General features: G+C 41.8%; 12 protein-coding genes and 1 long non-coding RNA gene across 17 annotated transcripts; 8 read left to right on the forward strand and 5 right to left on the reverse strand.

Annotated features, from left to right (window-relative positions):
• Positions 1–3,245: 3,245 nt before the first annotated feature.
• On the reverse strand, positions 3,246–5,581 carry LOC103714078 (RING-H2 finger protein ATL43). The gene has a single exon (XM_008801211.4). The coding sequence runs from the start codon at positions 5,280–5,282 to the stop codon at positions 4,023–4,025; it is 1,260 nt and encodes a 419-aa protein (XP_008799433.2). The 5' UTR covers positions 5,283–5,581; the 3' UTR covers positions 3,246–4,022.
• A 12,256-nt stretch (positions 5,582–17,837) lies between these two features.
• LOC103714079 lies at positions 17,838–35,404 on the forward strand. Of its 2 annotated transcripts, none has more exons than XM_039127804.1 (13): positions 17,838–18,094; positions 18,174–18,266; positions 18,420–18,508; positions 19,102–19,168; positions 20,401–20,443; positions 21,433–21,604; positions 21,780–21,878; positions 27,802–27,861; positions 29,423–29,561; positions 32,455–32,653; positions 32,828–32,967; positions 33,058–33,097; positions 34,915–35,404. In XM_039127804.1, exons 3-13 carry the CDS (start codon positions 18,441–18,443, stop codon positions 35,091–35,093), a joined length of 1,206 nt encoding a protein of 401 aa, XP_038983732.1. In that variant the 5' UTR covers positions 17,838–18,094; positions 18,174–18,266; positions 18,420–18,440; the 3' UTR covers positions 35,094–35,404. The 2 variants fall into 2 exon arrangements, with proteins under 2 accessions (XP_038983732.1, XP_038983733.1); XM_039127805.1 differs by having other exon boundaries at positions 18,423–18,508.
• Positions 35,405–36,881: 1,477 nt separating this feature from the next.
• Positions 36,882–41,347, forward strand: LOC103714080 (ribosomal RNA processing protein 1 homolog B-like). Its single transcript, XM_008801214.3, has 2 exons — positions 36,882–38,687; positions 40,297–41,347. The coding sequence occupies exon 1, from the start codon at positions 37,005–37,007 to the stop codon at positions 38,673–38,675; it is 1,671 nt and encodes a 556-aa protein (XP_008799436.1). The 5' UTR covers positions 36,882–37,004; the 3' UTR covers positions 38,676–38,687; positions 40,297–41,347.
• A 1,800-nt stretch (positions 41,348–43,147) lies between these two features.
• Positions 43,148–44,437, forward strand: LOC103714121 (xyloglucan endotransglucosylase/hydrolase protein 22-like). Its single transcript, XM_017844500.2, has 3 exons — positions 43,148–43,499; positions 43,596–43,789; positions 43,911–44,437. Exons 1-3 carry the CDS (start codon positions 43,212–43,214, stop codon positions 44,314–44,316), a joined length of 888 nt encoding a protein of 295 aa, XP_017699989.2. The 5' UTR covers positions 43,148–43,211; the 3' UTR covers positions 44,317–44,437.
• Positions 44,438–46,729: 2,292 nt separating this feature from the next.
• LOC108511548 (xyloglucan endotransglucosylase/hydrolase 2-like) lies at positions 46,730–47,956 on the forward strand. Of its 2 annotated transcripts, XM_026807288.2 has the most exons (4): positions 46,766–47,017; positions 47,132–47,325; positions 47,426–47,625; positions 47,695–47,956. In XM_026807288.2, the coding sequence occupies exons 1-4, from the start codon at positions 46,766–46,768 to the stop codon at positions 47,826–47,828; spliced, it is 780 nt and encodes a 259-aa protein (XP_026663089.2). In that variant the 3' UTR covers positions 47,829–47,956. The 2 variants fall into 2 exon arrangements, with proteins under 2 accessions (XP_017699983.2, XP_026663089.2); XM_017844494.3 differs by having other exon boundaries at positions 46,730–47,017; positions 47,426–47,956.
• Positions 47,957–54,618: 6,662 nt separating this feature from the next.
• LOC103714083 (probable xyloglucan endotransglucosylase/hydrolase protein 23) lies at positions 54,619–55,954 on the forward strand. The gene is made up of 3 exons (XM_008801218.4): positions 54,619–54,966; positions 55,056–55,249; positions 55,357–55,954. The coding sequence occupies exons 1-3, from the start codon at positions 54,670–54,672 to the stop codon at positions 55,763–55,765; spliced, it is 900 nt and encodes a 299-aa protein (XP_008799440.2). The 5' UTR covers positions 54,619–54,669; the 3' UTR covers positions 55,766–55,954.
• A 1,877-nt stretch (positions 55,955–57,831) lies between these two features.
• LOC103714082 (xyloglucan endotransglucosylase/hydrolase 2-like) lies at positions 57,832–59,112 on the forward strand. The gene is made up of 3 exons (XM_008801217.3): positions 57,832–58,213; positions 58,296–58,489; positions 58,589–59,112. The coding sequence occupies exons 1-3, from the start codon at positions 57,887–57,889 to the stop codon at positions 58,968–58,970; spliced, it is 903 nt and encodes a 300-aa protein (XP_008799439.3). The 5' UTR covers positions 57,832–57,886; the 3' UTR covers positions 58,971–59,112.
• Positions 59,113–65,323: 6,211 nt separating this feature from the next.
• LOC103714122 (probable xyloglucan endotransglucosylase/hydrolase protein 23) lies at positions 65,324–66,696 on the reverse strand. Its single transcript, XM_008801274.4, has 3 exons — positions 66,306–66,696; positions 66,008–66,201; positions 65,324–65,887 (listed from the first exon to the last, which is right to left on the reverse strand). Exons 1-3 carry the CDS (start codon positions 66,558–66,560, stop codon positions 65,485–65,487), a joined length of 852 nt encoding a protein of 283 aa, XP_008799496.2. The 5' UTR covers positions 66,561–66,696; the 3' UTR covers positions 65,324–65,484.
• A 162-nt stretch (positions 66,697–66,858) lies between these two features.
• On the forward strand, positions 66,859–67,475 carry LOC120111271. The gene is made up of 2 exons (XR_005512335.1): positions 66,859–66,948; positions 67,066–67,475. It is a non-coding gene; the product is annotated as an uncharacterized LOC120111271 (long non-coding RNA).
• Positions 67,476–69,104: 1,629 nt separating this feature from the next.
• On the reverse strand, positions 69,105–71,082 carry LOC103714081 (probable xyloglucan endotransglucosylase/hydrolase protein 23). Its single transcript, XM_008801216.4, has 3 exons — positions 70,120–71,082; positions 69,822–70,015; positions 69,105–69,710 (listed from the first exon to the last, which is right to left on the reverse strand). The coding sequence occupies exons 1-3, from the start codon at positions 70,375–70,377 to the stop codon at positions 69,320–69,322; spliced, it is 843 nt and encodes a 280-aa protein (XP_008799438.2). The 5' UTR covers positions 70,378–71,082; the 3' UTR covers positions 69,105–69,319.
• Positions 71,083–86,647: 15,565 nt separating this feature from the next.
• LOC103714084 (AAA-ATPase At3g50940-like) lies at positions 86,648–88,678 on the forward strand. Its single transcript, XM_008801219.4, has one exon. It carries the CDS (start codon positions 86,920–86,922, stop codon positions 88,411–88,413), a length of 1,494 nt encoding a protein of 497 aa, XP_008799441.1. The 5' UTR covers positions 86,648–86,919; the 3' UTR covers positions 88,414–88,678.
• Positions 88,679–89,137: 459 nt separating this feature from the next.
• On the reverse strand, positions 89,138–94,184 carry LOC103714124 (probable LRR receptor-like serine/threonine-protein kinase At1g56140). The gene is made up of 7 exons (XM_039127806.1): positions 93,839–94,184; positions 92,256–92,417; positions 92,051–92,181; positions 91,756–91,969; positions 91,193–91,424; positions 90,652–90,802; positions 89,138–90,558 (listed from the first exon to the last, which is right to left on the reverse strand). The coding sequence occupies exons 1-7, from the start codon at positions 93,858–93,860 to the stop codon at positions 90,202–90,204; spliced, it is 1,269 nt and encodes a 422-aa protein (XP_038983734.1). The 5' UTR covers positions 93,861–94,184; the 3' UTR covers positions 89,138–90,201.
• A 7,247-nt stretch (positions 94,185–101,431) lies between these two features.
• Positions 101,432–110,572, reverse strand: LOC103714085 (probable protein phosphatase 2C 59). Of its 3 annotated transcripts, none has more exons than XM_039127807.1 (9): positions 110,223–110,572; positions 109,341–109,409; positions 108,345–108,472; positions 108,018–108,116; positions 107,773–107,931; positions 102,468–102,554; positions 102,292–102,383; positions 102,019–102,093; positions 101,432–101,925 (listed from the first exon to the last, which is right to left on the reverse strand). In XM_039127807.1, exons 1-9 carry the CDS (start codon positions 110,555–110,557, stop codon positions 101,767–101,769), a joined length of 1,203 nt encoding a protein of 400 aa, XP_038983735.1. In that variant the 5' UTR covers positions 110,558–110,572; the 3' UTR covers positions 101,432–101,766. The 3 variants fall into 3 exon arrangements, with proteins under 3 accessions (XP_038983735.1, XP_038983736.1, XP_038983737.1); XM_039127808.1 differs by lacking the exon at positions 110,223–110,572 and adding an exon at positions 109,749–109,895 and having other exon boundaries at positions 109,341–109,603; XM_039127809.1 differs by lacking the exon at positions 110,223–110,572 and adding an exon at positions 109,749–109,877.
• Between the last annotated feature and the right edge of the window lie 14,017 nt (positions 110,573–124,589).

A 124,589-nucleotide genomic window follows, 5' to 3' on the forward strand; every position in this document is an offset into this window, starting at 1 on the left:
ACCCCATTTTTTGGTAGGCATGGTAGTACAAAATGTTGGCTGAGCTTCCATTGTCAACTAGGACACGCTTTACATCAAACCTATTTACAATCATTGAGATGACCACAGCGTCATCGTGAGGGGTCTCGACCCCTTCTAAGTCCTCGTCCGAGAACGAGATGACTTCATCAGTGCGTGGGCGCTTCGGGGGTGCTCCCTGGGCGGCTGTTCCTGCCGAGGTCCGCCCAATCATGTTGATGGTGCCGGCGATAGGCCTGTTGCCGCCAGGATTTTCGGTTGGTGCGACATTCTCCGCCGGCCTCCTTTCCTCATGTCGGTTCCTCACGAACCGGTTCAGTACTCCCCGTCTGATGAGCGCTTCTATCTCGTCCCGGAGTTGGAAGCAGTCCTCCGTGTCGTGCCCGCGATCTCGGTGGAAGCGGCAGTACTTCCTGGAATTTCGGGGAAATCCCGTGTCTCGCATAGGAGGCGGGGGTCGGAAGAAGTCCCGACCCTCAATTTCCATCAGGATCTCGGCCCGAGGAGCATTGACGGGTGTATAGTTCTCGTACCTCGCCTGGTACGTCCGGGGCCGTGGTGGAGACCTCGGACGAGGAGGTGTCCTCTGCTGAGGTCGCCCCTGCTGACGGGGCGGGCTCCTCAGTCTGGGGAGATTCTTCTCTCGGCGGGGAGACTGGCTCCTTTGTCGACCGCGCTCCTCGCGGCGCTTCTTCCGCTTCTTCGAGGTGGGCTCGATTGCCCCCCGCCTGGAGGCGACTGCCTCCTCGGCCTTGGCGTACTTCCGGGCTCGGGCCAGCATTTCGGTGAAGTCGGCCGGGAAGCTCTTCTCGATGGAGAAGAGGAATCGGTAGGAGCGGACCCCAGTCTTCAGAGCCGACATGGCTATCGACTGGTCTAGCTCGCGAACCTCCCATGTGGCGGCGGTAAAGCGGTCCAGGTACTCTTTGAGGGACTCCCCCTCCTTCTGCTTGATGTCCAGGAGGGAGTCTGATGTCCGTCGCTGGCGCCGGCTGGCAGCAAAGTTGGTGGCGAACTGCCTGCCGAGCTGCTCAAAAGAGGACACCGTGTTCGGCTTCGGACCAGAGAACCAAAGCCGAGCGGTCCCTCGGAGGGTTGCTGGGAAGGCCTTGCAGAGTATGGCCTCCGAGGACCCTTGTAGGGCCATGAGGGCCCGATAACTCTCCAAGTGGTCAAGGGGGTCGGTGATTCCGCTGTAGGGCTCCACCTGGGGCATTTTGAACCTCGCGGGAACTGGCTCGTCCTCGATCTGGCGGGAGAAGGGGGACTTGGTAGTGAACTCAAAGTCCCCTTCCTGTCTTGCCTTCTTGCTGTGGAGTGCCGCAATCTGGCGCTCCAGATGCTCGACTTTTCGGTCGAGCTCCCCCACCCGTAGGATTGTCGCTGTGGTATGCGCCAGCTCACGGTGATCCGGGGCTGACTCCGCCTCAGAAAGTTGGGGTCTCCGGTCGAAACCTTCACCCGGTAACTCTCTCCTGGGAGAAGCTCGTTCTCCATTGTTGGCTCTGGAGGAGCCATGCAAATTTTGGCTGGAGAGAACCGGGCCGTTTGGGAGACACTCCGGCGGGGCCTGGGCCTGCGAGGGAAGTGCCGGTAAAGCCTCCACGCGCCGCAGGCCCTGAACGGCGGCGGCCAGGGCCTGGACTTGCTGTGCCAGGGCATTGAACTGTTCCGGCTGGACCTGAGGAGCTGGGTCAGCCGGAGTTGGAGAATTCTGGACGGAGTGTCCAGGACTTTGCGGGGGACGCCAGGAGACGTTAGAGGCTCCCTTACTTCTCAACTTCATGACTGCTACTCGGGCCCTTCCTCTAGCGCCAACTGTTGCTGGAAATTGGACCCGGGGGCAATCTTCGGTCGAGGAGAGGGAGCGACTGTTAGTCTTCACGGCGGGGCGGCGGTCTGTCGGCGGGCGGCGTCCTCCGTCCGGGGCGGTCGGAGAGAAGGAACAGCAGGTCCTCGCAGCGGGGCGGCGATCCGTTGGCTGGCGGCGTCCTCCGTCCGGGTGCCTGCACACGAACCGGTGGCCGGGTTCTCCGGCGCCGGCCCTCCGACGCTCAATTCAGGGAGGGGGCAAATAGTGGGGAGAAGGAGATAAACAGTGATTTTTGGGTGTATGAATGTTCCAATCCCCTCTTGAGAGGCCAAGGCTCCCTTTTATATGCGGGGGTCGGTTTACCTGTGATGTAACAGGGCGAGGCCGTAGTACGGCTTGGCATGTTGTTCAGGTCGGCGCTCGGTCAGGCGAATCATTGCGCTGATGTCGGCGGTATGGCCGAGATCAGAGACTTATCATAGTCGACTAGACCCTGCTGGGTCGATTTGCCGTGGAGAGCTGGGGATCCGTAGATGTCAGGAGCCATGCGCATTTATTGTGGAGTAAGTCGGAGATCCGCATTTATTATGGAGTAAGCCGGAGATCCGCATTTATTGTTGAGTGTGCCGGAAGATTACAGCGGCCATACGCAATAAATGCCGGAGGGGTGTTAGAGTACGGTCCTCGGACATCGGGGTTTCTCTTAGGTCGGAGGTTTCGGGGTCGGTCGTCTTGTGGCCGAGCGTTCTGAGGTCGGACGCTGACTTCGGCTGTCCGGGGTCGGAGGTTGTACGGCTTCTTAGGGGCATTTATGTCATTTGGGGGGAAACTTTATTCCCCCCAACAATTATGAAAAATTTATGGGCTCTCATCACAATTTTAGTTCTTCTATGTGCAGCTGAACATGTGCTGGCCCAACCAGCAATATATTCTACTGAATGGACTCTTTAGGCTATCTAGGCTCTAACGAGAAAAGGACTTTCGACTATCTAGACTCTAGCATAGGCTCAACTTAAAAAAAAAAAAAAGTGGGTGGGGGGGGAAGAACTTGATACGACTTTGTGGCAAAAAGATAGAAACAGCTTTTAGAATCGCATTAAATAAACCGCTACCATCCTACGTTGGTATGAGATCTCTAACAAATGCCACGTAAATGTCCCGTTTGCGAACCGGACTCGGCTTTCATCGATCAAGTTGCCTGCCGTTCAGATTCCTGCCTTGGTACGAGATCAAGTTTCTTGACCCATCGAGGCCCTATCAATTTCTAGCAAGCACTAGTGATCAACTCAAAACATCCAGGATGAATGACTCCATTGCGATATCTTAATATCAGCCACCAAAATGTTACTCCAAGCACATCACCCTGAAACACGTCCATTGGAGTTTTCCCCTCCTCTTTTCTAGAAAACTGGGAGATAGAATCATGGTACTAATATATTTGCCACGACTTGATGAGAAAGATGTGATGTTAGCAGATTGACATTTACATAAACTTGCATGCAAATATGCAATCAACGGTTCAATCCAAAATTTTGAAGTCAAAAGTACAAATATTTCACATCTTAGCTACCAGCAAACAGCATGCGTGCTGCCTCCCGAGATCCATTCACAAAGTTGGCAGTAAATGCAAGTAACCTCTGCTTCCTGCACCAAACGCAAAGAAATGCAACTTGTATCTACGTCAATGATTCCATTCAATGCTCTCCATCAATTGTCCACATCAAAAGTTCCAGGGCTACCGTTTCCCACTGTTGCTCTATGGACCCCACCTCGAAATTGAAATGGACGGCTCGGATTCTCCACCCGCCCGGCTCACCTTTCCTCACCACCCGACAAAAAGCGCCATCCCGCAGAAGCCGCCGCGTCACCTCCCGTTTCTCAGCCGTTGGATCTCGTTCGGTGACCACCGTCTCCCGACTTCACAACCGCCCACGCGGACGAGAGAGCTCGAAACTCTCCCCTCCTCGCTAGCCTCCATGCCCTCGTGCCAGGGTCCCCGCGAGTCCCCAGACCGGCGGTAATGCGAGAAGGTCCATCACGTGACACTACTCAAGAATCCCGTGGTACTTGCCCACTCCCACGTACCGCTGGAATCTTTCAAAAAGATCCACCCGCCTCCCTCCGTGGCATCCTCTCGGAAAATAATGATCGTATCCGTGGGCATTTCCGTCACAAGAAATATCTTCAGAAGCTAGGTGTTGGGCCCGTGGTCGCTCTCTCGGCTCCCGAGCCACCGCGCCGTGCGCTTCGCCGCGAATGCCAACCACCTCCTCATCGTCCGCTCCTCCTCCTCCACCCGCCGTGCGCAGCCGCCGCTGCGAGCTCGGGTCGAGAGACGGGTAATCCCCGTGATCTCGGATGCGCATCGCGGGCTAATTACGTCCCTGCCCCTGCCCGAGGAGGAGCCCGAGACCCGGCCCGCCCGGGACGCTGAGAACCTTCCACTGTCGGTAATGATCATCTCCGACCGCAAAAACAGCAGATCCGACGGTCGAAGATCGCTCCATCTCTCCTGCATCACGTCGCCGCACGAGACGACGATTCGGTGACTGCACCGCCGCTCGAACTCCTCCCTCTCCGCCGGCAAGAGAAGCCCGTCCTTCCGGACCTTTCCCCTGGCTGCTTCGAAGCCGCCCGCGGCGGCGCCGCGGCGCGCGGATGCGGAGTCCGCCGACCTTCGATCGGCGGGGTCGGCCCGCTGGACGATGATCTGTATGGAGTTGCTGCACCTCTCCCCGGCGGAGGAGTGCCGGCCGGAGATCCGCCGGCCGAAGGGGTTCGGGATCGCGGCCGCCGCTTCGCCGGCGGCCTTGCTGTCTCGCGGCGACTTCTCTCCGCCTGCTGCGGAGGGATGGTCGGGATCCGGCAGGGGGCGGGGTTCGGGGACGAGGAGTACGTCCTCTGGGTCGACGCGGACGCGGCAGAGTGGGCAGGTGGAGTGGGCGTCGAGCCAGGTGTCGACGCACTCGACGTGGAAGGCGTGGCGGCACTTCGGAAGGAGCCGGAGCACCTCCGCCGGCTCGAACCGGTTCAAGCACACCGCGCACTCCAGCCCCTCTTTCTGGCCCCGGAGCGAGCCGAACCGGAATACCGGCAGCGACTCCACCACCGCCCGCTCTACCCCTGAGTTCCGCCTCTCAGCGGCGGCCGAAAATCCCGACGCACCACCACCGCCATAACCGGCGGAGGTCCGCTTGCAGTGCCTAGCGTAAAGGAGGAGGAGGAAAGTGAGGGAGAACATTGCGGTAAGGACGCCGACGATGACGGCGATGCTGGGCCGGAAGGGGGCGACGGAGGACGATCTGGCCGACGGCGGAGAAATGAAGGGGGAGGGGCTGGTGGTGGCGATGGAATCCGCCGAAACGGCGGCGGCAGGAGAGGTGGCGTCCTCCGCTAGGAGAAGACGCGGCAGGTGGAAGAAGCAGAGCCCCAGGTTCCAGTAGACCCCCATATCCCCTGCTTCTCTCTCACAAAAGCGGAATGGAGGTTGACACAAGGTTTTATAGAGGGCGGGGTCTGGATCCGGCGATGAGGTCCAGAGGACAAAAGCTTGGCGCTCGTAACCCAACGGTGGTGCGGTTTTCTGCCTCCTTTTCTTTATTATATTTCTTTTCGCGGTGAGGATAGAAGAACGGTGCGTCGCGGCCTGTAACAGTTTATGGGCAGGAGAGGGGAGGAACGGGAGGAGGTCCCTGGGAATCCGGTGACCGCCACCTCCGATGTCGCAGCACCGCCACCTGATAGGAAGCAGGCGTCTGGAGGACACAACCCCGGTTTCGAGCATTTAACGGCATTTAAGAATGAGGCCAGCATGAATGTCATCTTTTGGTGCCGGATTTCTAGGAAATTACTGACCCGCCCGGGGTTGAATGGCTGGGATGGCGATGGTTAGGAAGGGTAGATTGGGAATGGAAATTGGGCGAATGGGGTTTCGAGGAGGAACGAATTGCTCGCTGGGCTATTAAATGATGCCTTAATATTGGAACAGGTTTAAAAACAAACAGAGCACGTGAACTTCTCCATTATGACGTGGAGTTATAGCGCTTACCTGGCTGCCATCTCGTTGATTTCAAGGCGACTCCGGCTAAGACTTGCCAGCTAAGTCTGAACTCTGAAGGTGGAGGCTAAATGGCTTACTGCCAAGGTGGATTGGTTCACATGAAACTGAACGGATTGAACATTAATGGAATCACCTACAAATGATGAGTAGTCCTTCTCACTTGCGCCCTTTAATCTTGGGAGCAATATTCCACATGGTCATGGCATTTAATGTAACTTATACCTAATGGGAAAAGGTAGGCATCTCAGCCTCGGATTAGACCCCACGGATTATACCGATTTTCTCAAACAAAACCCAAAAAAATTATTATCCGCATGTAAATAAAAACTAATAATTTTAGTAGTACTGTAGTTAATAATTTTAGCCGCTCACACAAAACGGCTTCTATATTGCAAACGCGCAATTGATTATTACTTTACAATTAAAGTACATTGCATCAAATTGGATAACGATTCCGTACACTATCTTGTATAAATGGATGGCCCAAAAGTCCTAAAAGAAGCTCATTCAGAGATTTTACTCTACAAATTTTTTTTCTTTCCATACTGTTGCCTTATTATTCTGACTTAAATATCGGCGGATCTTCCGTCAAAAACTTTCTAGCAAGTAAATTTTTGTAGGTCATTTTCGAAGGCGATCAGTTCTTCTTTACCTCGGTCACCTTATCAGTTCGACTCCCATCGACCTTAGAGCAAGTTTAGCAGCGCTCCGACCTCTGCTCAAGATTTAGTGGCAACAATACCAACCAATGCATTTTTGGCGTATGATGTAACCACATGTGCATCAAGTGCTATGGCTTCAATAAGCCATCTCAGATGCTTTCAAAACAAACAAAAAAAAAAAAAAGAGAGAGGTAATTGATCTTGAGCTAGGAAATTTTCTGTAGCTATTCTCTCATGACTGTGGTCCACCCATTGCATCTGCAGTAATTCTGTCTCCGTTCAACTTTAGTTACTAGGCCCCTGCTGTCTTTTAGCGGCCAGATATGCCCTAAACGAGAGTAATGTAAACTTTTCCAAAGGGGTATAGATGCTTCACTAAACAAAAAAAATGATGCAGTAAGATTCATCTCACAATAACTTACGCAAGAGGCTGCACTGTGTCATGAAAATGTTACTTGATGCATAAAAGAGTAAGGTAACGTAGCAAACTGCCATAGTCCATGTATATTTTTTCTTGATATCGTGGTTCTCTTTTAGACTTTGAGCGCAAGTAATGATTCAAATCCAACGGGCGAGTGAGGTAAAAAAGCTGAAAGGATGAGTCCTGCAAACAAACATACTGCTCTATCATCCAAAGAAAATCCACAGACCAGGAAAATATGGCAGAAGAGAAAGTGAGAGAGCTACATTCGGAGCCGGGGAAGAAAGAAAGAGGGGCCCTGCTCTAAATTCCATATGAAAGAGTAGCCTTCAAATTTCATTGCTAAGAAAGTTATATGTACTTTTATGGACCATGCATGGAAGCCTAAGAAAGTTACATGTACTTTATATTGTTTTGATAGTGCTTGAGAGAGATTATATAACAACCAATAATCTCACCCAAAAAAGCTACTAAGAAGATCTTATTTAGATTTTTTTTGTCCTATATAAGTATCGAAAATCTACCCAGTGCATAACTGATGTGCGACTAAACATACGCCCGCACGGCTCCTTACATACTCATTTTATTTAAGCCTCGGTACTCTCGCCAAACTAAGGATCCAAAACTATTTAAAACCAATCGTAAGTATCGTAAATCAAATCATGAATACCACGATCAATTCGTGGTCAGCCCCTCTAAGCTCATGATATAGTGTCTCTAGTCTATATAGACTATGGACTGGGTCTGTTCTAATACCATTTATAACAACCTAGAGCCTTATCCAAAAAGACTAGCCTAAGGTGTTATTTAGATTCTTTGATCTTGTATAAATACCTAAGATCTATCCAATATATAGTTAATATGAGACTAAACACACGATCGCATGCATGGGTCCTCATAAATTAGCAAAAAAACAATGCTACATGCCACTAGCTCTATGTAACTTAGTGGCCCACTACCGGCAAAACCTAGATTTGATTTAAAATTATGAGATAGCCGTTATAAGATGATACGATCATTATCTTCGTAACCACAAAACAAGTATTTACATCTAAAAATAATTAATCACTGATCGACTACAATTAAATAATTAATAGCAATATATCAACCAATATTTAATTAATTAATTATAACTAAATACCTGAAGGGAATATAACTGACCACTAGTCACTCAAATAAAAGACTATATGCAAATAGTTTCTTGTTGAAATTAACCATTTGATGATTATTTAGACATGATTAAGTTATCAATACAATAACTCGGCAACCATCTAGAGGAAGTTACGAAGACAAGAAATCATCTGAAAAGATAGATATTGTTGGAAATATCTACCATTGTATAAGAGAAGGTGGCTTTATTTGCTATCTTTTGTACTCTAAATATATGGATATATGACTATCTAAACATAGACAAGATTTCTATGCCTCTACTTTATACCCTGATGAGCGTCGAGAGGATCCTACATCCCTAATCATAGTCTAAAGTTCTCCAATATGAAGTCTCATTCCGTCTTTCAGAACATCAACTAAGTGTCAAGGGGATTTTGCATTCTTAACCCTTATTGGCTTATCCAAGTCCTTGGCATAAAGACCATTCCACCTCGGAGAATGCTCATCGTAAACTATATTTCTTTCGTGTAATTGATCTATTATTGGTTGGCGTTCTACCTGTGAGTTACTATTCCCTTAGTTGCTTCATTATCCTGCAATATTCTCGTTCTATATATTAGAACTTTGAAGCCTTCGTACTAATGCGAAACTGAACCTTGTCTCAATCTAATTCTATTGATTGACTAAATTGATCTGGCATTATAAATTTGACAATGAATATCTTTTTGTCTTTCTTTTTTGGTAGGACTTGCCCAGCTAGGAAATAGCATTTTGGTTGAGACAGGATGTTAGATTGTAAGTTGTCTTGTTCACATTGAACAAGCAATGCATTTCATTTTCCTCTATATCTTTCTTTTTTTATTTTTCATACTAACTCAGCAAATTAAATCCTTGATCTAGAGACAAGATAAAGAACATGGATCCACTTCCATTGGCCATGTCTGTAATCACGTTGAGGTTGACGGAAGGTTTAAATTGTTGACAAACAACAAGCCATCAAAAATTTGTGTTTCTCTGTCCTTGCATTTAGGCTATCATTGCATTGCCAATCTATTTTTGCACCAGGAACTCCGCAATCAAGCTCGACTGGATAAGGCTAGAGGATTGGACCCAAAATTCTTTTATTCTTCGAATCATTTAAATTTTAATTTAGAGTTAAACTAAAATTTATTCAAAATTTAAAATCAAGAATCAAGCTTCTATTTAAGCTTGAGCTAAGCTTAGTTTAATTTCATATTGGTTTTAACTTAATCTAAAATTATCAAGCTGATCAAATAGACTTTTGTTCAGTATGATGCGGAATTAAGTTTGAATTTAACTCGAGTTAATCATAAATAAATCAAGTTGATCTTGAAATTTAAGCTCGGCATTAGTTTCAGACCATGCTTGAACAGACCTAGGCTAGATTAAGCTCGGGCTTATTACACCTAATTGTCGCCAAAATTTGACCTAACGAAGTTGGATGAGCTAGCAAACGACGAGCAGTCAATTTCTGCTTGGACCGGTCAACTTGGAGGTGGAAGTCCGACCTGCAAGGAAGAGAATAAGCATCGAATGTTGCCAAATTTGGTTCGGCGGGGGATCCTCTGATGTCTAAGTCGGACCGAAATTTAGGGAATAGTGAAGATTTGAGAGAGTTATATAGAATAGTGTAAGAGAGAAAAATGCATACATTGAGGTCTTTCAGATCATGTATATATAGGAGAAGCAAGCAGGCCATAAACATCCAACATGTAATATATATCCAAATTTGCCATAACTGCTTAACATGGAGTAAGTGCTCAATATGCAGGACAAGTTGTAACTATTCTCGATGTGCATCGTGAATATGTGGAGCTGTAAGTGCTCATCTTAATAGATTTTAATCATTTTTAATGCGTTTTGAATCAGATACAAATGTTTCATTGTTGCTGGTTGGCGGGCATGGTTATCATTATCGACCAACCAATTTCGTTGGCTGGTTGGTTACAAGCTGACAAATATCGTCTATATTCATCCCTAAAAGAAACCAAAGAAAAGCCTATCCGCAATGCGTCCACCTTTGACCCCTGATACGGAACAGCATTCTACGTCAAATTGCTGCCCGGCACGCTACCGCTTCCATTGGCTTGTGCGCGTCGTCCGATCACCGTCTCCTTTTGGATAATGTGAGCCACGTAGATTCTTTTCTCCCCTCCCTACTCCATGTTATTTACTGATACGGCCACTGCCTTCCTCCGTACGAGACGGAACTCTAGATTGGAAGGGGCTTTTAGATATCCGAGCGATGCATCCCGTCGCAGTCATTTCCGTATTTTTATGTCTTCCTCCAGGGGCATTCTTGTCCTCTTCTCTGTGCAGTCGCTGCCACGGTACCCCCGTCAGGGGCATTCGAAAGGTTCGAGGGCCATCCGTGAGGACGAAAATGCCCTCGAAGCGTACCCTTGGCTCCCAGAGAGGACAGCGATCGGACGCTCGAAACGAGCTCTGGAAAATGGGTCCACCGATTAGCCCAGTCCACGTGCACGTCGGTGTCGTTTAGTCTGTTTAGATAGATCCCCGGCCCTACCGTCTGATGGAGAACGGCGGGCTCTGGCGGAAAGGAAAAAGATGCGGGCAGAAGGGACGATCTTACGGAATAGTGAGGTGGCATGCCGCGTTTTGTCCTTGATGATCGGATGGCGATGGGATGGCCGACTGATCGGTGGTCCCCTGGTGGTCCATCACCGTCCGACAAGATCTCACCGAGATGGAAACGGATCTAACACTGCTATTATTAAAGGAGGATGGGATCTGATGGCCAAATCTTTTTGGCGATCCGACGGCAGAGATGCACTTTACATGAATCATCCGTTTGGGTCCACCGCGTCCGGATCACATGGCTGTCAGTCTCTAGCGCCCAGTACTTCACAGGAGACGGGGATGTCGTGGGCTCGTTTGCGTCGGGCGGTCCGATCCGCGGAACAATTGTGACGACTATAGTCTATAGGATGCAGCGTCCGCGACTAAATTTTGTCTCCCAAGTGCGCCCATATTTAGGTAAATTTTGATAACAGCATGGGATAAACGGCAGAATCTGTGGCATCATGGGCTTCGTTATTAGAAACTATAGAGCTAGACTAGTGGCGGTCAAGAGTCGACGCATCTTTGACATATTTGCTGTCTATGGTGAGCTCAGATCTGCTTGGAAGGGCATTATCTTTGGGAGGCGTATCTTGGGTGCAGATCGTCTCCTCCTCGAGAGTGACGCCGCGGTGGCCGAGTAGATCTAGAGTCAAAAAGGTGTAGCAGAGGGTCGACCGTTGCTCGATGACATTTGCAGACTTCTAGGAGAGTATGACTCCTATACGACCATGCATGTCTACAAGGAGGAAAATGGAGCAGCTGACTGGATTGCATCTTTTGCTGCTTGTCGCTCCGAAGGCTTTGTACGAAAAAACTAAGGGTCCCTGCTAAAGTTTTTTAGTGAGCTACTGTTTTCTGATTTTGTTGGCCGAATTCATACTCATTGCATGTGAGTCGCCGTTGTACTAAAAAAAGAAAAAAAGAGAGGATACAGTGGATTTTTTTATCACACGAATATCTTCATATTGTTTTAGTATATATACATTCAACAAAATTAGAAAAAGAAGAAGAAGAAGAATATTGAGCCCAATCAACCATCTCATTCACCTCTGGATACATACGAGTGATATGGACATCTACATAATTCCGCAAAAAACCACAAATATCGTACATAAGGAGATGCTCGACACAAAATTCTAGCGTGACTTTGAATCCACTCGGTAACCGTCGCTGAATCTTGTTCAAGAAAGATGAATCTAAACGGCCTCTAGGATAAAAGCAAACATAAAAGATGTGCTCTCAAGTTGTCCTCACCTCATAAACAAAAGTATTATCAAGTCATGCCCCTGCGCAATCAACCTGAAGTTAGGACTTCTGAGTAGCAGGCTTGCTCATGTGCGGTGGCGTCGTGTCAAACATTAGACATTATCAAAGTTATTACGGGCTCAATTACGTCACCAGCTTGCATGCCTCTGCTCGAGTTACTGTATTATATGACGTGTTTAATAATAATAATAATAATAATAATAATAATAATAATAATAATAATAATAATAATAATAATAATAATAATAAATAATAATAATAAAAAATTGAAACAATAAATATAGTAAGTAGTTTTGGAGTGATAAATACAGGCTGTTGTGAGAACCTTACGGTAGCATTGGTCCTGGACGAATGATAGTAGATTATTTGATATGTGATCACAAGGCCCCGTCATCAAAGCCAGTCATTTATATATATCTATTTGGTCTTCAACGAACTTTTTTGAGTATCCCCGGAAAGTTCAAGAATTAAACACCCTAATTTGCCATCACAACCATCGATGTATTCATGGGAGCCGTAGGTCCCATGTTTTATGGAAGCTTCCATGCGTAACATGGTCCTAATGCATCATGGCTATCAAGCACAATATAGATGATCGGGGTGGTCAGATTGGATATTAGGTTTGGAACCAAATTTGAGAGGATTTGGGACTTGCCAAGTAAAAAGTTTTTCCTGGCCGCAAAAGGCCTCGAGAAACGCCAGGCCGTTGACAAATGCTTCTTTCGATAGTAAAACAACTGTGGAAACTCTATTATTGGCTATATTTCCATTGGGGAAAGGATTTAACCCTTTTAGTTTCTACTTAGGAGTTTGGACTTGTTAGGTTGTTTCTACAAGATTAGGCTGAAATTTTATAGAATTTCTAGACTGAGCCATCCATTTAAGCATGACTTGTATCAACCGAACTCCACTCAGCCCAAATCCGCTGGGAATAGATCTTTTTTTTCTCCTTATAGCCATATGCTACGATCTACGTTGGGTTTGGACAAATTCTTAGAAAATGAAAGGTAGATGGACGAATAGGCCCTATTTCTATAGGATTTTCTGCTCTATCCAGTAGAAATAGTTCAAACAAATATTTATTTTTTTGGAGATTCTTTGAAAGTTGAAGATTCTTAGGGCATGTTTAGATGACTTGGAACTGAAAATTTTATAAAATTCGTAGATTGGGCCGGTATAACTAGCAAAATAACAGAATCACATATTGGGCTAGCCTCTATTTATTGATAACCAAAATAGTTTTTTAGAGTGGACCGATTCCAAATACCATAAGGATTAAAAAAAGAGCCCACTGAGTTGCTAGCATTTGTTTCCAATGCCATGATGAAAAACTGACCATATGGTAAATTAAAGTAGCCAAGGAACCCAATCTCTGTAGGTAAAATGAGATTCCATGTTCAGAGCCTGTTGGTAAAAAACATAAAAGACATAAAACAGAAGATGTGGCATGCTCTAGACCATCCAGGTATTACAAAGAAACCAAAATATATGTATATATGTATGCAGTCAAAGGTTATTATTTCCTCATATTCACACCTTTCATGGACAGCAAGTAAATATGGTTATCATATCTTTACCAGGATTGTTGCTGTCAACCCTTAGGGCCACAAGCTTGCATGCTTATGTTCTTCAAAATCATCAACAAAAGCCAGACCAGGTGAATGTTTCAGAACAGCAGCTTTTCCTTCCTTCACATAAGGTGCTCCAATGAGTGGCCACTGAATCTATAGAGTTACATGGTAAATCTGATAAATCTATCGAGTTACATGGTAAATCTTTTTATCAACAAAGATCTCAAATCTTGCCCAAAGGTCAAAGCAACAATATCCCGCAAAAAGTAAATGACTGATCATAAGTCATAGGCGTGAACACGTGTATATAAATAACGACCCATGATAACTCGTACATTGCGGACATCTAAAGTTCATCATAGCTTCTAGGTCAAATGATGGCCATGAGAGTTAGCAATACCTCACGTCAAGATACCGAACCTGAAAGATTTATGACAATTTAACTCTTAGTTAGTATACCCTCCTATTCTCGAAATATAGAATGGGAGAAACTTTGGAAGTCCGGCAATTTAGAAACTTTTTTTTTTATTTTTTTTTGTTAAATTCCCCTTCCTCCCTTGAAGTGGAAATCTATGCTGCAAGATTATCTGAACATCTGGAATATTTTTTGATTGAACAAGCTCCAACACTGACCTTGGACTTTTTATATAAAAAGAATGTGCTGAGGTCATGTGCCTGAGCACACAATTGCATGACATGCTACGCAAAACAGGCATGCCACGCGTGCACGCCATGCGCACACACACATACACACACATCTATAATATACCACACACACGCACATATTATATTAGAAAACAAAAAAAAACTATTTTCTAGAGTCCAAGCTTCTACATACAAGTATGGTGGTTAATTGGGAAATTCCCTCTACGAAAATTGTATAAAGGAGCAGCAATTATCAACATAAAAACAGAATTAAATATGAAATGTCCATGCAGATTTTTCAAAGACATTCTTTGTAAATGTCTAAAGAGCGTTTGGCAAGCCGTGGCAGTTTTAAACATGCCAATACTGGTTAGGCCATCCTATAATGTTGGAAACCCAATTAATGTTAAGTGCTACGCACCATATCTTCAGGTTTTCTCTTGCAACCCAATCATAGGATTTTGCCTTGATACTATCAGCCAAATGCACCACTTTATGACTTGCTTGCCTATGATGACATCATTCTAGAATTTTTTTTCTTGATAAGCATAGAACTTGCAATAGTTAATGCAACAAAAAATAAGTGAAAATGTAAAGGTAAAATTTTGAAAAGATGATAAAATTGAGAAAAAAGCACAGCTTAATGGAGAATTATATAAATTAAAGTAATACCTAAAGATTAACATAACTTCTCCAATATTAAGCTCATTGTTACATATTATATGGATTTCTGCCTTATCCTAAACACAACGCGGGCACTACTAAAGTAAGTCCTTTGCCCTTATGCAAAAATTTTTTTAGTTGAGACTTCCCGTTGCTAACAGGGTCCCCTTCCTCAGAAACTTGGCAAAAGGAGCAGAAGAGAGTGGGTAAGAGTGAAAGGAAAGTAGAATAACCCTCATCCCCTCATTATACATAATTATTGCATATGCACTGCATGCATGGCTACATTGGTGCATGCCGCCAATTCTTGAGATCGAGCATGCATTGTATCTATTTATTCTACGCTCGTCTCAATGATTGACTTACACCAATGCACTAAAACGGCTGGTGGCATGCACTAGTATGATCGTGCATGCAATAATTTTTTCTAACTATAAGTTTTGGCCATGCACACATGTGACTATTAATAGGGGCACCCATCAAATTCCAAGTGACCTAGGGGAATTTTATTCTTTTCAATATAAATATCTCATAATAAATATCTAATCTGTAGAAATATTCATATAAAATACCTAGACCAGAACTATCCAAAGGAATATCCTAAGAAAAATATCATTGGAAGTATCTAGGTTACTAAATATCTTGTCAAAAATAATATCTCAGGTAAAAAGATCTCTGGAGCCTTCTAGAAAAGTCTTACCTTTTTTCAGCAGAAACCTCCTGTGTGGGGGCCGTAGAGTTCGAGCATGTCCAGACCCAAAATGCCTCGGTCCAAGTCATCATGCTCTAGATTCTTCGGTAATAGCCTTGCTTAAATAGCTTTATCTATTGTTTAAGCATGTATAGGCTTGAGAAGAATCAGGGTGATGTGACTAACTTCAGCGTTATCTTGGTTCCAAGTGATCCAAGAGTTGGCAGATCTACTGCAATGTTTCATAATCTATGGTTTTGCTGGTTAGAAATCCGGATTCATTAACGTAAAATTCACTACTTTCCAACAAGCCTAATTCAATGGAAGCCATGATCCAATTCCGCTTCCACTATTGATCAATGCAACACTCCATCAGAGCCTTCTGGATCTCAGCAAGGAAGAGTAGGTGCCTCTCCCCGCTCCTCACCGCATGGCATCTCCTCCTCGTTGCCATCTGCCGATCCTTATGGAGAGAAAGGAACGGGGCAATCTTCACTCACAAAAACAGAGACCACAGTGATGTTCTGTGAGACGCCTACATGTAACTCCCCTGGAACCTCACATGAACGACAAGCTGATGGCCACCTTCCCCAAACTAATCCTCATGTTATCCGACTACTCGCCTCCTGAACTGGCTTTTCTTAACTTGTATGTCGAGCTTTCTAGGATCCCTGTAATCTGTTTGTGATCTCCCTTTTTTCCCTTCATTGGGCATCTCCCTTGGATGTTGTATGCTTACGTTCATTCACTACTGAGAGGATGGAGTTCTTTTCCTCCCTTGTTAAATCCATGGGGGAAAAAAGAAGAAGAAGAGGGAATGACAACCATACATGTTATACAAATCTAAGCCCATGTATTAGTTACGTTGAAGAAATCTTCCAATTTCTTCAAAATCTTGAGCGGCATGGTATACACATGCCCAAGGAGTCTGAGCATCGAATTCTTTGGCTATTCCAAAGTTACAATAATCTTCCAGCCTCCCTTGAGTTTCCACTTGGATTTAGTAGTGTTATAAGATCCCACCAACCATCTTTTTTTCGTTTATGAAACTAAATACATTTCTTTGACTCCAGACTTATTGAACCAGTTATAGATTTAATGCAATGGAAAATACCTAGAGAAAACTAAAAAATATAAACATTAGGAATTCAGATGAATGCAATGCATGTCAAAAAATTAATCAGTGAAAAAGGGTTCAAGAATTAAAGGATAAGAAAAAAAAATGAATTAGAAAAATTGTTTATTTTCTTAAGATTTAACATGGAGTTTTAAAAATTTTGGTTAAGGATGTGAATTGATGGTTAGGGATTTTCTTCTTCTTATTATTTTTTTAAATAGAGTCTTAATTCGATTTGAAAATGTCCAGAAAAAATCATGAAATTACTATAAAGATAAATAAAAATTAAAACTGAAGGTTAGCAGCTGGCTTGTAATACAGTAAATACAATAAAAAGAATTTCGTGCAATTTGAGCTACCGGCAATGACGTTGCCGGTTTATATGTAATAACTTATTTAAGTCGGCGGGCAGCGCGGACTTATTGCGATGGTCGTAATCAGGAACATACGCTGGAATCTACTAATAATTTTGGAACTGAAGTCGGCATTAAGGTTGCCGATCCAACTATTTAAATTATTCCTAGGTCCCCGACTTGAACAGCCCTTGCTCCTACCCAGGAACTTGCTCAAGCTTTCACGAAAAATAGTTATCATAAGTCCTCGCTTTTATAAAAAATAAGAAATTTTCTACCCCTCAAACCGCCCTAAAAAAAAAGGATCCTATTACTCGGATTGTCCATCACCGGCGAGCTCTTAAAAACCCCAACGGCCCCCTCAGCCGGTGGTAATCTTTTATTCTATCGCCGCCGAGAGCTCTCCTCCTTCTCCTCCGTCCTCTCCGGCTATTTCCGACCTCCGATCCCCTCTCCTTGCTCGCCGCCATGGATCCCCCAGACGGACGGCCGTTCGAAGCCCTCCACCCTTCCGTCATTAAAGACGGCACCGTCTCCGGCGTGCTCCCGGCAGCCGAGGCCTTCGCCATCCACTACCCGGGCTACCCATCTTCCACCGAACGCGCCATCGAGACTCTCGGTGGGCTTCAGGAGATCGCCAAGGTATTTCTTGCCCTAAAATATCGATTCTTGCTTAGTCCTTTCCTCCGTCTTTCGTCTTCTTGATCGTTTCCCTTAAAAGATCGATTGTTTGTTTAATTCTTTCTTCGTCTTCGCCATCTTTGTCGCTTTCTGCCCAAAAGATCGATTCTTGTCCTGTTTCTTTCTTTATCTTGCCCTTCTGATCGATTCTCTTGCCCGCAGGCGAGGAGCTCGGAATCCGGCGCCATGGAACTCCGCTTCCGCCCTGAAGATCCTTACTGCCACCCGGCCTTTGGGAATCTCCATCCCAGTTCTAGTCTCCTCCCTTAGGATTCGAAATCCAGGGGCGGAGCCGAACGTTCCAGTGGCGAAGGATCCATTGACGAAGCTAATGGTGGTGGACGGGTGGGAACACCGGCGCTGGCCGAGAGCCTGTTGGCGGAAATTGTGGACGGGTGCGCCATGCGTACCGATTGAAGGTAAACCCATCACGTGTTTACTTAAAAAAAAAAAAACTTCACCCTCGTCTCTGTGTTCAGTGTATCAGTTCGTGCGCAGGAATGGTGGACTACCAGCATGTTTGTTGCGGTCCATGCTGCTGAGGAAAGAAGAAAGAAGCGGCCTTGGCTTTTGGAGGGAAACTGGATTTAGGTAGGGCCACTTCGTGGTCTTTCTCAGTGTGTTTTCCTTTTCTTCCAAGCGACCATGCGTCCATGGTTTGCATGCATGGTGATTTTGTTGTTGATTAAGATTCCTCCAGCTGTTTTGTCTTTTTGACAATTACCATCATCTTGTGATTGACAGAAGATGTTAGTTCGGGCATAGATGGAGCAGATGTCATGGATGCTGATGCCACCACTCTTCTCGTTGAAGGACAGACCGGAGACCATAGTGTGAGATGCTCTATTTTGTGCTCAAAATGCCTTTTTTTTATTACATACATACGCATACATGCATACATACATATATGAAACAAAGCTAAGAAATTGTCAGGTTTCCTTATGGTTATGCTTAGTGAATTTAGATATTGCAGTAAACTTAAACACTGCTTTATTAGTTTTATCTTTATTTTTATTTTCCAGAGATCATTGTCATTCATTCTTGGTGGTCGTGCTTGTGGTTACACTAGATTAAGGACAACACATTTTCCTGTTTATTCTATCTTAACAAAGGAAGGAAAAATTGATTCTCTTTAATTCTCATTCAAATCACTTATTGACAATTGACAATACAATTCTCAAGAGATTACCATCTATGTAGTTGCTAATTTAATTAATTTTTATTTTTTGAACAAATTAAACTAATTTATATTTGCGAGTTAATAATATTTTCGAGTAGCTGCATTCTGGCCTCACTTTTGAATAATGATAGTCTGGTTGGGGCTTGAGTTGATATTTTATTGCTTCATTGTTAATCTCTTGAGATTTTACTTCATGAGTTTGTAATTTCTATTTGCTACTAATTTTCTTGTATTAATTGGATATAGGCTTAACCCGTCAGTTAATTTATTCTCAAGAAACTTCCAAAGGGGGGTTGTGGAGCACTGTTGGGAGGTAATGCTTCCATTGGCTCGTAATGTTGGGGCTTTGCACTCTTTGTTCATCCCCATGTTGCGCGCATTTTCCAATCCCATGTTTATTCATGCCTATTGATCTTTTTGTCTTTTATATTATCATAATATATGCTCTTATTCGATCATTTGATGATTTTTATTTGCCAGTGCTTGAGGCTGTCTGTAACGTGCTTTTCTGATCGCTTACCTACCATTATTTTGTGGCCCTGTAAGATGGTTGAAAAAGACTCATTTGGGAAGAAACTTAACTATAATTGGATAGTTGCACTGTTTCTTAGCATATTTTTTTTAAACTTATACATTAAACTATTGGATATCTTGGCTTTTGTCATGGTGCTCAATTGATGTTTTCCTTAGTAAAACTACCATGTGTTCCCTTGGCAAAAACTATCAACAGGAATTGATGTCCATATACTTGCTTTCCAAGGCATCCTTGAGTTGCCAAGCCATCCAAGTAGGTTTTGTTGTCTGGGCTACTCAAATATTAGGTAGTTGGGGTAGGTCAGGAATTAAGCGTGTTTATAGGTCAGGAATTAAGCGTGTTTAAGCAGGTTGAGTTTATGATTCCCCTCTTTTGTCTGTAGAATGAGGTCTATAGGCATTTCATTAAAAGATACCATCATGGTATTATTGCAACTTCTTACTGTAAAACAAAACCTCTTGTTCAATTATCCTTCTGCATTTAGCTAGCCAGTCATCTATTTTCCTTAATTTTTTTGGTCTAGATGTGAATCTAAAAGAGAGGCCATTTCTCATGAGTTTTGATGCTCTCCATGTAAGTAACAATTTGCCTTTTATTGCTCATTACCTTTTAGAGTCCCAATTAAGCTCTAATTATCTGTGTCATGGCAACTTATTGAATATGCAAAATTTTGAATGGCAAAAACTAGACTAAATATCTTGTTCCTCTATTTTCATAGTATTTTTTGTTTGAATGGGTTCAACTAATGCTTACATTGATAATCCTTGTTTACTGCAAATTATCTCTCCAGTCCTAGAATTAGCATCTTCTCTTTTCCAAGATCATTCCATTCAATCCTGTGGCATATGAACTGCTTTAGAACATTGCAGGCATAGGTTATGTTGGAATGTAGAACATTGCAGGCATAGGTTATGTTGGAATGATTATTTTTGGTTCTTCCATGCATATCATATTATTATACAGGTAGGCAGAAATTATGTTGATTAACCTTATGTCATTTTCTGTTGCAGATGGATATCGAGCCGTGCCTTGCAATTGCTTTCGACATAGAAAATATCCTTATTGTTGAGTTAGTTTCTTTCGTAATTTATGCACTTATAATATCTGCTTCTCTTAAGATGTTCAAAATGTCAAGGCACTGATAGTTGACAATTGTGTGAGATCCACAATGGTTTCCTGATTTGATAAGGACCTCAGAGCAGGTCTATTTTTCAAGAGATCTTTGTGTAAGTTTGAATGTTAATATTTCAGATAAGTATGAAAAGTTTCTAATCAGAAGAACGGATTTTATCACTATTTTTAAAATAATAATAGTAATGGTAATAGGAATGCTAATAAGTTTTAGAGATGATCGTATAGGGAATAGCCCTTACAAGCAGCAGTTCCTGTATCTTTTTTAAAATAACTGCACAGGCATCTAAACAAATAAAAGCTTAGTTGGAGACTTGTAATAAAACTCACATGAACAAGTCACATGACTAGTTGATTATGATGACTGAGAATAACATAAAACAAATGAAACTTGCATTAACATCGGTGAAAGATTTCTTGAACAGCGGTGACTTAAATACAAGACTTGACTTTTCAGTTCTTGATAACTGTGGCATGATAGGCTGACCTTCGACATTTAAGTAGGATTTGTGTTCACCTCTGATGTCAACGTGACTAGATGGGCTGCTAAGCTTTGTACCGTCAGTTCTCGTGCTTCTGGAGTGAGGCTTCTGATAGCTGCACCAGAACTCCCTGGCCCAAGTCTTACTGTGAATGTGTTGCCAATTTAAACTCAATATTCAATGTCATTTGGCTCTTAATGTAAAGCTGGCAGTATATTACAAAATAAACCTGACAGTATCTAAGAGACCTGATTAGGCTGAATGAAAAATTTTCATCCCTTGCTGAAACCATATTTTTACCTAAATCACTTGACTGTTGTATTTTGAACTATAGCTGGCTGTTTTAAGATTTTCTGGGCACCAGTAACCATATGGTGTATTACATGCTTGTTTCCAAATCTATTTATTTGTGGAGCTTAAGATTTACAAGGGTTCCCATTAAGATTAACTGGGAAGATAACATACCAAAAGATACGACTGAGTGGGAGTGGCAGATGGCTGTATGCAAGTTATTTGAGGAACGGCCTATATGGCCCAGATGGTCACTTCATGAGCGCTTGCTTGAAGATGGCTCAGACGTCTCCGAAAACCAGCTGAAAAGGTCTTCACCTTTCCCCATGTTTCCTTTCCCCCCTTCTTAAGTAATGATGTATTTAATATTCTGTATGGAGTTTGTAGTGCAATATCTGTTCGAATGTTGTATGCTATTTAGTTTTATTTTCCCACTCTCACCTAACTTCTCTAATGACTTTCTTATGAACTCTTGATTTCTGCAGGCTTCTTTTCAGAGCTGGCTACTACTTTAGTACTGGACCATTTGGTCGATTTTGGATTAGAAAAGGATATGATCCTCGTAAAGATCCTGAATCACGGATGTAGGATACTGTTCTTGTCGTTTTATTTTTTTATTTGAATTATTGACTGGCAAGATCTCTGATTCTTTTTCCATAAAGCACTTATAGCTTAGCTTTTTCACAACCCTCCAGACTATTAATTGGATCTTTGAATTTTTATCAAATTTAACATGCATCTACCTTTTTATCCCTTAAAGAACTTGTTTGATTATATATTTTCCTACTTTGGTTATAAATATATTGACTTGATCATTGTTGTGATGGAAGAGAAAATAATAGCACTTTGTGAATACCAATGGTCAAAATTTTACTTGAACCATTGTAGTCGGAGCCACCGTGATCAAACTTGTTGTACTCCTTTACATGCAATGTGACCGTAATTTTTAGTGTTTGTAAATTACTAATTTATTCATAAACTGCTAATAATTCTGAAGATTTTAATGGGTGCATCCATGATATATTTATATCCTGTGGATAAATGGAGAATCATTTATCTGAAATAGTAGTGATTTGGATTCTTATGGATGCATAAGGTGCATGGTTCTTGTATTACTTGTCAAAGGCAATTTGATCATGAAAAGATGGAGATAGAACTCTGTTAAGTTATTGGAACGAGGACAATTAATAGGAGCGAGTGCCTGCATATTAATCATAGGTTTGCTGGAGCGTGGAGACTCTGCCAGTTACTTAATTGGACTAGAGGTGGATCTAACAAGGTTGTTTAGAAAGTTTAGGCCTTATCTAGGTTAGGCGAGTCCATTCATAGTGAATGAGTAAATAGGCCTGCACGTCTAATTGTTGTTTCTGAAGAATTGTTCATGGGCAATTTAGTTTTGAGAAACTCTCATAAACTGCTTTTGAAAGTGAAAATACGCTATGAGGCAAAGCATTGATTTGTATATCATGTTCTCCATGCCAAAATTCTAGTTTGTTTGGTTTATGTTGGTAGAAACATCTGCTAGGATCCTACGTTTATTGATATTAGGATTTGTCTAGAAGCACTTCTACTTAAAGTTGTTTTTTGAAGATTGGTCAAAGCAATTGCATTGTTAATCTTTTGTTACTATGAAGCAAGGTCTGATTACCAAACCGTTACTAGGATCCGTACCGGTTGGCAGGTGGGTCGGTACGGTATTGGTATCGTACCGACACACGGTAAGCTTAAGTGTGTCAGTTGCGAACCAGCAGCCCATTTTTTTTAAGTTTTCAAGTTTGATTAATTGAACTGGCGCATCCATTTTTTTGTAAGTTTTTTCAGTTTGATTAATTGCTAATTAATTTTTTTCAACGTTTTCAATGATTTTAAGTATAATTTGATGTTTTTTTGATGTTTCTATGATTTTAGTATAATCTAAATGATGCCTTTTGTTGTTTTAAAATGAGACAACATAAAATGATTAGTGAGATGTTGCATGCTGTAAGAAACAACATGAAATATCATACAATCAACTAGTGAGGTAAAAAATATAAAATAATACAATCGATTATATATATTTAAATTACATACATACCGATTTCTAAAATTTCATCGAGTAGCGATGCCTCTCATAGATATTCGGATCTTGAGCAGTTAGGAGGCATATCGGCCCACTCTTCTAACCAAGTGGCGTTATAGTTTTGTATATTCATTCTATAAGGAATGCACTCTGGGTTATAAGGATTTTCAGATCTGTCGATGAAGCTCTAGCTCTGAGAAGTATCTTCTATCTGATAATACGGCTGTGGTGGGGCCCATCCAAATATGCTGTCAGCAAAATTCAATCTATAAAATGCTTTGGGGTGCATAAGATAGTAGTCACTGAAAGTCGATGTCTCAGACATGCCATATCCATATTCGTATCTATATGGATCATAGGCTGCTTGTGCCTGCAGGTAATAGGATCCAGTATACGACTCAGAATCTGATATGTTTATGGATCCTACTCCATATATGAGATCATCTGCAGCTGCATCGTATCCTGAATGACCTTGAGGAGCTCGTTTTCTATATGCAATCGTATTTTCGCGAGCTCTACCAGATCGTGCACCGTGATCTTTAGCTTGTGTAACATATGTAAATTGGGACTCACCAATGAATCGAAGACTATCTGTAGCTGCAGTTGTCTTATAAATGGCCTCATTTTCTTTACTCCCTAGCTAGCAGATCCATGACCACCAGAATTATCATCGTTGCTGCTTTTGGTCTTTGAATCCGAGTGAACTGGCACCTTTTCTACACTTTTCAAGAGGGCTGCAGGCAAGGAATGCTGAACCGGCCCGTACCGGCCGGTTCCGCCTGTACCGAACTGGTCTAGTCTCTGACCGTTTCGGTTCAGCGTTAAAAAATGATGCCGGCCCATACCAGCTCGTACCGGCCTCCGTATCGGCCCGTACTAGCCTCCATACCGATCAGTACCAGCCCGTACCAGCTAGACCATTTTTTTTGGCTTTTGGAGGCCAAACCAGTGGTACCGGTTCAAATCGGTCCAAATCGGTACCAAACTGGTCCGGTGGCCGACCGGTACGTCTACCGGTACCGGTTCGGCGATCCTTGGCTGCAGGTGCTTTGTTTTTTGGTGCGCTGAGCAGCTGCCTGCTTATCCTTCGTGCTTTTCTGCCTGCTTATCCTTTATGCTCCTTTCTGCCTGCTTATCCTTCATTCCTCTCTTTGCTTGGCTGTGTTGGTAGGATGGATGTCGTCCTTCTGGACGAGTCGATCGGATAACGTGGTAGCCTCGTATAAGTATCTCTCGATCATCTCTTTGAGGATCTCTCGAATAAAGAGTCATGTGATGATCGACTCTCTAGTGACCTCTGTGGCTATGGCCGATTAGCTGGATGTGTGGAATGTCGTGATCTGCTCATTATCTTGTATCGATCCTTGCCTCGCTACTTAGAAATTCTCTTTCGCTATTTTGAAATTAGCGAAGTATTTCTTTATTAGCTGCCGAACGTCCTGGGGGCATTTTCGGCACAGATACATCGGGGTAATAATCGGCTAAGTGTTGCTTCAATCTAGTTATTCTTCTTTTTTTGAACTATGTATTGCACCTATGGTCTGCCGGCCGGTTCAGCATGTACCGTACCGATACCGGCGCCAACCGATATGGTTTAGTCGTGGAAAATGGTTTCAGCCCCTAGAGGCCGGAACCGACCGGTTTTCGCTACGTACCGGTGCTAACCGGACCGATTTGCACTGGCCCGCGCGTGGAGTAGCGCGCTCGTGTGGGCGCGAGCGCGGTTCCCCACATAGCACGCGCATGCATGGGGTATTTAATGTCGGCATTTAACGCGGCGGGCGCGTGCTCATGCGCTGTGCGCTTCGCTGAATTTTTTTCGTGAGCGCGCTGTAGGTTCGGTATCGATTCAAACCGGTCTGAATGGAAACCGTACCGGTCCAGTAGGCGATCGGTACGCCTACCTGTACCGGTATGATGTACTTTGGTCGTACCAGTTGTATTTCCAATAGTGCCGATCCGAGAGCATTTGCCTATGATCCCAACTAATGTCACGCTCTGACTTATTTTTTCTTAAAGGTTTCATTCCTGCAGATTTATCAAGTACACTAATTTATCAATTATTTAAAAATAGCAAAACTTTATCGTAATTAAAATAATATTTTTTTATTTTAGAAAATACATCTAATTTATTTAGTACATAGTACTAATTTTTTATTTTATTTTATTTATATATTTTTAATAATTTTTAAATTAAAAATACCATAAATTCAGAAAATATGTTTTGCACTTGAGAAAATACTTCTGAAATATGTATTATGTGCTACTAATTTTTCATAATTTTTGGTATTCATTATATATTTTTAATTAATTTTAAATTAAAAAATAAATATAAATATTTAAAAAATTAATTTTAGCTCAGATCCATGAAGAATCCTACAATGGATGCTACATATATTTTTCTAGGCCTGAGGGCATGCATCAATATTTGTTTATTTTTCAATTTTTTTCAAATTTAGGTCCAGGACACCGTGCATGATCGCATCGAAACTTTATTAACACCAAATTTAGCTGGAAAGTAGTTTGCGTCTCTAAATACGCTTTTGATTTTACATTTTTTAAATTTTATTTTATTTTATTTATTTTTTAATTCAAAAATATATTTTTAATTTTTATATATATATATATAATTTATAAATTTTTATATCATCGTGTAGATCATCCATAGATCTACAACATATCATAAAATCAAGCCAAAATAAAAAAAATTTGGCATGATCTTTTCTTATTTTGCAAATTTTAAGATATTTTTTGACTTTCAAAAAAAAGAGAATAAGATAGGAAAGAGGAAGCGTACCTTATTTAGGGTTGGATCCTCCTTCAATCATGATGAATCAGCATATTTTTTGCCGTTGGAAAGGGAGGTATTTGGATAGGTTGGGAAGGCCTGAGAGACTTCTCGAGCCTTCCCAACTAGTCTTTAAAACAAAAGAAAGAGCGAGGGAGGGGGGCCGGTTCAAACCGAGTCCGGACGGTTCGCAACCGGTTCCGGCCCGTTCTTGCCGGTTTCTATCGGTTTGGGACTGGTTTTGACCGGTTTGGAGCCGGTTCCAAAAAATAGGTGAACCGAGCCTGCTTGAATTGGGCGGTTCGGCTTGGTTTGGCAAACCTTGCTATGAAGAGTTTCATCCCATTGTGAACCAGCCAAATCCAAACTCCCTCACCATACTAATCTGAACAAGTGCTAGGACACCAATTAGTAAACTATGTCTCTCTTAAACAAAGCCATTTGTACTCCTGTGAGTGATCTGTGTTGCATTGCTATCTTTAAAAAGTTTTTGCTGCTTCTGCTGCTGTTTCTGTTGCCATGACTACTTTTGTCATGATTATTATTATTACTCAGAGAACTTTATAATAGTTCTATGAAATCAAGCCTAAATTTACTTCTCATGTCTCTTTAACTGCTTTATATCTCACTCTTAGTACTTCTTACATAAGCATCTGTGCTCTTTGATTTGGGTACATGTTGCTTACATGAACCTTTTGTTCACTTTTTTATACTCCTTATTGTCTCCTTATTTCTTGGTTCACAATATATGCTGATTCATGACAAAATGATTGCCAAATATAATGTTTTTAGTATTTTTCAGAAAAAGCATCCTTTGATGCTCTCTAAATTTTAACCCTTAATAGATGTTAAGCACTACTTCCCCCTTCCACAATAAATGTTCTTCCACATGTGTAAATTGATGGTCAAATGCTTTTCCACATGAATATAATTACTGAAAACTTGTACTTTTCTCATTATGCTTGCTTTTTACCTCCAACAATGCCATGAGATTTGTGGAGGCTGCCTGCCCTTCTTTCACTACGGAAATTGTTACCATGAAGTTATAAAGGAACTTGCTTCTGCTTTCTAATCGCTATATAATATCTTGGTTTCACACATTTGGATGTGTATTAGTTTCTTGTTTAAGTTTTCTTTCTTTATTTTAATAATTGCCTTTTTTCTGATGTACATGTGGACACCTCAGGCTGTATGTTTTATATATTTTGATTTTTGGCTGCAACATATTCCCTAGAAGCCATACTTTTGGGGGAAGTATGGTTTTTCTAGTAGCACGTGAATATTTTGTCAAATGTTTTTTATTCTTAACCCAGTTGTCCCTATACCCTTGAATCTGTTGTCTGCATATTTCCGAACAGGGTTCAGTTGTAATTATAACTAATTAGATGGCCATCTGTTTTTTTATTTGCATTGTTTGATTTTGTTTCTGATTTGTGTGTGGATACACTGTGATATATACGCTCATGCTTTTCTCATGATTAGTATGTGTTGGGGCATCTGACATCTGATCATAGCTTCAGGAAGTTTCACAACCTGCCCAATCTAAGTGTTCCCTATTTATGTGGTTCAGATATTGCAATGTTTCACTTGAGCTTTTTCCTCCTGATGCTACACTAGATTGTCTTAGTATTATTTGGATGACAAACTGTGGCTTTAGCAGGTATCAAAAAGTTGATTTTCGGGTGCCAAGTGAGCTAAGAGATGTGAATACAAATACCAAGTAAGTTTGCTGTCATTTTTCTCATATATCTTTCTTGTCTTTATAGGTAATTGTATGTCATTTTGTATTTCTATGTCTATAATAATATAATGTATCATATAATGTCTATGCTTCAAGGACGTATCATATACATAACATATGAAATTCATCCCAACCACTAACATTTTGTATAAAGCTTGGGATTGTAAGCCTGTAAACACTATTCCAGGGGTTGCATCTAAACTGGTTTGTGGGCGTGTTTGGTGTTGCTTGAAGATGCACGTTTGTAACTTTTAAAGCAAAAAGGTGCTTCTAGAACAATATAAGTGTCTGCAACAGTACTGTTGTTTCTACTAGAAGGAAAAGAGTGCGTTTTATGAGAAACTAGAAAACCTAGCTTCTGGCTTCTTCTGTGAGAACTTTTTGAAAAGAAGCAGCAATACCAAAACATCCTTGGCCAACATCTGAGGAGTAGGTTCATTCATGACAACTACACTTCTATCATTGCATGGAATTGATCAGGCTGACATTTTATGAAGGTTAAAAAAAAACCACTATAAAGGTCACTGTTTTAAAAAGTGGTCTAGGTGGCTGCATATGTGTCTGAATATGTAGGTTGAGCCTGGTACCTGCACCATGTTAGGGCCGGGCCAAATAGTGAGTTGTCAGTCAGCTACATAGACCAAATTGGCTCATGTACATAGCCTGGGTGCATACGAATTGTGATGACAGTGGCTTCTTGTTTGATAAATCACTTCCTGAAGAACAAGTTTGAGTTTAAGTGTCTTTTTGAAAATTAATACCCTAAATACTGTGTCTTGTTTACATAGGTACCTGAAATCTAGTTATAAGTTACCCATCCTTCTTGTTTTTCCAATTGCTCATCATTTGATAAATCATAAATTTATGAATTTCATTAGCATACCTGAAATTTGAGAGCAGTTTGAAGGTAAAACGGAAAATATTAGTAATTTTGAGAGGATATATTTAAATTTCCTATTTTTCTAAATTTTGATTTACTTGTTTCGAAATTTTCTTTTATCTTTAACTAGTTTATGAATGTCATTAATTTTAAATTTCTTATGATGCTAACTGGATAGGCGCCTGCATACTATATATGCACCATGTGGTTAGAGACTAAACATGAAGGGAATGAAGTTGGCAATTTAAGGAGATGGTAAAATTATAAAATATGATATAGTGGTCATAGGGAGTGGTTCTCTGTTTCTGAGGCACTTTGACTACCTATATCTTGAGATAATTAATGAAGTAATGTCGTGTGCCAAGTAGTATATCACCTTACCAGAAAACTTTTGTCCTCTAGGGTATACGGTGCCACAGACTCAGGAGGCTTGACTTCTATTTTGCATTAACTGCATTTAAATGTTGACAATTGCAGGTGCTGGTTCATTGTAGTTCGATACTAACTTATCCTGTTGTAGTTTAAAGTCTTCATTAACGGCATATGTTATTTCATTGTTCTAACAGGCTGTTTTTTAAGTACCATAAACTCTTAATTTGTTTGCTTCCTCCATGTGTTAACTAGTTCCTCAATACTTCAATATACTCATGCTGTTCCCAGGTTGAAGCACACATGGAAGGATTTATGTCAGTTTCAAGTAGTGCCCTCTAAAAATTTTGTTTTCTTGCAATTTTTTGAACTGATCGATGAGTTTATTCAACATGAAATTAGAAAACCTCCAGATCAGAAAACATGCACAGTAAGTTCTTATCTTTTACACGGTTAAGTAATAGCTGCTCATTCTTTAGTTTTCACTGTTTTTCAAGTATGTTAATAGAAAAAAATTTCTATTTCTGCAAGTATGGCGCCAAGATTCTGAAGGTTCTCATTCTCATTTTGTTCTCATGCTTCTTGACTTAATATCTCATGCTCATTTTGATTTCTATCACATGTAGGCAGAAAATGTCGAGAGGCAAACAAAAAGTGCTCTCAAAATTAGCTGCATTGCTTTTTGATCCTTAAAACATTGGCTTTTAGTAAATTGAGTGCAAAAAGTGCACCAGGTTTAAGGTGTTGATCAGTTTGGGTAGTTTCAGCCAGTTTTGGCCGGAACTAACTGGTTTTGGTCTAGTTTTGTCCAAAACTGAATGGTCCCAATCAAATATCAGTGGTTTCGATCAGTTAAAAGCATATAATATTTATGTAGATAAGCTATATAATCTCAATTTTCAATTATTTTTCTTTCTTTTTCGAGGATAGATAATAACATGATCCTTCACAAATCAAGGACTCCATAAAGGCTCTTAATATAGCAATAATTGTAAGACATTTCATAGCAATAATACATGTTTATATAAAAATATATATGACATTATAAAATGGCATGAATTTGATTAAATAGCCCCTTAATCTTGAAAATATTCGGAAGAAGTTCTCAAATTTGATATGTTTGTGTTCTCATAAAAAATGAATGAAAAGACATGGATGCACCATGCACTAAAAAGCTTCATGGTTGCTTCGCACAATGACTTTTCATATAATTGTAGCCCAAGAAGTGAATAATATGTATATATAATGTTTAAATTTCACTTATATGCGATATTGATTTCAGCCCAAAATTAACAAAACTATGCAAAAAGAGAACCTACATGACACATAATACTTTAAGATGCTGCATACTAACTTTTTATAAAATTTATATTCATTTTTTGATTTTTTTTATTGGTTGTTTTGATTGATCCTCCAAAACTTGGACCGAAACTGCCGAAATTGGAACTCCATGGAGTTGGCTGAAACAGAAATTGATACTGAGTTTTCAAACCTTGCTAAAAAAACTTCACTATTTCTGTAATTTAACTTTTTTAGAAATAAAAGAACTTCCAAGAACATTCCAAGTACTTCTTTTGAGTTTTACTACTGGTTTGTCAATTTGAGAGGTTCGAGCGAAAAATAAGCCATTTTCTGCTACTCTCTTGCATTCCAAGATTTTATGCCTTGGTTATTTTGGGATAAAGAGATAAGGTTGGGTTATTTTAGGAAGAAGGGTCATTTGGGTTCTTAAAACTAACCCATTCACCCAACTGAAATTTAGTTCACTCCTTTGAAAAGAAAAACATTTCCTCCGCCATAGCTACAGTGGCATCTCACCATTGTAATCCATTGTCTGACATTTGACCCCACCCATTCTTATTTATGCAATCCTCCCAAAAATCTTGCTGGCTTTTAATTGTGCTTTCCGTGGTGGACTATCAGCCATTTTCTTGCACATACAACTTATCCAATAGCCACTTGCATATGCCAAGCACATTAGATAAAAGTGAACTGTTGTCATCAGCTGACAGTCTAATCCATTATGTTGTCATAGATTTTCTTTAGATAATCGTCTCATAACCAGGTTTTGCATATTTGACCAATATCCAACCATGCCACTAGGTTATCAATATTTCCTATGGTATATCTCTACTTCCTGCAAAAGAAAATACTGTCCTTATTGCTTCTATGAGCTAAATCCAACTGGAAGGAGAAGAAGTACAAATCTTATCAGCGCATTGCACTTGGCAGGCCATTTAGGTTTCAAGTTCACTTTGTTAATCACATTCTACAATATATACCCAAATCAAATTAGAAGTTTGAGGGGTTTCTTACATTAGAATTGAGTAATTATTTTCTATAATAAGCTGCAATTTTGCATTATTGCTTGGAAGTATCTAAACATGCTTACTTCTTGTTCATATAGTTTTAAGATATCATAATAGATGTTCTTGGTATGGGCCAAAATGCATTTTGGTTCTTAACTCTGCTAGCAGGATGGTCCTATTGCTATGATTACAGCTCAAATTTATTCTAAACTGAAAAAATGTTGGTTGATTTTTTTTTTAAACCCCTTTCAACTGCTGAAAATTTCTTTTTGCAAGCAAGCACTTTTTTATTGCATTTTGTTGTCTGTCAGCACCAATTTCAAAGCATATTTCGGAGGGCATGTTGCCACCTCCATTTGCAAGTCTATCTGGTGATGATGCCAAGAATTTGCTTCAGTTTCTCGTCATGAATAAATAGAGTATTAGGTCATACAATATTAGATTATGATTAGAAATTATTGACATCAAGTTGTATTATATTAGAGTCAATATCATGTATTCCATACGGTTCTCAAAAGAAAAAAGAAGTAACATGTAATTCATGTAGGGTTGCTGAATTGTTGACAGCAGCCTTGCGTTCATTGTGTTTAGGAGGATTTGAGACCCGATAATGATGGCTAGCAATTCTGATATTAATGTCGAATCGTCTGGATTCTACTGTAATTTAAATCTGACGGCTTAACATGATTAGAGAAAAATATTACTCATGAAATGTTGACTGAAATACTGAGTTGTGTCACTATTTTATTTATATACAAAACTTAGCGAAATGACTGGAATACTTGGTAAAAGAATTCTAGAGGTTCCTTTGAAGGATGATGCGGTAATTAAAAACATACTCGCATATTGTCTGCTTTAATACTTCCTATTTAGTATCCAGGAAAAAATTGTTGTTGTACTTTGTTACTATATCTTTGCTTTCATATTGGTATTTTTTGCTCAAAATACTGTATTCAAGTTTTAGACCCAACTGTTTTATACTGTGTATGATCTACCTGACTAATTAGTCTGTAGCATGCAACAGGTTGGTTCTCTACGTGGAAGCTCAGAACCTTGAGGTTGCATGTGAGAATACGGTTCCTGTCACTATATCCTAATGGGGCTGCAGATGGCTTGTTGCAGTCTGCTCGTGAACTTTATGAAAGGTCTAAGAAAGAGGAAGTTTTTAGTAGATTTCAGAAACCTGAAAAGGAGGCTCAACATTTCAATGGAGGTTATTTCTTAATCCCAATATGAAGTTTATCCAAACCTTAACCATATGTTTGCTGAGTATATTAACTCACATGCTGTTTGTAGTTCACCTTATGGTTACATTTTGGCAAATTTGTCCATCCTTTTCTGCCTGACTCAAGCCATGGAACACTGTGCCGTCATCTATCATCTGCAGTTCCTAACTGTTCTGCTGAGGCGCCATGTACTGAATCTAAGGAACATGAACAAGAGGATCAAGATGGGCCTAATAATTGTGAAGTTGAGGATGAAGAAGAGGAGGAAGAGGAACTGGACGGATATGAATATCCACCTGTGGTAATTAGATCTTTTAAGTGTTTTCTTTTCGTAATTTGCTTGTATTCCTCTATTCTATTTAAAATAAGTTTGTGTGGTTTTTTGCTGTAGGTACGTGAAGATGGTTATTTCCCACTTGATGGTAACTCTTGTATCCTTGATGCTTGCTATATGACTCACAAGTCCTTAGCTCTTTCCATTCATTTTTTAACCTTCGCTATAATTTATTTACCTATGAAGTTCATGAAAATGCTTAAAGAACAAAAGGCAGGTTTCTTAAAGTATCATTTGTTTTTTGTTCGCTTATTGCACGTCATATAATTTCTTGAGTGCATCTTTGTCAATGATGGGAAAACTGCGCTGGGCATTTCATAAAGTTGTACAGAAACATGAGTCTACTTTTATGGAGTCAAGCATTTGCTTTGCTTTACTTACAGGAGTGCTAGATATACATTTTTACTTGAACGGAATCATTCTGCATAGGATGCAAATATAAGTCATTTGTTCTGCAAGGTGCATGCCAAGTGCAGCCATGCAGGTCTCATGACCTTGTCAGATGGAGCATAATGGTTAGGTGGATGCAGGTAGTGTTGTTTGAACAGCTATATAGTTTGTTATTCCTCATTTGGTTAAAAAAAAATTTCCTCAATAATCTTGAGTGGTGCTATGATGTGTATTCTTGCACTCTTGATTTCAGTAGATACAAACTAGATAAATGAGCATTAGGAAAGTGCTTATAGAATATTAATATCTTAAGGATACAACATATATCTCTAAGGTATAAAATATAAATTCATTTCTTCTTTTCAATAAGTTTTCCTTGATATTTTCTTTATGATTCCAACATGTTATCTGATTTGCCAACAAGTTTAGTGACCCCCCTCCCCAATCTCTTATTTTGATTTGGACTCTGTTACCATGGTAGGATAAGTGAGCTTATTCTGTTATTCAACATATTAACTCATGCCATGCCTTGATAGGGTTCCTTTAAAATTCCACCTACTTCTGGAAATATACAAGAAAACACACAATATGTAATGCTTCAAGAGTGACAATTCAATGCCTGTGGAATGACCATCAGCGGTGACTTAAAGTGATCATAACTTTCAAATATATCATGTTACTAAAGTATCAATACTTATTGAGTGGATTCTAGGTAGTTGTGCTCTCCAGGATATTTATTTCTTATAATCTTATAAGACCCCTTTAGCACATTTAATCCATTCAGAAAAAAAGAAAAGTAGCACAACTAACCCAGACGTGTTCCTTAGAGGATTCTTCCAAAGTAAAATCTAGAAATCTTAACTGATTTTATTTCAATCATCCTTTTTTTGACGAAATTATGAATTATTGAACATGACCCTTATTGCTTAACCTTTGTTGTTTGTCTGTCATTACGAAGATATGGAGAACAGCAGCTAGACATTCGACTTTCATCATTTTTTCAAACAGTAGAAATATGAATATCAGATATGTCTGAAGAACTATTGGAATGATCTGATATGGAATAGAAAGTAGATATTTGAAGAAACTAGCTGGTGACTGTCTAGATACTTTACCTAAATGCAGATTTGAAAAAGGCTTCTTTCTTTGCACTCTAGGCTGGTTTTGTAGACTGATTTCCCTGTAGCAGCTTGGAAGAACCGATCTAAACAATCTTTCATGTATCCAGTTGGCTGCCGTTGATTATATAGCTGCGATCCCATCTATACTGATGTCTGCAATCTCAAATTCTAGATGCAGACATCAGATTTTGTTTGTCATTCTATGTTGCACTATGGCACTAGGTAAAAATTACCTTATCTCAACGGATGCCTTTTGGAACTGCTTTTAAACACCTGGTCATTGAAGAGTCGTTCTGGCATTCAGATCTGCTGATGTTTCTTCCGTAAACTCTCAGGTTGCTATTCTGTTTATTACATTTATTCATAATGTGGAGAAAAGGAATTTTCCTATATTTTTTGGCAGATAATATTGGAGAAGGCATTCCAAATAATTACCTGCAAGAGCTTTTGCGTGGCTTTGGTAAGGAGTCTCAATCTAATGATACGCTTCAAGGTGCTGACTTAAGTGATGGTGAGTATCAGATATATGAACAAGATAGCGATGATAATGACTACGGCGATGATGGTGATGGTTCCATATAACAGCATGGGAGAAAATTTTCGGTAGCAGATTCAATCAGAGGTTTAATGGACCAAAAACATAGGAAAATCAGAGAGGAATAGTTTTTTAAAAGTCCTGCTATGTATTTAATTCGTATAAGGAGAGATGTCTGTAGGTCACATAAAGAGAGACGTTGGTAGTCATGCCATGGCATGGATTCTGTGCAGTAATCTCTTGTGTCTTTAATAGTTTTTGTTTTCCCTTCCAAGGCATTGTATACAATTTATGTATTTGAAGAAAATAAACGTGTTCTGTTATGGTGTGGTGTAAGTCCAACTATTCCACTGGAAAATGATTTATCAGTAGCGTGTAACAAGGAATAGCTCTGCCGAGGTCTGTCATCGCCGCCGGTGCACGGGCCGGGGTTGGTGGTCAACTGGGTTCGGTGGGGTGGGAGGAGAGGGAGGTAGGAGGTTCGACCGGACCCTTCCGGTCCCAGAGCTAATTCATCCGATTCAGATGTCAACCGGAGGTCCGGTCGTATGGGCGAGGAGGAGAATTGGACCCTAGTTCAGGGCAAACAGGCGAAGGACTACTGCTGCGAGAGGCCCTGGTGCTGGTTGTGGTATTAGTTAGCCGTAGGATTGCTTGGCTGAAAGATAGTGTTTGCCTTTTAGCAAAAAAAAGATAGTGTTTGCCTTTGCTTTGCTCTGGCTTCCTTCCGGGCTAACCCAGAACTCGATTCGTCTGGTTCGCAAAATAAATAAATAAATAAATAAATAAGAAATAAAAAAAAATACTTCTTAAGAGGAATAAAAAAATAGTATTTTTATAAAAATAAGATTCTCAACAGAAAAAAATCCACGACTCGAGCCTCGAGGGATCATCTTCACCGTGTCTTCGCTCTGTCCGCGGTCATTCCTTTCCCTTGCGTCTTTGGAGCTTCTTTTAGGTCTACCTCCACTTCTGAGGACTACGAGCGCATAAACTTCCGAGGAGGCTTCTGAGTTATCAATTTCAGCTGCATCAAGAATCTCGAGTGCATCCCAAACCTAAATTGTTGCAAACCCAACCTTCTTCGTAGAAAGAATCGAGTAAAAAACCTCTCCCTTCAGAAACTACACGCACCCAATTCACTCTTTGGAAGGCAGCGACTGTTGATAGGAACAATTTTTGAATCGAGCTTCTTCGTCAATGCAGCACCTTCCAGCCTATCAACACCGTGGTAAAAATTCTCACAATGCGGAGATTCCCAGAAGCAGTTGTCCAATTTGCCCGACCAAAACCTGCGAAGCCATCAAAACCTTCAAAAAATCTACTTCATATCGAAGAAAATAATATTAAAAAAAAGAGATTTTGGTGGTTTAGAAGAATAGGATTTCGATGAAGAAACCTGGAAGGACGAATGAGAAGGTGACGTGGGAGAGGGATATATCTACGTGGGAATTACTATTCCAAGAGCTGCCGATGCTTAAAGTTCTACCTCTGATGGATTCTAAAGGCGAAGGAGAGATTGTGGTGAGGAAGGAGGAGGAGGATCGATTTCTGTATAAGATTAGGGTTTGACCGTTTGAGGGAGAAGATGCCGCGGAAGCCTTTCTCGAATCCCCGGCCTAAAGAAACTAACCATTCGTTGCGAGGCTCTTTTCGTCGCTCACGGGGGGTGACCAGATACGCACGTCCCATGCGGCAGTGGCCAGTGGGTGATATCGAATGATCGGCCTTGGTTTTCGTATTCCCTGCTTGCCCCTAGTGTGGCTCCCATACCGCCACTCACTGAAGCGGTATGTTGACCGCGCTTAATCCGCTCCTTCGCTCTCCGCCTCTTTGTCGCCCCCCACCGCCTAGGGTTTCGATCAAAAGCCTAGGGTTTTGTTTTATGCTCACTCCTCCTCCTCTCTTCCGTTCTCCGCCGCTTCTTAGATCTAGGGTTCCTCCCTCCGGCCGCTTCCATGGACGCAGCCGTCTCCGGCGCGGTCATCGCGAAGCGCCTGGCGTCCTGCAACAAGTCCGTCCGCGACCGCGCCGTCCGCGCCCTCATAGCGTGGCTTCCCCAGCAGCCCGACGCCGCCGTCTCCGAGGGCGACCTCCTCAAGATCTGGAAGGGCCTCTTCTATTGCGTCTGGCACTCCGACAAGCTCCCGGTCCAGGTCGACCTCATCAACCGCCTCGCCTCCCTCCTTGAGGCCCTCGAAGCCCCCCTTGCCGCCCGCTACTTCGAGGCTTTCATCCTCACCATCCGCCGCGAATGGGGTGGCATCGACTTCCTCCGCCTCGACAAGTTCTACCTCTTGATCAGGCGGTTCCTCCGCCACCTCTTCCTCCTCCTCAGGAAGAACGATTGGGATCTCGATCTCTCCGCCCGCCTGATAGGGATTCTGTCGGAAAAATCGCTTCTTGCTGCCGATAAGTACCCGGCTCAGGGAGTCAATTACCACATTGCCGAGATTTTCTTGGATGAGATCACGGAGTTCCTCCCACTCAGCGTGGAAACCCTAGACGTGCTGCTGAAGCCCTTCCTCTCTGTACTGGAGAAGTCTCCTGATAAGGTGTTGGTGCATAAGATCAAGGTGAATGTTTTTGATCAGTTGCTCCAGCACGGTGCGAAGCTGTTAGATGTTGAGAAGGCTGGAAACCAAGTGGAGTCGGGCACCGACATCGAGAAATTTGGCAAGATTACTTTGGTATTGATATTTTCCAAAAAGTTCCTCGACTCTGCTTCAGCTTCTGAGACACTTCAGGGCAATAGGAAAGCCCTGTTTGGTTTGCATGATGGTTTCCTCAAACTGGAGAAGGATTTAGAGAAATCAGGAGTTCATATTTCTGTCCAGCATCTAGAAAATGGGAATTCATTGAAAGTGCCTGAGCCGGGTGTTTCAGAGAACTCTGAACTACTTGAGGTGGAGATGGGAAGTGGCGGTGGGGCTTCGGATGATCAGCCACCCAAGAAGAAGAAGAAGAAATCAAAGAAAGCATCGGGTGGCACCGAGAAGAAAAGCAAATCCAAAAAAAAGAAGTCTTTGGATTCAAATACAGAAACTAACGATGCTGAACCAATCATTGAGGTTAATAATGTGATTAATGGTGGGAATGTTAAATGGGATGCTACGGAAACCCATGACTTGATTAATTTTGATGAATGCGTTATCTCAGGTCTTCAGAAGCAGTTTGAGAAAGCTGCTGCTGAAGCTGGAATGGCAAATGATAACGAAAGATTAAGTGCTCTGCCAGCATCGCTGGTTACTGATACCATGCCTAAGAAGAGAAAAAGAGCCAAGAGTGCAGACTGGAAGACCACCACTAGTGGAAGTGATGCTGATGGAGGAAGCATAGCAGGAAAGAGCAGAGAGCAGAGTGTCAAGAAGGTTAGGTTTTCAATGAAGAAGAACTTGGTCTGGAAGCCACACAACCCTTTGCCTCCCCAGAGTTTGAGATTGCCGCCATCTGCTACTCCGAGAGGTAGTGCACTAAAAAAAGGTATTCCTCCTGGCCCTATCAAAGAGACCCCTCCGACAGTTAAAAAGATCAAGGTGAAGTCCAACTCTGTGAAGAAAGGCAGGAAGCGCTCTGCTGTTTCTTCAGCTGTGAAGCACCTCCTGAAGCTACAAAGCCTTTCCACATAGATTAGTGGAAATGTAATGGTCATATTTTTCATGCTTTAGAGCTTGGATTTCTTCATTGCTATTTTTTCTGATACTTGGTAGTTTAGCTTTATAGTTTATTTGGCTTGCTGGTTCATTTTCTCCATATGGGTTCATGTATTGGATGAATGTTATTTCTAGAATTGTCATTAGATCTGTTACATGATACACTCTGTTTCATTATCTTGTACCATTAACATGCTTTTGTGCTGGACTCAGTGGCAAATTAATATGTTTTTAATGATTTTAGCTATATTAGCAGCATATTTTGGAGCTTTTGTTTCCCCTGTATGTTTATGATGGACATGCATGCTTTTAACGTATGTATGTTTTTACTGCCTGTTGTTTGTTCTTTGCTAATACCTTTTTCATAGATTTTCTGAACACTATGGAGAGTTTTAAAATAAATTATATTCAGTTTAATTATCTCTGTTATGGGAACCACTTTTGGACAACTAAGTCTGTATAATTTATTTTTTATTTTTTTAACATTTGAATATAAGAAGGAGAAAAATCTATAGAAAGGTTTATTGTGAATGTAAATTTGAGAGAGGGAGATAGAGAAAACAAAACATTTTTGTCCCCTCTCGGCAGATACTTGATGATGTTATTTTCTAGGATTTGGTAAATTAAGTGCGCTGGACTGAATTTGGGGAGTATTGCATGTGACTTATTGTTTAAGTCCTCCACTGCTTTGTGCTGATATGCTCACAGGATGATTGTTCTTTTAGTTGTGATGGTCACATATTATGGAATACAACTGCTAATTATTCCTTGGAGATGTGAATTGGTACTAAGGAGAAAGAAGGCTTTTGGCCATCTTGATATATAGGAAAATGGAAATAAAAAGAAACTATATATATATATATATATATATATATATATATGTGTGTGTGTGTGTGTATTTGTGGGTTGAGGTTTTACCCTACAGCTCTTCTAATCAATAATCTCATACAACCTTTTTATTTAAAATCTTAAAAGATAAGAAGCTTTACACCCACCCAACCTCTGCTTTTGTAGATTTACGACAGACTTCTCCCAAATCCTCTTGCCAATCTCATGCACGTCCTCTAATTAGATCTGCATTAACAGCTTGTGTGCGCATGCAGAAGTCTCTAATGTATCTGGTAATTCACTGTTGTATAGTCGTTGCTGTATGTGATAATGATCCTGTTGCAAGTCTTAACATTGAATTTATCTGAATGATCATGATGTTACCCTATATGCTAATGCCAACTAGAATTAAAAATGGTCAATGGAGCTGTAAAAATAAAATGATTGAGCTTCCATCTTGTGAAGAGCTTTTCTATAATCTAGAGTGAAAAATATCTACATGTTTCAGGAGTCTTGCATTCTATGTATTTTCTGTATTTTTCTCCCCCGGTTTAAGAGGAACATTTTATTCCTGTCTTGATCTTTGAGAGTGTAGATTGTCAGTATGTATATGTTTGGCTTTTGAAAGTAAAGTTGCTGATCATTAATGATCTCCTTCGATCTTGAATGCATGTAAGCATGAATTTAGCATGGGTGGCTAGTCATATGAACTTTGCTGAGCTACCATTGCAAGAAGAGCTTACAAGTTTCATTGCCTTTTTTATCTCAGTTCTGGGAAGTATCTTTGCTATTTGTACTGGATTTCCAGCTTCACACAGTTAAGAATTATGTTAATGTGTTGAATGGAACAATATTTTGACAGTATGGAGAAGTAGAGAACAATGCAAATGGAGGTGATGGTAGTCATTGACTGGCAGGACAATGATTAGTGCAATTAGCATTGGAAAAAATTACAAATCTGATTCAGAAATGATAAATATTTGGCTGCGAAGCTGCTTAATTTTATCTCAGCATCTCTCAAGACAGTAAGCTGTAAACTGAGCAGAATGGAGGCGAAGGATTCATGTAGGCAAGCCTAACTAATTTAGGATCAAGGCTTAGTTGTGTTGTTGCAAGTCTGCTTAATTCGCAAGATTTGATATCATATAATTACTTGGAGGAGTTTTGCCATGCTGCAGTTTGAACGTTGATTCCAGATTTTGATTACTTGTAATGCTACTATTCTAGTGGGATAGGCTTGCCATTTTGCTAAGATTGAAGCCCTTGGTTGAATCTTCCTCTTTTTAAAGGATTTTCTTTTTTGTAGTTCTTGGGCATCTTGGATTTAGTATTGAACAGGATCATCCATGCATTCCCCTTGGTCACCTTGTGCATAGCTCTCTCTGGCCATTCTGCTGAGATGGAATGTAATCTGCTATGATATAAAAAGATGGGATTCGATGAAGGCTGCATCCCTTTGTTTAGCAATGAAGACAGCATCATGGAAGATTCTGGCTCTGGAGTTATCCAAGAGTATATATGATATGAGGCAGCCGCCGCAAGTTACAACAAATGTGGTCTTTGACCATGAACCTTGGTTCTGCTACACTCGATGCCAGATTGCTTAATACAATAATATGTTTTTGTTTTTTTTATTAATGTCTTGATTTGTAGACCCATGGAGTCCATGGTGTTTGATTTATGCAAGATTTTACCTAGTTTGGTGCGATAGGTTCTGTGATGGTTCTCAACTATGTGACACCCTGCAACTATAATCATCCTGTGGGATGTGAGAACCATGGCTTGAAGCAGGCGTACTGGACCAAGCATAACTGCATAAATCATGCATGGGGAGACAGCAACAATGATGAAAGTGGGCTTTTCTCATTCAAATTTTCCTTCCAGCACGCGCCCTCTTGTAATTTTTTGTTTTCTGAATTTATAACCTGTTTGATCGTTACAGGCATCCAACTTGTCATTCATGGAATACATGGAAAATTATCAGTACGAAAATCTCTTGGCTCAAAGCAACATGCATGTGTGCGAATGAATCTTTATACACAAAGAAGTGAAATTTTGCACAGCTGAAAAAAATGTATAGAAAACATGCTCCATATAATGTTTATCGTTGGAGGAAGGTACTATACTGCAAGTTCCACAGATATATAAGGTCATGCAGATTAATACCTATGTTTGAGTGATTTAGTTTTTTTCTTTTTTTCTTTTTTTTGCTGAGAAGAAACTAACCCTACTTGCTTAAGGTATACTATTGATTTGCCGGTGCAGCTATGCAACCTAGAAGATTTTGAAAGTCGAAAGACCATTTGGACTGGAAATATATCAAATTGGCTACGCAGTTGATCTCCTCGAGGATACGCATCTTCGCCTATCGATGTTTTCTCCGGGACTTTTTCAGGGTCGCGTCACGACCAAACCAAGCGAATGGCTGGCCTCGCGCTGCGTCTTCACGCTGCAGGCGCTCCTCTTCTTTCCACTTTACGAAGTTAAAAAGACTGGAGGATGAGGAAAAAAAAGAGGAACAAAAAGAATTAACGCACGTCTGGTCTCGTGCACTAATAGAAAACTTGATTAAAATAATGCGGTTGCAAAAGAAGTTTTTTTTTGTATCCAATTATCCAAGATGGGGTGTTCATTCTGGTAGCTTCTTTTTGTTACATAGAATCCTGTCCTAGTCTCCTTGAGTCCTTAAGATAGCATTAATTTCCTTAATTGAAAGCAAATAGGTGTGGGGGCACCCTTGCTTTGGAACATTTGGACGATGATGAGAGATGGAGTATTTTTTCAGACTAAGCACGTGTTCAGAGAGGCCAACCGGGCCGCGGATTAAATAGCTGCTTATGCGGCCTGCCACTTGTAATGTATAAAATGTCTGTTTTAGCAAATAAATAAATAAATAAATAAAAACGAAAATAAATGGGTGTTGAATCTAGCCTTGTCTTCATGATGCTTGGCGTCAAAATTATATCGCATCTTAAATTGTTGGAGATCATAACGCTGCACAAAAACAGCTTCTTTTATCAACCGGACAGCCCACACCCCGCTGTTTTTCCTTGCTCCACGGTCGAACGTTCACCCGTGGACACGCAAACAGCTGTCTCTAGCAAGGCTCAATTGGAATGCCAGAAATCGCGATTAGTATACTTACCTCCTCACCTCCAAAGTCCAAACTAGACAAATTATTATGTATTTTTTTTTTTGTCCTTCTCAGTTAGAAAGGCCAATAGCTGATCTCGCACTTTCATTAGTCTCTCAAGATAAATATAACGAAGAGTGTTGCACCAGGTTTTTAAGACTATGAGAAATATCATACAAGCAATGACTTTGCCGTTCTCTACTATGAGAACGCTCAACATATCTCCAATTATTATAACAACGATCCGCTTAGTATTTGGAATCCAATGTGCAGATTAATAGACACATTTCATCGAAGATAGCTCATAGTTTTTTTTTCTTAAAAAAAGAAGCAAAGAGCAACACCGTCATTTATTAAGAAGTTAAAATGCGGTGAAGGCTTGGTTAAGCACATTGCTGGCACGTGAACACAAGAAACGAAAACTGGACTAGTCATAGAGTTGCACTCTTGCGTTCAATTCACCTATAAATACGCCTTTGGACCCAAGCCTGTCCACCAAAAGGAAACAAAAATCCCAAGAAGCTGCAATTCCCCCAGCACTGTCCCCTACCATGTCTCCCTCCTCTTCTCCAGCATCTCCCATGGCGATGCTACTAGTTTCTATGCTAGCTATTTCCTCCTTCCTAACCATAGCCCATGGTGGCAACTTCTACCAAGATTGCAGAGTCGCATGGGGCGATGGGCGTGGCAAGATCATCAATGACCAGCTCCTCATCCTCTCCATGGACAAATACTCCGGCTCGGGCTTTGAATCCAAGAACGAGTATCTCTATGGCAAGATTGAGATGCAGATCAAACTTATACCCGGCAACTCGGCCGGCACGGTCACCACCTTTTTCGTAAGCTTTTATCACCACCTTATTATCGATAGCTTATCTTCTTACAGGTTCACATACTAATAACTGATGAATTTTGTCTGTACGTATTTTCTGAAGTTACGCTCGCAAGGGCCGGCACATGACGAGATCGACTTCGAGTTCCTCGGTAACGTTAGCGGCCAACCTTATGTCGTCCACACCAATGTATTCACCCAAGGGAAGGGCGATAGGGAGCAGCAGTTCTACCTGTGGTTTGATCCAACCAAGGATTTTCACACCTATTCTATCATATGGAATCCACAACACGTTATGTAAGTCTACTTTCAACCTCCTAGTTTGCTACTTAGCAAGCTCCAATTAATTGATGCGTACCATTAACCATGACAGCCTTATGTATATTATTAACATCGACATGCTTCGATCTCTTCTCAGCTTTGCAGTCGACGGCATTCCACTGAGAGACTTCAAGAATCTGGAGTCGAGAGGGGTGCCATTCCCGAAGAACCAACCCATGAAGGTGTACTCGAGCCTGTGGAACGCCGACGACTGGGCCACGATGGGTGGGTCGATGAAAACCGATTGGACCCAGGCACCGTTCACGGCATCCTTCCGGAACTTCAACGCCGATGCCTGCGTCTGGTCTTCGGGCAGGTCTCGGTGCTCGTCGGGGAGATCGAAGGCTCCGGCTTCAGCTAACGAGGCTTGGTGGACGGACGGGCTGAGTCCGATGAGGTACCGGAGGATGAGATGGGTGCAGAGGAAGTATGTGATTTATGACTACTGTGCTGATCGGAAGCGGTTCCCTCGTCGGTCGTCTCCTGAGTGCAGGCGTCTTTGATTTGGCTCACTGTTTAGTTTTTGGAGAGCATATGTCCCCATGCATGCCAAAATTAAGTAGTTAAGAGTTTTTCTTGTTTCAATATTTACTCTATTTATATTATGATTGTGATTTAAAAATATTTCATTCATTTTTATTGTGATCCATAAGAATCGTCTCATGCTGGCGTTAGAGCTTAGACCCAGATCATCTGATCCATATCTGATCTGGTATGGATCCAACTCATACTCGATTTGTAGACCCATGGGCTAAGACAGGCTTGAAATCTCTGTAAGCTGTGAATTTGCTTTTTTGTGTTTTGTGTTTTTTGTTTTTCAAAGGAAGTGATGTGAGTTTAGTCGAATTCAATTCAAGTTGATTGAACCTGAATGGACTTGGTTGAACTCGTTAAGGTTTTGTTCAAGGTTATGTATTTGAACTTGGAGGCTAGGTAACTCAGACCGAACCAATCTCGATTTGAAAGGGAATTCCACCCTACTAGTCCGACAATTGGGAATGAGAGCCTGAATTGTAAATCTAAATACGGTTCAAATAGGATCAAAGTGTCGATCAACTTTGAGGTTGTCAATAAACTCAGTTCATAAATTCTTTGTTATTTCTGAAGTCAAGTCATGACCAACAAGTGAATATAGCTCACCTCAGCCTGCGACCTCGACATTTCATGAGCTTTCTTTGTTCAAAAACATGCTAAAGGTGCAAACAAATGGAAAAGATTGTCAAATTAAGATCAAGCGTATGTCTACACTAGTTTTGAATGCTAATTTGTCACTTCTTATTTTTCTTCCTTTAAGGATGAGAAAGTTAGTAAAAAAATTAATCAAGTAATGCAGATAAAATAATTTCTTTACATCTAAGATGGGTGGCCATTGTAATATTTTCCTTTGTCAGTGGTCACGTAGGAACATCTTTTAAGTTCTTAATAGAGACCTGAAATTTACTAATAAAACCAAAACTATATCAAATCTAGCCTTGTTCCCCTGATGCATTGCACCAAAATTATATCATATGTTACATTGCCGCTGAACAAAAGCTTTGCCTACAAATCACACGCTCTTTATACGTGCTTTGTAGTCGAAGTGGACACGCAAACAGCTGGTCTTTAGCAAAGCTAGCTTTGGATACCGGAACCACAATGCTCACGTCCCTCACCTGCAAATCAGACGAGTTGCTAGTTCTGCTTAAAATCTGTGTCCTTTCCCCCCTCCTTTTCTCAGGAACACCAAAAGGTGGTTTCCCTCTGTCATTAGACTCTTGAGATAGACATAATTAACATCATACTTCATGCAAGAAGTTCTTAAGATTATTAGAAATATCATAGCAACCATGACTTTGCCATACAAAATTAAGAACCAATAGGAAATCATCCTATATTGGCTAATAATTGCATCCATGGCTTAATTACTTCATGCATAGATATGTCCAGAGTTTAACATGAGAATCCAAGGAAGCTATCTCTTACAATTTAGAATCCAAGGATACTAATTTATAGCTAGAGATACACATTTTTTTCAAGGCTAGCTTATAGCATCATTTCCATAACTTTCCTAACTTTATAATTAGAGGGAGCTGGTGGATGAGCGGACACTGCCAATGCCTAGGGTATTGTTAGATTATTAACCCAAGTTAGGACGAAAGTGAATTGGATAATATCTGTCTGGATCTGTTTTCATATCCAAATCTATCCGAATATGAATAGAAATTTGAGCATCCGACTAATATCCATATCCGTTAAAAAAAAATGGATATGGATATGGATAGACAACTATTCGATCCGTATCCAAAAAATTGATTCTATTGCTAACCCTATTTAATTTTATATAACACTTATGAACTTTTTTTAAAAAAATAGATGACCATATTAACATGATGTTAGCTTGATTTATCATCCACTTAGTAATATCTTTGATTATATGGTCATAAAATTTAATTATCCAATTTATATCTATATTTATATCCATACTTTCAGTATCCGACTCGTATTTTTATCTATTTAAAATAAATATGGATATAAATTTTTATATTCGACTAACATCCGTATCCGTATTTATATTTATCAAATAAAATATATAAATATAAATATATTAGTATCCGACCTGTATTCGGTTCTACTAAAAATAGAAGTGCTGATTAGAAGTTTTTTTTTAAAAAAAATGAGGAAGGCTTGCCTAAGCATGCTGCTGGTATTTGGCACCGGAAACCGATGGAAACCGGACAAAGCCCATAGCCGAAGACGCGGATTCAGTTGCTTCCAGGCTGCTCTCTTTATTTCAGCGCTCAAAAATCGAATGACGAATCACACGCTCAATCCTTCCTGGACGCTTCTATATTTCACCTATAAATTAATTATTAATACGCCTATGAAACCATTTATCTCCATCAAAAAACAAAAACCAAAATCCCCACAACCTCCAATTCTCCCTCCTCTTCTCCCACCTTATCTCCCATGGCCATGCTTTTAGCTTCCCTGCTCGCTCTTTCCTCCATGCTGGCCATGGCACATGGTGGCAGCTTCTATAAAGATTGCAAAGTTTCGTGGGGCGACGGGCGTGGCAAGATCATCAATAGCCATCTCCTCACCCTGTCTCTCGACAAATACTCAGGCTCGGGCTTCGAATCCAAGAACGAGTATCTCTTTGGCAAATTGGAGATGCAGATCAAGCTCATACCCGGCAACTCGGCCGGCACGGTCACCACCTTCTACGTAAACCTTTATCATCACCTATCATCAAACATTTTATACCGTTATATATATTCAAAGTCTCCTGCATATATAATAGCTAACATCTGATGCATTTTTGTTCATGTTTTCGTGCAGTTGAGCTCGCAAGGGCCGACTCATGATGAGATAGACTTCGAGTTCCTCGGCAATGTCAGCGGCCAACCGTACATTGTCCACACCAATGTGTTCACCCAAGGGAAGGGCAACAGGGAGCAGCAGTTCTACCTGTGGTTTGATCCCACCAAGGACTTCCACACCTACTCCATCACATGGAATCCGCAGCATGTCATGTAAGTCTATACGAACCTTGTAATTAATTTGCTAGCTTTCTTATTAGCCACAATGGCCTTGTTCTTTCAACATTAAAATTAATTTATATCTTCGGATCAGCTTCGCGGTTGATGGCATTCCGATAAGAGACTTCAAGAATCTTGAGTGGAGAGGGGTGGCGTTCCCCAAGAACCAGCCCATGAAGGTGTACTCGACCCTGTGGAACGCCGACGACTGGGCGACGATGGGCGGCGCCGTGAAGGCCGACTGGACTAAAGCACCGTTCACCGCATCTTTCAGAAACTTCAATGCTGATGCCTGTGTTTGGTCTGCCGGCAACTCTTGGTGCCCGCCGGGGAAATCTGAAGCCTCCTCGGCTGCGAAGAAAGCGTGGTGGAACGAGGAGCTGGATGCGACGAAATACCGGAGGATGAGATGGGTGCGGAGGAAGTATATGATTTATGACTATTGTTCTGATCGGAAGCGATTCCCTCGTCCGCCTCCTGAGTGCAGGCGTCGTTGATTTGGTTCCTTCTGAGAGAGCACGGTGTTTCTTTTATTATCTCGGTTGTTTATGTACTCTATTTTGTCACGCTTGTGGATAATATTTTGTTATTTGTTTATATTCTGATCCATAATAGAGGAATTGATGCAATGCAAGTGGTCTCATGGACAAAAAAAAATGTCAGGTAGATGTAAATTGGGCTTACAAATGGTCGCATCCCCTTATTTGAGGAGTAAAGATTTCAGGTTCAACTCTTGGTATGTTCTCAGGAATTTGGACCGGGTCTTCTCCTCTCTAACAAATATTAACTCATTACCAATACGGCAATACCTAGACCCACGGATTAAAAATCAATCTCACAAGACTTAGAACTCCATCTGTGTCTCAAATTCAAATCAAGTTGATCAGACCTAGCTAATCAATTTCAAGGACGCTCGAGAAAATTTTATTCTTTTTGAATGGAAAAGAATTTGAGACACGGGAGAAAGCTTGTCTTAAGCGTCCAACAGAGGAGAAATGAAAACAAGACTAAAAAGGAAGTACAATAGAAGCAAGCTTAATAAAAGGACTCAAGTCTCTGAAGGTTTTGCAAGCTATGAGAGAGTTTGTGAGATCAGCTGGTGGCCTACCTCAGCTTTAGCATTACAAAGGTTACCCAAAGATGAAATGATTGAAGAAAGTTTTTCAGAACAGTGATAATGGAGGATTTCTTTAGCAAAAATGCCCATACGTTTCTTTCCGGACAATTGGCTCTTCTAATTTTTGATTCAATCCGCTTTTCTCCAGCACTTCCAGAGAGATAAGAGGGTGGCCATCCTTTGACCTGCAATAATTCTTCAAAGCTAGCCGATGGGGTAAATATTGGTCATCATGATCTCGAATGGTCCAATCTTTCCGACCTCAGTCTTAATTGAGATGAATGACCTGGAATTGGTTGACGTATTATGTTGGTCGGTCCAGCCTTAGAGTAACACCAGGGATCATTGAAGGACTTGCAATCATAATTTCAGCAATGGTTGCTCCAACTCAACCATAATATATAATCGGCGTAATTAACATTGTGGATATGTTGCAAGGAGCCATTACTATGCATTAAACAAATGAGGCCACCTATCACCATACAATTATTGTTGCCTCTCGACAAATAAAATAATGGATACTCACTCCTACCTATATGTAGGAGTAACCGGAGGACCCTCGAATAAGCATTCTCAAGCTCTACCTCTCTCGAGCACTCTGACTCTCTCTTTTTCTACCATTATTGCTTTGGATTTTTACTGAAGCATCAGAGGTTCCCCGCTAGAAACATTCTAGCAAGTGGGCTTCCTTGTAAGTCTTACTCGCCTTCCAGAGCGGTGACATTGGTCCTTCAACATCTTAAAGTTACTCTTTAGCTTTTAGCCGATCTGTCTTTACCTTGGTACAGGCCAACCTCTATGCAGCTCGGGCTATGACCGGTCTCAGTTCGAATTCTAGCATTAACACTAACTATGAGCTTCTAGTGAAGGGCAACGAAGGAATACATAACCAGTAAATTCCACGCTTGCTCCACAAAGATTGCATCCTAAATTTATTGCCCATCTTTTTCTTGCCAACGCCTTGCCTATGCGAGTGCATTTTTTAATGTCAAGTCACATGAACAACTATATCTTCCGAGGAACACCAGCTTTCCAAAGAGAATTACAGAAAGTACAAGCGAGACCACCGTTGTTAATGAATTAATGGTAAGATTTCACTGAATACTCGCCATTTGAAGTTAGCTTCCAAACCACTACATTCCCTACTCTTGAAGGCCTGATGATTAGATGAAGTCCACTAAGCTACTCGGGTTCTGTGCACTCTTGCTGTGATTAAGGACAAATTTTTCACCTTAACATTCCATGTACATCTTCTCCAATATTGCAAAGCCATTGAAACATTGCCTTCAGCTACCCTTCGATAAAGGGAATCAAATAATTACGAGAATGAAACATTTCCAACCCAAACATCTTATCCAAAGTTTAAGTGGTTACCTCGGACAGACTTTATTGATGTGCTTGTACAGTGCACTAGAAGAATTAGTCTCTGAGATATGGGGCAGCAGTAAATATTATTCAAAATTCTAATAATAGCTTTCTACTTATGCTTAATACTTTTTTCTTTCAATAGATGATGATGACGTGATTATTGAAAGAAAAAGACAAGTTCCCTAGCATTGCTTTATAACTAGTCCATACACCAGTAAAGGATACAAAATATTAATATTTTTACTTGTATTGCATTTTGTGCAAGATCTTCCAGCTCCAACGATCCAATAGAGTGCTAAAGATCATTCGACCAATGTGATTTTTAATTAATCTTTTTCAAACAGGTACACTATTCTTATATATAAGTGGAGTAAAATGAGTTCGAATCACCAGAGCCCTGTGAGGCCACAATAAGGGTGCATATAAAAGAAACTTTTCCAGTTCCTCGTGGTTTTGAAACTTCTCAGGCTTGATATATATATATATATATATATATATATATATATAAAGCCTGAGATGAACCATTTAAGCATAAATATGAGTTGTCCCATAATTACGCAACCCATCTTGACTAGGATCTGCAATCTGAATGAAGAGAACTGCATAAATTTCCAACAAAAACCATGGCCTACGGTCGTGTAAAGTCTAGTCTGACGGTTCTACGTTCAATATGGCTGACATCATAGTCGTTGTTAAAATTCAGAATGACACAGCTTTGTGGATCCGTAGCTAAACTAGAAATAGTCATACCAAGTTGACAAGTTGATTCTCGTACCAAAAATCACCTATTAGGTTTGGTTGGATTATCTTTTTCTCTCTTTTCTCAAATTTGGTAAGCCTAACATGGACTTAGGTTTTGACCATATTTTACTGAATTACCATAGTTACTATATAAGGATCCAATGATGCTGATTTACAATGTTTTAAGGGGTATAGTGTTATGCCCCGAACCCATCACTTAGGTCGGCCACGTGTTACAGCCGCATAAGCCCTAAAGCGATGTCCTAAAGATCATGCAAGACCTAAGATAAACAAATATCAAATAACTCTACAATTAACCAATTAATCCAACTAAACAAATTTCCTATGATCAAGTAACCAACTTGTTCAATTATATTAATTTAAATAAATTTTTAGATGTTTATCAGTATTAGAAAGTATACTAACTAACTAAGTTATAACTTTGATGCTCGTGCTGCATGCCCAACCCATCCTAAACTACGCATTCTGCGACTCTGAAAGATGAAGAGAAGATGTGGTGTGAGCTCTATGATCCAGTAGGAATTTCACACACTCACACTAATATAGATATAGTAAATTTAAAATAGAAATTAACAATAAATCATATCGATATGCAGACAAAAATTGTACGTAAAACTCCATACCGATTATTCCACATAGCTTGATAAAATTTATATAAATATGCATCATAGATGTATGTCATTAAATATATAATCCATTCCAAAAAACATGAAAGATATTATCATACAATGGTTTTATATTTTTAATCTTTCATTTTTTTATCCAAATTTTCAATCAACCATTATCTTTCTGAGTTGGACTATTCATGGTTATGCTTCAGTCCATAATTAGCAAACCATAATTTCATGCTTCAGTCCATGGTGGCAAACCAAAATATCTACGATTTGGCCTATAGTGGCAAACCAAAATATCTGTGCTTTGGCCCGTGGTAGCAATCCAAGATATCCGCACTTCGACCCACGATGCAATCTAGTGTGTCACAATTCAGCCCGTGACTGGCAATTCATAATATATTTAGTCCAAATCTTTTTTATTCATCACTCAAATCATTCAATTTCATCTATATCAAAAAAATATAAATTTATATTATATTTTATGTCCAAATTCTAAAATAATCAGCATCATATCCCAACAAGCAAAACCATAATTTAAGTAAATATAATCATCGATATTTGATATGTCTATATAATAAAAAAATATATTTATAGAACCATGTCAGAAATAAATCAACAATCTTACAGTAAAAGGTACAAATTTCAAATCATCGACATATGTTACAAAATACATATTATCCATATATGTTATTATGTATAAGACTTCTTACCTCTATCGATGACAGACTCAAACATTGGATACACTGATCCTCTCCTTAATCTATAAACTCGGAGGCAAAGTAGTCTGTTCAACACCTTCTTGCCTAAATGATTGTCCCATTACAAGATCAGGCCTAATCATTAGAGTGACCACATCAACCATGATCAATGGTATGAAAATATGGAAGGAATGATATTAAATTTTAACATTGACTGCTTGAACACATGGCCATATAATGCCAGCCTAAGACCCCTCCTAAGGTCTACCTGATCAACCTGGGTTTGCCTAGATACTTGGACCCTCCACTAGTCCATAAAATATCTAGAAAGAGAGAGTGATGAAGAAACAGAGGAGAGAGAGAGCAAAAGAGAGAGAGAAAGAGAAGGCAAGAGAGACAAGAGGGAGAGAAAGCAAGAGAGATGGAACCACGGTTCTCTTGCTGGTTGCACTCCCAGCAGCGACCCCCAGCAGCGGTGATAGCAGTCGCGACCCTTGGTGACCTGAGCATGGTTTCTGGCGATGACGATAATGATCAGTCGGATGGAAAGGAGGAAAAAAGAAAAATAGGGGAGATGAACATGGAACAGAGTAGCCAACTTGCAACCAAATCCGGCAACTTGCTGGAGCTATTCCAAGTGATGATGAAGACCACAGAACTAGAAAAGGATGGAAGAAGGGTTCGAGGTTAATCACCTCTTTTCTGGTGAGATGTGGACAGTAACTTGCCGAGAAATCTGAATGAAAAATCAAGAAGAACTTGACACTATTTTACAATGGTTGATCAAGGTTTGAGGGCAAGATAGTTAGAAGGAAGAGGGAAAGCTTTTATAGATGAATTTTCTAGACTTTACCAGAGTTTAATGTGCCCTTAAACACTCCTTTCCTGGCAGACTTGGAGAGGAAGAAGACTCTCACGTGCGGGCACACATTTAGTGGCCGAAACGACCGACCCAGGCCGAACCAGGCCGGACCACGCCCACTGTGAAATGAGTCTCTACAAGTAGCTCTCAGGAATGGGCGATATAATATGAAGAAAGCTTATGCAATGACCCAACTTGAAACTGGTTTGGCCTAAGATGTACTAGGCTTGGACTGCCTTTGGTGGTCATGCCTCGCACATGCAGGGCAGAGAGGAAGACTCTTGATAGGAGACTTTTTCTCTTCTAATTCTGTTGGAAATCATGAGATTTAGGGCTGGCGAACTCACGTGAAGCCCCATATCATCTCTATAAAAGAAGAAGCCTCTCCTCCTCTAAGTAATTTTAAACCAAATCCTTATTTAACTTGCCATTGATTTCAAGCTTTTTGGGTGAGATTTCTTTGGATTTCTCCATCGACCCGGCTGCAAGACCTCTTTAGATTTAGGTAATGAACTTAAGCCCTTCTTCTCCTCTCTTTCCGATCTTATGGTTGTCGTTTCACCTTAATTAGGACTGGGGAGTTGCTGGGTTGCCTTTGAATAGGGTCTTTTCTGTTTTGAGAATTTTTTCTTATATTTTAACCTCAGTCACCGACAATCTGGTACTCCTCTAGTGCCAGTTGCTGTTTGGTTATTTGTAGACTGTTGGCCAATGAGCCGGTCATGAATTTAAAAAAAAAGGGAGGAAGGGGGAGGAAAGAAAAGGGTTGAAACCACACACCCCACCCCACCCCCAATCCTCTGTTTTCTTCTTATTCTTCCTCCCATTTCCTCTTCGTTGGCCAACCATCGTCATTGGTGATGCTGCAGCCAAAAACTAGCCTTACCTGCTGCCATCTAGACTGGGCTGCCTTCACTGCCACCACTTGGACGGAGCCTCCTCGGCCTTCTTCTATTTTGAGATAGAGAGAGAGATCGCTTTCATACCTCCCAATTTTCTCTCTTTTTTTTCTCTTTTTCTCTTTCCTCTCTTACTTATCCTTTCTTTCTCTTTTGTCTCTCTAGTTGATCCAAGTGATCGGTAGAAAGGACCCGAAAGACCTAGTGATGGATCCATACTTAACCCTAGGATTCTAGACTGTTAATTTCCAATTTATAATTTTTATTCTAATATTGGACTTGGTTCTATAAAAGAACAATATTTTAGACAAGAAAATATCAAGCAAAGTTTTTGGTAATCATAATTGTAAAATTGTGTTATATAGGGGAACAATTTTATGACTTATTTGGTGTTTTTAGAATTTTGTTCGTTAGGCCTTGTATGATCTTAATTAGGACGTTGCTTTAGTTTTCATAGGGTCATATCACGTGGTCGACCTTGGATGATTGGTTCGGAGCATGATAGGTTAGAGAAGCGATAAGGAGATTAGAACTCTTTGTTTAGATTAAATGTCCACAATTAGCCTCCGGTTGAAACTTTTAACCAAACCAGCATCATGAATCCCCACGCGTGGACGGCCCATAGCTCTTTGCCCACTTTGTGGAAGCTTCGGTCCTAAACCATTTTGAGGGTGTGGAAGTTTCGGTCCTAAACCATTTTGAGGGTGGGAAATCAAAGATGGCTGCTTGGCAAGCCAAAACCAAACACCCTTCTCGTTCACAATCTAGAGATAGACTCCACCTCCACTACATAACAACCCCACGCGGAAAGCACAAAACCAGCGCTCTGGTCAAACACTTCGAACTCCTTCAAACTTGAACGTCCGCCAGCCAGCTGTTGCCTCTCTTCACGGGCTTCTCCTTTCTCCCTCTCACAGTCTCTATATAAACTCACCACAGCGTACTTACAAATCCACAATCCCACGGCTCCGGCAATCACTCACGCATCCCCTCTTTCTTGAACCACTCTTAGACCAACATGTCTTCTTCTCTTCGCTCTTGTTCTCGGTGGGGTCTCTTTACCTCGCTCTTAGCCCTTCTATCAGCAGCCTCTTTGATGGTTGGTGCCCATGGTGGCAACTTCTACCAAGACTTCGACATCACTTGGGGCGATGGCCGTGCTAAGATCCTCAACGATGGTCAGCTCCTTACGCTATCGCTTGACAAGGCCTCGGGATCCGGTTTCCAATCCAAGAACCAGTATCTCTTCGGAAAGATCGACATGCAGATCAAGCTCGTCCCTGGAAACTCCGCCGGCACCGTCACTGCCTATTATGTAAGTCTTGTTACCATGCTGGCCCTTCTAAACCATAGCTAACAAATGGACTTATAACCAATGTTTTGATACAAATTCAAATGCTGCAGCTCTCGTCTCAAGGGCCGAATCACGACGAGATCGACTTCGAATTCCTTGGCAACCTTAGCGGAGACCCGTACATCCTCCACACCAATGTGTTCACCCAAGGGAAAGGGAACAGGGAGCAGCAATTCTACCTCTGGTTTGATCCTACCAAGGACTTCCACACCTACTCTGTCCTATGGAACCCATTGAACGTCATGTGAGTCATTGTATCCCTATGAACTCATAAGGAACATTAGCTATTGATGCTTCTCATTAATGTAACTGCCAGCCACTCACAAGTGAATTGGTTTGCCTTCAATTCAGCATCTTGGTGGATGGAATTCCTATCAGAGTTTTCAAGAACAATGAGGCGATTGGGGTGCCATTCCCTGAGAAACAGCCCATGAGGCTATACTCGAGCCTGTGGGACGCCGAGAACTGGGCCACGAGAGGCGGGCTCGTCAAGACTGATTGGAGTAAGGCGCCGTTCACCGCATCGTTTAGGAATTTTCAGGCAAATGCATGCATTTGGTCGTCAGGAAAATCTAGCTGCGGCCGCCGGACAACTACTGCTGGCTCTGGGTCTACCGGCAATGGTTGGTTTGACCAAGAACTGGACGCAGCAAGCCAGAAGTGGGTGAGATGGGCGCGGAAGAACTACATGGTCTACAACTACTGCACTGATGTGAAGCGCTTTCCTCAGGGCCTCCCACCCGAGTGCTTGCATTCCTAGTTCTCCTCTTCGGCGGTCCCAAGACTTGATTTCCAAATTTCTTTATACTTGTAGAAAAGTTTTTTACACTGTAGTTAATCATATATGCTTGGTGACTTTATTCTGATGTAATAACGATCGTACATACAGATACGAATGCATTATAATTTTTCATTTCATGGTATCCTTTATATGTATTTATATATATTTCTTTAAGTATAAACAAGAAGACACTCCCTCTTTTTTTTTCTTTTTTTTTTTGTGAGGAGTCGGGGATGGCTCTAGTTCGCTTCTCTATGATATTCACAGGCTTTTGGACGAGGATGCTTTTTTGAGGATATCGCAAGTCTATAGAAAGGCGACTCCTCACAAAAAAAAAGAAAAAGAAAGAAAAGGTATAAACAAGAAGATGCTTGTACAAGAATTGATTAAGATTGGAATGAAACATGGTTGGCTAGGGATGTGGTTGTAAGACAAGATGTTATTCCGACGTGCAAGTTATGTCTATATTATAGATTTAAGTACCGGATGCACCTAAAAAATGAAAATCAGCTAGACGCAGCATAAATTAATGCATCAAGAGAGCCATTGATTTGGAGGCCAAATATGTATCCTTTATATGTATTTATATATATTTCTTTAAGTATAAAAAAGAAGACACTCCCTCTTTTTTTTTCTTTTTCTTTTTTTTTTTCTGAGGAGTCGGGGATGGCTCTAGTTCGCTTTTCTACGATATTCACAGGCTTTTGGACGAGGATATTCTTATGAGGATATCACACGTCTATAGAAAGGCGACTCCTCACACACACGCACGCACGCACGCACGCACATACAGAAACAAAAATGGTATAAACAAGAAGATGCTTGCACATGAATTGATTAAGATTGGAATGAAACATGGTTGGCTAGAGATGTGGTTGTAAGACAAGATGTTATTCCATAAATGACATGCGAGTTATGTCTATATTATAGATTTGAGCACCGAATGCACCTGTAAAATGAAAATTAGCTAAAAACATAAATTAGTGCATCAAGAGCCATTGATTTGGAGGCCAAATATGTATTCCATATGGGTCTATCTAAGGAAACAGACATGTTTGTTTGTGGTTCATGCATATTTGCGGTTTTGATCTCCATGCAGGAGTGCAGAAAACCATAAATAAAGTTAATGCTTCTTGGCAAATTCTATAAGAAGTCGTCCCTACAAAAAGTTTCTTTTTATTTAAAGCTATATAGTTCTCTGAAAAATCCATCATTTTTACTTATGTTTTGATTTTTAAGAAGGTAAAATAAAAATAAAATTTTTCACTAATGAAAAAGAATATGAAATTTTTCTACAATTTAATTGCATAAAGAAAATCAAAAAGAATTTTGTTTTAAAAAAAAGAAAAAAGTTGTTATTTGGTTGTAAATAGGTGATTAGGTGCCGTTTTCAATTTTGTTTTCCAACACAGCTTGCTTACGACGAGGAACTAATTTATATTTTGAGGAAAAGTTAAAAGAAAATACCATGCAATACATTCGATTCAATTTAGCAGGAACGGGGCATGGTGGACTCATATGAATCCCACACAACATTAGAATATTAAATTGGCTCGATTCATCTCAAATGCAAGGCTAGGTCCGGTCCAGGGTCGGCCGGTTCATTCAAGTTAGTGCGCTGGGGCCAAGTTTTGGATAGAGACTAATGACATCTTAATCTAATCCACAACCACATATCCCATTGTTAAGCAATGTAATCATCGCCAATCATCAAATACTTGTCTGATGCTAACATCCAGAGAACTAACAAGCCACAGGCGTCACGGGCCCGAGATTCCTCCTCTCTCATTGGCGACGGGGAGTTGGTGAATTTGGAGGAAAACCACCCGTGAAACAAATATATGGCCTCGGACGGCGCACTTGGACATCCATCCCCCTTCCTCTGTACCTCCCGACTTCATTTAAAAAATAGCCTAAGATGAGCTATGGCGGCTCATTTTGCCAGGTATTCTATCGAGATGAAATTTTTACTGCAGGGGAACCTTCCTTAATCCTCCCCCCTCCCCCTGTTTATATATATCACTAGTGTCTAGACATCACCTTGCTCTCCTATCAAATAGTACTACATTCTCTTTCAGTCATTTACACTCCTTTGCTCGCATGTCACAGCTCAAAAACTTCCATCACTGCTCTACTTCATCCATGGCCTCCTCTGCTTCTTCCAGTGCGAGCAACATCTTGCTCTTATTGGCATTAACTAGTTATTTGGCTAGCATCGCCTTCGCCGGTAACTTCTACCAGGACGTCGACATCACTTGGGGTGACGGCCGTGCCAAAATTCTCAACAATGGCAAGCTCTTAACGCTGTCGCTTGACAAGCCCTCGGGCTCGGGCTTCCAATCCAAGAAGGAGTATCTGTACGGGAAGATCGATATGCAACTCAAGCTTGTCCCCGGAAACTCTGCCGGAACCGTCACCGCCTACTATGTATGTTTGCTTCGTACGGCCTATAGCTTTTTCCATTAAATTTAACATTAATGGCTGAAATAATTGTAATTTTACGTTATAGCTATCGTCGCAAGGGGCAGCACACGATGAGATTGACTTCGAGTTCCTCGGCAATCTTAGTGGAGATCCTTATATAGTCCATACAAATGTGTACACCCAAGGGAAAGGGAACAGGGAGATGCGGTTCTACCTCTGGTTTGATCCCACCAAGGACTTCCATAACTACTCTGTCGTCTGGAATCCCAGACATATTGTGTAACTTATCCGACACACCAGTGGAACAAATTTTCCTTAATGGATTACTCTTTATGCCATTCTGGTTTCTAATGCTTTCTTTGGTTTCAATCATGTTAGCTTCTATGTGGATGGGACACCCATTAGAGAGTTCAAAAACAGAGAGTCGGCTGGCGTGCCATACCCGAAGAACCAGCCGATGAAGGTCTACTCGAGCCTGTGGAATGCTGATGACTGGGCCACGAGAGGCGGGCTTGTGAAGACCGATTGGTCCAAGGCGCCTTTCACCGCATCATTTAGGAACTTCAATGCTAATGGATGTGTGCGGTCTTCTGCTACCTCCTCCTGCTCTTTGGCTAACCACTCATGGATGTGGCAAGCGCTTGATTCCACCAGTTTGGAGAGACTCAGATGGGTGCAGAAGAACTACATGATTTATAACTACTGCACTGATGTGCATAGGTTCCCTCAGGGGCTTCCTCCTGAATGCTCTATGAGTTAGAGGGCCACACTGTAATCATCGAACTTTTATATTGCTTTTCTTTTTATTTTTCTGGGTAACTTTACTTGTGTGCATTGATAATAATGCCATTCTAAATAAATTTGCTGCAATATATCCTGTTGTAATTTCTTTTTTGGCATCACATCTATGATCTATCTAGCAATATCTTAGCTTGTTCCAATTTCTGCACTCTTTTAGATTGTTTTACACAAGAAAATGCCTTGCATGGATGTAAGCTCTGCCGGTTGTCCTCTTTTCTTTTATATTGTTTAGCATCACCAAAAGCCAAAAAAGAAACAAAATCAAATAATTTTTAGAGTCAATCTCATTTCTTAAAATTTTCAAATTAATAATGCTAAACTAGAATTTCAATTGCAAACGTTACCTAGCAAATGAAAAGTAGGAGCAAAATAAAAATATGTATAAGGGTAGGGGCCTAACATTTAGGCCTACCGATCAAACGAATGAAATGAAATGTGGATCTTAAATTAAAAATGCTACTGCATATACTCTAGGATGTACTACATAAGAACTAATAGGGAACTTGGATGTTCATTTAGGGTTCAAATGTCAGTTTTGATTTGAGTTAAAATATCAATTTCACAGATACTCAAAGGTAATTTTGAAATTATTGGAGGGATGGTTAGCAAATATTTTTTCGACGGGTTCTTTCCAAAAAAAAAAAATAATAAAGTAATTTGAAATGGTGTCGGCAACTGGGCTGCCGACTTAGCCTCCGCCTCCCAACTGCCTCTATAAATTCCTCGCGTCCGCCATACTCTCCTCCCTTGGCGAGCCGCTCCACATGCGGTGCCTGGGCTCCGCCGTTGGTTACGCCCCCAACCATCAATCCGGCGGCCAAGATCTCCATCTCCACCGCCTCGCCCTCCGCTGGCGAGCTTGGATACCGGAGGCGAAGGCGTGGCCGGCACCGTGGTTCGAGGTAGCGGGCAGGAGGGACGTGCCGGAGTTTGAGCAAGATCACGGAGATCGTCCCGATCTTGAGGCCTCGGATCACGGCCTTTTAGGAGGCCAACATCAGGGAGATCCTCGAGAATACGTGACTGGCGCAGGAACGCCTCGTTTCAAGCGCCGTGCCTTCCGTCTAGGTAAGTCCCAGCGTCGCGAACCTGCTGAACTAACGGCATTGCCGCATTAAAACTAGTACTATTGTCGAGGTTTAGGGTTGAATCTTGATATCGCTTTCTTGGAAAATATGCCGATGTAAAGATCAATGATGACAAGAAACAGGTACCTTTTATCGCATCTCTGTTTCGTTTGCAAATTTAGATCCAAGGGTTTGCAGCTGGTTTCTTCAAGCCTGGATTCTTGATATCAGTTTCTTGAAGAATATGCAAAGGCCTTTGCTTGACCATGTGGAAGACCTTTGCAAAATTCAATGATCTCGGGAAATAGGTATCCCTACCGGTTCCTGTTTTGTTTGGAGGTTTAAGCATTGTGTTTTTTATCAGAGTCTTCGTATTGTGGTTCTTGATTTTGCTATTCTCTTTATTTTTTTGATTGCTTTTCTATTTAATTGTTCTATTAGTCTCAATAAACTTGTCGCCCATTTTATTAAATCATTATATGGTGCGAACAATCTATCTAATCCCATCTTGTAACACTATTATGAATTTCTAATTGAATATTGATGGTTTGGATGTGGTAATAAATATAAATGTCAAGGGTAGAACTTATCCAATTAATAAAAAAAAGCCCCATGGCTGCATTTGGCATCGTTGTTACTTTTTTTAAAAAAAATAGAAATAAGAATTTTATTTTTATTTTTCCTAAATTTTTTAATAATAGAAAACTATTAGGTTCACTTTTTTTTTTATTTTTTTAACAATAAGAGCTGATGATGTGGCCGACAATGATGGAGAAGAACACCATATAGGGCTGATAACATGGTCGAGAACAAGGAAGAAAATGATGGAGGAAAATGGAGTAGAAATGAGACCAGTAACATCACTGAAGATGAGAGATAGCTCGGCATTAGACGGAGAGATAGCCGGTAAAGCTCGGAGAGCTGATATGATTGGATGAGGACGATGAAGTTGAGAATGAGATCAGACATATAAATCTATTTTTAAAAAACATAAAAAATATTTTTATTTTTTAAAAAAATAATGAAAGTTGTTCTTTAAGGAAAAAAAAAGAAACAGTAAAGAAGAAAAAAAAACAGAGCCAAAGTTGTTTTATCTTGTAGAGCAGAAGCAGCAGATGGTGCGGTCTTGAATGGTTTAGTTGCCTTCCCGCCGCAGGCTTGAATGTCATCCAAGTCGGGCTTTGAGTTTCGTGCACAACTCTATTGCCGGGTTTTGAGATTGGAATGAATTGTGAATCGTATCCCCTGCGAGAGTTTCGTCGTCAAATCTTTGGTGATTGTCTTGCCTTAAAATTCCAAATCATCCATCCTCTCGTATCACCGCAGCAAAAATAAATAAGTAATAAAGGAAAGAAAAAAAATCGAATGTATGAGAGCGTCCAAGATAAACTAAAACCCGTAAAATGATGCTGGGAACATAGGCAATGGAGGTAGGCCCCTCTGCTCATCTTTCTTACTGAATATTTGCCACTCATCTCTGCTGACTATTGAGATTGCGGACTTGCTGAAGCATGAAGAAATCGACAGACTGAAAGTAGAGAATCAGAGAAGCAGCAGGGAAAGGATAAAGACCAGAGGTAGTTTCCCATTGAGCTTGTATTCTTATTCTCTTGTTCTTATTACATCATTGTCACCTGCATTGCTCTTGCCGCCGTCATCGTGATCATGATTACTATCTGTTTGTTGGAATGCCTGTGAATGCTAGATATTTTAATTTTATGCCTTGGAAATGGACGCATGATTGCTTTGTGCCATGGTTGAGTTCTTGTATTGGCATAATATTTCCTTGCTCTAGATGGTAATGTGGTTCAGGTCAACTTTATTTGAACTGAGAATGAGCATTATTCCTTGGATAGCAGCCACATGCAAATAGGAACAGATGTGTACTTCCTGTTACTCCTTGCCTAACTACATGGCTCAATTTAATCAAAGAAAAAACTAGTTGGCTCAGTAAAACCAATAAAATGTTTGATTGTCTTGTTTGGGGTTACAAGACTGGAGCTTAAGGGCATCAAGTCAAACAGCAGGTGGTATTTAAATCCAAGGTCATGGGTATTTAACAATCCCTTGAATCAGCCATAGGCAATCTTTTGAGCTTGGATAGCACTCAGCGACATCACCTACATCAGAATCATTGTAGTTGCTACTGAGCTCGAATATCTAAAAGCATTTTTGGTTGCCTATGCTGTGCTTATGATTCAATAAGTAAATCCATTAAATACAGACATAACTGTGAATCCGCTGTTTTTTGTCATACAGGATGATTTTTATTCTGTTCCCATGTTTTACTTTGACTTGTTCAGATTTGTCTCAATTCTTAATAAAGTATATCAAAATTTGAATCTCAGTTCATGCTCCACTTGCTCTTTCTGCCTAAGTTTTTCTTTGCAGTAATGTCAAGTTCATGATCTTAGCTTTTCTTCAGTTACATGCTTCACTGTAGAGCAGTAATAGAAAGAAATAAGCAAATTTCTGCTAAACTGTTGAATGCAACTGCTATACATTGCTTTCATCAAATTCCTGGTATCACTTTGCAATGAGAATATAGTTCCGTGCATAGTGCTCTGTTTATCGACAAAAAAGACAATGAAAAATATGTGTTGGCATCCTATAGAAGAATGAATGAATCAAAGATTGATCTGTACTAGTTCACTATTTTTCTTCTCCCTCCAGGCTAAGGAGCACTCCAAAGGCAGGCCCTGAGAAAACAACTTCAGGTCAGCGCAATATTTGTAGACCATGTAGTTCTTCTGGACCCAACTCATCCTCTCTCGGCTCGTGAAGTCCAGCTCCTGGTTCCACCAGTCACTGCTGGCTGATCCAGTGCTAGATTTATTTGAAGAACAGTTGGAGTTACTGGAGGACCAAATGCATGCGTTAGCATTGAAATCCCTGTAGGAGGAAGTGAAGGGGGCTTTGGTCCAGTTGGTCTCGATGTGTCCATCTGTGTAGCTCAGTCATCAGCATTTCAGATGCTGGAGCATATGACCTCCTAGGATGGTTATTTGGAAATGCAATGCCCTCCGGATTCTTGAATCTCTGATTGGTGTGCCATCAACCGTGAGGCTGAAAGGATGATAAACCATCATGAGCATAGCATTCAATTTTTTCTTCAAAAAAAGAAAGGAATGCTTGTGATATATAGATTACAAGTCTTTGTATTTAACTACTTGCATAATGTGTCAGGGGTTCCAGAGAATCGAGTAGGTGTGGAAGTCTTTGGTGGGATCAAACCCGGGGTGGAACTGCAACTCCCTATCCCCCTTCCCCTGGGTTGAAAACATTGGTGTGGAGTATAAGGTTCTCTACTTAGGTTCCGAAGGATCTTAAAGTCAATCTCATTGTGAGTTGGTCCTTGTGAAGACAACTGCAAACATAAATAAAGCTTAAGCCACTATTTCTTTGAACTCCAATTAAACCACAAATTTGAGAAGTTAATCTTATAGAGGAATATGTGCACAGATAGTAGGTGGTGACGGTGCCACAAGAGTTCCCAGGGACAAGCTCAAGTTTTAAGGTATTATCTGTGCCACTTACAAGGCAGCAACTTTCTTTATTATTTTATCTATCCGAGGTATTATATATGATAATGTTCATGTGGTAAGGGTTTGAACTGTAGGCCAATTTGGCTTCACAAATTTGACTGCACATGACACTTTTCAGATTATCTATTTACTGTTTGAATTTGAGTGGACATGTGCGCTACATTCCAGGTTTCTCTGATAGGCTTTTCTCAATTGGTATCCATAATCTAATTCGAGAGTAATTTGAAGACCTTGATATAAGCTACATAGAAATGAGAGAGATTTGGAAACAACAAGGACACTAGTATTGAAATGGGGGGAGAGGCAATAGATTTGTCAAAAATAATAAAACACAATCTAAGATTGGTTTGATTTCTTAAAAATATGATACTAGTTTGATATAGAATAGACAAACTCCAAAGAATTACTGTTACTTATAGGCGTCTTACTATGCCTACATACACCTCTGCATACAAGCTGAGCCAAGCGATTATTACACTATTTGAACCTGGCTCTGTTTATGACAAGGGGGCATCAAAACTCAGCTCAGGTTTGAGGCTTGGATGAGTCTAAACATATATGAGGGAGGCTTTGGTTTGAAACATAGGGACAGCAAAATAAAATCACTAAATTGTCAAATAACAGTAATAAGGGAGCACTCATATCCGGAAGTTAGAAGTGTGTAGTTCTGTTTTGTAACAGCAAAATAATTCACCAAATTGTCAAATGACACTAACAAGGGAGCACTTACATCTGGAAGTTAGAAGTGTGTAGTTCTGTTTTGTATTTTATGAATATGAAACCAAAAGAAGAGCTCCTTATAAAGGTGACAGTTAGATCCTTATCTGAGAGTAACATAATCTGTTGGATTTATGCATTGAGGGATTATTGTTGCTTATTATGTTGGTATAACTTACCCCTCATGGAAAACTATCCTACTCCTCAAGGACGTTAAACAGTTGGATTTGCTTAAATGGACATAATTTACTTTATGAAAATGCCATAAGTGTCCAAACAATGACTCACATTGACATGTTCATCTGCATTATATGTAGACTCTTGGTGACAGATACCATGACCAGTAGGCATTATATTGACAACATTTAGGTAGAAATCTGAATTTTCTTAAGCACCTGCTTAGGTCCAAATTAATCTACAACATTTTTCATGATGTACGTATAAAATTTGAGAACTGGTTTCTGTTCAGACTTCATAGTCTTGAGGAAGCACAGCCTACTGACGGATTGGTATCCATGAAGATGAACTTTAGGAGTTCGAGGTGAAGGTTAATAGATTATTTGAGATATAGATTGATGGAGGCTTAGAGCAGTTACGTTGTATCAAGAGTAAAACTAGAATATTTGTCCTTCTCTAATGGTCATCTCCCCAAAACACCATTCAGGATGATTTGATTTTTAAGTTGAAAATTTAAGTTTAATTTACTCTTTCCTATAAATGTTAAGAATTGCATTGCAATCTTTTTTTAGTATTATTGGAACATTGGAACAAGTATGATGAAGGATTAGATGGTAAGTTCAACTTAAGAAGAAATGTATTTGATTAGTCAAATATATATCTTCCGCATTGCAAATATTTGGAACATGCATGTTATTTTACCTTTTTCATTTCGATCCAAGAACTTACTATTGACCTTCAAATTGATCCCTCTCCTGTCTACAATATGCATTCCTGTGCAGAGAAATAGCTCAGCTCTTTCTGAATGATAAAGAAAATTCTGCGTGGTGCTATTGTTTAAATTCGTGGTATCAATTTACATGGAGGATATAATTCCTTACATACTGTTCTGCATTTATGGACAAAATAGACATTAAAGAACAAACGAATTAAAGATTGAGCGTGATGGTCATGTATTTCCATTTTTTCAAGCAGCGGAGCACTCTGGAGGTAGGCCCTGGGGGAAACGCTTTAGGTCAGTGCAGTAATCGTAGATCATGTAATTTGTCTGCACCAATCTCATCCTTTCTTGGCTTGTGGAATCCAACTCCTGATTCCACCAGTCACTGTTGGTCGAAGCAGTGCTACTTTTCTTTGAAGGACAGTTGGAGGCACCGGAGGACCAAATGCAGGCATCAGCATTGAAATTCCTATACGAGGCAGTGAAGGGGGCATTGGTCCAATCGGTCTTGATGCGCCCACCCTGCGTGGCCCAGTCATCGGCGTTCCAGAGGCTAGAGTAGATCCTCATTGGTTGGTTCCTTGGGAATGCAACACCGCTTGACTCCATATTCTTGAAGTCTCTGATCGGTATGTCGTCAACCATGAAGCTAAAAGAAATAATGAAAACAAAGGTGAGCATAATTTCAAATGCACAAGAGGATGTATATATTTGTAATGGATAGGATGAATAATGCTACTGTTTATTTATGTAGAATTCGACAACTCACATGATATGTTTGGGGTTCCAGAGGATGGAGTAGGTGTGGAAGTCGTTGGTGGGATCAAACCAGAGGTGGAACTGCATCTCCCTGTTCCCCTTCCCCTGACCGAACACATTGGTGTGGAGCGTGTAAGGGTCTCCACTGAGGTTTCCGAGGAACTCAAAGTCGATCTCATCATGGGTTGGTCCTTGTGATGACAACTGCAAGCGCAAAAGAAGCATTTTTGGTTAGTTCTGTGAATTCCAATCATGATGAACTGGTGATGAATTAGCTGCACAGAGGCTGGCTGTAAAACGGGGCTTACGTAGTAGGCGGTCACGGTGCCAGCTGAGTTCCCAGGCACTAGTCTCAGCTGCATGTCAATCTTGCCAAAGAGGTACTCGTTCTTGGACTGGAAGCCGGAGCCAGAGGCTTTGTCGAGGGAGAGGGTAAGGAGCTGCCCATTCTCGAGGATCTGTGCACGCCCGTCGCCCCAGGTGATCTGAAAGTCCTGGTGGAAGTTACCGGCAGAGGCACCGGCCATCAAAGAGCATACTAGCAGGAGAAGAGATAACGCCATGATGGCACTAATAGAGGGGGAAGCAGCTGAAATGGTTTTGAGATAACCAAGGGAGTGTTGTCACGAGTAGTCGTAGAAGGGAGGGGAGTTGGTGTTCGAGTGAGGAAGACAGGAGGAGGTGTTCCCTTTATATGTAGACAGGAGGTGATGGGATAAGGATCCAGGAAGGGGATTGGATGGTTCCCTTCTCTAATGCTTTGGGTTGGCAACAGGTTGGCGACAGAGGTGCTTATTATTAAAAAGTAGGGGTTGAGACTTGGAGATCGAACAGGAGGAAGGCGAAGGCCGGTTTCGTATGGGATGGGGCGGTGCAGGAGCAGCGATGGGTAGTCCTGCTGGATCTTCCGCGTCAAATGGATCGACATCGCGGTCACCACTCACTCGCCAGGTACTACCTACCAGCACTTCTGACCATCTTCTCGCTAGATATATCTATCGGTTTATCTACGTTCTTTTCAACAAAAAAAAAAACAACTAACGTGATACGGGCCACTGGACTTTCCAGCTATGGTTTGGCTGCGTCATTTTGTCTTGATTGTGGTCAAATGCTCTCCTGTTGCGTTTGCGTGATGTTGGATCACAGCTCTGTCCACCTCCGGTTCCACGTTCCCGCTACATTTTTATTTTTACACGTAAGGTCGACAGCTATTATTAAACAGCTCGCATACATGGCAACGATCTGGGTATTTCCGATTTATGGGAGCATTTTCCTGCAGCATTAACCATATTTTTTCTTCAATCAAGTAATAATTATGTTTGTGCCTCGCATGTATTCACGGAGACCGATCCAATTGGCTCTCCGGAGAGACACTCGCATGCTTGCAAGGTTTCTGGACTGCTGATTCTCCTTCATTGATGCGGAACCCATTCTTCCACCGAAAAAAAAGAATTGCAGAACCTATTGAGGGTTGATAATAGTTTTGTTATATTTTTTGTTACTTTATCAATAAATTATTTTGGGTTGCTTTTGGAGGCGAAGCAAGTTAATCTAGGCTGAATGGATTAACTTACTTTTACTCTTCTTTACTTTGGATAAATTACTCCACCCATATAGGGTGGAGTAATTAGTAATTTATTTCTGGATTAAGTAGGGTAAATGAGTTTGGAAAGAAAAAGGTTATGCACCAACTTTTTAGGATTACCCATTTTGCACTTAAAAGAGCAATTTAATTCAACTGCTTTAATGAGTGTTTAGCTGAACTGGATGCAATAACTAGGTTAAACGACTTTCTCCCTATTATTCCATTTTTAGATGCAGCCTATGATTTACCTTTTTTAGAAAAAATAATAAATAAGTCTACGGCGAGCAGCCATCCTTTCGCCTACACTTAAATGGTAGGTGCATATATATCTTTAGAATCAAAGTTTGTAACATAATTATTTTTTTGGCGCCTTTCTGCTTAGCTATAATGTATACTGATAACAAAAAAAATAAAATAAAAGCTGCTATAGGATGGGAATAATGGATGTTATTAGATGTTTTTTGTTATATTGAAATTAGATAATTCTTTTCAAATCTAAATCTTTGTTAGTTGAAAAATATATTTTAAATCTTTTGGTGTTGTGCTTTTTTTGCATTAGATATCTTGACAATAATTCTCTTGTGTTTATCTTTTTTGTATTTTCTCCTCATTATTTTCTCTCGATGAAATTTTGTAAAAAGACCTATACTTTGTTTATTATACTGGATCTCTTTTTTCTAGTAAATATATAATTTAGGAGGATCACCAAACTCAATATGGAATACTTTCACCACTATTGATATATTTGGATAGGATTCAAAAGCAAGATTCATCACATCCAAACTCGGTTTAGTACTGAAAGAATTTGACGATGTGACTCAAGGTGAAGTTAATTAGAAGTCAAGATCTAGTTTTTACTCAAAGTTAAGAACTTTTAAAATATTCTTATTATTTTTGATAGTTGTATTTTCTTTTAATCAGAAGAGAAATGTAATCCGATTTGGGTTGGACTTTAGTAGTATAAAAGGATTGCCTTGTAGATAGAAGATGAATCCAACTCAAATAGAATATAAAAATAGTAGGCAGCTTATATCTTTTTTTTTTCTTTAGCTGGAAGAAGAGCCCAACTGAAATATGGAGGGCTCCACTTGTATAACATATGCTATGGTTTTGAAAGACGGGGAATAAAGGGAATAGAGCGAAAATAAAGAATATAAAGTTTTCACCCATGATATGTACCACAATTTGCTAATGATGAAAAATTAATTAAAAAAGAGGTTTGATCCAAAATAATTAATGGAATAAAAAAGATATGTAGACCATGCTTTCATCAATTATCTTATTTTCTTTTATTCTATTCCAAATATTCAAGTTGAACAGGTTGAAGAAAATTCTTTGCTCTTCTTGCTTGATCAAGGTAGCCAGGATTCTAGATAAGCCCTCGTTTATATATATTTTATTATTTTATTGAGCTGTTAACAATTCAACTAAAGAGATATATGTTTGATCTCAAGTATGTATTCTCTATTTGCGTTGTCAATATTTGGAACTTATTACCTGACTTTCAAATGTATCCATCATCTCCTTTCAAGTTCAGCTGAACGATTAAACAATACTCAGCCTGGTGCTTTTTTATTTTAATTCATCGTATCATATTACATGGAGAACATAATTCTATAAATTGCGTCCTGTGCCTTTTAACAAGAATGACAACGAAGTATATATGTGTAAACATCTTGTAGAAGAATGAATGAATCAAAGAATAACGGAACTCGTTCACTGTTTCTCTCCCCTCTTTCAGGCTATGAAGCACTCTGGAGGCAGGCCCTGAGGGAACCGTTTGAGGTCATTGCAGTAGTTGTAGATCATGTAGTTCTGCTGCGCCCATCTCATCCTCTCTTGGCTTGTGGAATCAAGCTCCTGGTTCCACCAGCCAGCATTGTCAGATTTCTGTGAAGGACAATTGGAGGTACCAGAGGACCAGATGCAGGCATCAGCATTGAAATTTCTGTACGAGGCAGTGAAGGGAGCTTTCGTCCAGTCGGTCTTGACGCGCCCGCCTTGTGTAGCCCAGTCATCAGCATTCCAAAGGCTGGAGTAGATCCCCATGGGCTGGCTCTTCGGAAACGCAATGCCCCTCGATTCCAGGTTCTTGAAATCTCTGATCGGTATGCCATCAACCATGAAGCTGAGTGGAGAATGAACCATGGTGAGCATGTCGTTCAATTTTTTTCAGAGAATGAATGTTTGGTTGCATAGAACTAGTCTTACTGTATGTAGGTAGGATTCGATGACTTACATAACGTGTCTGGGGTTCCAGAGGATGGAGTAGGTGTGGAAGTCCCTGGTGGGATCGAACCAGAGGTGGAACTGCATCTCTCTGTTCCCCTTCCCCTGGGTGAACACATTGGTGTGGAGCGTGTAAGGGTCTCCACTGAGGTTTCCGAGGAACTCGAAGTCGATCTCATCATGACTTGGTCCTTGTGAAGACAGCTGCAGTTCAGGTATGCATCATACATGATCCATTAGTTTCTAGAGATCCAATTGAAAAGGAATCTACGGAGTAATTTGGTCAAACAGAGGTGAATAGAGCTTACATAGTAGGCAGTGACGGTGCCAGCGGAGTTCCCAGGGACGAGCTTGAGCTGCATGTCAATTTCGCCAAAGAGATACTCGTTCTTGGACTGGAAGCCAGAACCGGAGGCTTTGTCGAGGGAGAGAGTGAGGAGCTGGCCATTGTCGAGGATCTTCCCACGCCCATCACCCCAAGTGATGTCAAATTCTTGGTAGAAGTTTCCAGCCGAGGCAATGGCCATCAAATAGCATGCTAAGAGAAGAAACAGTACTGATGCCATGATAGCACTAGTAGAAGAAATGGTATAGAGATAACAGAAGTACTGCTGGTATTAGATTGAAGGAAGAGAGAGGATGAAGTTGGTGTGTCGGAGTGAGGAAGGGAAGAGGGGGGATGGGTTGGGTTTGTATATGCATAGCGGGTGATGGGAGAATGGATGTGGGTTGGCAGCGGGTTGTTGATAGACAAAGGTTGGGATATGTTTGAGAGAACGCGGCTTGTTAGATGGTGAAGGCCGGCTTCGCGTGGGGCAGAAGCCTTGCTTTTTAACCACGGAAGCGTCTAATGTCGGTGCACCGCGGGCGCGTTAAACGGGGGTCCTACTACGCTTGGGTGGATGCACAGGCCGCGGATTTATTTTACGATGGCTTTATATGTGCTTTCAGGGTTGTCCGGTTGTCATAGGTCTCTGGGGCCAGAGCTTGTTTGCCGCGTTTGGTTCTGGATTTGAGTCAAATGCTGTTGGAGGTATTGATGTTTTTTTTTTTTTTGATATTTTGACCTTTTAATTTCTTAGGTTTAATAGAGTCTTTTTTTTTCCCCTAGAGGTTGATATTCATGCAGAAAATTATATATTTTTTTATCATAGAGATCCATCTGTATATCTAAGATGTATAGATTTTTTTTTTGTGTGTATAGAATGTGAGATGCATGTTTTTTTCTTATAGCTTTATTCTGTAGATCTTTTTATTTTCTAAAATGTTTGATTATATTTTGTTCATCATAAATTTCTTCGCGCTATATCCCCGCACAGGATGTTGGATTCATTCTTGTCTTCCTTTTAAAATAGCAAGTTGTACGCATCAAAAAAGATTCGAGACCATTTTCTTTCTTTTACTTCGGTTAGCGATAAAGCCTTTTATCTTTGACGGGCTGATGATGGCCTGCATCACAAATAGTGATTTGATTAACTGCTTTATTTATTTGAATTCAATTGCTAGAAGAATCAGCGTGTTTACTTATATTCTTAATTCATGAGAATCGAAAATACGTAAAAAAATTCTTCTAGTATATATATATATATATATATATATATATATATATATATATATATATATATATATATATATATATATATGATATTTTTGGTATTATATGGCTAATGATCTTGTATTCTTCTGGCATACCAAATAGGTTACTCGTAGATATCTAAAAATCTTTAATCACTGAACTATGACATACTTAATTTTTTTTTTTTGCTAAGATGGATGATTCATACATGTCTGGTATGGATACATCGAATAAGGATAGAAAATAAAAGATCTCGGAGCGCTCTAGATAGCTCTCCATCTCCAACCCATCAGATATTTCCGGAGTGACTGGCCACGTAAGAAGCTGCCCAATCCGCGTTTTCATTTGTCTCTTTGAATGTATGTTTTGGCTTGGAAAGCCACTCCATTGCTCACCATAGCCCGAATATCCTCAAGCAGAGGGTAGTCCCCATTGGCGCAACTAGAGCTACCTTAAATCCAGCTGACTACAGTGGTTGAGTGGTTGAGTCGCCCTCAAGAATAACTGAGTCAGCCTGAAGCACAAGTCGAGCATGGCTCAGGCCAGCCCATGCCGCCCTCAGCTCTGCACCATGAACTGAGGTGTCAAAAATTTAACATGATGCTCCTTGGTCAGATGACCAAGATCTTGGCAAATCCACATATGATCAAGAAAAGAGTACCTATAATCACATGAAAACCATAAAAGCTAGTTGTTGAAAAAAAGATAGAACCATAAATACTATCTGAAATAGTAGAGGGTGCTTGGTGATATTTCATTCCTTGAAAGCCCGTGGATGCTAGAGCCAGTGAAACGGTAGCTACTAAAGCTAAACTAGTCATTTTTCCTTCCCCGTGAGTGCAGCATGACGAGCCCAAGTTACGACGGCTTCGAATGAAGGGTGTACCGCTACTATCCTGAAGTTCAGGCCTTTGATGACGATGCCAGCACCTTCCCTCCGCCCACCATCAAGCACGCAGCCATCAACCCATAGTTGATGGCGCGGATCAGACAGACTTAATCTCTACTTTTGTCCTGTGTAACAGCTCCCCATTTTTAATTGTTTCTTGTTGTGGGTCCATTTGTCGATATAGGACGGGTTGCTGTGATCAAGTTGCGAACACCTGAACAGGTCCGTGTGTAAATGTCATAAAGGATATGGTCGTTAATCGCCGCGCTAGTCGTCGCAGCAATATGGCCACTACCCAAACACCTGAACAGTGGGCCGCAGCGCGCCGCAGGTCCGTTTATTCTTAATCAAACATTGGATGCTGCTTGACGAGGTATCAATGTTAATTCTTTCCTAGGGCCCAACTATGGCCCATTGTCCTAATACGACAGTGTCATGGTTGCAACTGGGCAAGATCCACGTATAGCAGTATCCAGGCCTGTTGTTGTTACGGAAGGTACGGGAAGAAAATGAGCCAACACTAATCAATACAAGAGTGCCCGACCACCAGAGGATTAAGGATTAACCGGGTTCTCGCCCTTGAGAGAGAAAGAGAGAGTAAAGCGGTGGTTCTGAAAGAAGCATAATCTCGAGATAAAGGTTGGAGGAGAATGATCTGCATTAGGGTTTAGAAATGCTCTCTTCAATTAAGAAAGAGTCAGGAGGCTCTTTGTTAGGGAGTTTAGCATTGGAGGAGCGCAAACACTGGATTTTGGCGGGAGTTTTTTTTTTTTTTTTTTTGCATGTATATCCTTTTAAAAATTTTAATTTGCGTGAATACCCTCTTAAAATTTATATTCATTTATATACTCTCATAAAACACTGTTTTTACATAAATGCCCCTAATATAACGGTTCTTTTAACATCGTTAATAAAAACTATATTTATTTTAATTAAAAATAAAATAAAATTACTTTTTTGTCCTCCATTGTGTTCGTCTTATAAATATTTCTTTTTGTACATCTACTCAGCAAGGATATTTTAGTCATTTTAATTTGAAATCGTTAATTTTTTAACAACGTTAGATGGTGTGGATACATATGTAAAAATATAAATAAAAAAGAGGTAGAATAGCAAAACAAGTGGTTTACGAATGTATACATATAAATATAAATTTTGGAAGGATATTCATGCAAAATTCGATATTTAGGAGAATATTCATGCAAAAAAACTCATTTTGGCAGGTGGCTCTCTTTGAAGCTAGTGTGCCGACTTGAATTATAACAAGGAATCCATCTTCATGGCTTGGAACGACAGCCACTTTTTAGGGCTCATTTGGTTCGCGGGAAGCATTTTCCCTTTTTATAGGAATATGATTCTTGGGAAACAAGTCCCTATGAAGAGGATGCCTAGAAAAATACGTTTGGCATGTTCGGTTGACCATGGAAAAGTGACAAATTTACAAAGTGCTTATGTTTGGTTAGCCATCCACTTTTCTAGGAAAGTTATGTATAATTCCTATTATGCCCTTAATAAAAATTAGGACTTTAATGCTGAAGGGCCTTTTTGGGAAAAAGTAAAAATAAAGTGATTCTCGCCTCATGGAAAAGTTACTTTTCCATGAAATGTGGGAATCATATTCTCATGGGATTACAACTTTTTCGTCTCTCTTATTTGAAAACTCCAACCAAACAAGAGGCATCTCAATGTTTTTCGGTTGACCTAACTTCCCATGAAATGTGGAAATCATATTCCCATGGAATTACAACTTTTCCGTCTCTCTCATTTAAAAACTCCAATCAAACAAGAGGCATCTCAATGTTTTTCTGTTAACCACACTTTCCCCCTTCTTTTTTCTGGAACCAAACAAGAATCGTCCATCTTGGTCCATTTTCCAACACCTTTCTCGATGAACTAAGTCGGGCTGCAAGACATGGAAGACTTTGAGATTCATGCTTCATCATCAAGTTTCGAGGAATGCATTAAAATGCGACCATTGAGGCCTTGCGCGACTCTCAAAGTCTGGCATGTGCTTTTGATTGGGAGCCCCGTGGAGGCAAGATGCGGCCTAGCTGTCCTGGTTCTGGATGATGTAATATGCTTCCCTTGGCTCATAAACAAGGTGTCTGGCTTAACCCACAGGCAATCTATCGCTTGCCTTGTACGCTCCAGGTGTGATATACCAATACTGATATCAAATCGAGAGACTCGGTATGCCAAACTGATTCCTGTACCGAGTATTATACTAGCATGATATCGGTATGAGATTTAGTACCAAGATGGTGAACTCTGGTTTCAGCTGTAGGTTAACTAAATAGGTCAAATCTGCTGAGAGATGATTTGGTTTTTCGTGTTTTACCTAAAGTCTTCACCCACTATTTATGGAGCTAGTTTCTTTGGTTCTTCTTTGGGTTAAGGCAAACTAGTTAGCAGATCATTAGCAATGCTTATTTGAACTTCGTTGCGGCACCTTCCCACCTTTTGATGGTGCTTCCCTTGTTTTAGCGCATGTTGCTATGCTGTCATGAAACATACACATTGTTGTCATGTTCGTTTGTAATTCCAGAACATAACCCAATCTTCAGAAAATAAATATGCTCTTAATGCTTCTCTTTATCCATAAAAATAAAATTAAGAGTAGAACATCAACAAAGGTAAAAGATATATCAATTGTCATAGCTTGCTTGTAGCAAAGCTGCATAAATGGTGGACACATAAGTATATAGATAAGACCAACTAAAGTTCCTAGTGTTTCTAAAATGGGAACTATTTTTCTACAATATTAAGTACTAGTTGTTGGCAAAATAAGACTTGAACAAGAAATTAACTTGGTAATAAGACGCTTCAAGCATTATGGAGTACATGGTTTGCCAAAAATTTTGGCACCACTTCAGAATTTATGGACCATAGATTTCGAATATGTGTGGGCCAAATAATCATTTTATCTAACAGAGCCAAAATAATTGAATATAAGTTTTAATTAGATGCAAAATAGACTAGAATACATTGCCAAAGCAACCATTAGAAATCATTATCTAAATTGTGAGGTGATCCTTTCTCAATCTATTCCAAAAAGTCTAATAGTCTGCCATATTTTCATGTGGGAACATAACAAAGGAAAAGGTCAAGTATGGGACTAGAAGTTCAGAAGGGAGACGTCAAAAGGGGGAAATAAAATGGGATGGACGGTCCACCCTTGTAAAATAAGTAGGAATTTGACCACTGGGGTATGTCATATGTGGAGCTAGCGCGTGCGATGGGCAAAATGATTGAACCAAGCGAATGGAACGTGAGATGGGGCCGCTTCATCTTCTCATTGCCCTTCTAACTTTCCGAGGGCTCCGTCCCCATATAATGACAAACAGACGCCATTGAACACCAGAACAAGAACCAAATTTCTCCAGATAAAATGCCAGAAGTTAAACTTTTGGAATTATGGGAAATGGGGAGTTTTTGCTGCCTGAGGAGTTTCAGTGGAATCCCTGCCACCTTCTCGAATTGGTTGCTCTGGCCTTTGATGGAAAGGTGGAATACTTGTGGCTGGTGGGTCTGCCTCCTTGTCGGCGTTGATTCATATGGACCAACCAGCTCGACATTTAAAAGCAAGCTACTACTATACATGTATACATGTCCATTAGATAGTTGAAACAATTATATATATATATATATATTTCTGATGTCATTGTCCCAGTGGAGTTTTGAATCTTTGGATGAGCTTAGATCGGCATTGGTATAATAATCAATATCTACAGGATACATTAAATTTAATTGCTGCATCTATATACTGCTGTTTTAAATGTAGAAGTTGAAAAGTAGCCGTGATATTACTGCTGCAGCAAAGTCTAATTGCGGGCCCGTGTTTCGGTAGTGACATTTTTCAAAGTTAGGCATAGCAGATTGGCGGGGGAGCAGCCGACACTGCCAGCGTCTACCAAAAAAGAAAACTGAACACTACCAGCGAAATGGATATCTCAGGGCATAATTTTCAGTAAGTAGTTATAACTTGACATAGATTTGGTCGGGTTGCTGCAACCAAGTCGTTTTGATCTTTGGATTTTATTCTGTAAGAGATATCCGCAAGCAGTGGGCAGTACAGTGGAGTCTTTCTCTCTCTCCTTCTCTAATAAGCTTTTTTACTTGAAAAGTACTCTTAAGCTCGAAACCTTTGGGAAGACCATACTTGGAATCCACATCTTTCGTGTAGCCACCAAAATGCTCTACCAACTTGGTAAGCTGGAACCTTACTTGTACGTGAAACATGCATTGTGCACTGGGTCCATGGTTGGATGACATAAGAGGCTCGTTTGGTTCGCGGAAAGCATTTTTTTCTCTTAAAAATATAATTTTTGAGAAGTAGATTCTTAGGAAGAGGATGCCTAGGAAAGTACTTTTGGCATGTTTGGTTGACAATGGAAAAGTGACAAATTTTCAGAGTACTTATATTTAGTTAATTTTCTACTTTTCTGGAAAAGTTATGTATAATTTCTATTATACTTTTAATAAAAATTAGATTTTTAATGCTGAAGAACTTTTTTGGAAAAAAATAAAAATAAAAAAGTAATTTTTCAATGTTTTTATGGAAAAGACTTTTCCATAAAACATGGAAATCATATTCTCATGGGAATACAACTTTTCCATCTTTCTCCTTTGAAAACTTCAACCAAACAAGAGGTATCTCATTACTTTTTTGTTGACCGCACTTTCCTCCCTTCTTTTTCCGTGAACCAAACGAGCCCTAGACCTATTAGAGACACATTTAAATGATTAATATTATTCATCAACATATCAAAATTAACTCGCTGCATCATCCATCGTCCAATTTATAAATTTTTTTTTCATGTCTCAAGAAATCATTTTAGAATTTGCATTTATCTAACAGTCCAATAGACAATAGAACAAAAAAAATGTAAATCAGTGAGATAGTTATGACGGGATATTTCAATAGGAAAAGCTTAACCTGCATCAAAGTTGAATTTGTGAGTAGGGTTTTTTTTTTGAGTTTAAAGACTTTTAGGATGTGATCTTCAATGCATTAAATAGATATTAGTTTTGCACATGGAGGCAAGCCTTACACATCTATATCTGTGAAACTAGTGGACTGGGCCGGTCCATTTGATCGGCCCAACCATATTTTGGCCTTGGGCTTCACGTGCGACGCATGTGTGGATGGATAAGGAGGAAGACTCTGGTTGGAAATCTTCTTTCTCCCTGATTGCAATGGTGATCAGAGTCCCATTGCCACCCAAAGACTGTCGAATAAAGTTGGGATTGCCTATTTAAAAATCCCCTTCCTCCTCTTTCGAGTTCACCCAAGATCGGGTCACCGATCCCAAGCTCCTTCTCAAATTTTCTTCCTCGATTTGTCGTCGGAAGGAGTTGCCAAACCACCTTGCCGGACCGACGTATGTCTTCTTCTTCCTCCTCTCTCTCTCTCTCTCTCTCTCTCTCTTGCCATTTTAGATAAGATTTGGGCCGACTAATCGCCGAAAGCCCATCCGAAACAGGGTGCCCCGTTTCGGCTCCTTTTTCTTTCGAGTTTCACCACTACTGGCCACCATTGCCAGAGATGACTATGACTGAGAACTGCCATGGCCACCATTGCCCGAGGCTGAGCGACCATGGGCTGCCACCCTCTCTAACCGAAGGGAAAAGGAGATGGTCTCTTTCCTATTTTGGAGAAAGAAGAGAGCCTCTCTCTCCTCTCTCTCTCTCTCTCTCTTCTCTCTCTTTTTTTTTCTCTCTACTGAACTTTCTCTCTCTATCTGAATTTTCTCTCTCCTCTCTCTAGAGTTAATTGGACCCTATAAATACAACTCTTACTGATTTCTGGATCGACCTAGGTGAAGGGTCCTGATCTAGAGTTGTCGGGCAGCGTGCCAACCCCCACTCTGGTCCTTGCCAAATATTGTTAGATTTGATCATCTCTAATTTGTATTAAACTATTTGTACCTAGTTCGAACATGATCAGATGAGCTTTTTCTTGATTAGACCGATCAGGGTGTTGGACACTCCTGCTTGGTCAACCTTATGGGGGTATTGAAATTAGGGTTTATATTTTTTGGATTGATCATGATAAATTTTGATAATTTTTAAATAACAGGATCTTAGAAGAATTTTTGAAACTAATAGGATTAATACTTTGAATTTGGTCATAAGGTAAGTAATGTAACTCTTTTTTTAGATCTATCTACAAATTATAGATATTTTCTTACACGAATCATTCTTAATTTATGAAGTTAATACATAGTATTTTATTATTATATATGTCTTTTTTTGGAATATTGTATTATTTTTAATTAAACATATTAAAATCAATATGGATTATGTTCGATTGATTTCAATGTCATATGAATTTATGTATCTTATGATTTGGAATACTGAATGTGAGAAAATGAATTTTTTACTTTGAAACAAATTTAAACTCGCAACCAGACTGTATATCGATACTCTGATAGTGGAGGTTATTCGCTGATATATTGATACCCTGCCGGTGGAAGTTATTCGTTAGTATATCGGTATCCTACGAGTGGAAGTTATTCGTTGGTATATCGATACCCTGCCAGTGGAGGTTATATGTTAGCATATCGACATCCAGTCAGTAAAAGTTATACGTAGGCATATCGACCCCTGCCAGTAGTGGTTATACGTTGGCATATTGACACCTTGCCAGTGAGAATTATACGTTGGCATATCAATACTCCGCCAATAAAGGTTAAACGTTGGCACTTTGATGAGCTCATATTCTGGCCCAACCATAGGGTATAAATATCGTCATAGCTTATGGTTGTTGAGATGAACTTGATAATTTAAAAGATGATTGATTTATGAAATAAAATTTAAAATTTACAATGATTAAATAGCGTATCAATTTGGCTTTAAATCGATATATTTTGTATGCTTAATTTTGGCTTATTATTATTATTGTATTGCTTAATTTATCTATCTAAAGTGCTCATTGCTTATTAGATTATCTAGCTTATTATATGATTTCTTACTGTTTTTACAAATCTGAAGAATTAACTCGACTTAGAGATTTATCATGAGAAAGCAATTAGAGACAAGATTTCGACATCTTTATTTAGGTTAGATTTTGTTTTAGAGTTGATACAAAATTTTAAAATATTATTGGTTTTGTAAGTCTTTTAATTTTACTATTTAATTAGAATTTGAATGTTATTATTTAAATTATTTCTGCTGTCTAATTTTGATATTATAATGAGATGCCTTATATGCTCGTGAAAAGAGTTTTTTATGAATATACGGTAGTTGCCATGACACTTGGCTCGTGATCTTGGGACAGTGTGACAATATCCCAGCAAGAGGTACAAGTCGCATGAGCATCACAATACATGCATAGACTTATGTCTAGGACGCACCATTTAGTGGGCATCCAATATGACGTGAAGATGACACAAGCAAGAAAAGAAGTATAAAGAAAAGCAAGCACTGCAATGAGCATTATTATTGTTTCTTTTTTTATGGAGAAAGGTTGGAAGATTTGGGGGGAAAAAATAAATCACCATGAGGCAGTGACTGGACTATCACTCTAGTTGAGAAATTCAACCGAGGTTGCTCATGTATTCGAAGTAAAGACTTTGGATTCCATGACCTTTTGTGAACCAACGTAATTCAACAACCTGAAAATCTTAGACATACGGCTAACTATTGTTTTGCAATACATTCAATATAGTTTAAGGCGTATACAGTGGAAGCGGAGATGAAGTCCAACTGGTAGTTGGCAGTGTTGTTGTTTTCTGCGACAGTACTCCCCACCAAAGAGAAAGAACCAAAGAATGGAAGTAAAAACCTCACGGGTTTTGCGGGGAGGCGTCTCCACTCCTCCCTCGGCTTTGTCTCTCTTGGCTCCGGCAAGCTTAATCCCTCTTCCCTCTTTCCCTCGTCCTCTGTCACCTCGTCTCCTCCTTGTTGATCTGATCCATATCCAAAAACCTAGTCTCCTCGCTTTTGCCCTCTCTCTCAGAAACTCTTATGCGGGGATTTAATATTTTAAGGCTTCTTACAGAGCATATCGAGACCATCTAGAGGTGACTTAGAGAAGGTCCGTGGCGCTCTATAACATTCACAGAGAGAGAGAGAGAGAGAGAGAGAAGGAGGACTGATATTATCGAATGGAATTGGAATGGAATGGAATGTATACCCTTTTCATATATGTATATACATACATATATATAACACATGTATACACTATATATATATATATATATATATATATATATATATATATATATGTGTGTGTGTGTGTGTGTGTGTGTATATGCTGTCTCTCTATCTCTGTGCATGTCTTTTCCTCTCTGTCCTTCTCTCTCTCTAGTTCCCACTTCCCAGCCTGCAAGAGAATTGAAGATCCATAAATGCGGTTTGGTGAAGGCACCGATCGAGGGATGGGGATGTATCATAAACAACTGTAAATCCGAGGAACCTTAGTTATTGCCCACTTTGACTCCCCATTTTGGCCTCTGTCCTCTTCCTTTCTAAACCTGTTGGTTCCCCAGCCCCCTTTTCCATATCTCTCCCTCTCTAACCACCAATCTATCGACGAGCATTGTTGAAGAAGTGGCTCCTCTCCCTACACTGTCCACAGGCATGAGGAGGCGGTGGGCTCAGGTAGCATCGCTTGCGTGCCTAATTCTGGTCATCGCGGGCATCGGCTCCCATGGTTTCGCTCGAGACATTGGAGGCAAGCACGGTCATGCTAAAAGAGAAGAGAGGAGACCGCCTGAGTCGTCATCAGCGCTCGGAGTCGTTACTGTTGGCTTGGATCAGTGCAAGTCGAAGAAGATGGACCTTTGCGGACACAGCAGCCGAGCCAAGAAGAATGCCACCCTGATTGACGATGACAAGCGGGTCGTGCCCACCGGCCCGAATCCCTTGCACAACAGGTGACGATATATGGTCAAAAAAAGGAAGCACCAAGCAACAGTTGAACACGAAGAAGAAGGAGGAGGAGGAGGAGGAGGAGGGTTGCTCTGCTTTTTTTTCTTCTTCTTCTTCTTCTTTTTCTTTATCTATGACAGTTTCGTCGCAAGGGAAGTTTTTATTATTATTATTTTCCTTTTTTTGTTTAGATTTTCACAAAATATGTAGAACGAAGCTTTGAAACCTTTCTTTGTTTTGTTTCTTCAGCTGTTAACATGATCACCATTTTTATAGTTTAGTTTTCTCTCCTTCTTTTTCCTGTATTTTTCTCTTGTTTTGTGGAGCTGCTTGAGATTAATTTGAGTGGAGAGAATGCTGTAGTTGATATATACGCGACACCTTTTGTCAGCAAAAGCTTAAAATCACCATCAATAGGAGAGGACTAGTCATCTAATTCTCAGCAATAAACTAATATTTCTAAGTTTGTCTTAATGGCGACACTTCTTCTCCTTCTTCTTCGTCATGGAGGAGTTCTTTGTGTACCAATTTGTTTAGTTTTGAGAGTTTTCCTTATAGATGGAGGAGTGTGTGTTATATTGTGGATTAATTTATTTCGTTGAAGCGAATGGATGGAAGGTTTAAAAGCTGGTAGGGGCCCCAGGTTAAATGGTTGTTTTCTTTTCCGCAGGCTGCAAGGGGGCGCGGGCAGGCCGAAAGGGCTGCGGTAGGCACGTGACCATAACCACTTAGGGTCTTCCCCTCCTGGTCTCTGCAGTCTGAACTCACCGTTGCGGTGGCAAGCGAAGCAGCGCTCTTTATTTCCTTTCTTTCTCCTTTGTTTTTTTTGATAATAATTAGGTGCTGGATATCTAGCTTCTTCGTATTATTTTTTCCTTCCCTTTTACGTGTGTTGTTGATTGAGCAAAGAAGATATCAATTTGTAGACAGGATTAAAGCAGGCAGACCAATTTCCATTAATCTGATGCCATTCCATGAGGATAAAGTGGACGGTTGGTGGTGCATTCCTACATGTACCATTAACCAACACCCTAGTGAATATAGTGGACAGTTGGTGGTGCATTCCTACATGTACCACTAAACAACACCCTAGTGAACAACAAGCTTAATTAATACTGCAGGGATTTGATTGTGCTAGGCTAAAATACTATCTTTTGTCGACATGCAGTTTAGGTCAGCTACAAAGCATGCTCAAGATATGCCTCGATAGAGTTGAGATCGAACAAAACAGCGTGCGTTTTGAGAGTGTCTTCTAAAATAAGAGCAAATATGCAATTGTATTTCAAATCCAAAAGACAGCAACCAAAACTCATTGTTATCAATGGTGATACGAGGAGGGTCTAATTAATGGCATGATATGTTTTGCGACTGGCATAAGCAATAAGGTCAAAAATCTTGACTCAAAGATGAAGAAGTTGATCAAGATCATGGCATCTTCACCCCCTACTAGGCATGGATTAATTTGAGATATGTGTTCTTATTCATGAGTGGTGTAATTTTGGATACATGTTCTTAGCCATAAGAGACAAATTTGGAGGGCAGGAGGCATAGGTGTTAACATCAGAAAATAGAATAACCGCGAATTTCGCATTATGGAGAAGGAAAAAAAAAGAGTAGTTTACATTACTTCTCTCAAAGCCTTTTATTCATCTCTCATCAAGAATAAACAAAAACCTTCAAAAAAAATCCATAACTCAAAAACAAGAACTTATCTAGTGCGAGGTTGTTTTTCGTTTGGGTTCAAGCCTCTGCTTTTTGTTGAAGTTTGTGTGGTGTTGATTGAGAGAGAGACAAAAAAAAAACAAAAAGCAAGCACCATATGTGGTTTTTTTTTTTTTTACTGTGACTTGTGATTGAGGCTTAAGATGAGCTTCCGGTTTTCCAATTTTGGAAATGCAACCCATCCATTCCAGGAGCCCAGGTTATAACCCATAATGCTAACACATAATTGGATGGGGCCAAGTTTCCTGATTTGGGGAGGCGAACCGGAAGGCGCCGTGGTCAGGAGAGGGACAGGGAGAGGGGATGCCATAAATGCCTGTGGAGCAGCGGAGAATTGAATTGTCGACTGGCTTTTGCGGGTGCCCCACGCCTTCCTAAGTCCACTCACTGCTCTCGCCCGTACGAACCCCCCATCCTCGCTTGATTCCATCCTGTCCCACGTCCCGAATACCGAGAAAGACAGACGTTTGCGACTCCACAGTTACGTCTTTTCAGTTTTTACCGCCGGGCGTTCGTTGCCGAGGCGCGAGAGCCCGAGTCCCGTGCGTGGGAGGAGGAGATGAGTGAATGAATGATTCGAGCATGATTGTGTGATGGACTTCTGGGTTCGTGAACTCGTGATGGACCGTTTTATATGTTGTTGATCTACATTTATTTTAGGCCCCGAGCTGTGGGCTGGCTTTGGCTAACATTGCACTCCATCGGTTGCAGCTGCACGGCTCCTTGTGGACATGAAATTAATGGCAATTATTATTATGTTTCACATCATTCAGATTTCAGGGATAATTTACTTATATCGCAATTGAACCTAAATATTTTAATCTACCCGTTTTGATGCGTTATATGGCCGAGATTGGAAAGACCAAATTTTATATTCAGGTACTAAAACTATTTCTAATTGCAAATAAATGGAGTTGAACTTCATCAAGTTTGTAGCACTGGGAAGAAAGATGAGGAGTTTTCAGGGAATTATGGAACGAGGGAGGAGGGCATGTGCGAAATTTTAATGTAAAGGAAGATAATGTTATTACGATATTGCATGCATATTTTCTTTATAAGAGTTATTATTCGCATGGAGGAGGTGGGGATTTAACTAGCATACCTGCACAAGAAATTTATTATCAAAATTTTGTCCTTGTGACTGCGATGTAAGATACATTCGTCATTAGAGAGGGAAGGCCATGTCTCCTGAATTTACACTTGAATGAACCATTCACCATTGCTGCTGGTTAGAGGTGTCCAACACAAGAGAGCATAGATTGACGGATTTGTGTCTGCACTTGTATATTGAGTTCCAGAGTCGAGATTACATTATGACTTTCTTTAGAATGAAGACTAAGTTGTGTGAAGAGATGTCGTTCAGAGATTTGGCAATTCAGCCCAGGATGGCCTGACCCCAAATGGGATCGGTCAAATTTGCAATTGGATCCACAAAAGAGTGGTTTCAGAATCACATTGCATGGAGATTTCCACCTTAAAATGCATGCTTTTATGTGGGTTGGGCCGTGGATATGTTTACTGGGCCGTCCGGAGGGCATGTGATGATCGATGGCTCATTTAGTAAGCCACCCGTTGCTTGGCTGTCATCAAGGTGAGGACTCCATCATAGAAACTCCAATTGTAATATTATCCCTTATAACTTTCTGTTTTAGGCTTCCCCACTTTGGCTTGATGAGGGGACTCCATCATAGTTATCAATTTGATTAACAGCGTCTCCTCCACATTATTGGTATTGCACTCATAGTTGTTGGGAACATAGGCCCTATTACTCGGTACCCTGATTCTGCAAGTGATAGACCCGATCTACGCAAAGATTTGAGTTTCAACCATGTGGAGCAAAAGGGCAAATTACATCTTGCACTGTATGCACTAATAAGATGCGCAACACACTAACCAGGTTACCTCATTCCTTCTGGCCGATCACCAAGATAAGCGCATCATGAATGGAGCCTATACAAATGAGACAACTTGACTGGCATGGTGCACGACTATGTGGTGCACACGATGCAGGATATAATTTCTCGAGTAAAAGAAGGGCGGGTATAGGCTAGAATCTCTCTCTCACCAAACTCAAAAAGAAAAGTAGGACTATGATATGCTAAGAATAGTTAGCTCACCTTCTGCATATGAAAAGATTGGACATATTTTTCAGAGTCTTAGGGGGGGGGGGGGGGGCCTCATCTCCTTCTTCTTCCTCTTCTTTCATTTTTTTTTTTTTTGTGTGCGCGCATGCGACAGTTGTGAGCACAGCCAATTGAATTAGAAAAGATAAGCTTGAGTAAGAGAACATGAACCAACGCAGGGTTTGCCCAAGCAAAGCTCCCAGAGTGGTGGGCCGCGAAGAAAGCCACTCAATCATCGGCGTTATTCGCCACTCTGAAGATGTGCAAAGCCCATGATAGTCCACACTCAGCTAAAAGTCTACAAATGTCCCGGAGCAACGGTTTGAAATCGACACTACGACTCCGACCCCGAATCTACTTGATCACCGTGGCCGAATCATCCTCAAAGTCTTCTGCTAAGAGTCTTCGTTTTGCATAGGCAACACCTTCTCATGCAACTCTAAGCTCGACGCAAGCTACGAACGTATTGTAGATCCTCTAACCTCCTATCGCTGTCTATCTGCTCTCGTGATCTCTGATGACGAGGCCCGCATCTGTCTCATGATGTGCCCACTTTTGGCGGTCGACATTCTATGCCCCGCGCGCGTTGACAAACAAGGCCCGGCATTTTTCTTTTATATTCCCGCTCCTTTTCCGACGTGGACACCATGGAACGTGTGCCCTTCCGGTCAATGTCGCGACAAACCGACTCGTGGAGTAGGTATGCGATCTTCCTCTCCTCCCAGCTTTTACTACCCTCCCCAGACTCATCGTTCCTCCCAGCTTCATAACCATCCACTTCGGCCACCTCGATTACTTGACCCCACCTTAACATTTCAATTTGGGTCTGCTTTTTCGAGTCCCCTTATGCGCTTCGTAAAGAACTTTTATCGGACCACCACTTTCTTCTTTTCCTTTCCTCCCAGCTCTCTTTTTTGGCGAGTGACTTTGAAAGGAGGAAAAATGCTTGTCTTAGAAAAAGTGGTGGGCTCCAAACAATATTCCTGCTTTGATAAAAAAGGAAATGTGCCAATCCACTCTTGGACACAGCCGCTGTGAAAGGCTTTCTTTCTTGGTGCTAGGGCAAGGTTGCATTACTCCAAAGAACAAAAATCATAAGAGGCGGGCTTTCTACGGTTAAAGCTAATCATAGGGTAGATTTGAATACAGCAAATATCAAATTTTATATTAGCTTCGGTCCCACGTTTGATTAAAAATACAGTATGCTATGATAACAAGTATTTTGTGAAAACTATTTATCTATTTATCTAGATGTGTGAATTGAATTACTACTAAGTGTATATCAAAAAGCTTTCAGAATATATCTCAATGACTGCGTATCATCTGACCATGTAGTATGTATCGATGAATATTATGTTTCAAAAACTATGCATCGTGTTATTTGGAGATATATATTAAGTTACTAGATGATTAATTTGCAAAGTAGGTACCATTTGCCATATTCTGAAAACTATATGAATTTATCTAGATATATGTATTAATTTATTTGATGTGTATCATCTAAAGTATGCCCTGAAAACTATATTTTCTAGCTAAGTAAATATTAATTTTTTTTTGCTTAAAAATTATAATAATTAGTTTTATTATTAAAAAAAATTAATTGTCTAAAAAATATTCCACTTACTCGGTGCCCGCCCCCATGATTTTTGTCCCCAAACGACTCGAAACGAAAGGCCAGCGGCTATCGCCGCCGACGCTGAGTCACGTCCATCACATTGCCCTTGTTTCTTTTTGGTAAATCCATCACATCACTTTCGATAACAAATCACGCCTACAGCTAGCCGCCACCAGCGGGTGAAGTGGAGGTAGTCTCACCTTTTTTTGTGTTCTCCCGTCAATAAAACCCTCCGACTGTTCGCTCCCTTCAACGCACTCATCCTTCCCTCTGGATTAGTAGGTGCCCAGAATAAGAACAAACGAAGCAATGGAGGTGGTGTTGGATTGGAAGTCGATAGGGTCGCTTCTGGCGACGCTGGTGTTCTTGAGATCGGCGTTGCGGGATTTCCTCCCTCCGGAGCTCTACTTCTTTCTTCAATTCCTCTTCCGACGGCTGGTGGCGGCGGTACACCCCACGGCGATCATCATCATCGACGAGTACGACGGTTCCTCCCCCAACGAGCTCTACGAAGCGGCCCAGTCGTACCTGGGCTCCCGCTGCCTGGCCACCGCCCCCGTGGTCCGCCTCTCCAAGCCCCGCCAAGCTCCCCACCCGATCGCCTCCCTCCCCTCCTCCCACACCGCCGTTGACTTCTTCCAGGGCGTCCCCCTCCGCTGGACCTCCCGAGCCGTCGAGCGCCCCTCCGCCGCCTCCAACCCCTTCTTACTCTACGGCCACCACCGCTCCTCCTCCGCCGCCGAGCACCGCTCCCTCGAGCTCTCCTTCCACCGCCGCCACCGCAACGCCGTCCACTCCATCTACATCCCCCACATCCTCGACGAGGCCGCGCGCCTCCGCCTCAAAGCCCGCGAGCGCCGCCTCTACACCAACCGTGCCGCCCCAGGGGAAGACCTCTACCGCCTCTGGTCATCCGTCCCCTTCGCCCACCCTTCCACCTTCGACACCCTCGCCATCGAACCCGCCCTCAAGGACGATCTCCGATCCGATCTCCTCCGCTTCGCCGACCGCCGCGACCACTACGCCCGCGTCGGCCGCACCTGGAAGCGCGGTTATCTCCTCCACGGACCCCCGGGCACCGGCAAGACCAGCCTAGTAGCCGCCATTGCCAACCTACTCGAGTTCGACGTATACGACCTCGAGCTCACCGCCGTCCCCTCCAACTCCCACCTCCGCCGCCTCCTCGTCTCCACCACTCCCAAGTCCGTCGTCGTCGTCGAGGACATCGACTGCTCCCTCGATCTGTCCGACCGCAAGAAGAAGAAGAAGACCAAGCCCGGCCACGAACACGAGCCCGAACCCGACCTGCAGGCGGCGGCGGCGGGGGGGCATCCTCACGACGTCACTGCGTACGGCGGAGGTACGGTGAGCCTGTCGGGTGTCCTGAACTTCGTGGACGGGCTGTGGTCGTCGTGCGTAGGGGAGCGGCTGATGATCTTCACGACGAACCACCCGGAGCGTCTCGACCCGGCCCTCATCCGGCCCGGCCGGATGGACCGGTCCATCCACCTCTCCTACTGCCGACCGTCGGCGTTCCGGGTGCTGGCGAGGAACTATCTTGACGTGGCGGAAGGGCACCAGCTGATGCCGGAGGTAGACGCGCTCCTCCAGGAGGTCAAGATAACGCCGGCGGATGTCGCTGAGGTCTTCATGGGCTGCGACGGCGACGGCTCCGACGCTGCGATGCGGAAGCTGGTGGATGAGCTGCGGCGGAGGAAGGCCCCGATGCCGTCGCCTCCACCGCTCGATGGTGGCGGCTCCGGCGGGGAGGAGAAGAAGGCGAGGAGAAAGAAGGGCGAGTGATTGGTGTCTGGTTTTCATACACGGACAAATGGTGTAGAATTATTGGTAATGGATAAGACCGTAAGGATGACTGAAAGTGGGATTGGGGGGCATCATGACACGGCTTCTATAATATTAAATTATTAATATATGGAATAACAGCATGGGTAGAAGGGAGAGAGAGGTAGGGACAAGGCATGGGAAAGGGTCGGTAACGCTGCTTTTGATCACTCTCGTCATTTTTAACAGAAGTATTTTGGTAAGAAGTTTTATATGACTTCAGGTTTGAGGGCCTCCACTTGTATCACGTGGAAGCAACCAAAATGGAGCTTTGATGAATGATGGAATGATGCAGGAGCTGGATCCTTCGTTCAGGCTAGGGAATTGATTAGTGCCACTATAGTGACCAAAACTTTTCAACCTTTTAATAGCATTCAGGCTAAAAAAATCGGATCCGCTTGGCCCATTTAGTTTGCATAAAGCCTATCCAAACTCATTCTAGATTCCGGCCTTTGAGCCATCTTTAAATGAACAGTCCAATCCGCAAATTAAATTATACAGAATTTTCAGCTTGATATTGTAGGAATATCCTAATAGACTCTAAATATGTCACCATTTCCCATTTTTATTAATAAAATCAGGCTGGGAGCCTAAGTGGATCCTAACTATTGGTACGGGCTTTGGTCCGCTTTGGCGTGGCCCAACCGAGAGTTTGAATCCTGAACTCTAACCAACTTAAACATTTCGAGCCGAGAGATTAAACTACTTGATAAGAGGACTAGTTTGCATCTTGATGTTTTTATTGAAATATCAGAAAATGAAGAGAACTTTGCCTTGATAAGTTCTTGTTTAACTTAGTATAGTGCTGAAGTCTCTACTTTATTCACAGGAATCTGAGGTCTAAATAAGCCAAGTCCTAGGCAATAAGTGAGACTGATTATCTATTCTCTCTCATTCAAGTATGTGGCAGGATTGCCGTTCGGGTTTATTTCAATGAGCGAATGAAAAAAAACAGGAATACAGAAGCACATCAAAGACCAGGAAACCCCACAAATTATCTGTTACCAACTTACAAGTCTCTTCAGGTTTAGCCCGATCTCTGAACATTTGTAGGTTGTCAAGCTAATAACCAAGCCAAGCAATGTACTCCAACCCCGCATCAACCCTGCTTCAAAATGTTTTGATATTTACGGGTTAGTTAGTGGTCACCTGGACCAACATTTTAGATTTTGTGTGTAACCTGATGGAACACTGATATTCCTCTACTAGTTTCAGCAAACAAATGCCTTGAAAAGAACTAAATTTTATTTAAAGACCACTCATTTAAATATTACAACGAGCATCTGGACACAGCTAAATAACACGAAATGCTCGAATTAAAGTATATAAAATTCAAACAACCATATGAATCAGAAAGCCTCTTAAAGGGCAGATGATCTGGTATCCATGCCTAGAAGAAGCACACGACCTCAAGGTTGTCATATACAACACCTCTGCTTTTCAAATGACTCAAACTAGTACCAACATATTTTATTAATCACAAGCACCATCGTGTTAGGTTAGAAAACTGCAATAAAAATTTAACTTCTCTACTTTCTTTAAGAAAAAAGTACCAATCAGCGGCACATAGATGAAGTGGATATTCAGAGCCGCTCACCGACTCCACCGTCCAAAAATCTTTCACTCAAGGTGATTTGATCCTGATCCTAAAACCTTTTATTGATCTCAGCAACATAAAGTTCATCACTTTGTCATGTAGGTCCAATAAGCTGTAGTATCAGCCTTTGATGCCACATAAACAGTCATCATCTATCTCTTGGAGGCATCAGGTGGTGGTGAAAACCTGTCGGGTAGAGGGGAGAAAGGAGAATTACTTTGTGGTGGTGAAGAGATATGGTCCTCAGATGGAGACTCCAATGAAAGACTTATGTCGACTCGATGCTTTCGTTCCAAAAATGCTGGTTTCAAAGGAGTGGCCATGGGTTCAGTCTTCTGAATTAGCATGGCAACTACTTCCGACATTGGGGGCCTTAAGCTTGGATCTGGTTGGAGGCATAAAAAGGCTACATGACAGACTTGTAGAACATCTTTTTCCACAATCCCATCTGTTCTCAATTTGGGGTCTACGAAATCAATGACCCTCGATCTCTCAAAAAGCTTCCATGCCTGGATCAAAAGGAAGAGGCCAGCTTTTGTTAGTAATTATCTTCTATCTTAGCATTAACTATGATGCAGAAGATACTGAATTTGAGACCCTACATATTCTGGAAGATACTGCATCTCTGTTGGCAGTGAAAGGTCTGTGTTCTTTCTGGAACTAATGATCTCAAGTGCAAGAACTCCAAAGCTATAAATATCAGCTTTCTCCGACAACTCTCCTCTGATAGCATATTCAGGTGCAGTATAGCCTCTGACAAGTTAATTCAATTTCAAATGATCAAATACTTGAAACTCAGAAAACAATGCCATTCGGAATGGATGGCTTATAGGATCAAGAATGCATTGATCAACTGGCAAATAATATATGCAGACTTCTTTTGTTTAATTCGGGGTTTCAAAGACTTGATATTCAACATGATTTATTAAACAATAATGCAATCTCGACTTCCACCAAACCAAAATTACTCCAATTTACTAAAATGCAAATATGCAGGGACAGCTTCTACAGTGCAGGACAATGAATTATATTGCTAACCTTAGATTTACTGATAGATTGCCAAAACTAGTCAAAGGAAAATCCACAATCTATTATACTATGAACAGAATAATATTAGCCTTTAACAGCTCATTAGCAACTTACAGAGTCCCAGCAATTGTGGTGCTGAGATATGTCTGGTCTTCAGGGAAGAACCTGGCCAAACCAAAATCGCTAATTTTAGGTTGGAATTTATCATCAAGGAGGATGTTGCTAGCCTTGATATCTCTATGGACAATCCGTAAGTTTGAGTCTTCATGCAGATACTGTAGCCCTCGAGCTATGCCAAGAATGATTTGGAATCGCATCTTCCAGTTCAAAAATGTTTTGCAGTTTCCTGTTTCATGGAATTATTATAAGAGAAATCATGAATCACCTGCTTGCAGAATATATGTACATATATATAGCAAAAGGCAACTACCAAAATAAAAATCGATAACACAATACCAGCACAGATCAATATAACATTTGACATGACAACACAATCTGTAACAGAATGATGATCAGCTAGCTGATAACTTCTAAGGGATTTATTAGCTGTTAACTATATCAATAATGCACCATCCAAATATTTGTTGCACAAAGACCAGTCTTTTGATTTACTTTTAATTTATTGTGCTTATGTAACAATTAATAGATACTGCAATCCATCAGCTTGGAATACTGACCATATATTAGACTGTCCAAGCTCCCATTTTTCATGTACTCATATACAAGCAGCCTTTGAGCTCCCTCCGAGCAACATCCAATAAGGCGAACAAGATTCTTGTGTTGAATGCTTGTTAACATCCTAACCTCAGCAAGAAATTCAGATTCCCCTTGTTGAGATTTTTCAAGAGACAATTGCTTCACTGCAATCATCCTTCCATCAACTAATTTACCCTGTCAGGAATCAAATTCCTCGTAAAATGAGATACAAATATGATATAGTTGAAATTTAACTTCTCTCCTCTCCATCAGTACCTGATAGACTGGCCCAAACCCTCCCCTACCAAGCTGGTTCTTTGGGTGGAAAGATCCCGTTGCTCTTTTTAAAGTACGATAGTCGAAGTAGGAAATAATTCGAAGATTGCCGCTGAAGTAATCTGGAACTTCTGGCACAAATATACAGTATTTTAAGCATTGTCAAGTAGACTAAATCATTACTTCTCCAGCTAACGAAATTTACCTGGACCATTTTTTTCAGATTTCGCCATCTTCTGCAACAGCATCTTTGGCTTGATACGTTTCCAGAAAAGAACCAGGAGTAACATGATCACAAGAATTACAGCACCGCCGATGAAAAGGAACAATGACAAGGCCTTCCCAGTTGACTGTGGAGATGAAGACCCTAACAAATGCACTTCAGATGGTTATGGCATCGGCGACATGACCACAGAATTGAATTCTAAACAGGCACCAGTATGAAATATCAAAAAACATATAAAAGTTTGTCTGAAATCTCCTTTTGGCATGGTTCTTGCTGCCATGTTTCTTAAAATGAAAAAAAAAGCTGCATGATGTTGTCGGTTCATATATTAGCGCACATGCAGATCAGATCGGATAATGAAGTTCCTTGGTGCAGATAATTTAGATTGAATCTAGTAAGCATTTGAAAGAGGAGTGCTTTTTAAGTTCTCAACACAATCCACGATAGCTTCACTAGTTTGTGGACCAGCCTCTGTGGAAGTAGGTTTGACTAACAAATTCAAGCTCAACGGTATCATCTGATGATTGAATCTGATTCAAACTGTTTCACGCTTAAATCAAACAATTCAAATCTTATGCTTTCCTCTAAAACACCAAGCCTGATCGCCTGAAACCTGAAAAGCCGCCTCCCGTTATAAACATTGCTCCCACAATACTCCCACACTAAAATCCATCAAAATGCTGACATGGTCAACAGAAGCAGAAATAGCACAGAAGGAAACAAAGAAAATGCAAGGAATTGGCATGGGTTTTTCTCTACTATTAAACTTGAGCAACGAGGAACAGTTGACGATGTAAACTTAAATATCATCTTAGGCGTCCCACTTTCGGGAATCTTTATGTCATCCCATCGATGTTTATTATGCCATAGTTTATATCTAATGTGATATGAGCACCAGATGAACACGTAATAATCTATTACTGAAATTAAATTTGCTTAAATTGCATAGCTTGACATTCTCATTATTATTCTGCAAAATAGTCTCAGTGTCATGATATTGTTCCTGATTTCCTCAAGATTTTCCGCTGATAGAGAACCTGTCTGATTTATTTTAGTAGAATAGTTCCTAACCAGTGTTAACTGTTAAGCCCCTGACTCAAATAGTTCATCCTTTTCTTGATTCCAGATCCAAAATTTTCACACAATTATTTATGGGTTCTAACAACAATCTATTTCGACCAATCTACCGAAACTCTACAAGTGGTCGAGACTGCATGGTCCATCAGAAAAGATTGGACAAGGTCGTCCATCAGACCCCAAAAACCACTCGACTATATTTCTGGCCAATGAGTCAAGCAATTGCCCTACGTTCACATTGTTAGGATCCTCGGAAAAGGATTTGCAAATTCTTAGTCAATTACCCTATATGTTCGTATTGTTAGAATCCTTGAAAAAGGAATCGTAAATTCTTAGAGCTCAGAACTCCTCATGAACGCAGGGATTGCATCTAGCTAAGCTGTGCGTAGAAGAATCACAGAACACGTCGATGTTCTCCTTTCATTTGTCGAGACCTCCAGTTCAAGACGTACCTTAGTTACGGGATGGAGGTGGAGGCTACGTACCTTCTAACAAATGGCGGGGCATTTTCCCTTCTTCCTCCAGCTCAAGATATCCGTGCTCATTCGCTCTTCTTCTTCTTTCCTAGGGATGCGTTTGAGAGAGAGAGAGAGAGAGGGTGGTGAGGGGATGTCAAGAGCAGGAGAATGCCGTTGGTTCCACCGAGGGAGAGCTGGCGCTTGTCGATCATATCGTTGGAAAGAGAGCATATGCCCAAACAACCGTCCAATGTTTCGTAGTTGGTGGCGATTTCTCCCACAATTCCTCTGACCAGGTTCCCGCCTCGGCTCTCCTCGCGGCGCTCCCTTAGGGTCCGCCGAGCCGCGCCACGGAGTACGACTGGCCGGCGGAACAGTTGAGGGGAGAGCGACGTGAAGGCGACCCGGCCGGCCCCTTCCATGCCTCGAGAATCCCCGACACCATCTGTCAAATAAAATGACCCCTACTTCGTCCATTGCCGTCTCTGTTCTTTTATAATTATTTGTATACAGAACCTGTAAAAATATATAAAATATATAAATAATTTTATCTCATTCTATCAACTTAAGTTTTTAGAATAAGTAATAATTCCAATAAATTCAAGACAAACAAACACAACCACGGATGTTACCGTTTCCTTCCTGCAAGATTGATGGATATTCTCTGCATGCATTGTCCTTCCAACCACCAATAGCTCTACCTGAGTTTGCAACACCTGCCCGATCTCTCATGAAATGGTTTTATTATTATTATTATTTTAAATCTGAATAATGCTATATATATATATATATATATATATATATATATATATGTGTGTGTGTGTGTGTGTGTGTGTAAAAAATCAAAAGTTTTCATGAACGAAATGTGTGTATTCAGGATACCATTACGAAAAAAATAGTTTATATAAAAAGTAAATAGTTTTCATGGACCAAATGTGTGTTTTTCAATATACCACTATAAAAAAATAGTTTATAAAGAAAATAAATTGTCAATGTAACAATTTTCTCTATTTCAAAATGAAAAAATTTGAAGATAGTATAGAGATAGAGACAAAAGTTGATATTAAAAAAAAGGAGTGCCATTCTCACATGCTTCTTATGTTTTGATTAATTTTGCAAGATAATAATAGCACATGTAATAACGAGCATTTTTCATTAGTTTGGATGTGATTATTGACATGACTATCTCAACATTCTATCTACACCTCGCTAGGCTCGCTTGCTCACTAGAGTGTGTTTCTGATTTATAGTTAAACCATATTAATTTTATAGTTTTTGGTAAAATTATTTTTATAAAAAAGCTAAATTTAATTAAACAAATATGTTGCACATTTTAAAATTTCTAGAAGCATTAATTAGTATACAGTTCATGAAACCTTATGTGCGCCTCAAGTAAAATCGCAACCTATTTACATGTTCCTTGTTCAGTTAGGCTAGACCACAGGCACCGAAGTTGCATATTTTTATAATATGATCATGAGTACAAATTGGTACTAGCCTTGAAACATCAATCATGCCATTTTTAAAGCATGATCTTGTAGATTACCCATGACCAACTCTATAACTCGCTAGTTGAAATCTTGGATTTGGACTAAGGGCCAAATCAAGCCAATAACGGATCAAATTTAGACCTAGCCAACTAAAACCGCTTTCAAATTTCACAAGAACATGGCAATCTTTTGTTGTGTCTATCAGAGAATTTTTGAATTAGCGATTTCTCATTGAAATCCTATTTAGGAATCTACTAAACTTGTAATGTAAGAACCTGGACCTTACTACAACTTTAAAATAATATTCTCGACCTTCTACCCCATGAAGCTGGCATAAGAAACTTTTAACCAGGAACTCGGAAATAACTAAATGATCACAAAGGACTCATCAATAATTTTCTCTGCCAAAGTCATGAATTCCAACTTAAGGACTTAATTGTAACTAAAGATTTTTTTTATCAGGAACTTCAAAATAGTTATGCCTACAATGCATTCCATATAATCGGCTACGTTGCCGACTTTAGTTTTTTTTTGGGATACATATTTTGCCGACTTTAAACGACCGTCATGGACTGACAAATTGATCTAGAAATAATTCTTCTCCGACTTCATATTGGGATTGCAAGGGCAAGGGGAGTCCCATTCTTCTCCGGTAGGTGGGGACATCTTCCCTTGTTGAGTTGTTTCCCTTTCTTGTTCCCCCGCCCCATCTTGGCCTCCTTCTTCTCGAATCGCCGGTGCCCGGAGCTCTCTCTCTCCAAATCCTTCTCCGCATCCGATGGCGCTCGTCCGCCACTCCTATCGCCGGAAAGGCTTCCTGGTCCCCAAGAACTCCGATCTCCGGACTCGACCTGGAGTTGCCTCCCTATCGTTGCTCCGGCGGCCCAACAACAGATCCAATCACGAATGGGGCCTGATCCTTCTATCAGTCTAATTCTTGCATTGGAGAAAGGCTTTAAGCTTCCGATTAGAACGCCGAAAATCTTGGTGGAAACCCTAATATTTGCGGTCGTCGACCACATGTCGGTAAGGCGATTCTTGTCTTTCATTTTGTTATAAATCACATTATTTATGATGAAAGATCCCTTCTTATTTCGATATTTGTTTGGTAGATGCCGCTGAATAGAATTCGCTTCTTTCTTGATGCTTCTTTCTCCGATAAGCTGGTCCTTTTCCTTTCTCTTCTCTATGATCGCATTATTTATGATGGAAGATCCCTCCGTAATTCGAAATTTGTTGAGTATACGTCAGTGAATAGAAATCGCTGCCTTCTTGCTGCTTCTTTGTCCGGCAAACCGATCCTTTTCATTTCTTCTCTCTATAAATCGCATTATTTATGATGAAAGATCCCTTCATGATCCACGAAATTTGTTGAGTAGATATTGGTTAATGGAATTCATTGCCTACTTTGTGCTTTGTTCTCCTTTGTTTCCTTAATTTCTTCTCCATGGTTTCATCGTGGGGACACATGCAAGGTTTCATAAAGTTCCTAACTCGCTAGAATTGATGATTTCATATGTATAGGTGTTCCAAAGGCAATGCATGGTTTTTCTAAGAAAATTTGGTGAATTCCTTTTTTCAGATGGATTTGATTTTGCATGTCGCCTAAACTAAAAAAGCTATTGCTATGTATGCACATATATGTTAAGGTGGAAAATTAGAAAGAGTTAGAAATATGATGGAAGGGAACTTTATTGTGGTGATTAAATAAGAAACTAAATGAAGAACAGTTTGATATGGCCAGTAAGGGTACGTCTCAAGGAAAAGTGGGTGCAAAATTTGAAATTTTTATGCTAAGAGACGCTATAATTAGGAAAAATGTCATCATCTAACATGACACATGTTAGGGATCCAAACACGTGCACCCATCTCTGAGAGTCTATCTAATATACCTTTGTTCTTTTTACAATTTACTGTTTAGGTGGACCCTGTGATTAACATATAGGTGCACTTTTCGTCTTAACCTATTTACTTGAATTCATTTATTTGTCATCATTGAAGAAGGCCATCGGATTATCTACTGTTCTTTTAGAAACACCAGTACTTATAATAGGGCTCCATAGATTCCTGGGATAAAAAGTTTTTTTGATGTCAGTTATAGATTGAGATGAAAGCTTAGTGATATTCAAGGTTGGAACTAGTGCATCAGAGAAGAAAAAAGGGAGGCAAATATGCATAATAGTGAAGTTATACATGCAGAGGCTTTGATCTCCTGAGATTAGCCTGAATTACAGATGCATCTACCAGGAAGAAAGGAGGAAAAAGAATGGAACAGTTGGACATGAAAGAATAAGGTGCAAGATTCACAGATAGGAAGAGCGTCCAAAGGAGGTGTTTTAGGCATGAGAAAGTCTGGATAAGATATCGTGATGGCGTTGATGAAATCCAACTGCATCTTTTTTCCAACCAAGGCCGTGGAAGACGCTGCTTAGCAGTGCTAGTTTCTAGGCAATGCTGGTCTCAGTTTGAATGGGAATTGATGTGGGAAATTCTTGAGGTGCACACAGATAGATAGTTGGATAGATAGATGCACACGTACAAAAAAAAAAAGGAATTCTGTTGTCCTGAAAAGTGGTATGTGGAGGATTATGAGTTGGGCTAATGGAGGCTACAACAAGAATTGGCATTATAGCTGAATAGCAATACTCTAGAGATCTCCACCTATCATGCTCGGATCTTGTAGTGGACTAATGAATGAAGCATAGTACAAGGAAGGGAATACAGGGATTTTTATGTGACAAAATAGGATTAAAAGGTTTAATAATTAAACGGACTTAACAAGGGGTCTAAGGGGAATGTTCTTGAAGGGTTTAAGTTCTGTTAACACTATTTGAACATTTCAGATATTTTGTAGCAGGCCAGGTCAACCATTAACAATTTAAAGAAGAATAAAAACATAAAAAAACAAAACAAGAAAGAGAAGGAGAAAAGGAAAAAAAGGAGATGGACAAAGAAATATCAGCAAACAAACTTACTTCCCTTCTCAAAAGAAACTCAGAAAACAACTCAGCCTCCCTTTTCCAGCCAGCCTCCTCACGTACACAAAAGGGCTTGTGATGATAATTTTGTGCATTACAACTCTGCAAACATGGATAGGAGGTAATATTTACAACTGAACTTTCTTCACATTCTCTTAAATCCCTCCTCCACAACGCCACCCCCCCACCCCCCCACCCCCCCAACACACACACACACACACAACACAGCTCCTTTTCCCCATATTAGCTAAGATATATGTAATTTGGTTAAAATCATTGAATGATAGGGGCAAAATAAAAGCACATGTTGTCATTCACCCGTTAATCTTCATTAATTTGTTATTTACATCTAAGAGCGGTACTTCTTTAAAATCCTTGCCACAATTCTTAAATAAAATAGAGATAGAGTATTTATTTATTGACCAGATGATGGTAGATCCTTGCCACAATTCTTAAATAAAATAGAGATAGAGTATTTATTTATTGACCAGATGATGTTGTGGATGATGGTAGTCCTACCAGATGATCTTTCTGGTTGTCTTGGACCAAGGGTGGTTTAATAGGTGATTAGTTAGTTTTACCTAGGCACTTAAGCAAAACTCACCACCTAGGTGCACCTGCTTATGCACGCATTTGAAGATTACACTAACTTGCCGTGCATTTGCCCAGCTAATTTTACATGTTATGTATCAAGTATAAATTAAATGAATGGTTTGTGCTGGAACATCTAACCCTTCTCCCATGATATACTTTTAGCATCAAGAGGATATCCAATTAAACAATTAAACAAGAGCCAACTAACTTTTCAAACAATAATTTACTCATTTACTGATTTTATACCCCAAGTAGTTGAAAGTTTGGAATCTTTTCCCTTGTAGCTTATTTAGGGATCTAGAGAAACATTCAATAGTTTGTTGTTCCTATTTTAAAAACCTCACCAAAATCTTGTGCTGCCATTTGTCTAGCCAACTCTTGATTGATGAGGGGCTCATTAGGAACCTTGATCCAGATAAACCCAGATCTGTCTTTAGGTATTTTAATTATTGTGGGTCGTAATTAATATTGCGGACCCTCAACTTTTTAGCCCATTGTTGATTTTGCATTACTCATGTATTTACAGGAGGATGTGGAGGGTGTTAAGGATTGACTATTTATGTATTGTTGTTGATTCTACAATATATAGTAGAGATAAAAACACTCTGGTATCAAAATCGCCATGGCATGTATGAGCTAGAAAGACCTAGTGTGAAGGGAATTTTATTAGGTCTCCTAATCGAAGGAAGTGATGCTGAGAAATGATATTTGACATTCAGCGTGCTGGTTAGTTAATGAAGCTTACACCAATTGGAATAGTTAGCATTAGAAGCCCGAGTTGGAGTCTCTTGCTCTGAGTTAGGCAGGACCAAGTCTTTTACTTCAAGACCATTTTAATTGTAGATATTTCTTAGGGTCATCAAATCACGCGAGAAAAAAATTTAATAAATGTAATTGAAATGTTGGATTCTTTGTTTGCTAAAGTTTCAAGCATATTTATAAAGTTCATAGGTTTGCTCTCTCTATTCCTTTTTTCCAAACTGGAGCTTTCATTATATAGCTGAATTATCGAGATTACCGCTTAACACGCATAACATAACGGGTTTCTAGCATGGCTCGGCTTCATTGAGAAATACAGAATGACCTGCTCATTTCATTGCTTGATGATAAAGCACGTACAATAATCGTAAAAATTTTGACTTCAAATAAATATTTGCATGAAAAATGTCAAATTGATCTTTATGAAGAAGTATGAGACAGGAAAATCTGGAAACCTTGAACAACCATGGAAGAAAATATGATCTACAAGAAGCCAAAATCACTTATGAATCTAGACAAGTTTACTGTTGACTGAGACACTGTCGCTGACTCTAATGGTTTTGAATTTGAAAATCCAAGAGGAAGAGTTGCTAAGGAGTCGCCCTTCTACATACAAATCTCCAATGACATTCCCATATCGAAACATATATCTTCTTCCTCGCCTCTGCCTCCAGATTAGAATTACTGTGGCCTCCATATCGAAACATTCCCCGTGTAATTTGAGCAGGTCGTTTCAACTTTCGAACCAAATGGGTTTCCCACCTTCATTGTTTCTCGGCATTTGGCCCACCCGGAGGTCCTTTTTCCGAACCCTCCCACCATATGATAAACCCTCACCGAGTGATTTGGTTTTCTTTGTCTTCGCCTCTCTCTCCACCCCGGGACGGAGGCCCGAAGCTAGCGCCCCCCCCCCCCCCCCCCCCCCCCTCTCTCTCTCTCTCTCTCTCTACTGCTTTCTTTCCTACGGATAAGTATTTTTTTCTTTAATTTCGTGTTTTAATCTTGTGGTCGAGAAAGTTTTTTTTTTTTTTTACTCTTTTTTGTGTGAACATTTTGAGAGGACGGCAGTGTTGCAATGATGAAACCCAGATCGGTCGAGAGCGTTTTCCGAATGTTTGATGGGATGCAATCTTTTTCCTGAGGGATTGTCTGAGCAACATCGCCCAGACCCTCCCGCGCCGGGCGCAACCCCTTTTTGGCATATTAAATGGAAATAATAATTTGAATCCATTTTTTTTTCAAAAAACAAAATAATCTGAATCCAGAAAAGAAGGGATTTTGGTTAATTACGAGGAACTTATACGTTGGTGAAAAGATCTTGGAATCGCAATTTTTTTTGATAACTACGACATATCGAAGGTGACAGATCATTGAGAGGTGTAACATATCCTCGGTGAACTTGATTATAGAGGAAATAATTACAACCTAGAGGTTCACAATTTGTTGTCAAATTATTGTGTTGACGTAGGCAGTTAATTAATACGTTTTATTTCTTATGAACTAGTAATTTTGGTAATGTCAATTTCCTGTTGATTAATATTTGTTTGAAGGCTTATATTAAATGGTACGGCAGAAACCCGTAGTTGTACAAAACTTGTCAAATAAACCTGTCCCAAATAACCTGTAGAAATGTTTAAGCAAAAAAAAAAAAAACCTGTAGAAATGTAACCATAGCAGGAAAATCAGAGTTGGGTGTGAAAGCAGTAGAAATTTATCAAGTACAGCAGCATTGTACTTGATAAGTAGGCCTAGGTACTGCTCGTCCTCGCCGCAACAAACCTAATGTTGGCTACATTTTGAAGGACCATAGCTTTCAAAGATTTGATTTAACATCATCATCTATAACAACTTCACATGCATCTAAACATTTGACTCAAGACTACAGTTAAAACAAGTTTTTAGTCTTTACAGTCCATGCAACACTACTATTCCGCTCCCACGCAATTTGGTCAGGTTAGATACCAACTTCCATTAAAAGGCTAACAAAGATGAGATGATTATATTGCAGCAGGCTCGAGCTTTTCTGCATATGAAGTCTATCATGTACTGATTTTTCAGAAAGGCAGGAGCGGTAATTCTTATTTGACTTCCAAGCCCTTGCACAGCAACACTCGCCGGGAGCAAGCAGAAAGCTTTACCGCTGCTCTAGTAGAACATTCTTATCATGGTAACCTAAGAAACGCACGACAACGCAAGTAATATTGTCGGTGCTTCCTCTCTGATAAGCCTCCTCCAGCAGTCTCTTTGCTGCCTGCTCGGGGTTCTCTATGGGTTTGATCATGGCAACAGCCTCCTAAATGGTTTTAAAAACAATTGTTCTGAAGTTCAGTGTATATAAATTATTTTTTCAAAAATGCCAAATAGAATAGATTTGTCCCCAACGTACCTCATTTGAAACGACATCCCAGATTCCATCACTTGCAAGGATGAGAAATTCGAGAGCGCCATCCACCACTTCCTCCTACAATTCCACGCTTATGAGATACTAATATAAAAATACAGGCGTTTAAATGAACTTCAAAATTTCGAATATGAGGTCCCCTAGGCAAAGCCACGATCGTATTAAGAATACACATGTAAACAAGTACATCATATGTGTCTTGTGAAAATACTGGAAATTAATAACTTGGTCAAATATTATCGATTTCAAGACTGATACCTGAATTTCAGGGTCTGCGACAACATACTGCTTCAGGAGCCTATCACCAAATGCACGAGAAACGGCAAGCACACCGCCAACACGCCATGTCCCTGCACTTGCATGCTTGTCAGAATTGAATTATAGAAGAAGCTCTGATTCTGAGATAAATGCCTGCTGAAGAGCATGAGAAGTACCAGCCCACATCACAAACCCTCCCGCATCCTCAATCCGTTGTCGCTCATCTGTTTGGTCAGGCTTGTGATCCCTTGAGACAGCTATAGCTGCATAAATCAGAATAAAACCATGCCAAAATGAAGGCCACTAATGAATCCAAACGAGATTAAAGAAGCTCCCAGAAGCATGTGCTAATAATAATCTGCTTGCCAATAGCAAAATCATACATCTACCATGACCACAACATTCGAGCATTTGTGAAGATAACCAAATTTCTACGCTTCAAGAATTCTTTCAGTATATTTCTTTAGCCTTACAGATGAATGCAACTGCATGGCCATTAAACCATATGAATCTAATTCCTCAGTTATGAAGGCTTAAACTTCAAAATGAATAAGATGACTATTCCTTCATGTGACTTGTGGTTTAAAAGGAAATACCTCCAAAGAAAGACGACTTTCTAGAGCAAAACCAAACTCTCAGCAATTTGAGAATGTTCTTGACTCATTCCCCTCAGAGATGAATACAACTGCCTGGTCATCAACATCTGGAAGATTCTGTTCCTTGGTTACAGGTTACAACAGCTTAAATTTCATAACCATATAGTAGTTTTATTCTCCTTCCCGTTACTTAGGATTTAGAAAAAGTAATCACTAAATAGGAATATCTTTGCTAAACAGAATGAGAAAAAAAAACTAAAAACAACATTCACCCATCGATTTGAAACATCATTTTTTTTCATGACACACTGTTCTCTCTCCTCCACACCACATCCCTAATTTCTTTGACCAAAAGTCCTTAGTCAAACCATTACCATTTTCTCTTGCGCTCTTCGTGCCTGTATGGCACCACGCAAGGGTGTGGGTGGTTGCTGGTTGTGCATGAACACACGCACATGCTTTCCAGACTTCCAACGAGCCATAAAACTCTACTGACACCAAATCAGTCAAAAGCTGAACATAAATTCCAGCATCCATTTATGGCAATGCACTGGATTTTTAAATGTTTTATCTCTATACTATGTACATAAAAATGACAGTTTTGAAAACAAGGGATATTCTCACTTGATTGTATCTGTCAATTTTCATACCAAAATTGCCCTCTTAAGTATTCTATAAAAAAAATAGAGTAAATTACAAAAACCACCCTGAGATTAGAGGTAAATTATATTACACCCAATAGTATAACAAACCTACGCTTACCCCGCTGAGATTTATTTTTATCCAATACTTCAACCCATAACTCAACAGCATATTAGTCAAATCATTAACTTTTAATAGGACCCAAATGCCATGTCAGAAAAAATCTAAAAATAACCAAAATAATCTTACAAAAATCTCTCTGGGGTTTATATTTATTACACGTACATCCAATATTTTGTAAAAAAGCTATTCCTACACTCATTTAAATTGACAACGTTACAAAAACCGTTTATCTATTGTAAAAAGTCAAAATTACCTTTATAAGAAAATAAAGCTCATCTTTCACTTTTCCGACTCTCAGAACTCTTCGAAGTATTACGTCTTCAAGAGTCTTCTTCTTTTCGAGATTAAGCAGCTAAGGGTTCTTTTCCACTTTACTACCCCAGCACGAGCATCCCTTTCCGACGAGCTACTAACAACAAGCTTTCTTCTCAACCGAGATCCGACGACGAGCATCCTTTCCGACCAGCATCTGTTTTTCCTGATCAGATTTTGTTCTCGCTTTCCTTGCTGATTTTGAGTTTTACTTATCTAATATTGTAGACATGATTTCTTAACGAATGAGGATTTCTATATCTATATACGGAGCTATAATAGCTCTGGCAGCCTATCATCTAAAAGATCCAAATCAGTATGTGCATGAGAACTCTTCTTTTTGGAGGGTGCATCAGTTGTGGTTCTATAGCCTGGCTTAGACCATAGACAGGCTAGCTCAAGTGACAAAACTCTTGATATTAATTCTCTATAGCAGAAAATTTTAGAGGCATCTACTTGCTTGAGTGATTTAGATCGCTTTTTCCTTAGCACATGGCTCTTTTCTGATAATTCATCAAGATCAAACTTAGACCCATGGCACTTCATGTTTGTTCTCCTCCTTAGGTGGATGTTGCATCACTTAAGGCTAGTTTGGTCATTTTTTAAATTTTTTTTGATGTAGTATCGAGGTCCCATTAAAGTTAATGGTTTGGCTAACATTCTGTTAATTTATGGGTTGAAGTATTAGATAAAAACAAACCTCAAGTGAATAAGCATAGATTTTCAAACTATTGGGTGTAAGTTTAATTTACCCCTAATCTTAGGAAACTTTTTGTAATTTACTCATCACTTAGAAGTAATTTTAACGTTTTATATGAGGTAAACAGATTCAGCAACATCGTTAATTTAACTAGGTGTAAGTGTAGCTTTTACAAACAAATGGATATAAGTATGATCAACGTAAACCTCAAGGAGGTTTTTGTAAGTTACTCAAAAAAATATGTTACTTAACCCCTCCTTAACGTGCTCTCTCACCCCACTCTCCCTATCTCTAACAAGATATTCCCCCTTTTCTCCTTTTTTTCCCTTGATGAGATAAGTTCTATTTTTATTTGTAGGAAGATCCAATTAGATTTCAAAACCAACATAACTGGAACTTTCAAAAAAGAAAAAAAATATTCTATTTTTTCCCTTGATCAGATAAGTTCCAATTAGTTTTTCTTTTCTTTTTTAGTCAGAAGATTCAATTAGATTTCAAAAACAAAATAACAGAAACTTTCTAAAAAGAACAACCCCCCCCCCCCCCCTTCCCCACATATGAGCAAGGAATACATTAATAACATTCCAACATTTATCTCCATTAATGTTCTAATAGGTGGTTGCAATGTGTGGATTGTCGGTGTTTGTGCAGAATACAAGCTTCTGGGTGGATTGTATCAAAGAAAAGCAAAAGTTAACTAACAATTTCAAACATATGTCAAAATTAAAGAATCAAAAAGAGAAAAAGAAGATAAATTAGGAAATCTTTTTAACTGAGGATCCATTTCAGCTCTTGGTAATGTTCACTACCACTGACATGTTCCTTATATTAAGATTTAATACTAATCAATCTTCCAAAAGGAAACTCATAATCTGAGTTAGGGTGACAGCTCTTCTTGTGATAGATTATCAATAATATAACCTACTAGTGAGACTTATAACTAGGGGGAGTAGGGTTAGTGATCCACCAACTAGTAAATATTATCCAAAAAGACATCAAACCTCCGTTCTTCATAAAAGAAAAAAAACCATTACTGACACCTTATGCACGTAAAAGCATCTGGTGCTATTCCTAAAAGAGCTTGATGTGTCTTGGAACTTCCATAATCAGCTTTGAAAAATTTTTCACGCGAGTGTGGTACAAAGCCATAAATAAAGTTTAGCCGCAACAGTCACCAGCAACAATGAAAATATCTAAGAAGAATAATTAATGATTTTCAAAAGATTGTACACCTTAGGAAAACAAACTAATTTTTTAGACTGCATAAATAATGGTGACGAGAAACATGCTTCACATGCTACTATGCAACTCCAAGCAAAACTGTTCACAAAACGAGCAAAATCAATCCTCCTAAATAACCAAAATGCTTAACAATCAAAGAAAACACCCATATGCTTCACTTTTCAAGCACCAGAAACCATTTTCTGTTTGTTGGTTGGTTACATTCCAGGTGCCACTTCACACAAATTCTCAAATTTGCAAATCTGACATGAATTTTCAATCTGAATTCCACAACCATCAAGTTCTTGGAAAAGGAATAAACTTAACTTTGTGATGAGTTTATATTTCAGCTTCACGTCAAAGGTTGTTCGTTCATTTTCACTTCTAATGGTTGATAAAATAAGTGTCAGAATTAAAAAGAAGCTCAGTGAAATCTGATCTTTAAAACAGAGACAATAATGAGAGACTTAAAGGTATATGTAGGACAATTCCGCTTTGATGAAGTGGGTGCAACATTTCTACAACTCTAGATGATGTTGTATACATAATGGTCAAATGTGAATAATAAAACTCTGTTTCTCAAGAGAGCAAACCCCAGAGAATAGTGAGATACATCAAAATATTTGTCATTGAGCCATACCATAGAAAGACGCCTAAGATAACGAAGTTGCGCTGCATATACCCTCGCATTCATGAATTAATATGGCTTAATATGGCTCCACAAGGAACAAATTCTATGAATGTCAAAACTGATCCAAAGAGTCAGACTGCATGTCAAAAGTTAGATGGCATAAATCATATCTTCTATGTTGTCTCCTAACCGATGTGTTGGTTCCTTGACCCATTGCAAATTGACTGTTGGCATAGTTTTAGAAAAAAATAATTTCTAGCAAGAGTAAACAGCCTATTCAGCGGACAAAGCCTGTATTTAACAAGGTTTCTTGTAGCACAGGGGCATATCAGTTTGGTCATGTACAGTGTGCAGAGCAATCTGGTTGCCAGCATGGACAATACACCCTATGGCACATGGTACAGGACAGCTGTATGATCGGCAGTTTAAACCTTGGTACTTGAAGAGTTTAACACAATCAAAGTTCAATATCTAAATGGTCAACAATCATCAGATCATTATCATGTTGTAAGCTTATAATAGAAGATATTCTAAGATCTCTCAGGAGAAACATACATGCCCTGACCAATGGGTTGAGATCATCTGACAAGTGAGAAAATACAAGAACAGTGAAAAGAAGAAGAAGAAGAAGAAGAAGAAGCATTAATTAAAGATATCACAAAATAAGTGGAGAATGACAGTCCTGAGATGGTTACAGGTCACAGGGCAAAACGTTTTAAATTATGCAATATCATGATCAAATTTAAACAATCATTTTTCATTCATCGAACCTTCTGATTGACTATAAACTTTTAATCCAACATGTTTATTCCTTACTTGCTCTATGTTCATGATTGGCAACTTAGGAACACAGTTTAATAAAAGAGATTTAACCAACAACTTCAAATTATACAAAGAGAAAAAGCAATAATAGAATTACAAATCAGAGAGGCGGACGAATTAAAATCATTTCTCCATGAGTTAAACATGTTCTATGATAGAAAATTGTATTTGTATTCACAATCAAGACATAATTAATGTTGCTACATGGATTAAGAGCCTGTGCAACAAACTGGAAGTCCCAACATGCTCCCAGAGTATATAGTTTGTTGAGGTCCAAGATTGGCAAGCTGGGTTCCGTAATTTATGTTTAATTGATTTTAACTGAATATGCATTAAACATTCATCCAAAAACAGCAAGTCTTACAACATATGAATTAGTCTCTATATGGACAAGTCTTCAGAGTATAGAGATGTGATCTGGTTATGGGGCTTACCATTCCCTCCCCTACATATTACAGCCCTGGAGTCACCAACATTTGCAACTAGCAGGCGGTCCCCGACGAGGACAGCAGTTGAAGCAGTTGACCCTGCATCTCGATTATGATTATTCTCAGATTTCAGAAACTCTGAGTCTGTGTGGTTGTATGCATCAGCTGCACGATTGGATCAAAAAAATCAGTCGGTACTATATTTTTTTAAAAAAGGAAAAACACATGTAAAGAGAACAGAGAAAGAACACCTATAGCCAACTTGGTATCTGAAATAAACTTTGGGTGCCTGATCAAATTGCTGAAGAGATTTTGTTTAACATACTCTGCTGCTCGAGCACCACCATGGCCTAAACATGCAACCATGAATGTGTGATCAAAGAAACAGTATGAAATAGGTGGCCAATCTTTCAGGAACATAAAAGGCATTAATAATTGTAGGAATAAGCTCATGAAAAGCAAGTAAAGTCAGTGTAATATCCATGGGTACGATGCCCTGAATGCTTCTGTCCACTTTTGCATCAAAAATAAGAATACAAAAAATATATCATCGTACTCTGCAACAAAACAACCCTTACCATCAAACACTCCAAACAAGCCAACAATTTCTCCATCAACACCATCAATTCTAGTCTCATAGAAGTCTTCCATAGAAGCCCTTTTCCCTGGAGAGCTTGCATATCCATAGCTAAACTTCCCATTCTGACTGTTTGGAAAACAAACATAAAATTAATTACACCTCAACAATAGACTATCACGCGTACACCTGATCGATGCCATTTATTTTAACATCACACCATAGAACTTTAATGAACTAAAAAAGAATGATCCAGACGAGATGTTTTATATTTCATGCAACCATGCAAGATATCAATAAGATCCAAAATCTAAGTAATCTGTCTCATAATACCTAGAATCAAGCTGGAGAAAATATTCTATTTAATGACCATTCAAAATTTTCAACTAGATTATTGGTAATTATAACTAATCACCAGTGCAATTAAACGAGAGAAATACGCTATACTTTAAACGTTTCTCCCTTTTCTTCTTTTTTTTTCCTGGTAAAGAGATGGCTCCAGGATTTTTATCATTACAAGAAGAAATTTCTGTTACCTTGTAAATATAACCAATAAAATCTTAACTAGCATTCCATGTTCTTGTAAATGCTGCTTTGCAGACGGAGATCAACTCCTAAAATTCTATTTAGCTTCTCAGTGAGAAAAAAACTCAGAAATAAACCAACAACCACTCAAGAAGCGTCACATAGAAGAGATCTAACTTAACAAAACAAGAAGGGCTAGAACAAATTATTCATTGGTTCAGATCATATCTAAACAGAATCGGAACAAGAAATAAATACGCAGCTCACAAGAACATGAGAGGACTAACATCCAGCAGCAGCAGCAGCAATAAGTACAACAACAACAACAGAGGATCGAGAACGCTTAAAGAAAGCAAGAATTTGACAAAAGAAAACAAAAATACATGCGGAGAGAGAGAGAGAGAGAGAGAGAGAGAGAGAGAGAGAGAGAGAGAGAGAGAGAGAGAGAGAGAGGAGGGGGGAAGAAGGAGACCTGAGTCCACCACCACTGACGGGAGAGCCATCCGTCTGAATTCCAGCAACAGATTTCAAATAACCCATCCTACAAAATTTTATTTCTCTTTTTTGAACCACTCGATTAGATCGGAACAAAGCAAGCGAATTCTATCTCAGAAGAAATCAAGAAAGCTCTAATCTGATTAACCAGGAAAGAAATCAAGGGATTCCAAGAACTCCTCATCATCCTCTCCGCCTTCAATACCACTCAATCGGAAACCAAATTCCAAATTCCAACCCCTTAACTCCACCACATGCCACCAAGGATCAATTCGCCGAAAACGATCGCGACCCACACAAAAAAAAAAAGAAACAACAAGAAAATTCATAAAAAGGATCAAGAAATCATGAAAGAAAACACCGAGAAAGGAAGAAGAAAACTAACCCGAACCCTCTGAGAGATAGAGAGCGCGAGAGCGCGAAGGAGAGAAGAGACCAACACGGGTTATTGGTTTTGTTGTGTGGCTACGGGCAAACGGAGTGGGGTTGAGAGGGGGTGAGGGGAAGGAGAAATAAAAGAAAACAAAAAAAGAAGAGGGCGTTGTCTGTTAAAAAGAAAACGATTTTCTTCGAAAATTTTCAAGAAAAGAGATAAAGAATTCGGATATGGACGGTGGTGGGATTACGGGGCGCGGTGGGAAGTGGTGGGATGGAGGTGACTGGGTCAAACAACTAAACGTGGCGTGTAGTTAAAAGAGAAAACGATTTTTTTTATCAAAAAAAAAATAAACGTTGCGTGTACACTTCCGGTGTAGGCTGTGCCAGAAAATTGTACATACGTGGTCGGTGGAACCTTCTGTTGTATGATTGTAGTGGGAAGTGCTTCCTAAAATATTATATAATATATATATATATTTACCATTCATTTGATGATGAACGATCCAGATTTTGCGCCGATGTAACTGATTGCAGCCGGCGGGGAGTGAAGGTACGGATGGCAAGTACTCTAGTTTGGACGAACTCCAAGGGTTGATGCTTAAGAACATGGGTAGATAATTGGTAATTTATGCCATTGTCGGGGGTCATATGGAAAGCGTGTAACGGACAGCTATGAGGGATGTATTCTTTCCGTTTTGATGAGAGACCCCGAGAACCTTCGCTGCCGACTTTCGTCCACTCCAACGCGGTTCCTCCCACGACGAAACGACCGGAAAACGTCCCTCCGCTCCAACGCTCCAACACGCTCCTTCCCATGGCTTTCAAGACGAGTCGGGAGGGGGAGCGAGAGAGAGAGAGAGAGAGAGAGAGAGAGAGGGAGGGAGGGGCGCCTCTAGAGGAGGAGGTGGAGAGGGATGGGATCATATCGCGGGGAGAGGGGGTGCGAGGGGCTGAGAGAGGTGATGGCTTATAATTTTTTTTGCCAGGCTGATTGCAGCCGGATGTTAGCGTAACCTAGATCTGGCCATTGTCGAGGTAGAGTGGCAGACAACCTCCGAAGACATCTCTTATGCGAGGCGCATTCTCGGTGTTGACAGAGTGTACGTATCTCGAGAGAAACTCCTCCACGGTGATTGATTGGATTCGGAGAGTGGACAGATTTGGAGTTAACCACTTACTGATTTGTAAAATTCGTAGACTGGTCCGAAAGTTTACCTCCTTTCAGACAGCACATGTATTTGAGAAAACGAACAAAGCAGTAGACTGGATCGCCTCATTTGTAGCCCGACACTTCGAGAAGTTTATCTGAACGATATTGATAGTTTTATTCCCTTTCTTATATCTTTTATTTTTTTTTGGCTTAGTAAGTTGTACTCATATTAAAGCCATATGCTGTTTTTATTCAAAAAAAATAAAAAAAATTATGGAAGCAAATCCCATTTGTAATGCGGCATGTGGGATGCACGTGATGAGAACGTACAAAACCATGCTCACGCAGCAAAGGACAAGCCATGCAGCATATGGACGGCTTTGCATTTTAAGATCTTTGTTTTTTAAGAAAAAACCATCCGTAATATAATTATTCTTATTTGTATATTTCAAAGAATGTAACATGCAAGTATTGGACCAACATATTTGGTGGTTACAAAAAGTTACGGCTATTTGGGTAAGTCTTGGTTCACTTCTTGGTGCTTAATGCATATTTTAAGCTGGCTTGGATGGTATCCACAACCAACGGAGATGCATACTGTCATCTGTTTGGGTGGCAGGACAATTGTAGCTAGGCTGCCGTATAAGTGAATTTGATGTTTTGATATTAATATAAGTAATTGAACAATTATTGAACAGAGATATCTTAAATGCATGCAAATCTAAAATCCAGTTGTTGTGGGATGGGGTTCCCAGTTTAGTCCCACATCGGGTAATCAGCGGAAAGGTCTGTGCCTTAAATGGGGGGTGCAAACACCTCTTCTCACCGAGGGCCCTTTTGCGGGACAAAACCGTGAGGGTAGGGGGCAACCTCCGCGGACCCCCGCGCCGTCAGGGCTCGGGACTGTCATTGGGCCACGGCCCTGGACGACCTCCCGCAGACCCGAAGCGGCAATCCCAGAGCGGACAATACCTCGGGGAGGACACGGATGCTTTCCCTGCTCGTTCGGTGTGCGGGCTGGTGTCGGAGTTCCGACCCCACAACAGTTGGCGCTAGAGGAAGGGCCCGAGTTCGCTACCATGAAACTAAGAAGCAAAGGGGCTTCCAACGCCTCTCGACGTCCTCCACCAAGCCCAGAATGTTCCGTTCGGAACTCACCACCCCCGGTTGAGCCAGCACCTCAAGTTCAACCGGAACAATTTGATGCCCTGGTGCAGCAAGTGCAGGCGTTGGCTACCGCCGTCCAAAGCTTGCAACCCAGGGGCATCCCAGCAACACCGCCTCCCCCGGCTCCAGTTCAACCGGAGCCCCCTACAAGCGGGCTTCCTCTTCGAGGTCAGGACCCTCAAGTCCAGGCCTCCCTCTGGAGAGAGCACCCAGTCAGAGATCACGGAGGCTGGCCACAGCCTTCAGAAGCTGAGTCGGTTCCAGGGCAACCTGCACCCGGAGGAACCGCTGTAGCGATCCTCCAGAGTGATGGACTCGATAAGAAGGTCGAAAAGCTGGAGCGCCAAATCCAGGCACTCCACGGGAGAAAATCGGGATGTAACGGCGACTTCGAGTTCAATACGAAGTCGCCCTTCTCCCAGGAGATTGAAGATGAACCGGTTCCCCTCCGGTTCAAGATACCCCAAGTGGAGCCTTACAACGGCAAGGCAGATCCCTTTGACCACCTAGAGAGTTACCGGGTCTTAATGGCCCTACAAGGAGCCTCGGAAGCCATGATGTGCAAGGCTTTCCCGGCGACACTCCGAGGACCAGCCCGGCTTTGGTTCACCGGGCTGAAGCCAAGTACTGTCTCCTCCTTTGAGCAGCTCGGCAGACAGTTTGCCGGTAACTTCGCCGCTAGCCAGCCTCAGCGGCGGACATCCGACTCCCTCCTCGACATCGAACAAAAGGAGGGAGAGTCCTTAAGGGAATATCTGGACCGGTTCACCGCCGCAACATGGGAAGTCCGGGAGCTTGACCAGTCAATCGCCATGTCGGCGCTGAAGACTGGAGCCCGGTCCTACAGATTCCTCTTCTCGATTGAGAAGAATTTCCCAGCGGACCTTACAGAAATGTTCGCTCGGGCCCGGAAGTACGCCAAGGCTGAGGAAGCCGTGGCCGTCAGGCGGGGCGGGACCGAGCAGAATCCCAAGAAGAGGCGCCGCGAGGAACGCGGCCGACCCAGAAGCTCGTCTCCACGACGAGCTAAGAATCCGCCCCGCCCGAAGAGTCCACCCCGGTTGAGAGGACCGCCGCAGCAGAGGTCACTCCGCCCGAGGTTCCCACTGCAGGCCCGTGCACCTGAAGGGAGGTATGAAAAGTATACTCCCCTTAATGCTCCTCGGGCTGAAATCCTCATGGAGATTGAGAATCGGGATTGCATCCGGCTCCCCCCTCCAAAGTCAGACACCAGAATCCGGCGTGATCTCCGGAAGTATTGCCGTTTTCACCGGGATCACGGCCATGATACCGAGGATTGTTATCAGCTCCGAAATGAGATCGAAGCACTCATTCGCCGAGGGGTGCTCGATCGGTTTGTGCAAGGCCGGCGCGAAGGGAAGAAGCCAGCCGAAGGAGCAGCACAGCCTGAAGGTTCCAATGCCAACAGGCCCATCGCCGGCGTCATCAACACTATCCGAGGAGGGACCTCGGCTGGAGAAGCCTCAGGGGAAGGAGCCTCCTCGAAGCGCCCGCGCACATCTGAAGCTATCTCCTTCTCAGATGACGATCTAGAAGGAGTCGAAACTCCCCATGATGATGCCATGGTCATCTCCATGATCATAAATAAATTTGATGTAAAACGCATCCTGGTTGATAATGGAAGCTCGGCGAATGTTTTGTATTTTGATGCTTATTGTAAAATGGGGATGACAAAAGAACAGCTACGGAGGATGAATGCTCCGCTAGTTGGATTCACTGGGGATTCAGTCCCAGTAGAGGGCGAGATCGACCTTCTGGTCACAGTCGGGCTCGCCCCTCGTGAAAGTACCATGGGTATGAGCTTCCTTGTGATACGCCTGCCCTCGGTTTACAACGCCATCCTTGGAAGGCCAGGACTCAACGCCCTCCGAGCAGCGGTCTCAACTCACCACCTGCTGATGCGATTCTCCACCAGCCAGGGAGTCGGTGAAGTCCGAGGGGACCAAATGGTGGCAAGGCGATGCTACCTAGCGACCCACGAGGCAAGACGACCAGCCGAGGTGCCCGCCCCAACGACTGACCAGCCCTCAACTGAAGCTATGGAGGCACAGGTCAACCCCCAGAAAGAGCGGGTAGAGCCTGCTGAGTTGTTAATTCAAGTTCCCTTGCGAGAGAACTTTCCCGAGCTAACCGTGCAGATCGGCTCTGGCCTTGGCGAAAACGGGAGGAGTCGCCTCGTCAACTTCCTACGGGACAATATGGATGTCTTCGCCTGGTCGCCTATAGACATGCCGGGAATAAACCCAGAGGTCATAGTCCACCGGCTTCAGGTAAAGCCGACCTGCAAGCCCGTGCGACAAAAGAAGCGAGGCGCCGCCCCTGAACGACAACGAGCAGCAGCCGAGGAGGTCGGTAAGCTCCTTGAAGCCGGCTTCATCCGGGAGATATCCTACCCGGAATGGCTCGCCAATGTGGTCCTCGTCAAAAAAGCTAGCGGAAAGTGGCGTATGTGCGTGGACTACACCGACCTGAATAAAGCCTGTCCGAAGGACAGCTTTCCACTTCCCAGCATAGACCAGCTCGTGGACTCCACCTCGGGTCACGAGCTGCTGGCATTTATGGACGCCTTTTCCGGATATAACCAGATCCGCATGGCGCCAGAAGACGAGGAAAAGACAGCCTTCATCACCGACGGGGGAACCTACTGCTACAAAGTGATGCCATTCGGTCTAAAAAATGCCGGGGCGACTTATCAAAGGCTGGTCAGCCGGATCTTCAAAGACCAAATAGGCCGAAACATGGAGGTCTACGTGGATGACATGCTGGTGAAAAGCAAGGCGGCGCAAGACCACATAGCCGACCTCAATGAAGCATTCTCCACACTCCGAAAGTACCAGATGAAACTCAACCCAGCTAAATGTGCATTCGGGGTCACCTCCGGCAAATTCCTCGGCTTCATCATTACACAACGAGGAATCGAGGCCAATCCAGAGAAGATCCGAGCCCTCCAAAGGATGACGCCTCCCAGGACGGTCAAGGATGACGCCTCCCAGGGCGGTCAAGGAGGTGCAGCGGCTCACGGGCCGAGTGGCAGCCCTCGGGAGGTTTATCTCCCGCTCGGCCGAGCGCTGCGCAGCCCTCAAGAAGCCGAAGAACCTTTTGTGGTCGGACGAGTGCCAGCAATCTTTTGAAGAGCTCAAGCACCTGCTGGCTTTCCCTCCCCTACTCACGAAGCCTCAACAGGGTGAGCTCCTCTACTTGTATTTAGCTGTCTCCCCTGTAGCAGTAAGCTCGGTCCTGGTCCGAGAGGAGGGGAAACTTCAGAAACCGGTGTATTACACCAGCCGGGTCTTAAGGGATGCTGAGACCCGATACTCCAAGCTTGAGAAGACCGCCTATGCTTTGGTCATCTCAGCTCGGAGGCTCCGACCCTACTTCCAAGCTCACACAGTGTCCGTGCTGACTGACCAGCCGATCAAGCAGATCCTGCAAAGATCGGATCGTGCGGGTCGGATCACTGAATGGGCCATTGAGCTCGGGGAATTCGACATTGAGTACCGGCCCAGACAGGCGATCAAAGCACAAGCACTCGCAGACTTTATGGCCGAGTGCACTATACCAGATGAGGTCAAGCCTGAACCTGAGCCACCGCTGGAGCAGACCTCGAGTTTTACATGGGCTCTACATGTCGATGGCTCTTCAAACTCGGGGGGTAGTGGAGCAGGATTTATTCTCACCAGCCCGGAGGGGGTGGTCGCCGAGCAGGCCCTGCGCCTCGAGTTTCCTGCTTCCAATAATATGGCGGAGTATGAAGTGCTCGTCGCCGGGCTTAAGCTAGCCAAAGAGCTAGGAGTGAAGGACTTGAAGGCCTTCAGTGATTCTCAGCTCGTCGTCAACCAAATTATGGGCGACTTCGAAGCTAGAGACCCGACCATGCAGAAGTATCTCCAGAAGGTACGGGATCTCGCCTCGACCTTGGACTCTTTCCACATTCAACATATTGCCAGGTCGGAGAATCTCAGGGCCGACCAGCTATCAAAGCTGGCGTCCTCTCGCATGAGCGAGCTTCCCAAAGGGGCAGTCCTGGAATATCTCCAAAAGCCCAGCACGGACGAGACTGAGCAGACCCTCTGCACCGAGCTCGAGCCAAGCTGGATGGATGGACTCATCAGCTATCTGCAAGACGAAACTCTCCCCGCTGATGTACGAGAGACTCGCCGAATCAAGCGCCTCGCCACCCGATACATACTATACGAGGGAAAGCTCTATCGGAAATCCTTCACCTCTCCCCTTCTCAGATGTCTTCGCCCAACGGAAGCTAATTATGCCCTGCGCGAAGTCCACGAAGGAATTTGTGGAAACCATCTGGGAGGACGAGCCTTGGCCTATAAAATTCTGCGCCAAGGGTATTATTGGCCGACACTCCAGAAGGATGCTATGGATTTCGTCAAGAGATGCGACCGGTGCCAAAGGAACGCCAACGTTCAACGCCGGCCCTCGGCTCTTTTGACTTCTATCAGCTCTCCTTGGCCTTTTGCCCAGTGGGGAATTGACATCCTCGGGCCATTTCCTCTGGCCACCGGGCAAAGAAAGTTCCTGGTCGTCTCCATCGACTACTTCACTAAGTGGGTGGAAGCTGAGCCCCTCGCCCGGATAACCGAGCAGAAGATGCGGGATTTCGTTTGGAAGTCCATTGTTTGCAGATTTGGGCTTCCCCGCATCCTTATCTCTGACAACGGTCGCCAGTTCGACAACATCCATTTCAGAGAGTTCTGCTCCGAGCTTGGCATTGACCACCGCTTCACCTCGGTCGTGCATCCTCAGACAAACGGAGAAACCGAGGTAACAAATCGTACTATTTTGCAGGGTCTCAAAACCAGGCTCGACAAATCCAAAGGACAATGGGTCGAAGACCTATACAATGTCCTGTGGGCTTACCGGACTACGTTCCGCGTCCCCACCGGCGAGACTCCCTTCAACCTGACATATGGGACGGAGGCCGTCATTCCACTGGAGATTGGGCTCCCCTCTCCAAGAGTCGAGCACCACGATGCTAGCTCCAACTCTTCGCAGCTCAGAGGCAACCTCGACTTGATCGAGGAAACAAGGGAGGTCGCCCGAGTGCGTATGGCGAGGTACCAACAAAAGACAGCTCAGTACTACAACGCCAGGGTCAAAGTCAAATCTTTCAGACCAGGGGACCTTGTCCTAAGAAGAGCTGAAACCTCCCGACCAACTGAGCGAGGGAAGCTGGCCCCGAATTGGGAAGGACCATACCGAGTCACGCGCATTCGCCAACCCGGAGCTTATCAATTGGAGTCTCTAGATGGGACTCCCATTCTGCGGAGCTGGAGCTCTGAAAATCTCCGCGTGTACCACCAGTAGAACCCTAAGGGGTCCCTCATTATTCAACCATTAAATTTCATCTTATGAATTTCACTCTATAAATTTCATTTCACGGTAAACTGATAGATTGTGAACTTATTCCGAGCTCACCAATTTTCTTGATTATCTCATGGCATCAGGTTTATTCTTCCCTAACCACGGTTGGGATGCCCTGATACCTCGGGATGATGGAGTACCTGCGTGGACTCCCTGAAGATGTCCATGAGTTTATGGTGCGCTCTCCATGGACGAGCTCGGCTCGTGCTCCATCGATTATTGAGTAGCGGTCCTCTCTGACCGGACGAGCTCGGCTCGTGCTCCATCGACTATTGAGTAGCGGTCCTCTGACCGGACGAGCTCGGCTCGTGCTCCATTGACTATTGAGTAGCGGTCCTCTCTGACCGGACGAGCTCGGCTCGTGCTCCATCGATTATTGAGTAGCGGTCCTCTCAGACCGGACGAGCTCGGCTCGTGCTCCATCGACTATTGAGTAGCGGTCCTCTGACCGGACGAGCTCGGCTCGTGCTCCATCGATTATTGAATAGCGGTCCTCTCTGACCGGACGAGCTCGGCTCGTGCTCCATCGATTATTGAGTGGCGGTCCTCTCTGACCGGACGAGCTCGGCTCGTGCTCCATCGACTATTGAGTAGCGGTCATCTGACCGGACGAGCTCGGCTCGTGCTCCATTGACTATTGAGTAGCGGTCCTCTGACCGGACGAGCTCGGCTCGTGCTCCATCGATTATTGAGTGGCGGTCCTCTCTGACCGGACGAGCTCGGCTCGTGCTCCATCGATTATTGAGTAGCGGTCCTCTCTGACCGGACGAGCTCGGCTCGTGCTCCATCGACTATTGAGTAGCGGTCCTCTGACCGGACGAGCTCGGCTCGTGCTCCATCGATTATTGAATAGCGGTCCTCTCTGACCGGACGAGCTCGGCTCGTGCTCCATCGATTATTGAGTAGCGGTCCTCTGACCGGACGAGCTCGGCTCGTGCTCCATTGACTATTGAGTAGCGGTCCTCTCTGACCGGACGAGCTCGGCTCGTGCTCCTACCCCGACCTCGGCCGAGATGCCCCGGTTCATCGGGTTGCCCCGATACGTTGGGATGTCTTTATTGGCCAAGCGAGCTCGGCTCATTCTTTACCGGCTTCAGCCAACGAGCTCGGCCCGCTATTCCATTTCTGGATTTCTCTGCCGACGTCCTCGAAGAACGGAGTCCGAGCAGAGAAGCGTCTTCAGTCGCCTCGGCGCAAGGACGCATACGGTACCAGAACGGAGTCCGAGCAGAGAAGCGTCTTCAGTCGCCTCGGCGCAAGGACGCATACGGTACCAGAACGGAGTCCGAGCAGAGAAGCGTCTTCAGTCGCCTCGGCGCAAGGACGCATGCGGTACAAGGTACCCATTTATTTGGTGTTTTTTACATTATCTATTCTGCTTCTGGATTTCTCTGCCGACGTCCTCGAAGAACGGAGTCCGAGCAGAGAAGTGTCCTCAGTCGCCTCGGCGCATGGACGCATACGGTACAAGGTACCCATTTATTTAATATTTTTTACATTATCTATTCTGCTTCTGGATTTCTCTGCCGACGTCCTCGAAGAACGGAGTCCGAGCAGAGAAGTGTCCTCAGTCGCCTCGGCGCATGGACGCATACGGTACAAGGTACCCATTTATTTAATGTTTTTTACATTATCTATGCGTTGCTATACCATTGGTCGAAGAACCGAGCAATGGAGCTCGGCAAGCCAAAACTTAAACTCAGGCCCTAGAGCCCATATCCTCGGAACCTAAAATAGATCCGAGCAGAGAAACTTAAGCTACAATAGACAAGTTTCCACACATGAATATTCATTTCAAAAAGCCCGGAGGCCTAGTACAAGAGCTCGGACCCGGCCTTAACAAAGTATAGAGGCCGCTCCGGCTTACAGAAAGGAAAAAGAAGATAGGAAAAAGGGGAAACTACACCAAGGGCTCAGGCCCGGCGACTTCAGGAACAGCTGGCTCTACTGCGGCCGAGGCCCCCACGGTGGCTTTAGGAGCTGCCTCGGTGACCTCGAGAACGATCTCGCCTTCTTCAGCTTGACCCTCCTGGTCGGTCCCGCCAGAGGTTGGAACCTCTACCTCCGCCTCCGCTTCTGGGTTTTCGACCCCAGCGCCTGGTTGAAGCAGGCTAAGGTCGAAATCTGGGAGAAGTCGCCGCAACTGATTGCGGAAGTCCTTGAAGCCCTGGATGAGACCATTGACGCCTTCCTCTTCCATCAAGTTGCGAAACTCTTCCGATTCACGGAAGAGCTTGACGGCGTCCTGGGCCTGCTCCCGGGCCTCCTTCTCCCGAGCCTCATGGTAGGCGGCCTTCCGCTCCAAAATCTTTATTTCTCTTTCGCGATCCGCGAGCAGAGATTGCACGTCAAGTAGACGGATCTCGAGATCTCGGACCTTTATTCGAGCCTCCCCCACCTCCTGCTCGCGTATAGCGAGCGACGATTCGGCCTCCGTCCGGCGGGCCTCCGCGGCGCGCACTTCGGACCTAGTCAAAGAGTGCGCGCCCTTCTCCTCTTCAAGTTCGGCGACCAGAGTCCGAACCTCGTCTTCGGCCGCCCCTAGCTTCGCTTGAAGCACTTTCTGCTCAGCCTCAGACGCGAGGAACTTTGTTTCGGCCTCCTCGCGCCCCCTTTGATGCCTTCGGGCCCGGTCCCAATAGTCCTGGATGATGTGAATCATCGTCTCGGTCTCGTGGAGGCGCTGCAAGAGGGACATGTAAGAAACAGTTTTAAGCCGAAACACAAATTTGCACAGAGATAAAAGCTGACTTACTCGGATGGAAGAGCAAATAGCGGAGTCCATGAACTCGCCGTAGTTCATGGACCGAATTTTGGCCTGGTCGGCCGGGAGCAGCGCGACCCGAAGAACTTCGCGCGCCACTTGTGCATTATCGAGGGCCGAGTCGCCCTCGAAAACAGCCCATCCAGGAGCGTAAGGCACCCGCTCCTGAGGACCCGAAGAACCCGCCAGACCGGCCTCAGCTGGCCTGGGTGCGGCCGACCCCGTTGCTTCTTGGCTATTCCCCGGCTCAGAGCTAGGGAATTGGGGTCGAGTAGACGGCTGACCGGACCGCTGCGTGGTAGAGGTGGGGCGTGCGAGCGCCAGATCTATTGAGGTCCTCCCTCCCTGGTCGGAATTTGGAGCTTCCCGCCGACCAGGGACTTGCGAAATCGGCACCGGACACGGAAGTGCCATCGTGGCTCCGCCAGAGCCCACGCCCTCTCCCCGACCAGCCTCAGGGCGCACGGGGCGAGAAGCGCGCGCCTCAACGGTTGTGGTCGTCGAGGTCTTCGCCGAGGTCTTTGCTTTCTTCCTCGGCTCGATCGGTTCTCCTGAGAGTTCGGCCGCCCTCTTCTGGAAGCGGGCGTAAAGGACTTCGCTCTTGGTCACCATTTTTGCGATGTCTGCAAAGATGAGCAAAATTAGAACATTAGAACAATAAGGAAATAAGAAGTTGCTGTAACTATCCTTACCCTGAGGACGTGCCGAGCTCAAGCCCACGTTCACCAGGGCGTCCTCGCCAATGAGGCCGTTCAGCAAAATCCCGTCCCCAAGGCTGCGGATGGTATCGAAGATCTCCTGCTCACGCGGAGAAAGCTGGGGGAGCCTGTTGATGGATTTAAGTTGGGCCGGCCTCCACCTGGGGTCAAACCCCCAGGACCGTTCAGAACCCAGGAAGAAGAATTTCTCCTTCCAACCATGAATGGATGAGGGGGCACCATGAAAAAGTGGACGACCCACCCGGAGGGCAATGTAGAGCCACTCCCCGTCTCCCGGGTTCGACTTAAAAATAAAAAGTCGCCGGAAGACGTTGACAGAGGTAGGAATCCCCTGTAGTAAACACAGTGATAGGAAACCCATCACTGTCCTCCAAGCGTTTGGAGTGAGTTGCGCCGGGACCAACTGGCATACCGCCAGCAACTCATTCACAAAGCTGTGAAGAGGAAATCGGAGGCCGGCCCAGAGTGGCTCCGAGTGCACTCCGATCCGGCCTACCGGAGGATCGGTTACCCGATCCCTTCGCCTGGCGGGTTCCAAATGGAACCCGTGAAGAGGAAAAAACCACTCTTCGGTCATCTCGACCTCCAGGACACTCATGGTGGATACTACTTCACTAGGCAAAGACCCCATTACAAGAGAGGGAAATCAAAAAGAAGGGGGACCTGGGAAAGATGCCGGAGAAAAGGGACTTCGGTCTGAGGAAGACTGGGAGAATAGGAAGCTGGAAGCAGAAGGCAATAGAAAGAGGACAGGGGGCCGGGGGAGAGTTTATATAGACCTCCCCAACGGCCCGGATCAGCGAAGAAAGCGCTGCGTCCTGGTTAGATGATAACACGTGTCGGCCTAAAAGACAGAACGACGCATTTAATTAGGGCTAGCGCTTCGAATGTCGAAGCGCCCCATCGGATCGTGCGGAAAGGCGTCCGCAATCGAAGATCGTGCGGCCCCATCATGAGCCCACGACGCGAGGACGCTTCGCAAAAGGTGTCCCAATAATGAGGTTCTTCGGGAAAGAAGAGACGCCGCCTATTAAAGGCACCTCGAAGCATTCGATAACTCAAAACACACAGTAAATCAAAATTTTCGGAATTCGTGATGACCCAATTAAAGCTACTTCCCGCGCTCCAGCTGATAGCCAACTGGAGCTCGGAAGTCGGGGGTAGTGTTAGGGGAAAAACCCTAAGTCATATATCCACAGAGGCGCTCGGCCGAAGAGCGCCGACCGGAAAGCTGCTCGGCCGAAGAGCGCCGACCGGAAAGCCGCTCGGCCAAAGAGCGCCGACTGGAAAGCTGCTCGGCCAAAGGATGCCGACCAGGAAGGCGCTCGACTAGAGGGCGTCGACCAGAGCGCGCGCCAAGAGGTGCCCCACCCAAAGCTGCTCGGTTAGAAAGTGATGACCAAAGACAGCGCCAAGGCGCTCTGCTAGAAGGTGCTCGCCTAAAGGGCGCCGACCAGGAGTACTTGAAGCAACCCCGCCACAGGGCGCCCCATTGGGCGACCAGCTCGGCTCGGCACTCTTGCCGAGCCGATGCCTTAACCAAATGTTCAACCTCCGCCTAAAGTCCAAGGGACTGACAACTCCTACGGCTTGCGACCTGCCACTATCTCCAAGCCATCAAGGCATAAGATCTTCGCAGGTATTCGGCACGACCTGCCATTAATGCACGAGACTCTCTCAAGTCTCCGATGCACTCAGTCATTTAATGAACACGGCCCAAGACGATCTCCGGATCACTGAACCATCAGAGCGCATGGCTCTACCTGACCGCCGGTTCATTCGGTAATAAATGCACTTACCATCCACAGACCCCAGGCCCGCTACGGCCGGCGGTTCAACCACTCCAACAGGTCCGATCGACCGTGACAACTCCCTGATTCCGGTCTGATTCGGCCCTGTTCTCCACTATGCCATAAATGGGCCAAATCGTGCCCAATTATCACAGACAGGGACAAATCCCCCGGTTACCTCCCAGGTAACGTAATCCCCTCCTATAAAAGGGAAGCTGGGAGAACCAAGGGGGGGAGAACAAACAAAAAAACGGAAACAGATCCCCGGGACTGAACCCGCCGGGAAGCATAGACACAATTGAGGACATCATCCTCTTCGTATTCTTTATCTTATCCAAATGTTCTTGCTGTCTTCTCCATATACTCTCTTCCCTGCTCTCTCCACATACTTGCCCCCTCTGACTTAGGCATCGGAGGGCCGGCGCCGGGAAGCCCGGCCACCGGTTTTCCTTGCAGGACTTGCACACCCCCCCGCAGCGGAGGACGCAGCCGGCCGGCGCACCGCCGTCCGCCCCCTGTAGTAGCGGAGCTCCTCCTTCCCCGGCTTCGCGGCGGCCCCCGGGTCCAATTTCCAGCAACACCAGTAAGTATTTTCTTTTCTTGCTACAAATTTTTGTGCAAGTCTCTATCTGGGGTGTGCCACTATTTTTTTTATTAAACATTTTTTTCTTTTGTTTTTCCTTAGAGATTAGGAGGGAGTCCTTTGTAGAGAGTTCACACTTATATGTTAAATATCTAGGTTGGTATGAAGCATGAATTCAAAATTTTTACTCAGAGAAAATATTCACCCATATAAGAATTACTTGGGCTGAATTTCTAAGGTACATAACGCAAGATTCAAACCCGGCACCTCTAACTTGTGAAGGGAATGATTGCTAAGATAACCTTTAGAATCCTTACATATTAACAATTGAACCCATCAAGTGAATGAATCATTAAGGCTTCCACAAAATGAGGCTTATAGGAAAAAAAAATAATTATATCAAATCAAACCTTCGTCAGATAGGTAGAAACATAATAGCAAACTGCCATGCGTGGTGTGAGCAGGCTAGGCTAAAACGGAAAGGGAAAGACATGCACCAAAGGCAAAGCCATATATCCACTAAAGAGAGCATATACCATAAAGCAGAGCACGGAACGCACGACTAGCGAGCCAGCATCGTAAGCAAAATTTTTATATTTCTTACTTAGCTGATAATTGTACCTCAAAGTAAATTTACAATTAGTAGCAAAAGTGCATCCATAGATGATATTGAGCAAATTTTCAAGGAAAAAAATTGAGAATGATAAGTGAAGCTGAGAGAATCGGTGGAACACATACTTCTACACAAGCAGCAACTAATTTCCATTAGTTTGTCCAAACCCAATGATAAATGAATAAAAGTTATATCTTAAACTAAAAGAAAATTATTAGAACTACTCTTTTTCAACTATATCTGCGCTCTGATTATGTTAAAAGGGCTGGGCCAATTTTACCGAAAGAGAGGAGTTAAAGGAAAATATTTTGTGTACCCCTTATGGTACACCGACCAGGTTCTTAGGAACCAATAAGTGTAGAATGGGTAATGAAGCCATTCAAGTACCAATTCCATGAGCCAAAGAATAGGCAAGCTGTAAAAACAAAAAAGAATAGGACAACAAAGAGAACGACCTGATTTTACAAAATTTCAGCCGTTTAAACTGCAGTCCAAGTTTGAAGTATGCTGCTAAATTATAGTCTTATAGTGGACTTGATGATGTTTAATAATTAATGAGCTAGCAAATCTTTCATGGACGAGGAGACCAAGTCTTAAAGGGCTAGGAAAATGAGTAATCATGATTATAAAATTAGTGGAGTTCTTTATCCGTTATCGTA

This window comes from Phoenix dactylifera, chromosome 7, assembly GCF_009389715.1.
Source record: "Phoenix dactylifera cultivar Barhee BC4 chromosome 7, palm_55x_up_171113_PBpolish2nd_filt_p, whole genome shotgun sequence".
Taxonomy (NCBI): Eukaryota; Viridiplantae; Streptophyta; class Magnoliopsida; order Arecales; family Arecaceae; genus Phoenix; species Phoenix dactylifera.

Excerpts from the sequence above, each read along its gene's own strand:
- LOC103714078 (XM_008801211.4), bottom strand. The coding sequence starts at position 5,282 with ATGGGGGTCTACTGGAACCTGGGGCTCTGCTTCTTCCACCTGCCGCGT.
- LOC103714079 (XM_039127804.1), top strand. The coding sequence starts at position 18,441 with ATGGAGCAGATGTCATGGATGCTGATGCCACCACTCTTCTCGTTGAAG. Across the intron at positions 18,509-19,101 it reads GACAGACCGGAGACCATAGT|GCTTAACCCGTCAGTTAATT; the intron begins GTGAGATGCTCT and ends AATTGGATATAG. Across the intron at positions 32,968-33,057 it reads GATATGAATATCCACCTGTG|GTACGTGAAGATGGTTATTT; the intron begins GTAATTAGATCT and ends TTTTTGCTGTAG.
- LOC103714080 (XM_008801214.3), top strand. The coding sequence starts at position 37,005 with ATGGACGCAGCCGTCTCCGGCGCGGTCATCGCGAAGCGCCTGGCGTCC.
- LOC103714121 (XM_017844500.2), top strand. The coding sequence starts at position 43,212 with ATGTCTCCCTCCTCTTCTCCAGCATCTCCCATGGCGATGCTACTAGTT. Across the intron at positions 43,500-43,595 it reads GCACGGTCACCACCTTTTTC|TTACGCTCGCAAGGGCCGGC; the intron begins GTAAGCTTTTAT and ends TATTTTCTGAAG. Across the intron at positions 43,790-43,910 it reads TGGAATCCACAACACGTTAT|CTTTGCAGTCGACGGCATTC; the intron begins GTAAGTCTACTT and ends ATCTCTTCTCAG.
- LOC108511548 (XM_017844494.3), top strand. The coding sequence starts at position 46,760 with ATGGCCATGCTTTTAGCTTCCCTGCTCGCTCTTTCCTCCATGCTGGCC. Across the intron at positions 47,018-47,131 it reads GCACGGTCACCACCTTCTAC|TTGAGCTCGCAAGGGCCGAC; the intron begins GTAAACCTTTAT and ends GTTTTCGTGCAG. Across the intron at positions 47,326-47,425 it reads TGGAATCCGCAGCATGTCAT|CTTCGCGGTTGATGGCATTC; the intron begins GTAAGTCTATAC and ends TCTTCGGATCAG.
- LOC103714083 (XM_008801218.4), top strand. The coding sequence starts at position 54,670 with ATGTCTTCTTCTCTTCGCTCTTGTTCTCGGTGGGGTCTCTTTACCTCG. Across the intron at positions 54,967-55,055 it reads GCACCGTCACTGCCTATTAT|CTCTCGTCTCAAGGGCCGAA; the intron begins GTAAGTCTTGTT and ends CAAATGCTGCAG. Across the intron at positions 55,250-55,356 it reads TGGAACCCATTGAACGTCAT|CATCTTGGTGGATGGAATTC; the intron begins GTGAGTCATTGT and ends CCTTCAATTCAG.
- LOC103714082 (XM_008801217.3), top strand. The coding sequence starts at position 57,887 with ATGTCACAGCTCAAAAACTTCCATCACTGCTCTACTTCATCCATGGCC. Across the intron at positions 58,214-58,295 it reads GAACCGTCACCGCCTACTAT|CTATCGTCGCAAGGGGCAGC; the intron begins GTATGTTTGCTT and ends TTTACGTTATAG. Across the intron at positions 58,490-58,588 it reads TGGAATCCCAGACATATTGT|CTTCTATGTGGATGGGACAC; the intron begins GTAACTTATCCG and ends CAATCATGTTAG.
- LOC103714122 (XM_008801274.4), bottom strand. The coding sequence starts at position 66,560 with ATGGCGTTATCTCTTCTCCTGCTAGTATGCTCTTTGATGGCCGGTGCC. Across the intron at positions 66,202-66,305 it reads GCACCGTGACCGCCTACTAC|TTGTCATCACAAGGACCAAC; the intron begins GTAAGCCCCGTT and ends TTGCGCTTGCAG. Across the intron at positions 65,888-66,007 it reads TGGAACCCCAAACATATCAT|CTTCATGGTTGACGACATAC; the intron begins GTGAGTTGTCGA and ends TATTTCTTTTAG.
- LOC103714081 (XM_008801216.4), bottom strand. The coding sequence starts at position 70,377 with ATGGCATCAGTACTGTTTCTTCTCTTAGCATGCTATTTGATGGCCATT. Across the intron at positions 70,016-70,119 it reads GCACCGTCACTGCCTACTAT|CTGTCTTCACAAGGACCAAG; the intron begins GTAAGCTCTATT and ends CCTGAACTGCAG. Across the intron at positions 69,711-69,821 it reads TGGAACCCCAGACACGTTAT|CTTCATGGTTGATGGCATAC; the intron begins GTAAGTCATCGA and ends TTCTCCACTCAG.
- LOC103714084 (XM_008801219.4), top strand. The coding sequence starts at position 86,920 with ATGGAGGTGGTGTTGGATTGGAAGTCGATAGGGTCGCTTCTGGCGACG.
- LOC103714124 (XM_039127806.1), bottom strand. The coding sequence starts at position 93,860 with ATGCCCCGCCATTTGTTAGAAG. Across the intron at positions 92,182-92,255 it reads ATCTGAAAAAAATGGTCCAG|AAGTTCCAGATTACTTCAGC; the intron begins GTAAATTTCGTT and ends TATTTGTGCCAG. Across the intron at positions 91,970-92,050 it reads GGTTTGGGCCAGTCTATCAG|GGTAAATTAGTTGATGGAAG; the intron begins GTACTGATGGAG and ends GATTCCTGACAG.
- LOC103714085 (XM_039127807.1), bottom strand. The coding sequence starts at position 110,557 with ATGGGAAGGAGCGTGTTGGAGCGTTGGAGCGGAGGGACGTTTTCCGGT. Across the intron at positions 109,410-110,222 it reads CGTTCATCATCAAATGAATG|GATGGGTTATTTGAAATCTG; the intron begins GTAAATATATAT and ends AAAATTTTGTAG. Across the intron at positions 101,926-102,018 it reads GGGATGTCGTTTCAAATGAG|GAGGCTGTTGCCATGATCAA; the intron begins GTACGTTGGGGA and ends AAAACCATTTAG.